Below are 144,179 nucleotides of genomic sequence, written 5' to 3'. Positions count from 1 at the left end.
GGCAGTTTCTATCCGCTAATGTGGGATTTTCCCGACATAGTTTACACCACATCTCGGTGCGGGCATCATCTGTTTGAAGCCAGCCGATGTCCTGCAGCCATTTCTCTGAAAACTTACGCTTTGACTTTGGTTCTGGTTCAGTATGGCGTTTCTTTGGTGGAGGTGGAGGAAGACCAAAGAAATTACTCAATGTCGCTTGCTTCTTTGACATTTTGGAGAAATTAGTGGCTCATACTATAGCATTGGCTAAAAGCAGTGGCTCATACTCTGCACTGCAAAATGTTTGGTACGCAAATGCGCAGTAAACACTTGAATATTTTAAGTGCACATGCGCACCTGCGCACCACTTATGTGCACCTCTGTAAATAAGTATATAGGTGGGAATAACAGATCAGAACATTCGCCTTCTATTTTGATGGGTTGGTGTGGGCCTTTCCCAATGTGCATTAGTTCGGTCTTTTTTGCGTTTAATTTCATATTCTTTAGTTTGCCTTTGTTGTTTATGTTGTCGAGAGGGTTCGTTATTTCTTGATGGTTGTTTCCACAGAAAGCCATGTCCTCTGCGTATCTCAGATTTGATATTTTTCTGCCTCTGACTTTGATTCCTGAATTCTTGACTTCTGCTTCTCTCATGATCTGTTCAATGTAGATACTGAAGAGTTGAAGAGAGAGGATGCATCCTTGATGAATGCCTTTTTGAATTTTGAAGGAGCTTGTGTGGATGTTGTTCCAATGGATAACAGCTTCTTGGTCTTTGTATAGCGATGCTATGAGTGATACGAGGTGAGGTGGAAAGCCCATATTCTCCATTGTGTCAGAGTTTTGCATGACTTACATTGTCAAAAGCCTTACTGTAGTCTATGAAAACTATGTACCCCTCTTTTTCATTGTATTAATTAATCTTCCTAATGAGGACTTGTAATGTGCATAGCATATCAGCTGTTCCTCTTTCGGCTCTGAAACCAGCTTGTTCTTCTGCAATTTCAATCTCTACTTTGCTCCTCGGTCTGTTTAAAATGATGTAAAGTAAAATTTTGCTTGTGTGGCTAATAAGAGCTACGGTCCAGTAATTTGAGCATTCCTTTGGGTCACCTGATTTGTAGAGCATGGCAAATTCTTGCTTTTTCCATTCTTGTGGCCACTCTTGTTTTTGCCAAATTTTGGTGCATAGCAGGTGAATGGCCTGTTTTCCTAAGTTTCCAAAATATATAATTAGTTCAGCAGGTATGTTGTCTAAACCTGGTGATTTGCCTGCTTTATGATGTTTTATAGCATCCTCAGTTTCGTTCATAAGTGGCGGAAGTTCAAGTTCTATTTTTACTTCTGCTATGATTGGGCTGACTTCATTTTGTGGGAGGCAAAAAAAGCTCCATAATCTTTCCATCTGTTCATGACTTTTTCATTTTCATTTATAGTGTTCATGTCTTTGTCCTTCACACAAAGTTGGTTGAGTGAAAAGGGTTTTCGTTTCACAGACTTGAGTTGATCGAAGAATTCTTTTGATTTGTTCTCTTTGTCGGATTCTGTAATCTTCTGGCATTCCTGTTCCAGCCAACTGCACTTATCTCGCCCAATCTGTTGCTGTACTTTTCTTTTGAGATTCTTATATTCCTTTAAATTGTTGCTTATTCTAGCCTTTCTCTTTTGTTCTGCAGTTTTTACAGTTTCATCGCTTATCCATGGTTTTGTCGTCTTTCGTTTCTTTTTCCCTAATGTTGTGTCTGCTGCGGGCAAATATATAGATTTGATGCTTTGCCATAATTTCTCAGGTGGCGTCTCTTCTGAGATGGTTGTGAGGAGAGTTTCAAACTTATTTTCTGTCTTAATTTGGAAATTTGTCTGTATGCTTTCATCTTTAAGTTGTTCTACATCATGTCTTAGTGTGGGCGTTGTTGTTTGTGCTTTGAATGTTTTGATTCTTTCTTTTGCGCAAACCAAGATGTGGTCGGTGTCACAATCTGCTCCTGGTCGATTTTTGCAGTTGAGAAAAGATGTCATCCATCCCCTATTTACCAAAATGTAGTCAACCTGGTTTCTTGATTGTTGATTGTTGGGAAGTCCGGATTGAATAGAGCAAGTGCCGGGCTGTAGACCAGCAACTGTTTCACATTCAGGAAGCATTTCTGAGTCTCTTCAGTCCACTCGAATGTGCCCTCTTGTCGCAGACAGGCACGGAGAGGCTCTACCTTTGTAGCGTAGTTGGGTATAAACTTTGCATACCACGAGAGCATACCAAGGAAGGAGCGGAGGCTGCCCGCATCTTTGGGAGCCGGGGCCTGAGTAATGGCCTGCAAGTTCTCCGTGTCAGGCTCAATGCCTTTTGCTGTCACCAGGTGTCCCAGGAACGTCAGACTGGCTTGGTGGAAGTGGCATTTCTTTTCGTTCAGCCGCAGGCCTGCTCCTTCCAGCCGTTGTAGGACAGTTTCCAGAGCTGTGTCATGCTCCTGTGCTGTGCGCCCGTAGCAGATGATGTCATCCAGGTAGTTTTGAACATTAGGCACACCCTTCAACACTGTCTCCATCAACTTTTGAAAGGCCGACGGGGCTGAAGCCAGGCCGTAGGGAAATCTGCAGAACCGAAACAGCCCATCATTTGTGATGAAAGCTGTTAAATCCCGACTTTCGGGATGCAGCGGCACTTGGTGATATGCACTCTCCAAATCAATAGTTGAGAACACAGTAGCACCTGTCAGTGTAGAGAGTAGTTCCTCCATGTGAGGAAGGGGGTAGCTATCCACTACAATCCCTTTGTAGAGTTCTCGAAGGTCCAGACACATTCGAATCCCTCCTGTTTTCTTCTGTGTGACCACGATAGGTGAGATCCATGGCGAAGCATCGATGTGCTCTATCACACCAGCTGACAGGAGATGATTCAGCTCCGCTGACACATCAGCTCGCACGGAGAAAGGAAGGCGTCTCAGTTTCTGACGCACTGGCACAGCGTCCGGTGACACTGTCACTTTATGCATGAAACCTTCTGCACAGCCTACAGTTGCAGGTGAGGCTGGCTGGGTGGTGAGACATCCCACTGACACTGCAGTGGAGGGCAGAGATGTAGGTGCTGCGGATGGCGGATATACCGCGTTACCTTCGATGCGCAGGCAGAGAGTGGATATGAGGTCTCTCCCCATAAGTGCAGTCCCTGAGTCCACTACATAGAAGCTGGCTGGCCCTTTTATGCCATCCATGTGAACGGTCGCTTCTATGCAGCCCAGCATGTTGATAGGGGTCCGTGAGTATGTCACTAGACGGACTGAGGATTGTTGTAGAGGAGCTTCTTTGAAGTGCTCCTCGTAGATGCATCGAGGTAAAACAGACACTGAAGCACCCGTATCCACCGTTAGTTTCACTGTCTTCACCACTTTCGCTGTTTGAATGTCCACTGAACACTATCTTATCAGGGGTGTCTGTTCCTTCCACAAGCAGGAGTGTATATTCAGGCATTTCAACCTCCTTCACTGAATGAGTCTGCTGTGACTGCCTACACACACGGGCAAAGTGTCCTTTTTTATTGCAACCTCTGCATGTTGCTTTTGCAGCTGGACATTCCTGTGAGTTAGCAAGGTGTTTCTCTGAACCACACCGGTAGCAGGTACGTGAGGAGGAGGATGTAGCAGATTTCTGAGCAGACTTTGCCTATGCACCCTTGTGTGGCTTTCCCTGGCCGCGTGCAGTTTTCTGGGTCTGCACAACTTGTATTGGTATTTGCTGCTGACCTGCCATAGACTTAGCTTGTAGGGTAGCTGCTTCACATTGAGTAGCTATGGTAATAGCATCGGCTAATGTCAGGCTTGTCTTTAGCAATAACCTCTCTCTAAGGCGAGGGTTAGCTACATGCTCCATTAGCTGATCTCGAATCACGTCATCAGAGTTTGGAAATTCACACGTTGCAGCCAGTTCTCTTAATGCAGCAATGTATTGCACAATGGATTCTTGTGCTCCCTGCACTCTTTTTCTGAAAGCATGCCGCTCCACAACTATGTTCACCATCGGCGTAAAATGGCCTTGTAATGCCGTAATGGCGGATGCTAATTCCTGACCTGTGTCCGGCAACGTATGGAAGACCCGCTGTCCTTCCGAGCCCAAACAATGCAGAAGTAGTGCTCTTTTCCTTGCCTCAGGCCACGCGTTTCCAGTTGCATTGATCACGAGAAGGTAATTCTCGAACATCTTCACCCACGTTTTGAAAAGTATCGCCGGTTCTCCCGGGCACGGCAAAAAAAATCTGGAAACGGTGCATTGGCCAGCTTGTCCGTTTTAAAGTATGCAGGTCCGTCTCGTCACCAATTTGTTATATTCTTTGGTAGAATAACCACACGACGTATTGCTTAATAACTTTACTAAAAGAATTGCAAGGCAGACCGTTAGCTTCCAACATACTCCGACAGGTTCTCAGCAGCAACTCACAACAACATTCAAAGAGTCAACCTAACCTACTGTTACTAGTGACCTAAGAATACAGCGCCCTCTAGCGGTTGGCAGTATAGAACTCAATGTAATATAGGGTAACTAGATTACTGAACACAACATGATGTCTGGATGTGGTTCATGCACAACCAATTGACGCTCTTCAATGACACCGTAAAGGCGATGGAGAAACAGAAGGGCACCGCTGTTCATTCTGCATCGTACCTCAACAATCTCCAGGGGAAATGGTGGAGAGAAGGGCCGACCTCTTCATAGGATTGAAGGTGAGCTTAGAAATTCTAATTGATACTGGTGTATGCAGGCAACGGGCATGAAAAAAGGGAAATAAATTTGAGTTTTTATTATTGTTTTTATTTTTATTTTATTTTAGCAACAAATTGTTGATTAATTTACACTGTTATTTTGTTTTTATTAAGTGAAGAAACTCCTGACCGCCTTGGATGATCCACGGAAAGCGGAGGTGTTCCGTGATGGTGTCCGTGCCTTCTACGACTGTTGCATCTGATACCTACAAGAATGGGGAGCAACATTCACTGAGCTAAAGGTCCTGTCGTGGACCCTGCTGAACAGTATGCCGCAGTGGGATGAGGATGAAGGCTCCGCTTAGTATATAACCTCGAAGCTGCAACAGAGCAACATCGACGAAGCCCAGCTGTTTGATGAAACAACGTCAGTGAAGAAGTATACCACCGAAAAGGTCGCACAGCGGAACACAGACTGGAAACCAGCAGACGAGCGCTGGGCGGAGATGTTTGCCCATTTGTAGCCGAGGGGAGGTTCCGTTTAGAAACATCGGTCTCATCTGTCAGATCGCCATGTGTTCTCCTGGCATGAATGCCCCTGTGGAATGGATCTTTTCCATAATGAATAACACCTGGACGGACGAAAGGAACTGTATGGGACTGGAATCTCCGAAAGTACTACTCATTACACGAGTCAGCTTTGAGGATAGCTGCTCAGTTCCACGGAAAACTCCTGGGAAACAGGAATCTCCTACAGAGAAGATCCACTCGTCAAACAAGTATTCTTCTAACACAGCCGGTGTTTAAAGGTATGTCTATAGTGCCTTCAGGACTATGGCAAGGTCCATTCATCCAAATGTCCATGTTTTAAAGGTCAATATGTGTAACATCAATGAATCAAAGTTAAATAATTTTGTTATAGCCTAATTAATACAGATTTTTGTTTTAGGCTAAAATTTACATTTCTTTGTTTGTTATTAACAAGGTGCAATGAGGATTTGATGTTTTGATGTTTTAATCTTTGTAAGCTCACCATTTTTCAGTTTTGATTCTGTAGACCCACTGAAATGTATGGAGAGCGTTGAGAGCAGTGCAAAACTGACCGTGACCAGCTCGTTGCGTTGCGAAGATTATTTGCAAGTTATATAACATCTAAAAAAATATACGTTTATGAGATTAAAGAGATTTGTCCATTTATTTGTTTAAAAAAAAAAAGCTGGCCAAGAATGTGTCACTAGTCGGCCATTTAGCCGGCAGCTTGGGCTTGTGGAACACTGACAAAGAGCTTATATGTTTTGTTTTAAAGGTTTACTGACAAATCAATATATATTTTATATTACACCAGTGCAATCCATGTATTTTTTGTTAACTAGTGTTATTATATAGTCTTCAAATAAGCTATGTTTTGGTGGATTTTTGGTGACAACATAGATTTTTTCGCCTGCCTTCATGGTGTTGAAAGATGCGCTCGCTAGGTGCGCTAGCAACATTTGGACATTTGATCATTGCGAAAAAGAATAGCAAGCTATAATATTATAGCCAACACTTATTCAATGTGTTTTAGGGCTACGGTGTGTGAAGTTAAAAAAAAACAAAAAAACTCGGCTACTCTAGCCTTTCGTTTTTTGGTGGGAGGGGATAAAAATCCTTCAATGTATTATGTCCGGCGAGACAGACAAGCTTGTGAGGGCGTGCATATATATATATATATATACATATATGTATACGTGTGCGCGTGCACGAACGTGCGGTACACTTTTTAGGGTCCCGGTTTGGGATTTTGAAACTCTGGTCACCCTAGACATGACGCACACGATGACGCGCAAATTAGGAGCGGTCATTTTGACCGCTCATGGTCATTTTGACTGCACATGGTCATTTTAAGTAGATCTTAGCGTAACTTTTTTGTGCAATTCATCTAAAAGTAATTTTATTGCAGATATATGCAATTTTAGGAGCACTCAGTGAGCGGCAGGTCTGCATCTTTTTTTTTCCTCAAAGTTATTTAATGTTGAATATCCAAAACACTCAAAATGACCGCCTTGGTTGTTCTAGTAGTTTTTAAAGTTTTGAAGTAAAGCAATTGTGTTGCACAACAAGAAAAGATGGCACAACATATTGTTAGAACTTTTACGCTTGCATTACGTTTGAATACGTGCCTTGATAATGACCAAATGTTGGGCCTAATTCTTAAAATAAATTAAAAATAGAGAACTGCAATGTTTTTTTGTTTTTTTTGTCTCTTGCTTACCAAGGCATCCACTGTATCATATTGAATCGAAATCGTGAGGCCCTGAATCGTGAGACGTATCGAACCGTGAGATTTGTAAATCGTTCCACCCCTTTTTGTTAGCTATTTATATTTGTCTTTACCTATGTCTTTCCTCTGTATTTGTCCATGAAAATATGATCACATATACAAGTGAGACAATTAAGTGAAAACATTTGTTTATTTTTCTCTGGGCTTCAGTGTTTGACCTATAACCACAACCACTCAAACGGACTACAAACCAGCAAACTGATTTCAAATCCTGCACTGCCCAAATTCAGCATGACAAGATGCAAATTTTGCCTCATCAGGCGATTGTCATCCATGTGTGATGGTAGCCTATATCGGTGTCATGTCAGTCTTGTTTTACCAACACGTTGACATAATTCATAGCGAATTGAAAATGAAAATAATAATAGCTTTTTCCACCTCAATGACTAGGGTATTACAAGTATCTAGCAGTGCACCAGATACAAAGCAAAATGAACAGCTATGCGAGTGTAATCATGGTATAATATGCTAGGATAGTCTACGTTTGTTGGTATTGAAATAGAACAAGCAGAAATAAAATTCATAACAAGAATGTTGGAAAAACAATATTTATGAATTTTGAAATAATAATAAAAATAATGTCCCTGCTAGTGGACCTGTCTTTGTCCCTGCCTTTGAATGTCGGTCCTGTGTCTTTCCCTGATATCATTTTTTTCAGTGATAATTTTGGGGCCTCTTAATACCGCCGCCTATGCTGCTGCCCCAGAGATGCAGAAATGATGGGGAACAACTGGATATGTTTTTAATTTGTCATCCCTGCCGCAGATGGACAGAGATAAATTTGAAAATTGGTGAATTATCTCTTTAAGGTCGTGAGTTTTATGGGCATCAATTAGAGGGGGGCTGGCAGTGCTCACTTGACAGGCGGTGTCTATTATATTGGAAGTACTTACAGTAGGTACCAGATTAGCTGAGTTTCACAGTGATTAAAGAGGTAGTAAACTTTTTATTACATTTTTTTGAGCTGAAATCATTCTGCTATTTTTTTTAGGATGGTAAAACTGGTTGCTCTGGTGATAAATTCAGCATATCATTAGATGCATCACATGGCCGCTTTGTGGGAGAAAATCTGTGTTGGCTCTTTCTTAGACAGTAAAATGCACATTTTGTTAAACTTTCCCAATTTGTTAACATCATACGAGGACATAAAATATATTAATGGCTGTATTGCTTTGCCAGCTGAGGGGTGTCCGGCACATTAGACGCATAAGATATGAGCCAAGTAGAGAGGCGACATACCGGCACCAACCATCTACACTGTCCTCTAAATTTATAACCAATTTAATATCTTTTTCATGTGAGTGGGTGGAGACAGGCTTAAAAATGAGTGCTTACTTGGGCTTTAAAAAGCATTCGCAGCACTTCTGGACTTTGGATAGGCTATTTTTGACCACACCAAGGAGGAAACCCCCCGCAGCGAACGAGTCTGACCTGTCCAGTCTCTGTTGCAGTCATGGAGTGAGACCATAACACCTCAGTGTGGTTGCCATGTGGGCTGCCAGAAAAGATTTTGCAGAGGAAAGCCATTTTGCAATGTGATGGTGGAGGTGGAAGTTATCCTAGCAAGTAGCTTTCCCCTGCTACTCACCACATCTGTTCCCATGCTTAGATGACAGCATTCGTGAGAGGTTCTAAAATATTGGAGACACACACGAACACACACACACACACACACATTTTTTCTATTTGTAGTTAGGCTCCTTTGAAGAACTGTTTCTTTACCACCTTACCACTCTTTTTTGACCTCAGTCAGCTTCAGACCTGGTATGTAGTATTAATAACAGTCTTAATATTTCATAAGTATCTCAATGGATACCACAGATATATATACTATGTAAAAGAACTCCCCCACTTTGTTATTCAATTAAAAAAAAGCATCTACTTCAGTATTTTTTTTTTTACTATTATTTTTCACAATGTGAAAATAAAAATCTCTCACTAGCTATAAGCTCCCTCCCCTATGCGGGGAGATAATGTTCCCTGAAGTGGGTGGGTGAGAGAAGCTGCCTATTTGAAGCAGTCCATAATAGACCGTCATGACTCAACATCAGTGCACGGTGCACCATATTTCTTTTATCACATTCTTCTCATGACATATGGCATAAAGAATCATGACTCTTTATTCTGTGCAAATGAAAGCATGCATGTTATTTTGGACTCTGCCCATTGTCCCAAGCCATTCTGATGCCAAAAAGAGCTGTCATCTTAAATTGTTTTGATTTCTGGTGTTTTCATCTTGCAGTACATGCATTTCAGACGCAGCATACTTGCTGGTAGTCCATTGAGTCCGATGATGACATCCCTCCTCGGTAACGGTGTGTTCTTTGATGACAAGTTTCACTGCATGTTGAGCATATGAAGTTTGCGTTTGTGGGGGCAGGCATGGTTGTGTGTCGCTTTACAAGGAGAGTCCTAACATTCCGTGTTTCCAATTTGAATGGGATCATTTTCTTGTTTTTGCCGCAGGATGGAATTCCCGGTAGGTGCGGTAACCTACCCAGGAGGTTGGTTTAGTCGGCAATTTTTAGGCCTTCTAGCCCCCTCCCCAATTGGGGTGAGCAGTGTCGTCCCTAAATAGGGCTGCTCAGACACACGGGGGTCTGCTGAAAGCAGCTGACACTCAATCCCAGCTGCTAGCGACCATCTACCCCGTGCCGCTGATGTGCAGGGCTCTGACTAGGAGCTCCCAGGCCAATTCTATCCTGCTCCCGTCGCCAGACACCCTAACACCACCAGACTTTAACTCGATATAAGGCCAGATATTGTACACCATGGTCAGAGGTGGAGACCTATACAAGAAGGTTTTTAGGGTGCCACAGGGGGTGCATATTCCACAGTAGCACTGTCTTTGCCATGACAGCTTGGTCCTGGTGGCAAGGGCTTATACCCAGGACAAACAGTCACCCATCATGACTGCAGGAGGCTGCCGGAAACTCCAGACTGTCGAAGAACCACTAAATGTGTGCTGCCAAACACACTGCTTTTCTCTTGGGGTGTGCTCCCCTAGCCTTTGTCTCAATAGACTTCCCACAAGGCAGCGGGGCAGCGGTTTACTGTGAACAACCTCTGGGGACCACTGCAGCTCCGAGATCCCCTACCAAGTTTGCCTGAGGCCGCGAGGCACCCAGTTACCATGTGTGGCCATGAGGAGGCCTGGCAGAGGTCTTGGCAAAGGAGAGGCTATGCACTGGCGGGGGAAGGTTTACACACTGGGCTGCTTCCTTGTTCACCACAAGGGCTAGCCAGTGGCAGCAAAATGTAAACGAGAGGTTAGAAAACCAGGCGGTAAGCAAGCATCTTCCCTCTAACTACTACACTACTGCACTAGACGCATCACATCACCCTGTGCAACACACACACACACACACACACACACACACACACACACACACACACACACACACACACACACACACATTCATCCCAGGTACACTTCATCCATGTGTTCAGTTAATTCATTGGTAAAATCAGAATTATGGGTATGGGGGGGGTAATGTTCCTTGTCGTGGTTGTCATTTACAACTATCGTAAGGTTGCTTCCATCTAATCAGGTATCCTTACAATCTAGAAGAGCTGGCTTCAATTATTTCCTGGTTTTAAACTAAGGAGGAAGGTGACAAAGAACTAAGTAGAATGGCCAAGGGAGGCAACAATGTATTCTCTCCGCCCGTTTTAAACTAAGGAGGAAGGTGACAAAGAACTAAGTAGAATGGCCAAGGGAGGCAACAATGTATTCTCTCCGCCCGCCTTTCAAGCACAGTATGAGTTATTCACCTTTTTTCTTGAATGGGAAGAGAGACATACATACAACAGTCTCTCTATATCCATTTCAGTGACAAGGGCACTGTCCATGTTTTATAAAGCTATGCCAATGCTAAGGAAGTGGCTTTTAGGATAATAAGGATATGCTGACTCTGTGCTTCATCCTAAAAAAATAAAAAAATAAAAAAAAAAGTTAGGGAAAGTTAATTCCCTCATTGTGCACATTCCTCGTTACATAGGCACACTTTGCCAATAAAGTTGATTCTGCTACAGTTTTTTTTATCCATTCACTGTTTTTTTGTCTATGTTCGAGGTAACTGCTGCATATGGCTATACTTGGGATTAACTGCTGTGTATTGCTTTACACGGTGTAGCAAATGGCCACCTGGGCCATCTGCTGACAGCCCTGTAATGACTCTAATTGCTCAATTAGTCACATGGGTGGTTAAACAACATTAAACACCACAGAACACGGACAGACTTAATTTACTTACAATTTAATTGATTAGGAAGGTGGAATGTCTTTGGAGTGGAATCTCAGAAAATGTTTGGTGTGGAAAATTGTGACAATAAATGCTGCAATATCAGAAAATAAATTGCAGTTTGTTGGAATTTGGTTTTTGAATAAAACAAAAAATGGTTTTGAAAAATTTCAAGTTTCACTTATTGTCATGTACATATAAAAAGTACCATGTACCTTCAAATGCAATGAAATGCATCTGCCCTGGCTCTCAGTCCTTAAAAAAAACCCCAAAAAAACATATATATACTTAGCACAAAAAGTAAGGAAATTTGTGTTTGGTAGATTATTTCTTTATTGTAACAATGCTTCTTGGCAATAAATCTTATACCGTTGGAAAGCCTATTTATTTCCCTTTGAAATGGTGCCACATTTGTAAGGAACATGAATTTGTGGGATGAGCACAAATGCCAATGCCAAACAGCTTATTTTGCTGTTGCTATTGACTCTTGTTTTGAGCTTCTGGTACCCCAGGTGCTGACAATCAGGTGCCTAATATACGATCTATTGCCAAGAAGCATTGTTACAAATCCACCAAACACCAAACACACATTTCCTTACTTTTTGTGCTATATATATATATATATATATATATATTGTTTGGTCTTAGCTCTGATTCTCTGTAAGCGTTGTCCTGAGGGAAGGAGTGAGAAAACACTGTGTGCTGGGTGGCTGATGTCCTCCATGACTCTTAGGGCCTTACTTCTGCAACAGGTGGTGTAAATGTCCTGAAGCTGTGGCAGGGCTGTTCCCATGATTTTTGAAGCCGTTTTTACCATCCTTCTCAATTGTTTGTGGTCCTGTTCAGTCAGGTTGCCAAACCATACCAGTATGTTTCCAGTAAGAAAGAAAAAGAAAGCCACTTTATTTTGTCATTGTATTTTTACACCGAATTATATTGTAACAATGAATTTGTTTTCTGCATTTAATCCATCCTATTGTGTAAGAGTGGTGGGCAGCTGCAACGCCCGGGGACCAACTCCAGTTCTTCTTTCCATTGCCTTGGTCAGGGGCACAGGCAGGAGTATTAACCCTAACATGCATGCATGTCTTTTTGATGGTGGGAGGAAACTGGAGCATCTGGAGAAAACCGACACAGACACGGGGAGAACACGTAAACTTCACACAGAAAGGACCTGGGATGGCCTGGGGTTTGAACCCATGATCTTCTTGTTGTGAGGCAACAGTGCTAACCACTGGCCTACCATGCCTCCCAAGGATGCTCTCTATGGTATTCTGATAGAAACTGACCAGGGTTTTTGTGAACATTCTGAATTTTCTAAGACATCTCAGAAAGTATAGTCTCTGTTGTGCCTTCTTTATGACACAACTGGTGTTTAGAGACCAGGAGAGGGAGTCTGAGATCTGAATGCCTAAAAATCTGAAGTTCTTCACAATTTCAACAGGGACACCGTTGATGTAAACTGGTGTCTGAACCATTTTGGACTTCCTAAAATCAACAATTATCTCCTTTGTTTTCTCAACATTTAGGGAGAGGTTGTTATCTTGACACCATATGGATAGGTTCCTCACCTCCTTCCTATAGGCATCATTAAAAAAAAAAGTAGGGAGTTCCTTACCGATGAGAGGGTCTAAGGGCAGGATGTTGTATTGCTGTAAAGCTCACTGAGGCAAATTTGTGATATTGGGCTATACAAATAAAATTGACTCGACTTCATTGTTATTTATCAGTTGAATTAACGTGGTGTCATCTGTAAATTTCACAATGTTATGATATTTGGCAACACATTCATGTGTGAACAGACTGTAGAGTAAGGATTAAGGCAACAATCCTGCAGTGCTCCTTTGTTGAGAACTTTGGTAGATGAGTAGCTGGTACCTTCTCTTACTGTCTGAGGTCTGTCTATCTGAAAGTCTTATAACCACTTACAGATGGAATTACAAAAACCAAGGTCCCTAAGCTTTAACACCAATTTAGATGGTACAATGGTATTAAATAGAGCTATGGTCAATAACAACATTCTGACATATGTGGTTTTTTTGTCATTCAAGGTGTTTAAACAGTTTTAAGGCAGTTTTATTTTTGACTGTAAAAATTTATTTATACTTCATCACTGAGCTTTTTGTCTGATTTCTGGAAATACAGCTGTGTTCCCATTTTCAGTCTTCAGGAAAAATGCCTTCCCTCTCTACTCCCTCCACTGAATGCACCAGCTATGCCACACTCAGCCAGCAACTCACAGAGCTTGAAAACATAATCTCCATGCTCTACCAAATACAAGAGGATGAAAAACTTATTGACACTCTGTTTGCTGCTTCTTGATGTCCCGGAACCGACTGACGATCAGAACCAGGGACATGAAACGTGTTGCAAAGCAGCTTTCGGACATAATGAGCCCCGCTCTGATGACCATGCAGACACTGTTCCCTGGTCCAGCCCGAACCCGCTTGAGATCGACACCACATCAAATCTGGATATTTGCCATTGGTTAAACCAGGGGGTAAGACCATAGACCTGTTCTACCCCTGCTGTGTCAAACCCTGAACTTTAGACAGACGTTGTCTGAGGTAAAGGAAGAGTCACACACAACACGCACAGTTCAACTCACCAGAGGTTCAGCTGGAGAACAGGTTTATTATTCTGGATGAGCTGCCTGTCAGTGAGCACAATAGTAATACCACAGCTAGGATTAGCACCGCTAGCTCAGACGCTAACGCTGAGACCCGTGCAGCCACGGACCGTGATACACCTAAGCTCTTGAAGAGCATCTCTCAGTGGCAACAGATCAATCAAACAACAGATCAATAGCCGCTAAAGCCAATGTCACATCATCAAAAAAGACAGCATTATAGCAGAACATGCACCAGACATTGGAAAAGAAGGTAAACAAGCTAGACAAGACATCAAACCAATGACAGCTTTACTGGTAGGTGACCGTATACTAAGAGATGTCAAAAGCAAATTTTTGAAAACTATCTGTCTACCCAATGCTACGGTTAATGACATAGCCTAAACACTGCCACAAGTCTTATTTGACCATCCAGGAATGGACACAATTATTGTGCATGTTGAAACAAATGACATTTGTCCTGGAATGACACATGGCTGAAAGCTTTTAAAAAGAGACTTCACACACCTAATGGACATTCTACAACAATTCCCAGCTCAGATATTTGTGTCAGGTCCAATCTTGACTATAGGGAAAGGAATTGAATATTTCAGCTGCTTGCTGGCATTAAATACCTGGCTTTCCTCTGCGTGCACTGCTGAAAAACTGAACTTCATTGACAACTTCAACCTGTTCTGGGAACAACGAAACCATTTCAGAATGGACAGGGTTAATCTAAACAGAGTGGCGGTTCACATGCTTACTGCCAACCTAACCTACAGCCTCCATCACCTCATTGCTGGTATTTGGAAAGGATCAGGAAAATCTGGGAAAAGTAGAGCAATCTTTTCTACTCAGGCAAACGAGGACTACACCATGGATCATTCCCAGCCCCCCCCCCCCCCCTTGCCTCTCAAACCCTCACACCCACCCAAACAAACCAAGAGGTCAGCATTACAGGGCATACTCCTCGCGGTCAGCATTATAGGGCATACTGACTGATAGGGTCCTTACCCCCCTTCAGTGCATGTCTGCCACTGTTTACTGGGTATGGACCCTCTGCTGCTGTTACAGCCCACCCCAGACAGCGAAGAGCAACACCAAAGTCTGCAATTCCTGTTTTGACCAGCTTCAGAAGGAACAAAATGTACTCAAAAACACACAGCTACTTTATCTAACCTGACTCCAGTTATATGCCAGCAGCCACAGCCCATCTCAAAAAACTGCACAAGTATTACTTTTAACACATTACATTTAGCATTACTAAACATCAGGTCTTTGGCAGGAAAAAAAAATCAATGATTTTATCACCAAGCATAATCTCAATTTTATGTTTTTAACTGAAACTTGGTTAGACCAAGACAGCAGTGCAACTGCTCTTATTGGGTCAACCCCTGCCAATTTCAGTTTTGTGAGCGAAACCAGACAGCATAAGAAAGGAGCTGGCGTTGCCATTTTGTTTAATGATTTGCTCGGGGTGGCATGGTGGCACAGTGGTTAGCATGGTCACCTCATAGCAAGAAGGTCCTGGGTTTGAACCCTGGGTTTGTCCAGCCTTGGGGATCATCCCAGGTTGTCCTCTGTGTGGAGTTTGCATGTTCTCCCCGTGTCTGCATGGGTTTCCTCCGGGTGCTCCGGTTTCCTCCCACAGTCCAAAGACATGTACGTCAGGTGAATCGGCTGTACTAAATTGTCCCTGGGTATGAATGTGTCAGCCCTGTGCTGGACTTGTGGCTTATCCAGGGTATCTCCCCGCCTGCTGTCCAATGATTGCCGGGATAGGGTCCCGCGACCCCAATTGGGATAAGCAACTTGGATAATGGATGGATTTGCTCCAATGCAAGAAGATATCTTTTAGACATTTTGCTTATTTCGAATATGTGGCTCTTCAGTTGAATTCCTCTCCTCCAGTTATATTTTTAAATATCTATAGGCCACCTAAATACAATGCAAACTTTTTTGATGACTTAACTTAGCTGCTGTCTATAATCTGTATTGAATTTGACAGTATAGTTATTGCTGGTGATTTAAACATCCATGCTGACAACCTCCAGGACAGAGGAACTAAAGAACTGTGTTGTGTTCTTTATAACTATGGACTGACTCAGCATGTGATGGAGCCTACACAAGGGACACAATCTGGACTTAATTATCTAAGGGTTTATCCAAGGGTCTGAACATTGCTAAGGTTGTGGTGACTGATGTTGCTCTCTCCGATGATTCCTGTGTTTTATCTACAATATTATAATGTTACAATTTAATTTAGCGGACACTTTTATCCAAAGTGATGTATATCTGAGATTTAATACAGCACAAGCAAAGATCTAGTCGGGAGACAACAACACAAGTAACTGCCAAAAAACTAGGGTCAAGTCTGATAGGACATATAGGTGTCAACAGGCAGTGCACAAACGTAATGCATATGATGCAAAGAAGCGTTTTTTGTTTTTTTTAATACCATCAGGTGTGGGGGTGTTCTTTGAGAGTAATATATTCATGTGCACAAATGCTCAAACAGAGGTAATCACAAAACGGCATATCACTGAAAGCACCAGTGACATATTTATTCAGGCTTTCCCTTCCACACCCGCCCTCTCTCAGGTCTCAGTCAATGAGCTTGTTGATAATTCTAATTCTAAAATGACAGACATTATCAATGCTATTGCACCCATTAAGGTGAATGTGGTCTCTGGTAAGAAAAGAACACCATGAAAATGTACCACGCTGGTTAGAATAGAACAAAGAGAGTGTCGCAAAGCTGAATGCAGGTGGTGAAAAACAAATCTTACTGTTCATTATGAAATCTAATAAAAGAGACTGCACATTTATAATTTGGAACTGAGAAATGCAAGGCAGTCTTACTTCTCTGACATAATTGCCAAAAACAATAATAATGTACGTGCCTTGCTTTCTACTGTCGAAAGGCTAACAAACCCCCAGTGGCAGTAGCCTCTGAATTTCTATCTACCAGGGTCTGCAATGAATTTGCCTCCTTCTTTAATGGACAAAATTCAGAAAATTGACAGGCAGCTAGTGCCTCCATACTAGGCACAGGACATGCGTTGTCCCTAAATCCACATAAAATCAAACTGCATCTCACAATTTGATCCAATCAACCATAAAACTTGGGGTACATTGTATAACATCTGAAATCCTCCTCCTGCTGCCTTGATATTCTGCATACATGCTTTTTCAAAAATGTTTCCAATTGCATGTACTCCGATCTTCTACAAATTGTCAACACATCTCTTCTCTCAGGACTCTTCCTACAGGCCCTGAAATCTGCAGTCATCAAGCCACTCTTGAAAAAGAATAATCTAGACACTTCACTAATGAACAATTATAGGCCCATATCAAACCTCACATTTCTGAGTAAAATAATTGAAAAAGCTGTTTTCCAGCAGCTCAACAACTTTTTGGCACTAAACAACAGTTTTGATGTCTTCCAGTTAGGATTTCGACCACACCACAGCACTGAGACTGCTCTTGTTAAAGACTTTAATGACATCCACTTAAACACAGAGAGTGGCAGAATCTCAGTCCTGGTATTATTGTATCTCAGTGCTGCATTTGACACAGTTGATTACAACATATTACAGGACCAGTTGGACAATTGGGTGGGACTTTCTGGGTCAGCATTAAACTGGTTTGAATCCTACTTAAAGGACAGGGACTATTTTGTGTCTATAGGTAATTACAAATGTGAGTGTACAAAAATGACCTATGGAGTTCCCCAAGGCTCCATTCTGGGGCCTCTTCTGTTTAACATCTATATATTCCCACTAGTCCAGATTATGGAAAATAACAAAATCTACTACCACTACTACTACTACTACTACTACTACTATTACTACTTTCGGCTGCTCCCGTTAGGGGTCACCACAGCGGATCATCCGTTTTCATTTCTTTCCATCTTCTGCATCTTCCTCTGTCACACCAGCCACCTGCATGTCCTCCCTCACCACATCCACAAACCTCCTCTTTGGCCTTCCTCTTTTCCTCTTCCCTGGCAGCTCCATATTCAGCATTCTTCTCCTAATATACCCAGCATCTCTCCTCCACACATATCCAAGCCATCTCAATCTTGCCTCTCTTGCTTTGTCTCTAAACCGTCCAACCTGAGCTGTCCCTCTAATATAATCCCTCCTAATCCTGGCCTTCTTCATCACTCAGAATGAAAATCTTAGCATCTTCAACTCTGCCACCTCCAGCTCAGCCTCCTGTCTCTTTGTCAGTGCCACCATCTCCAAACCATATAACATAGCTGGTCTCACAACCATAAACTTTCCCTTTAACTCCTGCTAGTAACCTTCTGTGGCAAATCACTCCTGACACTCTTCTCCACCCACTCCACCCTGCTTGCCCTCTCTTCATCACTTCTCATTTGCACTCCCCGTTATTTTGGACAGTTGACCCCAAGTATTTAAACTCATACAAAATATGTTACCATAGTTATGCAGATGACACACAGATTTACATAACGATTTCAGCAGCGGACTATAATCCCATACAAGTACTGAGTAACTGGATTGAACAAATCAATGATTCGATGTCTCAGAATTTTCTTCAACTAAACAAACATAAAACTGAAGTAATTGTCTTTGGAGCCAAGGAAGAACAACTAAAAGTCAGCACTCAGCTACAATTGATCATGTTAAAAAACGCGAACCAAGCCAGAAATCTTGGTATAGTCAAGTCATGGACTCAGACTTGAATTTAGATAGCCACATTAAGACAAAAAAAAAAGTCCGCCTACTATCACCTGCAGAATATATCAAGAATTAAAGGATTTATGTCTCAGCAGGATTTAAAAAAAAAAAGTCCATACATTTATCTTCAGTCGGCTCAACTACTGTAATGGTGTCTTTGCAGGTCTTTCTCCTTACTAAGACCCAAAAGAGTGGGTCACGTCACTCCAATTGTGAAGTCACTACATTAGCTCCCTGTCCATCAACGAATTGATTTTAAAACCCTGCTCTTGGTTTATAGAGCACTGAATTGTTTAAGGCCAAAATACATTTCTGATTTACTGCTGTACCGTGAACCATCCAGACTGCTCTCATCGTCTGGGACAGGTCTGCTTTCTGTCCACAGTCAAAACTGAACATGGAGAGGCAACATTCAGTTTTTATGCACCACATATCTGGAACAAACTCCCTGAATACTGCAGGTCAGCTACAACTCTCAGTTCTTTTAAATCTAGGCTGAGGACTTTTATTAAATAAAACTAGAAGCTTTTGATTTTCATCTTGCACCGCACTGTAACTTTTACTCTATTTTTGTTTTTTATTGCCTTATGTTGCTTCTTTTCATGCCTTTTATGTATTATGTAAAGCACTTTGAATTGCCTTGTTGCTGAAATGTGCTATATAAATGAATTTCCCTTGCCTTGCCTTAACACACTATGCAGAGCCAATGACACAGCATCTTCCACATACATCTATTTGATCGATAAGCAAACTGTAGCAGATCAAGGTTGGAAGGAATGTTAAGATTTATGTACATATGTCCTGGTATTAGAATCAGAATCATATTTATTGCCAAGTACAAGAACACACAAGGAATTTGCCTTGGTATATTGGTGCAAGAGGGACAAATTAACAGTAAATAGTAAAGATAAACATTAAAAATAATAATTATAAATGTGTGTGTGTGTGTGTGTGTGTGCACATACAAGATAAAACAAAATAAAAATGAAAGCAAGGTGCAATAAGGTGCAATCAACACCAGTTCAGAGTTGAACATGATTCTGCTACCACGTGGCAGCCCTGATGGCCAGCATTGAGTGGCAGGGGCTGTATTTACAAAAAGTTAAAATAGAAAATTTTAAAAAGATATTTAAAGAATAAGAGTTACTTACAGGGTAGTGCAGGTGTTATGCAGGGTGACCATATACAGAGAGCACAATAGGGAAGATAAAATGGATGAGGGTGGGTGGATGGCGATGTCAGGATCTTTGGGTGTCTGGGGGCTTGTTAGAAAGGCCAACTGCTGTAGGGAGGAAGCTGTTCTTGTGGCGTGAGGTTCTGATTTTTATAGACCTTAGCCTGTTGCCAGAGGGGAGTGTTTTGAAGAGATCATGGCCTGCGTGGGAAGAGTGGGCCCTTAACTAACTTTTCAAAACATTTCATTATTACTGAGGTCAAAGCAACACGGGGATTTGAACTGCTGATCCTCATGTTGGTATTCAACGAAATAGACCACCACGCCACCCGAATGCCCCAATAAGGATTTTCTGTATGTAGGAACCACACAGAGCGACAATGACAGGCTAAAATTCTTTAAAAACATTCAATAACTGACTAGAGAAGGTCTTAAGGATATGAGATGGGATATCGTCTGGGCTGGCAGCTTTGAATACTTTGACAGATTTAAAAACCTTACTCATGTTAGTCTCTCTCATTTAATGTGTTACCTCATTGAGTGAGTGCCCAACAAGTTTCTGTGTATTGTATGGTGGTCCCAAGTTACACTCAACGCAGGCATATAACCTGTTCAGGTCATCCGCAAGTGAAGCGTCGGTGTTGGTAAAACCACCCAGCTTGGGTTTGTAGTCCATTATCGCTTGCAGTCCCTGCCATTGTAATGCTGTTTTAGTTTATCCCAGTATTGTTTTTTGGCTGACTCGATGGCTTTGCTCAGCACACACCTGGCTTCCTTGTAGAGGTACTTATCCCTGACTTTAAAATCAGCAGTCCTTTCTTTTAGTCTCAGCTGAATGTTGTTATTAATCCAAGGTTTCTGATTAGGATAAAAGCAGATGGTATGAATGGGAATACAGGTGTCCACACAGAATTTAACATAGTCAGTGACTGCATCAGCATATTCGTTCAGGTTTAGAGGGTCTAAAAACTGACCAATCTGTTGACTCAAAACAACCCTTAAATTTGAGCTCATTTTCCGCTGACCAGCACTGTACTGTACTCGACGTGGGTTTCTCGTTCTTAACTTTCTGCTTGTAAACAGGTAGCAAGAGCATGGATGAATGGTCTGATTTCCCAAGAGGCCATTGAATAGACCTGTACGCTCCCTTGATAGTGGAGTAGCAGTGATCAAAGATCTTATCACCCCTGGTTGGACAGCTGACATGCTGGAAGTATTTAAGTAGCACCGATTTGAGGCTGCAGTGATTGAAGTCCCCTGCCACAATGGGAATGGCCTGTGAATGCTGATTCTCATAGCTGCTGATGGTGTCATAGAGCTCTTCCAGAGCTACTGTAGTGTTGGCTTGTGGTGGAATGTAAACAACAGTTAACAGGACGGAGGTGAATTCCCTTGTTAGATAAAATGGTCGACACTTGATTGTAAGATGTTCTACCACCGGCGTACAGGATTCGGAGATTACTTCCACATCGGTGCACCATGAGTTGTTAACCAGAAAACATACTCCCCCACCTTTTTTCTCACTGGTCATTTCACACAAGCGGTTCAGTCATTGCATGGGAAAGCCATCAGGCTGTATGGCCCTATCCAGGATGTTTGAGGTCAGCCAGGTCTTAGTAAAACACAACATGCAGCAATTCCTCATGTCCCATTGGGTACTAGTACAGCAGTGGAGTTAATCTGGCTTGTTGCCAATAGATTGCACTTTGGCTAGCAAAATGCTAGGGATGGAAGGTTGAGTTGGGCAACACTATAGCCGAGCCAGGACTCCACCTTGTCTTCAGCATTTCTGCCTGTATTGGCGTCAGTTGCTAGTGCTCTAAGATACCATAGGGCTGTAAAGAATGTATTTTGGTATCTGCGGAGGTGCGCACAAGTCTGGAACATTTAGTCTCATGTCCAGTAAGGTCTGACAGTCATAAATAATCATTGTAGATGTATGTGCGAAAACACTAACAATTAATGCAAAAACCAATACAAGGGAGAAAGAAGCTCTGGATTAACAGTGACATTCACCTGAGGTTGAAGGAGCATACCACTGCTTTTAAATTGGAGGACAAGGAATGCTAAAAAAAAAAAGAAAAAAATCCAAGTATGACTTAAGGATAGCCATCAAAGCCACTAAAAGACAATATAGGGACAAACTGGAAAATTACTAGATAGGCTATGACTTGCAGTGCACATGCATGAGGCTGCAGGTGATTACAAACTTCAAATCTAAACCCAGTGTGCTTATCAACACCTCTGCCTCTCCTGAATGTGCTTACAACTTTTATGTCTGCTTTGAAGCTCACAACTTGGACCCAGTGACAGCAGCACAGTGCCCACCTGATGAAGTCAATCTACAGGTGACAGAGGCAGATGTGGGTAAAACTTTTAAAAACATTAATGCTTGGGTCCGCAGTGGAGTAGCGGTCTAAGCATCGGCTTTGTGTCAATGCAGTTGCCCACCGGGGTTCACGCCCCGCTGGTCTCGTCAGATCCGACTATGGCCGGATTCGATGAAGCAGCAATAATTGGCAACGCTGTCTTTGGGAGGGGGCGGAGTCAGCTTGTGTTTGTCACATGAATGCTTCTCTGGGTTTGTCGGAAAAAGCAGTGATTCAGCCTTGATTTGCCTTGTCACGAAAGTGGTGAGGCGCCTCCTTCAAGACTGCCAGCTGGAGAGATGCAGTTGGTGAATGCATAGAGTAGGAGGGTGGGTGTTTGAATTAGAATAGGGAACGAATGGCCACTAAATTGGGGGAAACAGGGAAAAATCAGAAATAAAAATGTAGAGAAAAGGGTTGATGCTCATAAAGCTGCTGGCCCCGACGACATCCCTTCCCATGTCAACACATGTTGCACTCAGCTACAGTGGCTTGCAAAAGTATTCATACCCCTTGAACTTTTCCACATTTTGTCACGTTACGACCACAAACATAAATATATATTTATTGGAATTTTATGTGAAAGACCAACACAAAGTGGCACACAATTGTGAAGTACAAAGAAAATTATACATGATTTAAAAAAATTTTTTACAAATAAAAAACTGAAAAGTGCGGTGTGCAAAAGTATTCAGCCCCCTTTTCTCTGAGTGCAACCAATTGCCTTCAGAAGTTGCCTGATGAGTGCTGAATGATCGAATGTTGACCTAACGACTAAACAGAGTCAACCTGTGTGTAATCTAATCTCAGTACAAATACAGCTGTTCTGTGACGGCCTCAGAGGTTTGTTAAGAGAATATTGGGGAGCAAACAGCATCATGAAGTCCAAGGAACACACCAGACAGGTCAGGGATAAAGTTGTGGAGAAGTTTAAAGCTGGGTTAGGCTATAAAAAGATTTCCCAAGCTTTGAACATCTCACGGAGCACTGTTCAATCCATCATCCGGAAATGGATAGAGTATGGCACAACTGCAAACCTAGCAAGACACGGCCGTCCACCTAAACTTACAGGCCGAACAAGGAGAGCACTGATCAGACATGCAGCCAAGAGGCCCATGGTGACTGGATGAACTGCAGAGATCCACAGCTCAGGTGGGGGAATCTGTCCACAGCACAACTATTGGTCGTGCACTGCACAAATCTGGCTTTTATGGAAGAGTGGCAAGAAGAAAGCCATTGTTAAAAGAAAACCATAAGAAGTCCCGTTTGCAGTTTGCCAGAAGCCATGTGGGGGACACAGCAAACATGTGGAAGAAGGTGCTCTGGTCAGATGAGACCAAAATTGAACTTTTTGGCCTAAATGCAAAACGCTATGTGTGGCGGAAAACTAACACTGCACATCACTCTGAACACACCGCCCCCACTGTCAAACATGGTGGTGGCAGCATCATGCTCTGGGGGTGCTTCTCTTCAGCGGGGACATGGAAGATGGTCAGAGTTGATGGGAAGATGGATGGAGCCAAATACAGGGCAATCTTGGAAGAAAACCTGTTGGAGTCTGCAAAAGACTTGAGACTGGGGCGGAGGTTCACCTTCCAGCAGGACAACGACCCTAAACATAAAGCCAGGGCTACAATGGAATGGTTTAAAACAAAACATATTCATGTGTTAGAATGGCCCAGTCAAAGTCCAGACCTAAATCCAATTGAGAATCTGTGGCAAGATCTGAAAACTGCCGTTCACAAACGCTCTCCATCTAATCTGAGTGAGTTTAAGCTGTTTTGCAAAGAAGAATGGACAAAAATGTCAGTCTCTAGATGTGCAAAGCTGGTAGAGACATACCCCAAAAGACTTGCAGCTGAAATTGCAGCAAAAGGCGGTTCCACAAAGTATTGACTCAGGGGGGCTGAATACTTTTGCACACCCGACTTTTCAGTTTTTTATTTGTAAATTTTTTTTAAAATCATGTATAATTTTCTTTGTACTTCACAATTGTGTGCCCCTTTGTGTTGGTCTTTCACATAAAATTCCAATAAAATATATTTATGTTTGTGGTCGAAACGTGACAAAGTGGAAAAGTTCAAGGGGTATGAATACTTTTGCAAGCCACTGTATCTCAGGTTTTTACCAACATTTTTAACCTGTCCATATCATTGTGTGTGGTTCCACTGTGCTTTAAGAAAACCACCATTGTGCCTGTACCTAAGAAAACACCTGTCTCTTGCCTTTATGATTACCAATCTGTTGCTTTGACCCCTGTTATTATGGAATGCCTGGAAAGGTTATATATAAAATGTAACATTCCTGTCACCCTTGACCCATTACAGTTTTCCTACTGTTCCAGTAGGTCTGTAGATGACGCTATCTAACTTACTCTGCAGACTGCTTTAGACACCTTGAAAAGAAAAAATACTTATGTCAGAATGCTCTTTATTGATTACAGTTCCACTTTTAATACAATTGTACCATCCAAACTGGTGTTGAAACTAAGGGGTCTTGGTCTGGGCAACTCTATCTGTAATTGACTATTTGATTTTCTGACAGGCAGACGCCAGGCTGTGAGAATACGTAAAACGCATTCATCTACATTAGTTCTTAGAACAGGTGTGCCTCAGGGCTGCTGCCTCAGTCCCCTATTGTAAGTTTGGTTAACCATGACTATGTTGCCAAATATGAGAACAACAACATTATCAAATTAATGGATGACACCACAGCGATTGGACTAATAAGCGACAGTGATGAGAGGGCTTATAGGAGGGAAGTGGAAGATTTAACCATATAGTGCCATGATAACAATCTCTCTCTAAATGTCAATAAAACAAATTATTGTTGACTTTAGAAAGTTCAGAGAAAACCACATTCCTACTTCCATCAATGGGTCATCTGTTGAAATTGCAGACAGTTTTTGATTTTATCAGTTTACACATCACAGACACCTTCCCATGGTCTCGCAACACCAATTGCATCCTGAAGAAGACAAAGTAGAGACTGTATTTTCTGAAGCATCTCAAGAGTTTTGTTGTGAGTACCAAAACGGGCTGAATGGTGGCCCAGTGGTTAGCACTGTCGCCTCACAGCAAGAAGGTCTTGGGTTCGAACCCCGGGGTTGTCCAACCTTGGGGGTCATCCCAGGTCGTCCTCTGTGTGGCGTTTGCAAGTTATCCCCATCTGCGGCGGATTTTCTCCGGGTGCTCCCATTTCTCCCACCATCAAAAAGACATGCATGTTACAGTTAATACTCCTGTCTGTGCCCCTGGCCAAGGCATAACAAGACAAACTGGAGTTGGTCCCCGGGTGCTGCACGGCGGCTGCCCACTGCTCCTAGCTACATAGCTAGGATGGGTTAAATGCAGAGAGGAATTTCCCCATGGGGATTAATAAAGTATATCCAAAAAACAAAAAAAAATATATATATATATATATATATATATATAAAACTCTTAGGAACTTTCATCACAGTACCATCAAGAGTTTCTTGACAGATTGTATCACAGTGTGGTTTGGCAACCTGACTACTCAGGACTGCAGACTGCTCAAAGGACTGTAAAGACAGCAGCGAAACTTATTGGCATGGAACTACCACAACTTCATAATATTTACACCACTCGCTGCAAAAGGAAAACTCAAAACATCATAAAGGACACCAGCCACCCCGCTCATATTCTATTCTCACTCTTGCCATCTAAAAAAAAACATTACTAGAGCATCAAATCACACAGCAGTCATCGCAGTAAAACATTCTCCTTCCACAGGCAGTCAGGCTGCTGAACAGCTGACGCACCCATATGCATCTTATATTGTTGTGTTTTCTTGTACCTTTCTATATTGTGTATATAATTTATGAATTCTGTATACATAATTAAGTCTGGTGTAGGGATGGTGTGTCCTTGTGTCCTTTGTGTTAGGGCAGAGAGAGCCAGAGCACAAAAATTTCATTGTATTCCAATACAAATGATAATAAAGTAGAACTTGAATTTAATTTAATGTAAAGTGTTTCAAATGTGTGATGAAAAATGATTGTCAAGAGCAAACTGAACGGACACTATGATGACCCTTGTGTATTGTCGATGTGGACAACAGCCTTCCCTTGTCATGCTTCCTGTCCTTCTGACTATCCTGTGGTTTTGCACTCAGTTTGGCCCCAGGTCCAATGCTGCCAAAATCAATAGAGAGGGCCACCTAAACATAAAGTAATTATGATAGCCAGTGGGGTTCTGGGCTGTGAACAGGGCTGTTGTTGGCTGCTGCCTTTAAAGTAGGGCTGACCCCAATGCTTTGAAGCTTCAAAGACTTCGATCGTAGCCATGGTAATAGTATAGTCTTCTATACTTATAACTTAATAGTCCAAGGCTGTAATTTATTTAATTCGATTATTGCACTTTGCAACCCCCGCCATGCTTCTTTATGCCAACTTTGGTGACAATGTATCAGCATTAAAAGAAAAAAGCAAAGCTCCAGTTCTTGATTTAAAAAAAATAAATTTCCCCAGTGATCTAATTAATAAACTCATCAGTCAATCTTTCAGTCTCAGATTATTTATGCATGATCGATACTTCTGAACGTAACATTGTTAATTAAATAAAAAAAACAAAAACCTTGAACTGTTAAGTTCAGTGCTTGTCAGTCCCCACGCATTGCTTCATCTTGTTAAGCCACGAAAATATTTGTGTTTCTTCATAAAGAAGTGGGCACAGTTGTACCGAGAGCACAAGTTGCTCTGTAATCCACTTTTGTGGATCCACTTTTGTGGATTACAGACAGTATCCGGTTTGTCCTACTGCCACAGCATGATGGCGAAGATTGAGAAAATTGAACTCTTGACGGGTTTGAATGTTCTGCTGGGAGATGCAGCAGACAGTATTCAGCGCTGGCAGAGGCAGAATTTTCCATTACTGTCTCATTGGAAAACATTGAACAACTCATTTTCCGTCTACCGCCCACCGTCTATATGTGAATTCGGCATTACAGTCGGAACAGTGATCATTCTCACCCAGTGTGCTCCATGCTCGCTCTTCCCTGCTTGGCTTTAACCTTGGTCTCACTCAGGTGAGTCGCCCCCCCCCCCCCCCCACGTAGTGAACCCATCCTCTTCTGAGTTATGGATATAGCAGTGTACCTTGAAGCTATGCAGGGAAACAGCCATGCATGATATCCAATATAACCCAGACCGTCCTGAATAGTGAATGAAAAAGAAAACAGGTTTAGTGTGTTCCTTCCTTTTGTGGACTGTGTGTGTGTGTGTGTGTGTGTGTGTGTGTGTTGTTTTTTTTTTTCAAACAAAGACCTTAAGCAAGCCCTGGTCCACTTGTAAGATTATACCTACTACACTTGGGTGTGGACTAGCTTACAGGCATCCAATAGGCTTTGTTCACAATGTAATTTTAAATCAGAATGTTTGTGGCCTGCGGCCTGGGCTATCGATTGGTGCTATCACAATACGTTTTTGCAGCTTGCTTGGTAGTGCGGGTGGAATCCAGTCACATTCAGCATTCAGCACTTGCAACACGAAGTACCTGCATCATTAGCCAGAGGTTATGCTTCAAAGCAGAATTACTGGAGGAGGAAGAATGGGCTTGGGATACAGAAGAGACAGCTTCTCTGATATCCTGCTGCGAAAGATGCAGCATATCTGGTGAGGTGAAAGCCGCACATGGATGAACTAGTGAATCATTAGTACAGTTTGTTTTCAGCTGCCTAAATAGATGGATCGGTCTCTCACACATGGCAATGTATTTAGGGTTACCGCTGCAGTGTAGACAGAATATTTCCCTGCTACTAAACCAACCCATTGTGCATTGCAGTTTCAGTTTTCATTCATCACATTTGTTTTCCCTTAATGGCATGAATATCCATGGGCCATATAAGTCTTGATTTACTGAATGACGAAATCATCTGAGATTTCAGCCTAGCAAGAAAATGGACCAAGACTTCATTGTGTGCAAGCAGCCCCCAAAGCTGTTCACAAGAGCCAGTGAGCAGGTTGGACTTGTCACCGAAATGAACAGGACCTGTGTTTTTTAATCATACTTAGCTTGGAATGAGATCCTGTGAAAACCTTTCAGTGAGACAGTATTTCATTTTCAACTGTATCTATTGAATAGCTACACCTGGATGTGTCATATTTACAATTGATTTTGTTAAATTAACATTGTTAACATTCACTAATCTATGGAACAAAACAGTGATTCACGCCTGTTTCCTGCAGTTTGGAAATAGTTTTTTTTTTTTAATCATCAAATGAGTGTTTTGCATAGTCTGCAGTGTTGGAGAGCTGGATCACTTACTGTCAGCTTGTAGAGTAAAAAACAGACAGGATAGTTTGTTCAGAAGTGGTTTTTCGTGTTGGAAGAGATTGTCAGAGGGGAACAGATAGTAGGATGGAGTGATTTCATACCATGTCTGAGAGATAACATTTTCTCTTCTTTTTTTTTTTAACCAACATGGCCTCCAAGCCGCTCTATCCACAGACTACTTTGTCTTTAACAGGGAACAACATTCCCTGTTAGTTAAGGACAAAGCTCATTTCACCATTCATAGTATGCACTTATGCAAAGAAATAAAATAGAAAAAATAAAAAATCACAAAAAATGAATGAAAGGTTTTGTGATTGCACCACTTAGTCTACGCTGGCAGGCAAGCAAAACATTTCAACTGGTAATATAAAATGTTTGCCCACCCCTCTTCACTGAATTCTCCATGTTAATTACAGCATGCCCACTTCAGCACCATCCGATCGATTCCCGATGGATAGAATCGCTTCCAAGTCCCACCCTACTATCCCATTTCATTTGGAAATACGTCACATTACGGAAACAAGACACACTCTTGATGCTGTTTCACGTCTTTTAAAAGGAGACATGATGTGTGTGTGTGTGTGGGGGGGGGGGGTTGCTAAGCAAATGCAAGGGCCGACGGCTCAGATGGACAGTTCTCTGCTGTGGATGGATGAAGAAACAGAAAGGGAGGTGAGAGGGGGATGACAGATAGGAGAGCAACTGAAGAATAGATCCCATTGAGAGGTGTGGGGGGAGGAGGGCATTTGTGTCTCACCTCAGATAGAGTAGCAAAAAAAGTGAGGATAATGTATTTGCAGGGAGGGGAGAACTAAGGAGGAGGGGAGGGGAGGTGAAGGAGGAGGGCTGGCTTTTCTAAGCATCATCTGACAGGAGGGAGGCAGAGCTCCGACAGCAGGTGTTGGAGGATAGAGAGACAGAGTCAGATGCACGGAGAGGGTGATAAGTAGAGCGACACTAGGTTATGGGGGTGTAGACGTTCAGCGGCGAGTGAAGCAACACCACAGAGACAGGTAAGTAGGGAAAGCGAGTGAAGGAGTACGTTGAGCTGGTGAGAGGAGATCGTGTGAGAGTAAGATACATACATTGAGATGGAGGCAGCCAAAGTGGACGTGGGACAGTTAGAGAGACAGAAAACATTTAACAATGTTTTACTGTTATATCGTTCTACTAGATCTATTATCTCGCTGTTGTACTGCTCTGTGATTTTGAATTATCTTATACAATGTGCTTTAGCAACACTGCACTACAGTCATACCAATAAAGCCTCTTTGAATTTGAATGAGAGAGAGAGAGAAAGAGAGAGAGAGAGAGCAAGAGAGTGTGTAAAGGCAGATAACGAGGAGGGTCTGCCTGTCTGTTTGGTGCTGTGTCCAGGTCCAGTTTGTAGGAAGGCAACTGATCCAATGACATACTGGAGCCTTAGGCTGAGTCTTTCTGTCTTTCTCTCATATGTGTGGAAAGAAAGATAACACTGACCTGACAGACATCCAGAATAAGCAGCTCTGCTTTCATTGCACATTAGCTGCAGCACTTCATTAGATTAGCTGCTCTTTGCTAGGTGGACTTTCAAAGCTCAGGTTTCTAGGTGCTTGCATGCGTGTAAGAACTGTCTGTTTCTCACTTTCGCTCTCATTCTCTTTTTGTCACTCCCTCTTTCTCTCCATCACTCTTTGTCTGTCTCTGTTTCCTCTCTTTCTCACACACACACACACACACACACACACACGCACACACATATACAAATATATGTGTGTGTGTGTGTGTGCGTGTGTGTGTGTGTGTGTGTGTGTGTGTGTGTGTGCAGTCACGTAGGGTTTGTGCAGTGGAGCAAAGCAGGAAGAGTATGATTTAACTGTGATATGCACTTGCATAGATATTTATGAACCCAAAGTACTGTAACCCAAAGCTAGAGACTAGAAAGCCACGACTCTCCTCTGTAACGCTGTTGTGAGGCAAAGCTAGCAGCCATCAGCAGTGATTTCACTCAATGTCGGCTCAAGCTTTTACAACCTACACAGCTTTATCTAATTGTTATTCTAACGCTGTACCAGTGAAATTGCCGGGTTTCTATAACATCTGAATGTGCTGTACTATGACTTCACCCCTAAAGCCAGTCTCCAAATCTATGTCAGTTCATTGCAATTCTTGGTTCAGAAGCTTTGGACTAGACTATTGTTATTAGTATTACTCATTTTTGTTTGTGTTGCACTTGTCAAAACAATTAAATTGAATTTCAAATGAGCAAAACGAAAACCGATTAAATCAACATTCAAAAATAAAAGCAATGACACACAACAGTGGAAGAGATAAGATATAATAATGGGAACACTTGAACAAAAGATCATTACAATGTATGAAATGCATGTCTCAGGGAGAGCCACAGACAGCATTGCTCAGAGTCTGAAAGCACTGTTGGCAAAGACCCCTTTTGGCTCTTGTTTTCATTCCTCGGGTACAGGAAGGAACATTTATATCACTGATCAGTGATGTTATGTTTATTTTCAAACAAGATAAGAGCATTTGTCAATCCAGGTTGATTTTTTTTTTGTTGTTGTTGTTGCTGATTTGTGTTGGTAATACCATTATGCTGTCAAACTGAGCGCCCCCCCCCCAAATTCACCTTGTAGTTTATGTAAGGTCCTGTTATGTTCAATATTATCCACTGATCATAATTGCAGAAACAGCCACTATTTTACGGCCATCAGTCTGAGTTCCACAAGGCCAGGCAGAGTTAGCCGGAGTTTAATCATCATTTATGTCACTCCAATTCTCATCATATAACTTTTCAGTGTTTTGTTTTCCTCTTTTGCAACTTGTTACATACCGAGTTTTTTGCCTTTAGGTCTATACTGTAGCAAACATATGGTGCTTTGGGTCCAAACTTACTCCAACGCTGTACTGAATTGACCTTGGCTGTGTACTAAGTTAGCCCATGTTAATCCCATTATGAAGGAACACTTAATTATGGAATTATGGATCTTTAAGCTTTCTAGTGCTGTTACTGTACTTCAGCAGCTTCCTTAGGTTCACTCAGCCAATAAATCAGGACATCCCATTGTAGTCAGAGATGGGCACAAATGCAACAAAAAGTATCTTGTTACAAATTACAAATATTGCTCATCAAATGTTTTTAATAATAATGTAATAAAATTCAAAATACTCGTATGAGAAAATGTATTTAATTAAAATACAAGTTATTTGCAATTTGAAAATACATTCTATACAAACTGATATCACATTTTAAGCATTTAGTGGTGTCAATATGGGTCTGACCTTAACCCCCCCCCCCACATTGAAAAGATGAGCTCTGCTAATTTCCTCACATCATAGATTTGAAGTGACCAATCAGGATATCTTGGAGGTGGGAATCTGCAAATTCAGGGGTGCATACTGGGTGGTTTCTGTCAGTCAAACCAACCATTGGCTGACTGAGTGAACAGCCAATTGACATGCAATTGGGGGAACTGAACAGTTAGGCCACAGTGATGCACTAGTTCTTTCAGAAGACAATGAGACTGGGCATTTAGCAGATGCCTTTTTCAAGAGCGATAAATATAAGTGCAGTGGAGTAAGTAAATCTCTGAGCTCTGAGCCCAACTTTACAAGCAACCAATTGAACAAGTGCAAAATACACATAATAGTACCATTACAGCAGAGTATGATACAGTACAAAATAGTAGAAGAGAAAGAGAAGCACCCCCTTCCCCTCAACAACAACCTAAAAAAAAGAGTATACTCCTTTGTGTACCCCCTAACACTGTATTCCTTCCATTTCCGTTTTAGTTGTTTTTCAGCACAACTAATATCTAACAATTTTCTTTTACATTTCAGTTTTAGTTAATTTTCAGCACAACAAATTTCTTCATCAGTTCAGCTGTTAATCGCCTTCTCTGAGGGTGGTAAACCATCCCTGCAAAGGGAAAAAGGCCACTTTATTTTGTCATTGTATTCTTACAACGAGTTGTATTCTTACAACGAATTTGTTCTCTCCATTTAGCCCATCCTTATTGTATAGGAGAAGTGGGCAGCTGCAGCGCCCAGGGACTAACTCCAGTTCTTCTTTCCATTGCCTTGGTCAGGTCCGCCTACAAACACAGGGTGTCTTCAGTTGCTGGTTGGTCAAGTCATTGAGTATTTCTGCATATTTTGGTCTGCCAAAAGAATTCCATGGGGCTGAACCCTTTGCCATGGATGATTCAGCCTGGAGACAGTTGAATTGTCTTTAATTGCCCTTTTGGCATCAGTGGTTGAAACCAAAATCGGTGTGTGAGTGGAGCACCTGACATGAGGTGGTAGAATGATAGCACACACTGACACTTCTTCTCTCTCTGGATCTATTATTACAAGTGAAAGATCCTGATCCTGCTCATCTGTCTCATCCTTTTCCTCTGAAATGACTGTAATATTGAACTCTCGAAATACTTCTGAGAAGTTTTCAGTTACAGTGGCCACAATAGTGTCAGTTGTGAGTCCATATTCTGAATGGATTTCCCCCAGCAGCTCTGCAACGCAATTGCAGGTATGTGGACTGGGAAAATGTCTGCAAGAGGAGCTGAGTCACATTCTAGTGTGTCTATTGTATCCAATGTACAGTGACTCCCATATGACTTGTTTTTTTAGTTGACCATATACTATCTGCAGTGTTGCAAACATGTATGCACTTAAGTCTCTCCTTCAAATTTGCCATTTTATTATTAAAGTATTCATCTGTGGTGGACACGTATTGGGGATAGAATTCACCCCAGGAACTAAGGGTTAAGTCAGGGTTGCCCTGGCAGGTTAACGCAGGGTTAAGTTATGGTTGTCCAGCCAGTTTTCTGATTTTTTTTTCTTACTTTATTGATACTTCAAATACATTCAAACAGAGCAAAATAGACACACGAGACACCACAAAAACAATAGATAGAAGATAAAAAAACAATAAAGACACAAAAGAGAAAGTAAATTATAAAAAATAAATAACAGAAAAAAATAAGTAAATAAAGGTGAGATCATATTTTATGTAAACAGATTCAGAGATTTGCAAATGTTGATAGTTTTTAAAGCCTTTGTGTTTTTTGAAGTAGAGATTGTCCTTATATATTGTTCAACTTCTTTTTTAAGTGCAGAGTTGAGGCTTTCTGTTGGAGAATTTACATTTATGTGTATGAAACTTGGCTAAAAATAAAAGCATATTTATAAAAAAGAATGCATCACCATCTTGGTGATTAAAATTATGAAAACCAAAAATAACATTCTTATAGTAAAAGACAAAATCAGCGATAAACTTGTGGAAGTCTCTCCAGAATTTATAAGTGAACTGACATGACCAGAATAAGTGGACACATATTTCAGGATGCATTTGGCAAAAAGAACATTCAACATCTATATCATTTTTAAACTTTGATAAATATTGTTTTGCAGGGTAGAATTTGTGTAGCAATTTAAATTAAATCTCTTTGACTTTGTTTGCTAAAAAAAATCTTTGTGGTAACGACCAAACTTTCTTCCATTCAACATCATTCACAAAGTTGTTCCAAAAAAATGTTGCTGGTGGGACGGAAACTAGGCTATCCTGAAACATGGCTCTTATTCTGGAGTTCAGAAGTTTACATGATGAGAAGCAGACAGTACCAAGAGGAGACTGTGACACATCAGGAGGGTTGAATGATATGAGAGGAGAGCTGCCAGAGGACCTGAATAACATGCACAAACCAGAAGGGATAGCATCAAATACCACCAAAAATTCTCTAGGCGTTACTGGTACATTATATCTCATTAGAAATTCAGAGTAATTATATAGCAGCCCATCTTTTTTGAACAATTGACCAACTTAAACAAGACCATTGTTAAACCATCTGTCCAAAAACAATGTTTTGTTCTTATAAACAATATTACAGTTGTTCCAGATGAAACAATTCTGTGGAGAGAAATTGTGTTTGTATATCAATGCCCACGCTAAAAGGACCTGTTGATGGAAGTGAGAAAGTTTCAGAGGTATTTTTGGAATGCTATAATTACAAGCAGCAGGAAATTAAGGCCGCCTAAGTTTGAGAACACATGATGTGAAATGAAATTCCAGATAGATGTGGGATTTTTCAAATATTTTTTTATCTAGTTTATCTTGAAGGTATTGTTGAGTGCACCAAAATCAATAAAATTCAAACCACCTTTGTCATATGCGCTTAAAGTAACAGATTTTCGTAAATAGTGGGTTTTGTTTTTCCATAAAAAATTGTTTAACATTTTATCAATTGATTTGCAGATTGTGTTATCGACATGTAAGGACTGAGCAGCATAGGTTAGACGAGAGATTCCTTCTGCCTTCGAAAGCAGAATTCTACCCCTTAGAGACAAGTCTCTGCAGCCAGTGATTAAAGATTTTTTGGGACTTTTCTATAATAGGGCTGAAGTTTACAGAGCTTCTGGATTGCCTATCTTTAGTGATTTGAATACCGAGGTATGTTACAGAGTCTTTCACAGGAATCCCATGAATTGAGGTCGCCAAACAGTCTTTAACAGGCAAAAGTTCACATTTATTAAGATTAAGGAAAAGTCCAGAGGCTTTCGAGAAGGACTGGATACTGTTGATAGCGACAGAAACTTGCGAGGCATCTCTGAGAAAGAGAGCCGTGTCATCTGCCAGTTGACTTATAAATATTTCTCTGTCAGCTACGACCATACCCTTTAATGAACTGAGTTTAATATGTAAATTAAGGAGTTGTACAGAAAGAAGAAACATATACACTGAAAGGGGGCACCCCTGCCTCACTCCACGTTTCAAAGAAAATCTTGGGGAAGTACCACTAACAAGTTTTATGAAACTATTACTATTGAAATATAAAGTATGAACTGCATTGCAAAAGGATTGACCAAAACCAAATTTCTTCAAAGCAGTAATAATAAAATCAGGTTCTAAGGAGTCAAAGGCCTTATAAAAATCCAAAAGAAGAATAAAACTCTCATCCTGCACAAATTCTGGGTAGTCTATTATATCTAAGATTAGTCTTATGTTATTTGAAATATAACGATTCTGCATAAACCCGGACTGACACTCATCAATAACAGTATCTAAAACAGGTTTTACTCTATTTGCAAGAATCAGCGCTAGTATCTTGTAATCGTTGTTCAATAAGGAAATTGGTCGCCAATTATCTAAGAATAAGGGGTCCTTTCTAGGTTTGGGAATCAGGGTGATTAGGCCTTGAGATAAAGTGGGAGGGAGCGCACCCCTATCAATACTTTCCTTAAAGACTTCCACAAGAAATGGGGCAAAGCTGTCAGAGAACTGCTTATAAAGTTCGGCAGTAAGGCCATCTGTACCAGGAGACTTATTAACTTTTAGACACTTTATAGCATCTGCGACCTCATTCAGAGAAATTGACCTATCACAGAGTTCACTGTCAGCCTCACTCAGCTGAGTAATATTATCTATGGAGTTAAAAAAATCAGAAGCAGCTTGAGGGCAATAACTGGAAGAGTATAGTTTACTATAAAAATCAGCACAATACGTTGCTATGGTATTCTTATCGTTAGAAATTGTCCCATTAATATTTAGTTGTAGAATAGAGTTAATGCTGGATTGGTGTTTCTTGAGTCTGAAAAAATATGCAGAGTTTTGCTCTCCTTCTTCAAGCCACTTTTTGCGAGACCTAACAAATGCTCCTTCAGCTTTGCGCTTATAAATCTCATCCAACCTATGCTGCAAGTCAATTAGTTCTGCCTTATCACAGTCGTTGAGAGCCTCTTTTGGTTTGGATGTTAAAGATGTAATCTTATGTATTGTTTCATTCTCGTCAGCCCTTCTTTTCTTTGCCAAACAAATGCTATATTTACGAAAAAATTTGCCAAGTTCATATTTCAAAAGCTCCCAGTTGTTACAAAACATATTTTCAGCCCGAGCTTTGCTCCAGTGAAGCCTTATTAAACTATGAACTTCAGTAACTACTTCCTTATGCTCAAGGATAGTATTGTTAAGCTTCCAATATGACGCTTTAGCATCAGAAGACGATGACAAAGAGATATTTCAGTGAATTGTTTTGTAATCTGAAAGCAGCGTAGGAAAAATTTCAGTTTTAACTTCTTTCAAGTCTTTTGAAATAAGCCAATAATCAATCCACGAGTGACTGGTTTGTGTCTTATTGCACCATGTGTATGCTCTTTGAGCTGGATGAGAATCCCTCCATGAATCTATTTTCTGATTATTCTTGCCGCCTCCGCTGAGTCGAGCTGTGGTTTTGTTGTCTCTCTGATTTACCGTGGATTAAAGAAAGTTGCCTACACGGCTTAAGTGTGAACCTACGGTCTTCTCCGTTCCTTCGGCTCTACACTGGTGACCCCGACGTCGGTTTTCGGATAAGTTTTCTGAAACCACACACATTATGGCTACGAACGCCGTTACAATTAAACTGCCGGAGTTTTGGGAGTCTTCCGCGGCTACATGGTTCGCGCAGGCTGAGGCGCAGTTCGCGCTCAGAGACATAACAGCAGACGAGACCAGGTACTACTACGTAGTGGCGGCGCTGGGGTGCGCTATGGCTTCCAGGATAAGCGGTTTCATAACCAACCCACCGGCCGATGGTAAACACGCCGCACTTAAGAATCTCCTCCTTGAAACTTTTGAACTGTCAACAACGGAGAGAACACGTCGCCTCTTCGCAATTCAGGGCTTGGGAGATGGCAAACCATCGGAGCTAATGAGCAGGATGTTAAACCTACTGGGTCAAGAAAAGCCATGTTTCCTGTTTATGGAGCTGTTTCTGCGCAACATGCCGCCCCACGTCCAGACTGCGCTCGCTAACTCCACCATCACTGATCCCCGTGAGTTGGCAAAGGAGGCTGACCGATTCTTCGTCGCTACACAACGTTCCTCCCATGCCGGGGTGCTGGCTCCTACCTTCACTGGCCCCCCGCCGACATCGCGGGCGTGGCCCGACGGTGGCGCCACAGCATCAGACCAATACAAGCCCTCTGGACTCTGTATGTACCACGCTCGATTTGGTGCGAAAGCTAAACGGTGCCGTTCCCCCTGCAACTACAGGCCGACGGGAAACGAGAGGGCCAACACTCAGTAGTGGCCATGAGTGTTGGCGATACGAGCAGGCTACTCTTCATCCTCGACACCATCTCCGGCCGGCGATTTCTTTGTTACACGGGCGCACAGAGAAGCGTGCTCCCTGCTACTGATGTCGATATCATGGGCGGGGAGCGGGGCCCCCAGTTGGCGACGGCTGACGGCAGCCCTATCCACACCTATGGCGTGCGGTCTGTAGAACTGTGTTTTGGTGGACAACGTTTCACGTGGGAGTTCGTCATGGCCAATGTAACGCTTCCCCTCCTCGGAGCTGATTTTTTGTGCGCTTATGGTTTGCTAGCGGACATTCAGAACAGCCATCTGGTCGACGCCTTAACCTTCTCGTCCTTCGCATGTACGCGGGGGGAAGCAGCCTATGCAGGTCTAGCCAACTCTCTCTAAGAGGCAGACAAGTTCAACCGCCTCCTCGCTGAGTTCCCTGACCTCACCCAGCCTACCTTCTCTGCACCCACCGCTAAGCATGGGGTGGAGCATCACATTGCTACGAAGGGGCCCCCGGTCTACGCCAGAGCCAGGCGTCTCGACCCCACCAAACTCGCCATTGCCAAGTCTGAGTTCGAGCACCTGGAATGCATGGGGATCATCCGCCGCTCTGACAGCCTGTGGGCGTCCCCACTCCACATTGTCGCTAAGCCTGATGGAGGTTGGTGCCCATGCGGGGACTACCGCCGACTAAATGACGCCACCACGCCCGACCACTATCCTGTCCCGCATATCCAGGACTTTTCTGCAAACCTGTCTGGCAAACGCGTCTTCTCAAAAGTCGACCTGGTCCGTGGTTATCATCAAGTTCCCGTGCACCCCTCGGACATCCCCAAGACAGCGGTGACTACCCCATTCGGCCTATTTGAATTCCTACGAATGCCATTTGGACTCAAGAACGCGGCCCAGTCCTTTCAGCGGCTGATGGATTCAGTGCTCCGTGGCCTTCCTTTCATCTTCGTCTATTTGGACGACATACTCATCGCCAGCGCCTCCGAGGAAGAACACCTGTCCCATCTTCACGCCCTCTTCACACGCCTCAGCCAGCATGGGCTGATCGTCAACACGGTGAAGTGCCGGTTCGGGCTGACGGCCATTGATTTCCTCGGGCACCGCATCACTGGGGACGGGGCGGTCCCTCTGCCCTCAAAGGTGGAAGCAGTGGCGGCCTTTCCACACCCCCAAACAGCTCGCGCGTCTAACCAGGTAGCTGACTGCCTCTCTAGGGCAGTGATTGGAGCAGTCCACCTAGGCCTGGACTATGCACAGATGGCCGCTGACCAGGCCACGGACCCGAGCCTCCTCCGTCTCCGGACCTCCGACACGGGGCTCCGCCTGCAGGACGTTCCTTTCAGCGACACGGGTGTCACCCTCCTGTGTGACGTCTCCACAGGACAGCCCAGGCCCATCGTCCCGGACAGCTGGAGACGCCCCGTGTTTGAAGCTGTGCACGGCCTCTCTCATCCAGGCGGTGAGCCATCCATGCGCCTGACCTCTGCTAAGTTTGTGTGGGAGGGACTTAAGAGAGACATGAAAGCGTGGGCTGACTCGTGTGTTGCCTGTCAGCGGGCTAAGATACACCGCCACATTAAGGCGCCCCTGGAACGCTTTGCAGTGCCGGAGAGACGATTTGACCATGTCCACGTCGACCTGGTTGGTCCCCTACCCCCCTCCCATGGGTTCACCTACCTCTTCACTGTGGTGGACAGGACTACGCGCTGGCCTGAAGCTGTTCCCCTGGCATCTACGATGTCTGCTGATGTGGCCCGGGCTTTTATTGGGTTGTGGGTCTCACGTTTTGGTACGCCTTCCGACCTTTCATCTGACCGCGGGCCACAGTTTACCTCAGAGCTATGGAATGCTGTGGGTGAGGCTCTGGGCGTCAAGCTTCACCGCACTACTGCCTACCACCCTCAGGCGAACGGCCTATGTGATTGCTTCCACCAGTCCATGAAGGCTGCGCTTCGGGCTACTCTCAAGGACTGCAACTGGGTCGACAAGCTCCCATGGGTCATGCTGGGCCTGCAGACCGCCCCGAAGGAAGACCTACAAGCCTCCTCTGCGGAGCTGGTGTACGGCACGCCGCTGCGAGTCCCAGGCGATTTCATGCCCAATGCAACGCGTCCCTGGTCAGCTGTGGACCAACGAGCCTCCTTGCTGGATGGGGTCAGAGCTTTCACACCCGTCCCTACCGCCCAACACGGCGCTCCGGTGTCCCAGGTGCCCCCAGGTCTGCAGTCAGCGGATTACGTGTTCATCCGTCACGACGCACACCGCCCCCCTCTGCAACCCCCTTATGACGGCCCTTCCACGTCCTGGAACGGGGAACTAAGCACCTGGTGGTGGATTTTGGGGGCACAGCCGAGCATGTTTCAGTGGACCGAGTTAAACCCGCACACCTGGACTTGATGCAGCCGTTGGAGTTAGCCCAACCTCCTCGTCGCGGTCGTCCCCCGGCTCCGCCTCCTCCCCCCGTGGAGGCCCGCGCTGCCTCTTCTGCTCCTCAGGCCGACCTCCACAGGCCCGCGTCAATGCCTCCCACAGACACTCCGGCCCCTGTTACCCAGAGCCGCCGCGGACGACCGGTCGTCCCCCCGCGCCTGCCTGACTTCGATTACTAGGGCGAATTCTGGGGGGGCTCATGTGGTGGACACGTATTGGGGATAGAATTCACCCCAGGAACTAAGGGTTAAGTCAGGGTTGCCCTGGCAGGTTAACGCAGGGTTAAGTTATGGTTGTCCAGCCAGTTTTCTGATTATTCTTGCCGCCTCCGCTGAGCTGTGGTTTTGTTGTCTCTCTGATTTACCGTGGATTAAAGAAAGTTGCCTACATGGCTAAAGTGTGAACCTACGGTCTTCTCCGTTCCTTCAGCTCTACACATCGATTCTTGCTCCAGGTGTCCTCCTGGACATAACTTTAGCACCTTGGCAAAGTCTTTGTACCAAGTCCATAAATTCTTTATGCTCAACAGTGGCCAACGGGTACATGCCTTTAGTGCCAAAGGATGTGACGAGAGAGTCAATTTTATTTTGTGTCACTGGACCCCATTCAAAGAGAGTAGTTTGTTTGTATGAGGTCCTGTTTTTTTTATATACTATATATACATAAATTTATTTCTGATTTTTCCCTTTTTCTCCCAATTTAGTGGCCAGTCGCTCCCTATTCTAATTCAAACACCAACTGCATCTCTCTGGCCGGCAGTCTCGAAGGAGACGCCTCGCCACTTTCGTCACAACGCAACTCCAGGCCGAACCACTGCTTTTTCCCACACACACAGAGACGCATTCATGTGATGAACACAAGCCGACACCACCCCCCTCCTGGAGACAGCGTTGCCAATTATTGCCGCTTCATCGAGTCCGGCCATAGTCGGATCTGACGAGACCGAGGCGCGAACCCCGGTCCCCAGTGGGCAACTGCATCAACACAAGGCCGATGCTTAGACCGCTACACCACCGTGGACCAGCTTCTTTTTTTTCTTTTTCTTTACTTTTCCCACTGGCAAATTCCTTTTTGCGGTGTTCAAATTCCTTTATTTTGTCAGGGTGCCGTTGTTTCAAGTGGGTTTTAACATTTGATGTCGCTGCAAGAGAGCCACATATTATGACCTTTTTTTGTTAGTGCACAGCTGACACTCAGCCTCTATCTATCCATTTGGGATCTGCTTCACTACAGGCAGTCCCCAGATTATGAACAAGTTCCATTTTTGAGTCTGTTCGTAAATCGAATTTGTATGTAAGTCGGAACAGTTACGTACAGTTCACATCTAGTGTCAATTAGTCAAATGTTTGTCTTAGTTTAAAGTATATATTTTACCTACTACCTGTATTTGGAAGTATTTCCCATCCAGCATTGCAGATGTGGCAGATGATGGGCCAGTCTGGCCAGGCTTTGATGGTTCATTACCGCTCATCCTCTGAGATAACTGACTTCTATCTAAAGACAAATGTATAAAGATACGATTAAATGGATTAGCCTTACCAGTTGCAACTTAAAAACAGCATTCAAAAAACACTAACAACTCACGTAATAGACACTAAACACAGTCATTTCTCTTCCTTAAGCATTATCCAGGAATGGAGTCAATTCACTTTTAATTGTATTAACTCTCTATAATCCATATTGTAAAACGTTTTGTGCAAAAATATGAACAACATTTAGCTTTAGAGTAAAGGTCAGAATGGAACATTTTTAATTGATATATGACTTGCTTTCTTAAAATCTAAGGTGTTTTTTTTTTTTTTTACCTGAATATTAACCTGACCATCCCCTGGCATAGCAAACACTGTAAAACGTTATCCTTAGCCTCAAGAGAACTGCGCAAGCTATTTCCCTGACAACTATTTAGAATGGCCACTATAAAACGCCTAAATGTAGCTATGCAAGAAATTAATTTTGTTCTTAGTTACAGAAGTTGCTAATAATCAATCTCGCTAATGAAGCTTCCCATATGATGACTAACCACGGGATGCCACTGTTCCAGGCTGCCTGAGCGTCTGTGACATTAGCTGGTATGCTAACGTTACTAGCTAGAAAGTAGATTTGCCAGTTCTAGAGGCTAGAGCACATGTGTTTGCTAATTGCTCTATCTTCTGTTGTATTTTAGAGTCATTCGGAAAGCTTGCCTTGGCATGCAATATCTGATTTTGGGCATATTTTGATTGCATACCTTTGTCTTGGGGGAAATTTGCACCAAACACCACAGCAGTTTCTTTCCTCAAATACGCGAGTGCGTTGCTGGACCCGATAGGACATGTCACGTAATTCACTTGCATTTAGCCAAAGACTGTAATTAGGCTAACTGTTGTACAGTTTATTTTCTACAGTTTAAACTTGGGGATAAAAATGTGTCTTATTTGAGAATGAACATATTAAATAATGTATTTTAAGTATTGCAATTACACAAATACAAGCTCTTAAAGTATTTTGTTACGAATTGCATCTTATTATTTTCTGCCCATCAAAATACGAATTACAAAATACTCAAAACAATTAAATACACATTTTAAATAAATTTTATTTACATACTGCCCATCTCTGATTGTAGTGGACACTTAATGGACTTCTGGACATAATCCACCATAGCCTGTCTTTCATTGTGTTGTTCAACATGTCTTCTTCTTCTTCTTTCGGCTTGTTCCGTTTCCCAGGGGTAGCCACAGCGGATTTATTAGTTTCCACCGGTACCCTGTGAGGGCACAGCATCGATGGTGGTCATTGTCAACCCAGGCCTTGATTGATCCGGCATGGTCTTGAGAATCCGCATTTCAATTTGGCAAAATTTTACGTCGGCTGCCCTTCCTGGCACAACCACTAACCCTATGGATGGGGGCACAGGTAACGCACTGGATACCATACCAGTGTTCATGGACTTGCACCCATGCCTGTCGTGTTGTTCAACATGTACAGTTTTATTATGTGAATTTTTGTGTTGACCCGCTCACATTAAGAGCTCAGCACGTAAACATGGTAACGCGGTGACATTCCGGGTAATTTGGTTTTCAGTGTTTTGTGTTGTGGGCAGCGCCATTGTGTTTTTTGAATTGTTAGTGGGTGCAGCAATACATAACGAATATGTTAATGTAGTCAAAGAGAGAAGTTTGATGAATGAAGAAAATGAGAGAGATAAGGTTGGATGATGTGGGATGGTGAATCAGGAAGTGTGGTGGATTAACAAGGAGAAAGTGAGGGCAGCTATGAAGAGGATGAAGAGTGGAAAGACAGTTGGTCCTGAACACATACCTGTGGAGGCATGGGGATGTTTCGGAGAGACGGCGGTGGAGTTTTTAACTAGATTGTTTAACACAATCCTGGAAAGTGAGAGGATGCCTGAGGAGTGGAGAAGAAGCATACTGGTACATATTTGCAAGAATAAGGGCAATGTGCAGAACTTTAGCAACTACAGAGGTATAAAGTTGATCAGCCACAGCATAAAGATATGGGAAAGAGTAATAGAAGCTAGCTTAAGAGGAGAGGTGATGATTAGCGAGCAGCAGTATGGTTTCATGCCATGAAAGAGCACCACAGATGTGATGTTTGCTTTGAGAATGTTGATTGAGAAGTATAGAGAAGGCCAGAAGGAGTAGCATTGTGTCTTTTGTAGATCTAGAGAAAGCATACGACAGGGTGCCAAGAGAGGAGGTGTGGAATTGTATGAGGAAGTTGAGAGTTGCAGAGAAGTATGTAGGAGTGGTGCAAGATATGTATGAGGGAAGTGTAACAATGGTGAGGTGTGTGATTGGAATGACATAAGTTCAAGGTGGAGGTGGGATTACATCAAGGATTGGCTCTGAGCCCTTTCTTGTTTGCAGTGGTGATGGACAGGTCGACAGATGAGATCAGGCAGGAGTCTCCGTGGACTATGATGTTTGCGGATGACATTGTGATCTGTAGCAGGAGTAGGGTGCAGGTTGAGGAGTGCCTGGAGAGGTGGAGGTATGCACCGGACAGAAGAGGAATGAAAGTCAGTAGGAGCAAGATGGAATACCTATGCATGAATGAGAGGGAGGAGAGTGGAATGGTGAGGGGGCAAGGAGTAGAGGTGATGAAGGAATATGAGCTTAAATGCTTGGGGTCAACTGTCCAAAGTAATTGGGACAGCAGAAGAGAGGTGAAGAAGAGAGTGCAGGCAGGGTGGAGTGGGTGGAGAAGAGTGTCTGGAGTGATTTGTGACAGAAGGGCACCAGCAAGGGAAGGTTTACAAGATGGCTTTGAGACCAGCTATGTTATATGGTTTGGAGACAGTGGCACTGACGAAAAGACAGGAGGCAGAGCTGGAGGTGGCAGAGTTGAAGACGTTAAGATTTTCATTGGGAGTGATGAAGAAGGACAGGATTAGGAACGATTATATTAGAGGGACAGCTCAGGTTGGACGGTTTGGAGACAAAGCAAGAGAGGCAAGATTGAGATGGCTTGGATATGTGTGGAGGAGAGATGCTGGGTATACTGGGAGAAAAAAGCTGAATATGGAGCTGCCAGGGAAAAGAAAAAGAGGAAGGCCAAAGAGGAGGTTTATGGATGTGGTGAGAGAGGACATACAAGTGAGTGGTGTGAAGGAGGAAGATGCAGAGGACAGGAAGAAATGGAAATGGATGATCTACTGTGGCGACCCATAACAGGAGCGTCCGAAAGTAGCAGTAGTAGTAGTAGTAGTAGTAGTAGTAGTCAAAGAGAGAAGTTGTTCATCTCTGTTTTCTTGCAACTTCCGCACTGGTGACCCCACTTTCTATTGGATGTCTCAAGAGAAGTTCTCTTCACGAACATGTCGACAAGTGCAGTTTCACTCAAGCTACCGGGGTTCTGGGAAATGCTAGCTGTGGCCTAGTTTGCTCAGACAGAAGTGCAGTATGCGCTCAGGGAGATCACCACCAATGCCACACAGTATTATTATGTCACCACGGTGCTCAGCAGCTCAACAGCGGCCAGGGTTGTGAGTATCGTTGAGGAAGGCAAATATGAGGCACTGAAGGCAAACCTGCTTAAGACTTTTGGCCTCACTGAATACAAGCCTGCTCGTCAGCTCCTCTCTGTGTGTGGTCTGGGTGACTCAAAGCCCTCTGAACTGATGGACAGCAAGCTAGCTCTTCTGGGAAACCACAGGCTGTGTTTCCTCTTAACTGAACTGTTCAAGCAAACAGCTACCAATGGAGGTATGTGCGGCTTTGGCTAACAACCACAAAGAACTGCCATGCTCTAGCCAAGGAAGCCAACAATTTTTTCTCCGCCAGTCAGCAATGCTGTGTGGCCATGCTCGACCTGACCTGAGTCAACTAATCGCCGCCAGAGGACACAGCAGTCGTACCCACTGCAACAACAGTGACTAAACAGCAGCTGCGGCAGCAGCAGCAGCAGTGGTCCACCTGCCTGTTTTTTTTACCATGCACAGTTTTGACCTAAAGCCAGTAAGTACCACCCTCCATGCAGCTTTTCAAGTTCCTGCATATGCTGTTCAGCCTCAAAAACATGGCACAGATCTTCCAGCGCCTCATTGACTTCATGCTGCATGACTTGCCTTTCCTATTTGTCTACCTGGATGATATTCTTGTCGCCAGCATCTCCAGGGCAGAGCATGTCTCACACCTCCAGACTCGCTTTGAGCAGCTCAGCCAACACAGACTCATTGTCAACCCAGCCAAGTGCACGTTTGGACTGACCACCATTGACTGGCCACAACACTAATGATTGGGTGGACCCCTCCTGTTGAAGGTCGACAGCGTCACAATTTTCCACACCCACTCACAGTGAAGTCCCTGCTGGAGTTTTTGGGCATGGTGAATTTTTACCACAGTTTCATTCCCCGGGGTGCTCAACTCATGCCACCCCTTTATAAGGCCCTGAAAGGCCATGCCACCAAGCACACTGTGGACTGGTTTGTGGAGAGGGACAAGGTGTTTGTGGATACCAAGACTGCTCTGGCTAACGCGACAATACTGGTGCACCCATTACCCAAGGCTCCGATTGTCATCACCATGGATGCTTCAGACCATGCAGTCAGTGCAGTGCACGAGCAGTGGGTGAACGATGCCTGGCAGCCACTTGCTTTCTTCAGCCAAACTTTCATTCCCTGTTGCAGGCCCTGCAATTCACGGTGTTTGTTGACCACAAACTGCTGATGTTTGCTATGGCAAAGATAGCTGAGCCGTGGTCTGTCTGCCAGCTGCAACAGCTCTCCTTCATCTTGGAGTTCACCACGGACATAAAATATGTTGTTGGCGAAAACAACCTTGTCGCCGACTTCCTTACCTGGACCTTCACAGGGGCCATTCACTTGGGACTTGACTATGCCATGGCAGCTGATCAGGCCTCTGACCCAAACCTGTATGCTTACAGAATGGCTGTCACATGACTACATTTAGAGAAAGTGATTTTCAATAACTTTATGCTCCTGTGCAATGTTTCCACAGGTCAGCCCCAGCCCCTAATTCCCACCAAGGGTGGAGGCTGCAGGGGTTTGATGTTGTCCACAGCCTTTCACACCCAGGCAGCAAGCCTGCTCAGTGACAGGTGGGGGCCAAGTTTGTCTAGCACAGACTCAACGAGGATGTGAGAGACTGGGCTGATGCCTGTGTAGAGTGCCAGCACTTTAACAGGCACTGTCACACCAAAGCCCCACTGGTGCAGGTCTCGGTGCCTGAAAGGAAGTTCGACCACTTTAATGTGGACCTAGTGGACGCCCTCCCTCCCATGGTTTCACATACTACCTTATCACCATGGTGGACAGGGCCAATCAATGGCCGGAAGGCATCCAGCTGTCGTCAATGACATCCACCGAGGTAGCTCGGGTTCATCGGAACTTGGGTCACCTGGTTCAGCACCCCATCTAACGTCTCCTGTCACCGAGGCCCACTGTTAAGGTCCAAGCTCTGAAACAGAGTCACAGAAAGCCTGGGGGTGAAGCCCCATTGCGCCACCACGTACCACCCACAGGTTAATGGGTTGTGCAAGAGGTTCCATCGCTCCATGAAGGCAGCTCTTTGGGCCTGCCTCGGGGACAATATTTGGACCAATAGGCTCCTGTGGGTCATGCTGGGCCTCAGGACTGCTCCCTCCAGTCCTTATCCGCTGAACTGTTTTACAGCCAACCGCTGCAGGTGCTGGAGGATTTCATCCCAAACACCATGACCCCTTGGTCTGCGACCCAACAGCGGTTCACATTCCTGGACAGCACCTTCACACCTGTTCTCACATTGCAGCATGGTCTTGCACAGTCTCACATTCAGCGCCATTGTTTTTTTGTTTTTTGTTTTTTTGGGGGGGGGGGGTTGTTAGTGAGTGCAGGGCAGCACAATGGCGCAGTGGTTAGTGTGGTTGCCTCACAGCAAGAAGGTCCTGGGTTCGAGCCCCAGGGTAGTCCAACCTTGGGGGTTGTCCCGGATCGTCCTCTGTGTGGAGTTTGCATGTTCTCCCCGTGTCTGCATGGGTTTCCTCCGGGTGCTCCAGTTTCCTCCCACAGTCCAAAGACGTGTAGGTCAGGTGAATTGGCCATACTAAATTGTCCCTAGGTGTGTGTGTGTGTGTGTGTGTGTGTGTGTGTGTGTGTGTGTGTGTGTGTGTGTGTGTGTGTGTGTGTGTGTGTGTGTGTGTGTCTGTCTGTCTGTCTGTCTGTCTGTCTGTCTGTCTGTCTTTTAACCCTGTGATGGCCTGGTGGCCTGTCCAGGGTGTCTCACTACCTGCCGCCCAATGACTGCTGGGATAGGCTCCAGCATCCCCACGACCCTGAGCAGAATAAACGGTTTGGATAATGGATGGATGGATAACAAGTGCAGCAATAAATAACACGTGTTGGTGTAATCAAAGAGAGAAGTTGCTCGTCTCTGTTTTCTTGCAACTTCCACATCATGATGTCTATATCACCTTGCGATCTTTTGCGGAAAAAATTAGAAAATAGATTTGCCCAAAAGGCACCAGTAGCCATTTGTGAATGTGATGCCCATGGCAAAAATAACCTTTTTCTTAGATTTACATTTTTGTTCGGTTGTTTGCTTTTGATCCACAGGATTAGAGCTCTACTTCCACAAATCCCAATGATCCTTAGTTTTTTTTCATTCTATGTAAACCCGAGCTTTTCCTTAATTTTTAAGAAATTGTTTACTTTTTGATACACAATGTTCAATTCAGTTCAATTCAATTCATTTCAACTTATTGTCATTTAAAACAATGTGCAGGCACATGTTAAAAATGAAATAAGGGCTGCTGCTTCACTTAACAGTGCAAGAAAGACAGACAAACACAGTATAAGATAGACGCAGATGAAGACCAAAAGCTAAAAATAAGTCAAAAAAGAGCACAAGTACAAAAATATTTCAAAAAAAAAATATGCACAGATATTCAGTGGGTAACCAGGTTCAGGTGGGCAACAGCTTGGGGAAAGAAGCTGTTTTTGAGCCTGGTAGTGTCGGCTCTGAGGCCCCTGTAGTGCCTCCCAGAGCGAAGGGGGGAGAACAGTCCATGGCTGGGGTGGGTGGGCTCTCTGCTGATGCTGAGACCCCTTCGAAGGCAGCGTTTGTGATAAACATCTATTATGCCTGGGAGCTGGGTACTGCTGGGTCACCTTGACGACCTGTTGCAGAGTTTTCTGGTCTACTGATGTGCAGTTGCTGTACCACACTGAGATGCAGCTAGTCAGGGTGCTCTCTATGGTGCAGTGGTAGAAGTTGGTGAGAATTTTGGGGGATAGGTGGGCGCTCCTCAGCCTCCTCAGGAAATGCAGGTGTTGTTGGGCCTTTTTCACAAGGGCCTGGGTGTTTGATGTCCAGGAGAGTTCCACATTGATGTGGACTACAAAGAATTCATAGTTGGAGACACGCTCCGCTTCCACCCCATTGATGTGTATGGGGGAGTAGCTGCGGCTTCTAGACCTCCTGAAGTCCACAATCAGCTTTTTCATCTTCTGCACATTGAGAACCAGATTGGTGGTAGTGCATCATGATGTGAGGTGCTGAATCTCATCCCTGTAAGCCATCTCGTCATTGTTGGAGATACGGACAATGACTGTGGTGTCATCCGCAAACTTAACTATTACATTTGAAGGATGAGTTGGCAGGCAGTCGTGGGTAAAGAGGGAGAAAAGGAGGGGGCTCAGAACACAGCCTTGAGGGGCACCTGTGCTGAGGATCAGGGTGGAGGAGGTGTGGTCACCTAACCTAACAGACTGAAGTCTGTTGGTCAGGAAGTCCAGCGTCCAGTTACAGAGGGAGCGGTTGAGGCCAAGAGAGAGGAGTTTGGTGGTTAGCTTGGCGGGGATGATAGTGTTGAAGGCAGAGCTGTAATCTATGAACAGCATCCAGATGTATGTGTTGTTAAATTCAAGGTGGGTCAGAGCAAAGTGCAGGGCAGTGGCATCCTCTGTAGACCTTTTGGGAGGCGAACTGATGTGGGTCGAATGTGGGGGGGGCAGCGCTTTTGATGTGAACCAGAACCAGTCTCTCAAAGCACTTCATGGCAATGGGGGTGAGTGCTATGGGTTGGTAGTCATTCAAACATGTGGGTGTTGATTTCTTGGGGCCAGGAATGATAGAAGTGGTCTTAAAGCATGCCGGGACTATGGATTCGGACAGTGAGAGGTTAAATATAGTTGTGAAGACCTCAGCCAGCTGATCAGAGCATTCCCGGAGGACCCGACCAGTTATGCCATCCGGTCCGGCGGCTTTCTGTGTGTTAATGTGATACTTAAGGTTAATTAACACTTTATTTTGACAGTTGCTAATTAGACTCCCCCTGGTTTAAGGTCACGTTAGATTACAACTATTTGTGCCTTGATAACCTCCAGTTCATTGTGAAAAATGTGCTGTGGACCAGAAAGTGAAGTACAGAAATTAATTCATGTACTTAGGTATGTTATTCTCCTGACTGGAACTAACTCTCAAACTGTAACAAAGCAAGAGCTGACTGTTGGCTAAGAATGTGCTATTCATCGCCGTACCACATACGACATAAATATCATGAACATCTGCACCCTGTTGGCGCAGCCATTTTCATGTGGGATAAACTATTTAGGTTCTTATTTTAACAGAGGCAATGAAACACACAGCTCACATCGGCTGCCAGTAAACTGGAAAAGAGAACATCTTTAATAGCGTATGCACATTTTATCAGAATCGCTGCGCATTACACCCCCACTTGATCTCATACCATACAGATTATACAACATTCTATAACCAACAATTTAAGGTACTTATAATCAAATGTCTTGATGGAGCTTAAACACCAAAGATAAAACTAGTAAATGTCTCCATCTTGAACTTTGACATAGTCAAATGAAAATGACAAAGTCGTTGCATACTGGCACTCACTCTCCATCCCATTCAGTAACTGTTTAAGATGCAGACTTTCTTGCATGGTCGCAGCCAATGTCATGTATCCAGGCTCACGTGTTGATAAAACAACTGTGATCTGCTTCTTTGATTTCCAAGAAATGAGTGGATGATTTTCAGTTAAGCTAAAATAGTCTCCTGTAGTGCGTCGCCTCCCACTCAAATCAGATGCCCAATCAGAATCACTACATGCCACAAGTTTTAGATTTGTGTCACTTTTCCTGTAACACAACTCATGATCAATTGTGCCTTTCAGGTACCTTATCACATGTGTAGCTGTCAACGAGTGTTGTTCATTTGCCTCAGACAAATGCTGTGATAGCTTACTCACAACCCAGCTTAGACAGGTCTAGTACATGTCATTACATTTATCAAGCTCCCTACTACCTCATCGTATCTCTTGGGGTTGACAAGGTCAGCATCACCATTGTGCCCTAACTTCTGTTCACATTGGGTTGACCTTGGTTTACAGTCTGATATGCCAAATCTTTCTAGCACATTTGGGATGTACTTTTTCTGATTTATCTTCACAACTCCTTCATCCTGATCAAAATCAATGTCTAGGAAATGTTTCAGTTTTCCAAGATCCTTCATCTTAAATCTCATGGTCAATGTTTTCTTCACATCATTCAATAAATCATCATCACTGGCAGCAATAATCAAGTCATCAACCCAAGTTACAAGTATTGCTCTTTCTTTTCCAATTTGTTTGCTGTAGACAAAATGATCAGCTGGATTCTGTACAAAACCATTCTTACTTAGGTAATCATTCAGCATTTTGTTCCAATTTCTACCTGACTGTTTCAAACCATACAGTGACTTGTTCAGTTTACAGACGAGTTTTTCACTTGTGTCTGAATTCACCTTAAATCTTTCTGGTTGTTCCATATATACTTCACAATCAATTGGAGCATGCAGATAGGCAGTCTTAACATCCATCTGATGCAAGTCAAGATCCTAGTGTGCTGCCATTTGCATCAGGGCACAAACTGATGTTAGATTTGCAGTTGGAGAGAAAGTGTCCTTGTAGTCTACCCCCATTACTTGGTTACAACACTTGTCATCATATCTAGCCTTATAGGTTTCTGACTCATCGGTTTTAGTTTTGACTGCATAGACCCATCTACCTCCCACTGTATATGTACCCTCTGGTAGAGTAGTCAATGTGAATGTATTATCTTCCTGAGAGGTTCCATTTCCTCTTTTATAACATCAGCCCAAATCTCTGACTCAGTTGAGTTCATAGCTTCTTTGAAAGTTTGTGGTGCATCATGCATCCTATAACAATAATCAGTGTTAGTCAACACCTGGTCATTAGTTCCAACATCCGATATGTAATCAGAGAGGTACTGATGGGCTCTTTTAATCTCTTTTGGGGTAGCAAGGCTTATGATATTTTCCCTCTATTTGAGTAGTACCTTGGCTATCAGAAGTTCCCATCTGAGACACTTCTGTCTTCCCTTGACCCTGGTCAGTTACGTCTGCACTTTCTTGTTTGGGGTAGTGAGGGTCATTACCTTTTCCCTCTATTTGAGAGAAAAGGCTAAAACCTTGGCTATCAAAAGTTCCCATCTGAGACACTTCTGTCTTCCCTCGACTCTGGTCAGTTACACCTGCACTTGACATGGGGGACACATATCTCTTCCCATGGAAATCATCATCTGCTATCGTCAGGTCTGTCTGGGTTTCATGTTCAAACCACAAGCTTTGTGACAAACTTCACAAGCCTATGTTTTAAGGCTTTTCTAGTGTCAGGGTAGTAAACTAAATATGAAGGGCTATTTTTGTCATTCCCTTATCACAGCTTGAATCTAACTTCTTGTCATGTTTGTATGCAAAGCATACAGACCCAAATGCCCTCATTCTAGAAAGGTTAGGTTTCTTCCCTGTCAACATGTAGTATGGAGTTTGTCTAGTTCTGCCATTAAATCATCTGTTGTGTATTGCTGCAGCAGTCATTAGAACATATTTCCACAATTCATTTCGTAGATATCTCTATCAGCATACACCTTGCCATATCAAATAGGGTTCGCCAATTTCTCTCGACAGTGCCATTTTGATGTGGTGAGTACAGTGCCGAGGACTCATGTCTTATGCCTTTCTTGTTAAGTGATGATTGAAACTCCTTCCCTGTGAACTCTGTGCCATTATCTGACCTAATACATTTCACACTCCCATAAGGGGCTACATCGACCAGAAAACTTTCAGTAGCTTTCACAGAGTCACTCTTAGCTTTCAGGAAGTACACATACACTGTACTTGAGTAATCATCAGTAAAGGCTAGAGCATATCTGAACCCATCTTTAGCTACTGGGTCAATAGGACCAGCCGAATTAGTGTGCACTATTTCAAGTGCTGCTTTTGCTCGTGCATCTGATTCTCTGTTCCTGCTCTGACCAAATTTTCCTTGCATGCATTGCATTCCCTCTACAACATTCTGCAACTTGAAAACATCATCATAATTGCAGCGACCAAGTATTTCGTGCCAAGTGTGAATATCGTAACAGTTGTTACAACTATCACCTGTTCCATCATTTACAGTGTTCAAGTAATAAAGTCTATTGTATTCTTTAATGTCAAACTTGGTGCCGCTCTTGTGGATGAGTTCGTCACATCCTTGTCCAAAGTTGATTGAAGCTCCATTGGCCGTCGCTGCTTTGACGGAGAAGATGTCTTGTGGATACAATGGAATATTCAACAATTTTCCAGCATAGCCTTCACCCATTTTCCCTCGTGGTTCACTAGGCTGGCTTTGGTGTCACCCCTCTTCAGCGCCACACTTCTTACCCTCGTACCGTCGGCCAACTCAGTAATTTGTTTTTCTGGCTGGAATGTGTCGTCGAATTTCTTAAACTTTCAGATGTCCATGATTATGCGTGGTTTCACTCCTGTGTTGCTCATAAGCCCCTTGTGCTTCAAGCCGTTTTGCTGACAGTCACTTGCTTTGAAGGCATATGCGTGTTCTTCTCCCCCTTCATCAGCCACATGCTTCACATTATCTCTTTTTGCACCTGCAAAGATGCGTCTTTGTGTGTTGAGCTTTTGCAGTAACCACACCACCGTGTCTGTCTTTTCTGACGTTTGTTCGGACATGCCCGGGCCTTATGTCCCTTTTCACCACAGTTGTAGCATGCAACGTCTGGGCCTACACTTGCCTCTCTCCATTTCCAATGCAGGATTGAGGTACTCGCTTTCATCACGTTGTCATCAGAACTAACACGATACTTCTCTGTGTCTTCGAAACTTCTTAGCTTGGTTTTGAACTCGACAAAAGTTATGTCTTCATTACCTTGCGTGATGTGGATGACGAATGGCTTAAATGACTCTGGCAAACCTTTCAGCATCATTGCAATCAAAAGTCCATCACTTAGTGTTTTGTCAGCATTCCTAAGTGCTGTAATTGCCGTTTCTGCCCAAATAATGTGGTCTGTGACACTTTCATTTGCAGTTTTCTGCAAGGACGTTAGCTCGGTGTTAATCACACAGGGTTTTCCTTTACCTGCGTAATGGTCCCTCAATATCCTAAGAGCTTTTCTTCCATTATCTGTTGCTTCTCTCATAACTAGGGACAGGCTCTTGTCATCCAAAAAACTGAATCAATTATGCTTCTTCATTTTTCTTGGTGTCCTCCTCTCTCACTTCTTCTGTCGTGGGCTCATTTAGTATGGTCTCCTTCAGGCTCAGCAGATGCAGATGGCCCAAAAAAGTTGTCTCCCAAAGCCCATAATTATTCTTATCTCCGTCAAAGCACAACCTATACCATCGACTTCCGACATCCCTCCTGGGCCCATAGCCCGTTGGTGCATCCATTATCATGTGGGATAAACTATTTAGGTTCTTATTTTAATGGAAGCAATGAAACACAGCGGACATTGGTTGCCAGTAAACCAGAAAAGAGGACTATGGCCGGACTCGATGAAGCAGCAATAATTGGCAACGCTATCTTCGGGAGGGGGGCAGAGTCGGCTTGTGTTCATCACATGAATGCGTCTGTGTGTGTGTGGGGAAAAAGCAGTGGTTTGGCCCGGATTCGTCTTGTCACGAAAGTGGGGAGGTGTCTCCTTCGAGACTGCCAGCCGGAGAGATGCAGTTGGCGAACACATGTAGTACGAGGGTGGGAGTTTCAACTAAAAATAGGGATCGATTGGCCACTAAATTGGGAGAAAAAGGGAAAAATCAGAAATAAATTTAGAAGAAAAAAAAACGGAAAAGATATCTCTAATGGCTTATGCAACTTTTTTTCAGAATCGCTGCGCATTATGCATTATGCATTACGTATGACGTATGACATATGAAATCATGCATGTTAACAACTTCCCTTCTTTTGAAGGAGCTGCTAATGATCCTGGTTGACAGCCAGGTATTGAGCTAAGTTAAGCTCACCATTCAACATACCTTCAAATTGCACACACAGACATGAAAAAATATATCCATGAGTTTGTCTGACTTAACGCAAGTATGACACATGGTAAAAACCCTGGGAAAAAAACTATCCCTTTAAAGCTATTGGTGGGGTTGGTCAGGTCTAGAGCTGACCCATGCAGCTGCTGGATACACAACCTAATTGCATGTTTTCTTTCAAAACAATTAGGATATTTTGTTATTATAAGGGTACGGTTGTGCAGTGGTTAGTGTGATCGCCTCACAGCAAGAAGGTCCTGGGTTCGAATCCTGGGGTTGTCCAACCTTGGGGATCATCCCAGGTCATCCTTTGTGTGGAGTTTGCATGTTCGCATGTTCGCTCTGTGTCTGCATGGGTTTCCTCCAGGTGCTCTGGTTTCTTCCTCCCACAGGACATGCAGGTCAGATGCATCGGCCATACTAAATTGTGTGTGTGTGTGTGTGTGTGTGTGTGTGTGTGTGTGCCCTGTGATGGACTGGCGGCCTGTCCAGTGTCTCTCCCTGCCTGCCACCCAATGACTGACGGAATAGGCTCCAGCATCCCGCGACCCCGATTGGGATAAGCGGCTTGGATAAGGATGGATGGATGATATGATAAGAAAAGAAAAAAAAATCGCACCCAAAAAATCAATCTGAACAACTTCTTCAGAAATCCAGATAATTCTGGATTTTTAAACAGCTAATTAGATTTATGATAATGCAATACTTTATTGATCCTTTAATGATTGAGTTGCAGAGGGCATTAAAAAAACAGAAACCAATATTTAGAAGCTGCTAGGGTGCTAAGCACTCGTGGTGATACACAATTGAGGGTAGATTCACCAGGGGCTGCTGCTCCTTTAAGGCAAACGTTCAGCGTGCTGACGTAGGCACTGCTTATAGTTTCCGGTGTGGAGCCATGTTTGCAGCAGCCTAGCGGTTAGCTGGTTGCCACGAGAGATTGTGCTGCTACAATGTCACAACGACAATAGTGTAACATGAATGGATAAGAAGACCCGCTGACTAGCGGGTCTGACCCTTTAGTCGAGCGGTTAGTGATGTCTCCCGCGGTGCGGGCGTTACAGGTTCGCTTCCCGGCCGCGGCAGTTTCTGTGGTTGCGTTGTCCCCCGAATTCACTACAATAGTATTTGCCTTACATTTAAGCAAACCCTTTTTTTTTTTTTTTTACAACAGCAGACATCTTTATCGCACATATTTTGTATGAGTTTTTGCTGACACACAGACATTTGCAAAGCTTGCATGTAATTAGATATGTTCTTATATATGACACAGAAACAAACCTTTTTTCATGCTCATTATGTGTTGCTCTGTCTATACCACACACACACACACACACACACACACACACACACACACTTGCTTGCTTGCTGGTTGTCCATCGTGCCCGATGATGACCATCTTCTTCTATTTGTGAGTCCTTTGAGGACTCAGATAGCAGAAGATACCTGCGCAGAGATGGTTTTTAAAGTGGCATGGGGGGTGCGCTTCTCCCAACGCCATATGACTTGATTGTAGAGGAGATGGTTCTGATGGCAAGGGGGATCCCTAGACGACCGGCACCTCCACACAACTGCAGGGAGCTGCCGGAAATCCAGTTTTTCGGAAACCGCCTCGAAGCGTGCCGCCACAGCTTGCTTTTCTGTTGGGGTAAGCTCCCTTAGCCTTATGTCTTCCAGACTCACCCACAAGGCAGCGGGGTGGTGGTTGATAGGTGCCAGGGCGTGTCCACCAGGGTGGGCCTGCACACCATATCTCTGGGGCCCACTGCTGCTCCGAGATCCCCTGCCAAGTTAGCCTGGGGCCGCAAGACCCCAGTTACCATGTGTGGCCACGGGGAGGCCTGGCAGGAGTCTTGGTGAAGGAGAGGCTATGTACTGGCAAGGGAAGGCTTACACACTAGGACGCTTCCCTATTCGCCACAAAGGCTAGCCAGCGGCAGCAAGCTAAGGGCAGGAGGGACACAAGCGGGTTGGAAGAACACATGCACCTTCCCTCCAACTACACACTGCTGCACTAGACGCATCACAACACCCTGTGTGTATGTACACACACACACACACACACACACACACAGGTTCAGTAATGCATAGTCCATGTGTAGTGTACATGGATATTTTTGAAAACGGGGTTTTTCCTCCTTCGTTCTTAAGAAAAATTATCTCGTCCACACAAGCACTGTTTAAAAAAACCTCTCCGTCCAGATGAAAACGGAAAAACACATTACTCAACACATCAAAGAAGGTTGAATCAGTTCATCTGGATACAACGTTTATTGACAGATACGTTTCATCACTCAACTAAGTGACCTCTTCAGTCTCAACTGACTGCAGTACACCCCACGACTTATAAACGACAGTCGCATAACGACCGAAACCAACGACCAGTTTCTTATGCAAATACGGGTGTGCTCATTAACTAGAGTATCGGTGGCTGCGTGTACTATTCACAGAGGATTGGGGAATAGCTGCAATCACAGCATTGTAAAATGGTGACAGATTGGTGCTCTTACTCCCCCCAAGTCAGGGGTGGTTGTTCCCTCTTAACATAGTGAGTTGAGACTGGAGAGGTCACTTAGATGAGTGATGAAACGTATTTGTCAATAAACGTTGTATCCAGATGAACTGATTCAAACTCCTTTGATTGTTTTACGTGGATTATTGAGCATGCATCGAGACGTTACTAAACACAATGAATGCGCTGTAAAGAGCCTGCCACACCAACAGGCGCCGATATAATCCTAAACAAAGCCATGCCGGCCAATCAGAAGCCTGAAAAAATAAAAACTACAACAAGCACAAAAACTTCGTTTCCACCGTCTACACGTCAACGGTGAAAACGCAGTTTCGAAAATCTTCACTCTGGAAGGAGTCTTCCCAAAAAGTCCGTTGTCAGTGACCTAGAACACAGTTTGCATGTGGACAAAAGGCCAAAATGCACAGAAGAAGCTACGTTTTCAAAAATACCCGTGTATGTGTGGACAAGGCATAACTCTCATTGCTTCAGCTTTCCGGATGACTTATGCTGGGGGTATGCCCGCCGTGTGCCAGTCATCCTACCAATGTGGCACGACTGACCCGGCCACCTGGCTGTGTCTGGGCCCAGGCATGCCCTGTTTGAGTCACTTAGCCAAAGATCATTACGACAAATATGAGCATTCAGCTCAGCTCCAAACCCAGCAGTAGATGATGTTTATGACTCAGGCCCACTAACAGAAATGAATAAGGTTCACTTGGTAATGTTTTTGTAAGGCAAAAACCTCATGTTGGATAAATAGTATGTTTGTTTGTTTTTTTGTTTTTTGTTTTAAAATGTTTTATCAGTTTTCTAATCCTGTTCTCAGCTTTTTCATTGGTGCCTACGTAGGAATTCCACAATGGGATTTTAGAAAAGTTCTAAAAAGATACAAGATTTAGACTCCGTGATAGAGTGTAGCTATTTAAAATGTTGATACATACTGTCCGTGTCATATCATGTCAGGCGGTGAGCCCTCTGGCTGGCAGAGTTCAAATGTGTATACCTGCTGCGAGAGTCAGATGGCGCCAGCCTTCCTTGTCTCAGTCAAACCTCATGTACCAGCATGCATGTATTACTATCTGGCTTGTAAACCAATGTGCAGACCACATATACACACACACGTGTGCACACACACACACACACACACACACACACACACACACACACACACACACACACACACACACACACACACACACGCGTACGTACAGCAAACCAACTCATTCTTGCTCTGTGATCACAGCCAATAAGCATGCCACGGGCATTCCTGGAGTGAGGGTGATGGGTTGTCAGCCAACCTTTATCTCCCTGTGTCTGCAGTCTTCCTCCTGCATCAAAATCGATTTGTACCTGTCCGTTTCAGCCTTCAATAGGATACACATGAGGACACATGGGGGATTGTGGGCGGTTACCAACATGCCGGAGAGATGAGCAGCAAAGAAGACATGCACCTCCTGAAAAGGATAAAAAAAAAAATTTTTTTTAAATCATAAGAAAGTCTGTCTCAAAAAGGAGGTTTGTGGAGGGGAAAGTGGTGATTAAATCCATTCATCCCGTGTCATTCATCTCTGGATGAATCTGCAAGATCAGAGATGCAGGAGACAAACATCGTTACTTTGCTATGTACCATAAGCAGTTCCTTTACCTGTGCCCCATGTCAGCTGCCTGTCTATCCCTAAACCCAGTGGGCAGAGGGAGACCCTTAGATTGGGGGGGGCTGCAATGTGCAATAATAGGGCCGCATTAGAGATGCAAGACCACCTTGTAAATAATCTAATTTCAAATTATTTGCCTATAAACCACCATTTCCAAATGGGTGTGCTTGTGTGTGTGTGTGTGCATGCGCCCACAGTGGTTTAAAAAATCTCACTCCACTCTTTAAAACCATATAGTCATTATATATATATATATATATATATATATATATATATATATATACAGACAGACACACACACAAAAATATTGGGACACGCCTCTTAATCAATGAATTCAGGTGTTTCATTCAGACCCATTGCCACAGGTGTATAAAATCCAGCAGCTAGCCATGCAGTCTGCATTTACAAACATTTGTGAAAGAATGGGCCGTTCTGAAGAGCTCAGTGAATACAAGTGTGGTACTGTCACAGGATGCCACCTTTGCAATAAGTCAGTTTGTGAAATTTCTTCCCTGCTAGATATTCCATGCTCAACTTTAAGTGTTATTATTGAAAAGTGGAAGCTTTTAGGAACAACAGCAACTCAGCCACGAAGTGGCAGACCACGTAACATCACACAGCGGGGTCAACGAGTGCTGAGGCGCATAGTGCGTAAAAGTCGCCAATGTTCTGTTGACTCAATAACTGCAGAGTTCCAGACTTCCTCTGGCATCAACATCAGCATGAAAACTGTGTGCTGGGAGTTTCATGGACTTGATTTCCATGGCCGAGCAGCTGCATGCAAGCCTTACATCACCAAGCACAATGCCAAGCGTCGGATGGAGTGGTGTAAAGCACGCTGCCACTGGACTCTGGAGCAGTGGAAACGTGTTCTGTGAATTGACAAATCACGCTTTTCTGTCTGGCAGTCTGATGGACGAGTCTGGTTTTGGCGGATGCCAGGAGAACATTACCTGCCTGACTGCATTGTGCCAACTGTAACGTTTGGTGGAGGACGGATAATGGTATAGGGTTGTTTTTCAGGGGTTGGGCTAGGCCCCTTAGGTCCAGTGAAGGGAAATCTTAATGCTTCAGCATACCAAGATATTTTGGACAATTCTATGCTTCCAACTTTGTGGGAACCGTTTGGGGAGGGCCCTTTTCTGTTCCAGCATGACTGTGCCCCAGTGCACAAAGCAAGGTCCATTAAGACATGGTTGGGTGAGTTTGGTCCAGAAGATCTTGACTGGCCCGTCCAGAGCCCTGACCCCAACCCAATCGATCACCTTTGGGATGAACTAGAACGGAGATTGCAAGCCAGGTCTTCTCATCCAACATCAGTGCCTGACCTCACAAATGCTCTTCTGATTGAATGGGCAAACATTTCCACAGACACACCCCAAAGTCTTGCGGAAAGCCTTCCCAGAAGACTGGAAGCTGTTATAGCTGCAAAGGGGGGGGGGGGCAACTCCATATTAATCCCTATGGATTTAGAATGGGATGTCATAAAAGCTCCTGTAGGTGTAAGGGCCAGGTGTCCCAATACTATTGTACACACACACACATATATATATATACTGTATATATATATAGTATATATATAAACTCCAGTGAGTCGAGTAAATTCTTTATGAGACAGTAGAAGCCTGTTTCATGCCATAAGCGATCATCAGCATGAAACAGGCTTATATTGTCTCATAAAGAATTAACAAAGTTATATACACTACCGTTCAAAAGTTTGGGATCACCCAAACAATTTCGTGTTTTCCATGAAAAGTCACACTTATTCACCACCATATGTTGTGAAATGAATAGAAAATAGAGTCAAGACATTGACAAGGTTAGAAATAATGATTTTTATTTGAAATAAGATTTTTTTTACATCAAACTTTGCTTTCGTTAAAGAATCCTCCATTTGCAGCAATTACAGCATTGCAGACCTTTGGCATTCTAGCTGTTAATTTGTTGAGGTAATCTGGAGAAATTGCACCCCACGCTTCCAGAAGCAGCTCCCACAAGTTGGATTGGTTGGATGGGCACTTCTTTGAGCAGATTGAGTTTCTGGAGCATCACATTTGTGGGGTCAATTAAACGCTCAAAATGGCCAGAAAAAGAGAACTTTCATCTGAAACTCGACAGTCTATTCTTGTTCTTAGAAATGAAGGCTATTCCATGCGAGAAATTGCTAAGAAATTGAAGATTTCCTACACCGGTGTGTACTACTCCCTTCAGAGGACAGCACAAACAGGCTCTAACAGGTACTATTTAATGAAGATGCCAGTTGGGGACCTGTGAGGCATCTGTTTCTCAAACTAGAGACTCTAATGTACTTATCTTCTTGCTCAGTTGTGCAACGCGGCCTCCCACTTCTTTTTCTACTCTGGTTAGAGCCTGTTTGTGCTGTCCTCTGAAGGGAGTAGTACACACCGGTGTAGGAAATCTTCAATTTCTTAGCAATTTCTCGCATGGAATAGCCTTCATTTCTAAGAACAAGAATAGACTGTCGAGTTTCAGATGAAAGTTCTCTTTTTCTGGCCATTTTGAGCGTTTAATTGACCCCACAAATGTGATGCTCCAGAAACTCAATCTGCTCAAAGAAGTGCCCATCCAACCAATCCAACTTGTGGGAGCTGCTTCTGGAAGCGTGGGGTGCAATTTCTCCAGATTACCTCAACAAATTAACAGCTAGAATGCCAAAGGTCTGCAATGCTGTAATTGCTGCAAATGGAGGATTCTTTGACGAAAGCAAAGTTTGATGTAAAAAAAATCTTATTTCAAATACAAATCATTATTTCTAACCTTGTCAATGTCTTGACTCTATTTTCTATTCATTTCACAACATATGGTGGTGAATAAGTGTGACTTTTCATGGAAAACACAAAATTGTTTGGGTGATCCCAAACTTTTGAACGGTAGTGTACATATATATATATACATACACATGCATGCGTGTGCGTGCCTGCTACAGGTTTATCAGAAAGATGCTTACAGAGACCAACTGCCAGTTCCTGCAGCCGAGGCTCTTGCTAGCTGTGCTCCATTCTGATTTCCTCCACTTTGTTCTCCTCCTCTTCGGCATTTCTCGCCTCACTCCACTCAGTTCTTCCCCTCCCCTCTGTAGCGTTTCATCATCTTCTCAGCTCCCCCGCTCTCAACTCCTCACCCCTCCATTTAAGTGTTGTGATTGCCATCGCCACAAGTCAGAGATACAATACAAGTAAGGAAGTCTTGCTATTACTTCTGGAGCAAGGAAATAGACTGTCAGCGTATTTGTGTAATGATAATGTCCTTTTAATTGCGGTGAGAACTTAATGCGTCTCTTTGATGGGTCGAGTCAGTGATGTTACAGCTGTGCGCCCTTGCTTTCTTAGTCCCTTCTAGACGGGCGGATCTACAGGGTGGCAAGGGGTGGCAGCTGCCACCTCTGGGACACAGTCTTGCCACCCCTGTTGCCACCCCATTTATAAATCAGATAATGTGTTTTTAAAGTATATTTTATGTACGTGCATAGTGAAGGTCAGTGAGACCCGCACCAAACTCACCTCAAACAGAAGTCGCCGATTTAAAATCCCCCTCCCCCTCACAGGCGCGGATCTACAGGGTGGCAAGGGGTGGCAGCTGCCACCTCTGGGACACAGTCTTGCCACCGGTTTGCCACCCCAGGAAAAAATCTCTAGATCCACTACTGCTTCTAGAAGAAATAAGCATGCCCTTTCTTCTCTTTCTCTGTCTGTCTGACTTGCAGGAAACAAGATGGAAGGATCCCTCGCATCTCTGATGAAGTAGAGCCCCTTCAACCCCACGCCAGCTGCTCTTTTCCCCTTCCCTCGCTTTCTAAGGTAACAAAGATTTCTAACCCCCATGCTGGTGTATGTCATTTGGGGTTGCAGATACCACCACTGGTATCAGATATTGACCAATACCCGCCTAAAACAGGGGCTGTGCTTCAAAGAATCTCCCTGATAGTTCAAATTTACTTCAGTAAACAAGTATTAGTAGCGGTTTCAAAAAAATCAAAGCAAAGACGCTTATTTTGCTGACATTTTTCACACGTTGAAGGAATTTGGAATTGAGTAAATGTGAGATATCACGAAAAAAAAGTGTTAGATTGAGTCACTTGTTCCCATTGACCCCCAAAACCAATTGCGCGACAATGTTTCGTTTGCTAAAACAAATTCGATGGATCAAATTGATGCTTGGACGTGGGCAATTTAACTTTAATAAAGGAGCTGGTGTCAGTAATGAAAGACTGGTATTGGTCCATCTCTTGTCTCACGACATCAAAACATTTTCCCATCTGCTGCTTTCCTCTTTTCTCTTGCTTTCCGTTTCCTTTACCTGCCTCAGCCAGTTCCCATTTCCCAGAGCACAGGTGAAAGGTGTCGCTAAAGGCCCTGCTGCACAACAGCTCTAGCTGGCAGTTTGTTGCTGTGCCAGACACAGACACACCAGGCTTTAACCTCTGTCACAGACACCCAGGACAAATATAGGTCTATAGCAGCTGCTGCCCACCACATACCATAGGGAACACATTATTAGTATTTCTGTCACACATCCATTGGATAGCCAGTTTGCACAAGGATGAGGAATATGTAGCTTTACGTAGGCGGGGGAGACTGTAATTTTGTAATTATCTCATCCCCAGTTTATCTTCTTATCCAAACAACATAATTCTAGTGCAACTTTTTTTCCTCCTTTGTTTTTATCAACACTATTGTGATGAGCTGTGCGTTCACCTCTACAAAACCTCCTCAAATTTTTGTCAATGGGCCATAAAACAGAATGGTAAGCGCTGATAAAGTGATATGATAATCTAGAAACTGGTTAAATTCATAACAAGATATTGGTGCCCTGGGAGTGCATGCATCAATGGGCTATGTTGATCTGTGTGTGATGACTAAGCCAATAGGATGAAATATTGTATGCAACATTGGCTGTAAAATCTGAGGGCAGAGCTTTAGAGTTTTATAGCCCTATTACCAGCGGTTGTGGTTTTAGGCCCCCTAAGTAATTCCGCCAAGTGTTTCTGAATAGAACATAAGGATGGCGCTGGAGGATTTAAGAATAATTCACAGCGTCTCGGGTTGGAGTGATTCAGAGAATACTTAAGATACAGCACATTATACAGGATGAGATACACAGAGAGGCGCTGCACTGCTGTGCTGACTTTCTACACAGCATACTAGATGGGATGTTGGCTCTCGGTCCCAGGGCAGACAGACTAGGCATAGCGTTAGCAACTGCAGAGGGCTGATTAAATAAGGAGATTACAGAATGTCTTACGTGTTGCCCCAGCACACAGGTACCATCGCCGACAAAGTAGCATTTTCATCCACATGCGTTATGAAGGATTGCTTGTTTTCAATCTATGCAATGTACCTGTTTAATATGTTTGGGAGTGACAAGCACATCCCATCCTAGGTTTGCCTTAATGTTTTCATTAGCCTGCTCACCTCAGTAGTGTCACCAGTAATAGGGGCTCATCATGGAATCAGCAGCCTTATGCTAAAAAGTTCAGGGGTCAAGGTTTTCTCTTCTTAAAGGTCTCAATGAGGCTCTTGGGGATATTTATGCATAATGAATGCTAATGCCTAACAAATATTCAGAAAAATGCAAATTGCATGGCATGGCATTGCAGTATGGCTCTCTGTGTTACGTTGCAGTGCCTCTATTGCTGTGTTGATTTTTCACCGCTTTGTGGTTTGCGTTATGTCAGTGGGAAAGTCATGTTCCCCGTACACTTTAAAGTGGTAGTAAACCTGTTGTTGCATTTTTTGAGCTGAAAACATGTTGGCATGGGTCTAAGAATAAACTAAGCTATAAGACACATCACAAGGCCAATTTGATGGAGAAAATCTATGCTTTTTCTTACATTCTGGGAAAAAAATGGACATTACAATCAACCCTCTCTGAGTTTGTACCTTATCAGAGACACTGAGACCCATGCAACACAGGCAAAACATGTCGCATCCATCATGTTAGCCCAATAAGATATGAGGTGGGTAGAAAGGCAACATGCCATTGTTAGCCAACTCTCTGGGTAGACTTGTGAGAAGCTGGGATGAGGCGTTTTACTATAACACTGCCACTTTCAGTCTAACCCACACCATGATCACTGTCCTCTCCATATACACCCTTTTTTTATAATCTTTTTTTCTAAATGTGAGTAGGCGGGGACAGGCAAAAAAATAGTGCTTACTTACTCTTAAACCAGAATGGCATTCAAGAATATAGTTTATATATGTGTGTGAGTTAGAGAGAGAGAGAGAGAGAGAGAGAGAGAGAGAGAGAGAGAGAGATGGACAGGAACATGAAGAGCTGAATGGACACATACTGTCTAAACCGAATTTATTCTCCTTGGAGTCCAGCGGTCTCAGCATGGTCATGTGGGTCTCTCCCTCCAGACATGAGGAAATGTTAAATAGTAAATGGACTGCATTTATATATAGACCTTTGCTATACTACCGACCACTCAAAGTGCTCTACAATGTATGCCTCACATTCACCCATTATAATATACATTCACTAGTAAGTGACCCGCAACCAAGTTGCGGTGATCATGACGTTTATTAGCTATCCACCCGTCTAAATCTCCCTCCTCTTCATCCTGCCAGCTAACCGCCTTCCCCCTGCCCCTAAACCCCCTCCCCCCAAATGCTCAGAATCACTTGAAATGCTGAGAAAAGTGGTTTTTAGCCATTTTTAGAAAATGCATATTTTGTATATTTAGGCATAATTATTTTAATTATATTTTAATTTTCTGCTATTTTTCTGGTCCTCTCTGGGACAATACCTACCACCTCCAAAAGAAATTAGGATCACAAATGCTTTAGTTTTCGGTCCCGCTATCTACACTAACACACACACACACATTCCGAAAATATATGAGTAGAAGGTGCGAAAGTACCCACACCTGTACGACACGTCACAGAGAGGATACATACCACCGTCTCTTCAGTTTATTGTCTTATAGAGCCAGCAGGCAAGAGCATCTCTTCCTCGTCGTCAGTGTCGGACGCCATAACAGAAGAGTGTAAACAACACGCAAGCATTGTGGGTAATGTAGTGTTTCACGGACGGTTTTACAGGAAACTAGAACGCGGAAGTGCGCTCGACTATGGAAGCCCAAATTACTGCGGACATTCCTCGTGGAGTCCGCTCCGCGTGCGTTCCGCCCGAGTATGTTTGGGCCTTTAAATCTGATTCATCAGATAAGACACTCGGACACTTCCACGCGCGCAACAGCGGCCAACTTTATTGTTCGTCAGACCCGCCAAAACCCGAACCGCCCGCACGCGCTGATTGACATTCAAAAACAGAAAACTTTATTGAGTTGACTTCACGTGACAGCCGCCATATACGCCCGTGCTCGACCCATGCAAATGTGACTGTGACGTTGTGGCTTATTTCACGGACGCTTTCTATTTGCAACGCTGCTCGCTGTCTCCGACCGCCATCCAGCAACCCGTTAAGAATGCGAGGTTTGTGCGAACGGCGGAAAGAGTCGAGGCGTGACGTAGCCAGAGCCCGCCATCTTGTTGAACTACTCAGGATTCTGAAGGGATTCCACATATTTTATGCATATTCCGCATATTATGCGTATTTTTAATGTTCCGCTATTTTTTATAGGTGCCCCTGATCATCCCCAATAACCTCCCAAAAGAATCAAGGCCCCAAGTGATTTAGTTTGGCCGTTTATAGACTCCCACACAGACACACATCAGACACACATTGTGAAAATACAGGAGTCGATACACTGACTGTGGAGGCTGCCAGGCAAGGCACCATCCCGCTCATCAGGAGCAGTTAGGAGTTCAGTGTCTTGCTCAAGGACACTTTGACACACAATCTGGAGGAGCCGGAGATCAAACCAGCGACCTTGCAATTACTTGACAACCCGCACTACCTCCTGAGCCATGCTGCTACTATAGATTTTCTCTGGACTGAAATGTTTGTCTGCTTTGATTGACTTTCTTTAGATACCCATGAAGCAGTAATGGTGGAAGGGTGTACGGTATGTTTCAGATGCAAATCATGACATTTTTGGCAAAAAAAAGTGGGAGTGAGATTATATTGATGAGAAGTTAATCGATTTCAAGATTTAGCAGTGTACTGTAGAGGAGCTCAAGCAGGAGTCGTGACAACTTTCTCTTTCGGCTACACAACGTGCACCATTTATTCCTTCCACCATTACAACAACAACCCGCGCAGCGGAAGTGTGTCACTGTAAACCCGAACCGAGGAAACAGCAGCTGTAAACTAACGTTCCTACTAGCTCAATAAGGGGAATTATGTATCCCCATAACCATTACACACGTCCCCCCAGAATTCGCCTTAATACGAAAAGTCAGTGTGGCGAGGGGGGCGGATCTCTCTGCCCCAACGGCTCCGCTGAACAGGTGCTGGGGGCTGGTTAACCGCAGGCAAAGCAGCAGAGTCCTCACAGCTGGACTGGGGAAAGGGAGGGCCTGGGGAAGCAGGGGGCGGCTCGCCTGGGGAGGGGGGCAGAGCTGGGGGGCGCCCCCGCCGTGGGGGCAGGGCAAGACCAACAGGGCAGTCTAAGTCCAGGTGAGCAGGCTTGAGGCAGTCCACAGAAACCCGCTCCAGCCTGCTGCTAACCTCCACCACAAAGTGCTTATCTCCAGTGTCCCGTACCCGAAATGGGCCGTCGTAGGGTGGCTGCAGGGGACCGCGGTGCGCGTCGTGACGGATGAAAACATACTCCACCGACCGCAGCTCCGTGGGGACATAGGACTGAGAGCCGCCATGCTGAGAAGTGGGGACCGGTGCAAAAGCCCTGGCTTCCTCCTGCAGCGCAGTCCGTTGGCATCTGGCGGACCAGGGAGCTGTGGCGGTGGGAAGGAAATCCCCCAGGACCCGAAGTGGCTGTCCGTAGACCAGTTCGGCGGATGAGGACTGGAGGTCCTCCTTGGGAGCCGTCCTGAACCCAAGCATGATCCAAGGCAGTTTGTCGACCCAGCGGTCGTCCTTGAGGGTAGCCCGCAATGCGGCCTTCATTGAGCGATGGAACCTCCCAACCAATCCATTCGCCTGAGGGTGATATGCTGTGGTGCGATGGAGCCTCACCCCTAAACCCGCGGCGATCTCCTCCCAGAGCGCTGACGTGAATTGCGGCCCTCTGTCCGAGGAGAGGTCAGATGGAGTGCCAAAGCAGGCGACCCAGGTTCCGATGAACGCTCGGGCAACCTCAGGCGCTGTCGTGGACGAAAGTGGGACGGCCTCTGGCCATCGCGTGGTCCTGTCGACCATGGTGAGCAGGTATGTGAAACCATGGGAGGGGGGTAGAGGGCCTACCAGGTCCACATTCACATGGTCGAACCTCCTCTCAGGTACCATGAAAGGTATCAGGGGCGCTTTGACGTGCCGGAGCACTTTGGAGCGTTGGCACTCCACACAGGTGTCAGCCCAGTCCCTCACATCCTTCTTGAGTCCATGCCAGACAAACTTTGCCGCAACAACCTCTGTGAAGGCTTTCTGCCAGGGTGAGACAGCCCATGGACTGCGTCGAAGACCCGTCGCCTCCAAGCAGTCGGAACGACTGGTCGGGGCTGACCCGTAGAGACATCGCACAGGAGCGTGGCGCCGGCGTCATCGAAAGCCACATCCTCCAACTGCAGCCCTGTGTCGGCGGTCCTGCATGCCTGCACTCCTGGGTCGGTGGCCTGGTCAGTCGCCATCTGGCTGTAGTCGAGTCCCAAATGGGCGTTACCAGCGATTGCCCGGGAGAGACAGTCAGCGACCGGGTTGGACTTCCCAGCGACATGCCTCACGTTGGTGGTAAACTCTGAGATGTAGGCCAACTGTCGCTGCTGGCGGGCTGACCACGGCTCTGCCACCTTGGCCATCGTGAACACCAGCGGTTTGTGATCGACGAAAGCCGTGAACTGATGGCCCTCCAGTAGGAAACGAAAGTGTCTAACAGCGAGGAAAAGGCCAAGCAGCTCACGATCAAAGGTGCTGTATTTGCACTCTCTCAGGTTCAACTGCCGGCTGAAATAGGCAAGCGGCTGCCATGCACCGCTCACCCACTGCTCGTAAACTGCGCCGACAGCGTAGTCCAAAGCATCCGTCGTGATGGCAATGGGCGCTCCAGACACAGGGTGTGCCAGCATCGCCGCGTCAGCCAGGGCGGCCTTCACATCCTTAAAAGCCGGGTCCCTCTCTGCAGACCAGTCCACAGCGTGTTTGGGGGCTGTGCCCTTCAGAGCCTCATATAGGGGGCGAGGAGATCGGCAGCCCGGGGGATAAACCGGTGGTAGAAGGACACCATGCCAATGAACTCCCAGAACTCTGGCAATTTGAGAGAAACTGCGTTGATTTCGTCAACCATGTTCGTTCGAAAGATTGTCTCTGATAACTACCAAGAGACAAACGTCGGGGTCACCAGTGTAGAGGAGCTCAAGCAGGAGTCGTGACAACTTTCTCTTTCGGCTACACAATGTGCACCATTTATTCCTTCCACCATTACAACAACAACCCACGCAGCGGAAGTGTGTCACTGTAAACCCGAACCGAGGAAACAGCAGCTGTAAACTAACGTTTCTACTAGCTCAATAAGGGGAATTATGTTGCCCCATAACCACTACAGTACAGTAAAAGAGATCGGGTCAGAACAGGTTCTGGCGCTTGATTCCCTTCATAAATCCTAGACTGTGCATTCAGTCACTCTATCATTCAGTAACTCAGTCACTAATTGACTCAATCCACCACTAACTCGCTTACTCATCACATTCACTCACAACCCAGATGACACTAGGACCTTAGCTATAGGGCCTGATTGTAATACAGAGTTGATTGGTCACAGAAAGTTGAATTAGTTCATCTGGACACAACGTTTCTTGAGAGAGAAATGTTTCACCACTCATCTAAGTGACTGCTTCAGCAAATTGCCGTGGCCATTAACCAGAGTTACAATGGCCATGTGTGCTATTCACAGAAGATTGGGGAATAGTTGCAATCACAGCATTGTAAGATTGTAAGATGGTGACAGATGTACTCTTAGCCCCCCCCCCCCCCAGTTCAGGGATGGTCATTCCCTGAATGTGGTCACGACAATTTGCATTTGATATGGATTGTTGTTTTTGGTCGTTATAGTCACTGCATTGTTTATAAGGGTACCTGCAGGCAGATGAGACTGAGGGTGTCACTTAGATGAGTGTGGAAACGTTTCTATCAATAAACATTGTGTTCAAATGAACTAATTCAACTTTCTGTGATTTCCTTACCTGGATTATTGAGCATGCATAAAGACAGAGTTGATTGGTCAATGTCTTGGCCCTCTGGCCCCCTATATTAAGCCAAGATCCAAATATCAGGGTGTTATTCTAGACCCCCATTTTACATTGAATCTACTGCTACTACTTCCGGCTGCTCCCGTTAGGGGTCACCACAGTGGATCATCTGTTTCCATTTCTCCTGTCTTCTGCAGCTTCCTCTGTCATACCTGCATGTCCTCCCTCACCACATCCATAAACCTCCTCTTTGGCCTTCCTCTTTTCCTCTTCCTTGGCAACTCCATATTCAGCATCCTTCTCCAAATATACCCAGCATCTCTCCTCCACACATGTCCAAACCATCTCAATCTTGCCTCTCTTGCTTTGTCTCCAAACCGTCCAACCTGAGCTGTCCCTCTAATATACTCGTTCCTAATGCTGTCCTTCTTCATCACTCCCAATGAAAATCTTAGCATCTTCAACTCTGCCACCTCCAGCTCCGCCTCCTGTATTTTCATCAGTGCCACTGTCTCCAAACCATATAACATAGCTGGTCTAACTACCATCTTGTAAACCTTCCCTTTAACTCTTTAACCCATTTTACATTGAATAATCATGTCAAATCATTTGTCCACTCCTGTTTCTTTCAACTAGAGCAGCAGGACACCATTAGAAATGCTAAACTACATCTTAAAACCTATCTTTTTAGCTTGGCTTTTCATTGATTTTATAATTTTTCATTTCCTGTTTATTTTCCTTATCTTTGCTGCTATTCGATGTGAAGGTTTTCTCTGTTCATGTTTTCATTTCGTTTCGTATTTTATTATATTGTCATTGCACTTAAATTGTATTTGTTGAGAGGAGTTTTGTAAATGTGCTTTTGAAAGGCACTGTATGAATAAACACTTACTTACATACTCACTCACTCACTCACTCACTCACTCACTCACTCACTCACTCACTCACTCACATACACACACTAGCTCTATCCCTCACTTAGCAGGTTACTCAGTTGTGCGTGTGCGTGTGTGTGTGTGTGTGTGTGTGTGTGTGTGTGTGTGTGTGTGTGTGTGTGTGTTAGGTCTTGTAATCAACTCTGTGAAACGCCATGCATAGCCTCTAACTCCTGAGGCGCTGGAGCAGTGAGAACACTTTACACTGCAAAGGACTCCATATTGTGTGTCATGGCTGGAGTCTAAACCTGGACAGCTGAACAGGCTGGTCCAAGGAAATTAAGCCCCCGAGTCAGAGAAGCCGTATGTTGCATAAAAGAGATCTGATTGACACCCGTAATTCTCTTTCCCAAACTCACTGTTTATTGCCCGTCTTTGGGTATGTTTTTCCACCAACATATTTTTCCACCATAGTTCAAAATAGTTTCCACTGGAGCCAGTTGGGGATTGTACTAAAGGCAGGTTAACGTTGTTAATGCCTCTCAGTCGTGTTGTGTTGCGCTCGCCTACGCAGATTCACAACACCCATTAATGCTCTGATTCACTGTTGATGTGCATACTGCAACATGGTTTTGAATTGCTAATTAATCTGGCTCTTAACTTTGCAATGATCCAACCCTTACACATGATTATCAGGTAAACTAAATAGAATTTAGCATGTCAATAAGATTCAAATTCCAGCCTGGCATTCATCAACAGCTATTCTAGGCCTATATACAAAGCCGGCCAGGAATGAAGTACAAAAAAAAGGTGCATGGATGTTTGTTGTAAATCCCAGTTTTAGCTGTTGGCCAGTTATTATTCCTCTCATTTTCCTTGGTGGAAATCAGAACAGCAGATGAGACAACCTTGTTGATTTCTGACTGCAAAATGAAAAACCAGGGGAGTGTGTGAGTGGAATATGTCCCCTGATGGCTTTGAGAAATGTGTGCTTGTGTAAGGAAGAAGTAGGCCAGTGTTTATTGATATCCGACTGTGGGAGAACACATGATGGAGAGAGATGCGTGCACAGAAGAGGCTCCGCTTTCAGGGAACAATACCTCCCTTAACCCTCTTGTTCTCTCTCTCTCTCTCGCTCTCTCTCTCTCTCTCGCTCTCTTCAAAGTTCCTGTTTCCCCTCTCTTTCCCACAATGTGTCGTTCACTCAAACCACTCCCATTCTGTGTGCCAATGCCCTCTTAGGCACTTTAAGGTTTACCAGGGAGCCACACACACACACACACACACACACACACAGAGCTGGACAGCTTGTCTGGTCTGTCACTCCCAGTCTCTACCAGTGGTAAATGATAACGCTTCCACTGTGTCTTTTGTATCTTTTTCCCCCTTTTTTTCCTTTTTCCTAACACTGAGTGCAGTGCTTTGAAACTAACCTGATCCTGGTGCAGTCATCACTGAAGACCAAGAACTGAATTGATAGCCGTTATTCTTTGGATATAGTTAACTCATATTCAAAGGCAATGTGAAAACAATTAAGTAAAAAAAAAAGAGAGAGAGAGAGAGAGAAAATAAACATAGAAATGTGTTAATAAAGGTCTGCTCAGATAGAAACGGACCACAAGGCAACATAAAATAATTAGTTCCTTGAACATACAGTACTTTCTGTACTTTAGCCACAATAAACCCCACTTGTCATTATGCTTTAAGAAAATATAAATTCATTGACCTTGTTGTTGCCGTTTGAGGAAGTGTAACTTTGAACCACATTTTGTGTAAAGCATAGTGCCCATGGCTATGATGACCAGTTTTTTTATGTGTTTATGGTGGCTTCCTTGGCAGTTTCAAGTTTATTTTTCATTTGCAAGAGGTACATAGTACAGCCAGCACAATAGCATGCCTACATGCAGTCGATGAAATAAAAAAGAGGGGAACATAGAAACGTGTAAATGGTGAAATTGTAAGATAAGTTGCATTTAAATGATAAAGTCAATACATGGGAAAATGTAAGGTAAATATGGCTTCTGAATCTATTCTAATTCTAAATTCTAATTCTCAATCTGTGTGCAAACATGTGTGAGGTAGAACTGGTTGGAGCTGAATGTGAGACGAGTTTGTGAAGGATGACATGAAAGGAAGCATAAGAGAACATTCTCACCCTATGATACGACAAAAAAAGAGAACTATATATTGTTTGCATGTGCTGTGTGTGTGTGTGTGTGTGTGTGTGTGTGTGTGTGTGTGTGTGTGTGTGTGTGTGTGTGTGTGTGTGTGTGTGTGTGTGTGTGTGTGTGTGTGTGTGTGTGTGTGTGAAGGAAAGGAAGAAAGACAGATGAGGGCTGTGTACTGTGAAATTGGGTGGGGTAATATATTGTTCCTCCCATTCTACTTCCTAGAGAACAGTTATATCTTTGTGTGTGTGTGTGTGTGTGTGTGTGTATACATGCATACACATGTCTGTGTACAAAAAGAGGAAGGGAGGGCAAACATTTTCTTATGTTAAGGCATACGCTCTCATACCTCACATGGGAGACGTATGTATGCCTTCTGATGGACAGCCATCAACATTTTAGTCCTAGTTCTTGTCTAAGTTGCAGCAAGTGTTAAGTGTCGTTATCAGTCGCACTTTTCTCTCTGTGGCTGACAGCGACATCAACTCTCTCCGTCTTGTCAGCTTGAATGCATCTTGGCGTGTGGAAAGATGACAGAGCTCAGGGTGCCTAAGAATGCCTTAATGGATAAGTTGTTCTACAGTTCAACCAGTCATCCCCTTCTCACGAGACGACGCTACAGCGACGTAAGAATTCATCACCCTTTTTTTTCCTTTTTTTTTGTCCAAATGTAGACAGCTACTTGGTTTATGCCATGATTTGCGGTACAGATATGACTGTGCTTTAGTGCTCTCACAGCTGTATCTGCCAGTGCAGTTGACACTGGGTCAAGTGAGAGTTGACTGGAGAGAGCTGCTTATCATTTGTGAGGCAGAAGAAGGAAGGGCTTTACTTCAGTAGGGATGAGTTCGGCATATTTTGTAAAGAGAGACAGGAAACTGGCTGTTTCTTACGTTACGGCTGCTCCCTGTTCCATCACTCTTATTTATTTACTACATAGGCATGGGCGTACAGACACACATACATACTACACATACACAATCTTGGAGTGCACTGGAATCTGTGCCTCTCAGGAGTGACACAACGGTGAGGCAGTATGGTCACAGTGGGGTCTGTTCAACGGTTTTCCGGTCAGCACACGGTAAGATCGGTGTTTATTTTGCTGCAGGTGGCAGTAACTCTCTGCATGTCATATACATATAGCGCTGTTTGTTTTCACATGGAACAGTGGGCTCAGGGTGCACCATTGGCTTTATTTGTGTGTATGTGTATGCGTATTTGTCTGTTTGAAGATGTGTTTTGATTCAAAATAGTGTGCATACGATTTTAAGGTTTTTTTTTTTAATTGTGCATGTGTGTGTGTGTGTGTGCGCGTGCGCACGTGCACATATTTGTGTAACATTTTGTGTGTGCTTTGTATGCCCTGCAGTCCCCCAGTAAATTTAAGCTGTCATGTGACAACATCAGCTTGGCACTTCACATCCACTTGTGTTACATGGTGAACAGAAGGCTCACTCAACAACAAGCACTGCCATCAGAGTCACGATGTCCTTCGCTTCTTTCATCACAGGACGGGGCCCCTAAAAATCCACATCGCAGCCGCTTCTGTCTAAAAGTGCTTCCCTGCGGGTTTTCTCTCTATTCTTAGTTCGTGTACATGCCTCTTCTTAATTGGACAGGTCACCGAGTTGTGTTTTTGTAGTCGGGGGTGGAGCAAGCGCTCTGTGCTTGATTTCCAGCCATGGATAAGAAGGCTTGATTGGCACCTCACTCTCCAGTTGCAGGGACGGTATTTCCATGCCCACTGGACACTATCGATTGTAAAAAGAAAAAGCCACCCACAGTTGACACAAAATCCATCAGTCAAACCAACCGCGGTGATTGTTTTGTGTTATTTCATGATTTGGACAGTTTGTCTGCCAGCAGCAGTTTTGGCTGTCATCACATAGGTAAAAGACTGTCTCAGTTACACTGAAACATACCTGTAGTTATTCAGCCATGCTTCGATGTAACTGAAGCGACTCGCAGCTAGTTTGGCTCCCAGATCGAGTGACATATGCTATTGGCTTCGCAGCATGGAGAGCTCTGATTCTCATCATCCCTTAAGGGACAGCTTGCTGTTTGCAGGGCAGTCGCCTGGGTACTGAATGGCGCCTCAGTGAGATTGCTGTTATTAGTATTATCCATTATGTTAGCCATTATGATTATCCATTATATTATGCATTGCATGTTGTCCATCTTGGGAGAGAGAGCCCTCCTCAGTTGCTCTCCCTGAGGTTTTCTTCCTATTTTTTTCTCCCTGCTAAAGGTTTTTTTTTTAAAAATTTTGAAGGAGTTGTTCCTTATCCCATGTGAGGGCCTAAGGACAGGATGTTGTGTTGCTGTAAAGCCCACTGAGGCAAATTTGTAATTTGTGATATTGGGCTATACAAATAAAATTGACTTGACTTGACTATTATTATAATGGCATCATGTTGGGGTGGTGGATGTGTGTTATGATTGTGATATGTCAAGTTAAGGGTGTTACACTGTTCTGAAAGGAGGTTTGGTGCCTTGTTACTTTAAAGGTGACATTTTAAATGAATGAATATACAAGAAGGACTTGGTGAAGACCGCATGGCAAAACATATTAGATGCAATACAACAAGTCATCATACCAAATCCTGTTGGATCTGTCCCTCTCTCTCTCTCTCTCTCTCTCTCTCTCTCTCTCTCTCTCTCTCTCTCTCTCTCTCTCTCTCTCTCTCTCTCTCTCTCTCTCACTCTCTGACTTTCCCTCCCCTCCCATAGACCTCAGACCTGTTTGCCATGATCGAAAGGATGCAGGTACTGTAAGTGGCCTCCTGGCTTCATCTTTTGAATTGACCTCCCGAACCTCTTCTTGTTAGTCTCCTTCCACCAAGCTTGGATAAACCAAGATTCTCTTAGGGTTGTGATCTCTCAAGCAATCAGCAACATGTCCTCTTATTTTTTCCTGTACATATAACTCCTGCTTAGATCTAATCAAAAATTATTGTCCCCCCCCCACCCTTCTGTTATGTGCTTGATCGTGCCCCCTATTTGTCTGTGTGTCTCTTCATATCTCTCTGCACTTTTGATAATATCTCCTGAGATGACCCCTTTGGCTATCTTTAGACACATGAGATATCTGAATGTGCAGAACAGAGCATGGCCTTTCCCCCCCCCCCCCCCATTACAGTTGGGTCATGTTGTCTGTGTCATCAGAGACATGAAATGCCATGATCTCTCTGTTTGCTGAGGTGTTGTGGAGGGACCTTACATGATTATGTCACTGTGGCTATGTTCTGCTCTGCATCTTTGACAAGTTAAAATGCCTGAAGCAAGTTGAGTAATAGGACTTAAATAGTACCCTTTGAATACATATTATCGCATCATAAACTGAAGTTTTGATCCGAGTGTGGCTTTGACAGACAAATACGTACTTTTGAAATGTACTTCTTTTTTTTTTTTACATGGATTAAAAGAGGGAGGAATACTTTTTGGCCTACAAGAAAATATTGGCTTCGTATTGAAATGCTGATTCAGTGACAGACTAAAACTGACCTCAGAGTTAGTGTTGTCAGGTCAGGGCCAACTCGGCACAGCTACTGAAAATACTGCTCAATGTAGTCAGACTGGTATGTCTTCACCGTGTGCTGCAGAAAGACACACTTAGAAAGCTGCAAGAATCAGAGAGAATGACACAAAGGTTTCTAGGCATTAAAGGCCTTATACACGGAATATGTGAACACTGAAAAGGCATTCATTTCGATTAAGCTGCATGTCATAGGCTGTGCAAAGGGAACAACAGAAAGCTTTAACTCCTTTTATTTAGCTTAGTTTAAATGATATCACTTTATAGTATGTCTTCCAGAGGTAGCATATGGTGAAAATAGCAGTAGCATATTCAGCTGCACGTTATAACATACGTTCTACGTACTGTGGGAGGTTATGAGAACGGGGGAGAAAAGGTGAGATAGAAGAAAGGAACGTACAGGGTGAGGCATAGCACTCAAACAATAAACTTAAATGCAGCATCAGGAGTAATTTTCCAATCTAAAAATCCATTTTAACTCAATGAGAGTGTCCAACTCCTTATAATAAATCATTCTGCAGGTTGTCTCATGCAAACAGAGCACATATTGAGAAGCATTTTTTATCCATCTCTATTGGGGCTTTGCACACTTTCAGCAGACGTGAGTCAGCAGAATAATAATAGATTGAAATCGTGCCTAGCCCTCTTTAGGCTTTTAAATGGAATTGTAGCCAATAAAATCCACAGCATGTGCCCTGCTCGTGACACCTGCTCTGGTGTCCTGTGCCTCTGACACTGCAATGCTTATCCGAGAAACACCTTGCTTTTCTCAACTCGACTTGTATTTCTTTTCTCTTGTGTGTTCAGCCTTGACGAAAACATGAGAATCGTTGTCACATGGATCTCTCTCCAGCTGTCACATCCAGAGAAACCTTACATAATCCATGACAATCAAACATTTACATGCTTCCTGTGCTTGAATGTGTGTTTGCACATGTTAGATGTCTACATACACAAAGTACATATTTGCATTATGTACATATATGTACACTGTGCATACATAGTTCCCCAACTGCCTTTGCACATATTTCATCGGTCCCTTGGTTCCTCTGTATTTCTCTCTCTCTCTCTCTCTCTCTCTCTCTCTCTCTCTCTCTCTCTCTCTCTCTCTCTCTCTCTCTCTCTCTCTCTCTCTCGCTCTCTCTCTCTCTCTCTCTCTCTACACAGGGTTACAGAATGGATGAGCAAAGATGCCCACTTCCTCCTCCCCTCAAAGTGAGTACAGAAATCCTCTCATGTCCATGTGGACAGCAAGCTGGTAAAGCCGCCTTCCAGGGGAAGCCATAGTTAAACGTTTCCATATCAGCTGTCAGGCAGGCTTTAGGGCACTCATCACTAGAGTCAGGAACTCAGTGGGACCAGAGCAGTAAAATCCTTAGCCACCCTATCACCAAAACTGGCTAACCCTCAGTGGGGTTGATAATGTAAGAGTTAGTACGACATTCTCAATGGGAGGGCAGGGGTCATGTCTAAAGGGACTTACCAAGCCATGCACATTTGTCAGTTATTGTCAACAATTGTTAGCAAGGGGGTTATGAAACCATTTATTATTGCAGTTGGTCTTACATCAGGCAGTTTTGGGCTTACCATAATTGTGTTACATGATGGAAAAGTTAGATTTCATACCTGTTGTCCCTCAAACAAAAAGCAATCAGTCATTTGTTGCTCAATACAAAATTAATTTTATTACTCTCAAGTAGGGCTAATTTGTTTCACTACTACTTCTGATATCTTTTTCTTTTTTTACATGCTAACTTGGCTATCTGTCTATCCATTGTCTATCGCTCTGTCCATCTATTGATATAGATATACAGAGATATACATAGACTGATGTAAATATATATATAAACCTTTGTTAAACGAAAACATTCAATGGTGGGGAAAGTGCTCAACAAATAAGGAGCAAAATAATCCAGTGATTCAAGTAATTCTTTAATTGACAGTACAAGCCTTTTTCATACCATAAGCAATCATCAGCTGTCAATAAAGGTACACAGGAAAGAACATACCATATTAACTGCCTCATCATGCACATCATGTGCACAATGTCCAGCGGGGAAGGGGGAGGTGCCTACATTCAAAAACATGTGATCGCTAGCCATACAGTGGGGGGGGGGCTTGTTTTCAAGGTTAACAGTATTTGTCTATTAGCATTATTTATTTATAATTGCAGAATAGATGCTTATATCTGTGTCTGCAAAGTTCTGCTGGCCAATTCATTCCTGTTATTCAATATGGACATTTCTGGTTTGCAAATGATAAAATATTGTTCAGTTAGACATAGATTGCACATGTTACTGCTGGTTTAATATGCTTTGTTCTTTGAGAGGATTTTCCAGGTGGTTGAATAATTAATGTTTCTGTCCGCCAATGACCAAATATTACGGCTTAAAGATGTTACATACTTTAACGGTTGTTTCTAAAACTACACGTGTTCATTAAACCTTTTTTTTTAATGTTCCCTCTGTTAGACGAAGGTACATGACTCTATTTTGCTGTTTTCATTTTTTGTCATCATAGCTTGGTAGGTAACTCCTTTCGTCTGGCATTTTCTTCCGAGGAGGCATGAGTCATTCACACAGCAGTTGCAGTTGGGGGTGTCCGTTTGTGATGTCATTGATTTGTTCAAAATTCTTGTGTTGTGGGACGATATTATTTGTTGAATGTTAGGCATGCAGCTATAACTAATTTTGATGATGTTCTTATTAAATATCTTCCTCAGTTGATGGTCCAGGGTCAAGCACTTATACAAAAGTTCAAAAAACTGCTTTATCAATGTTTGTGACCATGGTGTCATTGTAGGGTGGGTTGTACCAGGTGATTTTGCATCTTTTGCTATGTTTGTTGATTTTCTGGCAGTCAGTATTTAATGGTGGGTTGTACTTGAGCTTAAAAAAAGCCCAACAACACACTGCAGTATGTCCATAGAGAAAGCAACCACCCACCCTCAATCTTGAAGAACATCCCAGAAAGTATTAATAGAAGATTCTCAAAATTATCATCAAATGAATCCATCTTCAATGAAGCTACACCCCCATACCAAGATGCATTACAAAAGAGTGGCTACAGTTTTAACCTATGTCTAACTGGAAAGTATTTTATCATATACAAACCAGAAATGTCTACATTAAATAATAAATAACAGGAATGAATTGGCCAGCAGTTGCAGACATAGATATAAGCATCTATATTGTAATTATAAATAAATAATGCCAATAGATAAATACCATTAACCTTGAATGTACCCCCCCCCCACACACACACGCCCACCCACCCCGGACAGTTAGCGATCACATATTTTTTTAATAAACTTTATTTACACAATTGAACTTAAAAAATGCTCACAATTTCAACAAGGCAATACATGCTCGAGGTATTGATAAATCACAATATCTAAAAAAAAATACACAAAAGGACAAAGAAATAAAACAAATGCAGACATAAACAAATCCAAACCAAAATAAATCACAAATCAAACTAAATCAAAGTCATTACACACAGCTCTAGTTTTCACAGCTTTAGAGTTTGTGCAGCATTTTAATGTATCCAGGTAGGATTTCAAGTAAGACATGAAAACAGTAAGATTGGTTTTCAAATTTGCTTGTGTGTATGTGGAATTTTGCTAACAGAGAAACAAGATTAATGACATATATTTTCTTGACAGGAATTTCATCATCAAAGAGTCCAAACAAAATGAATTCAATTATGAGCTTGAGTTGAATATCTAATTTTCTGTTTAACAACAGATTAGGGTCACACCAAAAAGTTTGGCTAAAGGTACAGTCCCAAAAAAGGATGCATTATAATTTAATCTGTGTGGTGATGACAGAATGAACAATGAGGACCAATATTTAGTCTATATTTTACAATAACAGAATTAACTGGATAACATCTCACACCTTATTTGAAACAAATTAGTTCTTGGGCAATAACCATGTTTTGTTTTGTTTTTTCAGCCTATAGCAATATACAAATTATTCCAAACAAAAACAGAGACAGTTTTACTAATTGTGCCCCTGTGGATTATTTCCCTTATACATTTATTGTTAGTTTTTCTACTCAAAAAATAGTTACCAGAACACATCCCAGTGTACAGGCCAACTCTATGTCGCTCTTTATAATCAAACTCTCCTCCAGTGCTCACCAGCGAGTGAAAGCCAACCCCAGATTATCCAAAGGAGTTGAACCAAGTGCAACTGGACTTGATTCAATATACCATTCAATATACCAAGTCCAGTTGCACTTGATTCAGCTCCTTTGGATAACCATGACCTGGATGAATGAGAACATTCACAGACAACCCCAGATTCACTCTCTGTATGGAACAAGCTTTGTCGGCTTGATGTTTCGCCTCACTATATTTGCGTCTTTTGAGCGCTGTGTACACCATTGCCATAGTTTCCTTTTGAATGTGTGCTTATGATCTCGATCTGGCACCTGGGCACTACATTTTTATAGAGTCTCGCTGCCCAATGTTAACACCCAGAAATGTCCCTACACAGCAAAATAAGAAAATACAGGTGGAGGACAGGGTCTCTGCAGGTACAGACACCGCCACACACGTCTGGTTGCTCATAAGTGATGATTGAGAGGGATTATTTTTGTATGAGTCTATACATTGATTCTGGAAAATCCTGCTCTTTCTAACTTTAAGTAATGGGCTAGTGGGCACCTTACTGGTATTTATTTGTCAAAATATAGCATGCAAATATTTATGTTGTATAGTAGTTTTGTGCAGACCAATTGAGTATTAAAAAAGTAAATGATATGCAACCACTTGATTGATTTTAGACAGTATTTCATGTTTTAGCTGCCTTTAATTCAATTTAGGTCCGTCTTTCAATCAGTATTGCACAATTTTGTAAAGTATTATACAGCTTGTCTACCTGGAATTCAAGTCTACTCAAACTTTATTCATATAGCCCATGTTACAATAAAGTATTACAATGTCTGTTACAATGCAGAGGAAAAAACTGTTTTTAAAAAAGCTCAAAGAAAAAAATAAAAGGGGAGAAATAAAAAGTAGTGAGGAACTTATCTATGGTTCTGCCCTGCTCTTCTCATTATTTTCACTGTAATGAATGACTCTGTAATATGTCCCCAGCAGCACAGAGAGAGCGTAGTGTGTTTTTACCATGCAGTTTGCGATGAACACTGTCAGACTTCAAACAGGTTCTCAGTAGTCACATAGCAGCAGCAGGAGCTGTGAACAGTGCTTTCCACCAGCACTGTGTAAAGCAGGCGTTTGCTTAATAAGAGGCATTTGGGGAATTCAAGACAAGGCCTATGTGTTCACTTAAGAAATAATAATGACAACGCAGTTTTCTGCAAGGCCTAAATCTGTCTTGTTTGCAAACGAAAAATTATTAACTCTCAAAATAGTAGTTCTGCATTCTTATATCCTTATCATCCATAGTCTGTCACAATAGGTTTGTGATGTTTATTTTCTGCTTTTTTTTCTGAAACTATGACTTGCAGGCTAGCAGCTGTTCTTTCTCAACATGACTCATGTTTATTTTCTCTGCAGACAGAGGAAGACTACATCCCTTACCCCAGCGTTCATGAGGTATGGTATGGTCACAGATGTTCAGAAAACGTTATCTAAACTATTTGAAAGCAACGAAAATAAATGGAATACCTTTTTTGTTGTCAGATTTCATTTATAAACTGCACATCATACTTTTTGGTCAATCTCAGTTGTTGTTGTTGTTCATCACTGCCACAGGTTCTGGGCCGCAGCAGTCCTTTTCCCCTCATCCTGCTACCGCAGTTTGGAGGTTACTGGATTGAGGGGACCAACCACGAGCCCAAAGGCCCCTCAGAGAATGACCAGCCACCCTGCCCTGCATCCCACATCAAACTGGAGACAAACAGTACTGCGAAGATCTACAGGAAGCAGTTTATGGGGAAGGTAAAGATGAGGTGGGGTGGGGTTGAGTTTTGTGTGGGTGCAAAATGTCTGACAGAAGCTTTTTCCAAGTGGGAATAAAGGCAGAAAAGTTTCCCGAGTATCCATAGAACTAGGGTCAGTGTTTTCTAGCATTTCATCACCTTTGACAAGGATGTCAGCGAGACCATCCTTTATTCAGGTGACATGACTTCACACTCCTGTGTCAATAGGCATGTCCTGTTTTAGCGTCCTTTAACAAGACACTGAACCCCTACCATCCTTACAGGGTGCTGACCCTGGGCTTTGATATATACTGTGCTATTAGAAGAGGGCAAATTGAAGAAATAATTTCTGAAAGAGGACCACTAGAGTATTATATTAAACCAAATTCCACCACAGTAGACATTTGGCCGAGACAAAAAGGCCATGTTGTGTTAGTTAAAGGGGAAGTAAAAAAGGTTGGGTGTCCAACTGCTTATTGTGGTAAGGAAGGACAAATCAGTATTCTGCTGTGAAATATCTGTGAAACATCTCTGCAGTTTGCTTTTGTCATGCATAAATACACAATTTTTTCTTCTTTCCATAAGTGATGGTTTGGTGTGATCTGGTATGTTGTATGTACAGTATTGTATACAGTAGGGCAGTGGTTCTCATTGTGTTCCTTGGGTACCACCAGTGCTGTTGAATTTTCTATTCTGCCACGTAGATAATTACATTCACCTGTTGTGGCAGGTCTTCCAGCCTCCAAGCAGGAGGTTTGTAGTTTTGACATGGGAAGGCGAGCATACGGTAGCCATGGCCATGAAGTGGTAAATTTATGGGAACACCCTCGGTAGGACAGCTGGGCAAACACTACATCATGAAGCCACGGAGGCTAATGATTTAGCTACCTAACAGTTAGTAGGTCTTACCTTTGAAGGGTTAACACAAAGTATAATGATGGGCAGAGGCAAGACCATTGGATTTTTCAGCATTTTTCTTGCCGTTTAAAAAAAAATGTAAATATCACATCACAACTCGAGAACTCTAAGCTAACAAAAAATTTCCGCTTCTGAAGTTGTAAATACCAAAGCACCAAGTCAGTTACACAAACTCGTCTCATGAACACTGTAATCCCCATTTGAAAACAGCATTAGACCTGGAATAACAGGTGAACATAATTAACTACCTGGTAAAATAGAAAACCAAAGGTATGAGTGATACTTGAGGACCAGATTGAGAACCACTACCATAGGGTAATGTGAGGATTATGGGGAAGTAGTTTTTCCCTGTCAGCACACTACTCTTTAAACAAAACACAAGGCATTATGGCTGTCAGGTACTGTTGTTTACTTTTCAATCTGTGATTATACTGATTTAATGATAATCCCAAACCCAATCCCAATCCCAAACCCCCTCTGTCGGTCCGGGGAGGGCTGCAGACTACCACATGCCTCCTCCAATACATGTGGAGTTGCCAGCCGCTTCTTTTTACCTGACAGTGACGCGTTTTGCCAGGGGGACGTAGTGCGTGGGAGGATCACGCTATTCCCCCCAGTTACCCCTCCCCCCTGAACAGGTGCCCCAACTGACCAGAGGAGGCACTAGTGCAGCAACCAGGACACATACCCACATTCGGCTTCCCACCCACAGACACGGCCAATTGTGTCTGTAGGGATGCCTCACCAAGCCAGAGGCAACATGGGGATTCGAACCGGTGATCTCCATGTTAGTAGGCAACGGAATAGACCGCCACGCCACCCCTTCACTTTATGTTTTTATTTCAACTGCAAGTAGTTGCTGGAAATGTTTGTCATTACTCCAATACATATTCTTCTACTTGCTTCATCCCAGGAACACTTTAATTATTATACCATGGACGCTGCCCTGGGTCACTTGGTCTTCTCTGTGAAGTATGATGTCATCGGGGATCAGGAGCACCTATGCTTGATGCTAAGGTATAGCCTCCTGTCAACTTTTGTATCTGACCTGTCATTACTTCCCTTCCTGCTCATTTTTTTTTTTTTTTGCATTTGTACAGTAGAAGGGGAAAGCATTTAATGGCTAAAAAGAGTGTGGCCAATAAGAAGTGCTTGACAACATCTGACCCAGTCGACATCTGCTCCATTCAGCTCCTAATGTAGTTCTGTTAATAATTTCTCCTCTAATGCACCGCCCGATACAGAGGCAGCGTCTGGCTGACTGTACAACACAAAGTTACACAGACAGCTCAATACCACCAATGAGAGTTGAATATTATGGTTATTGACTGGTGTAGTTAAACATGAGTTTAAGTGTGGAAAAAAAAAGTCCATACCTACTCAATCTTGGTGGTCTGTTTAGATAAAGATTTATATGAAAAAGGACACATTGTGTCATAGATGGAAAGCACAAATTATGTGACTTTGCTATAAACAGGATAATACAGGATCATTCTGTTTACTTTTAAATATGAAGTAGGCCTAGTATTGACAGTACATGGTGTTTCTTTGAAATACTACCTCGAATCAAAGCACATTGGCAATACGAAGTGATAGAATACGAAGAAGAGGCTAATAGAGAATAGCGGTGATGGTGCAGAAAAATATATATTTCACCAATTTTCTTAACAATGTGCATTATGTTAATTAAAACATGTGCATGTATTGTTAGAAGCAATCACTCACAAACATTAATTTTGGAGGGCTCGCAACCTCCAACCCCCCCAACCCCAAATTCCGTGCAGATGGTACAGCTAAGTGTGAGACTAAACGTCAGTTGAATAAGTGAGTTAAAAGCCAGATTTACAGGGTGCTTTGCATCTAAAAAGAAAAGAAAAGAAAGACAAAATATCGCCACTGTATCACAAGGCCAGCAGCATGCAGACCACTGTTCATCTAACAGAATGATATATACCTGCATATTCATGCCCATACACCACCTCCCTCATCTTTGCCCACTCACTGTGAAATACTCCACTCCTCCACATTCTGCTCATGACAGAGTAGGAGGCGGGAGGGGTGGGGGGGGGCGAAATTAATGCTCCATGTAACCTAGAATTACTTTCAGTGCCCTAGAGACTGCACTCCAGATTTTAATCGGTGTTTTCCCTCCTTATTAATGGAGCATTAAAGTGGGTGAGTTATGTAGCTGGGTAACAGTCACTTCATATGCCCACCTGCCTGCAGTAGTGTTCTCGTGGGTAGTGCTTTCCGCAGGGCTGACACCACCCACATGGGCTGTCACGTCACTCACTGTAGCATCAAGCACTCGGTTTATTCATGGTTCATATTTATAGGATCTGTGTAACTTAGTAAGTGGCCCCTGTGAAATAGATAGAAAGGATTCGGGGGCTCTCTTCTTCTTCATCTTCCTCTTCCTCCTCCTCCTCCTTATTCCCTGTGGGCTTACTGTCCATGAATTATAGGTAATGTACATTTCCTTTTTTTACCTTTTCCTCTCCTCAGGGTGACATACATTAGACAACACCCCCTTTTTCTTCATGTACTATACTGTTCATTAACTCTAGTAGCCAGTAACTTTAGTTGGCCATCAATATTTGTAGCTCTGTGAGGTGTGGCTATTGTGATGCTATGGAGACAACAGGGGGTTGGTTATGTGACGGGTTAAATGCCATCCTTTATATTTCACAATGTAGGCTTTGGTATTAGCATTGCCATACTTAAGGAGTCTGATGCCCACTGCAGCCACTAAAGCCAAAAACATTGCTTTTAGGCAGATTGGATAAAAGTGCCTGCCAAATTAGACAAATGATAAATACCTGGTGAGCCGACTATGGCAAAAAAAAAGGATGATTCCTAACTTTTCCCGCATTTCAATTTGAATGATAGCGATCATTTAACATGCATTTAATTTGCATTAGTAGATTTATCAGAGGAAAGCTATGCCGCCCTTTTTATGTGCTGACAACTTGGCAGTAAGTTAAACACCTTCTGTTCATCAAAACTCGAGACAGAATCTGTTGTCCGCAGGTTTATTCATTTGCAAAAGGGAGAAACAACAATGCTCCGAATGGCATAAGATGTGTGCAGATGTTTGCTGATGGAAAAAGTTATCAAGTTATCCTAAAATAAATAGCTGTACTTTTGCAAAGCATCTTCACATCCTGACTAAAGTCACATGGGAGGCTAACTTCTTGTGTTTCTTAAAACAACCACTACCTACAAGTACCACTACCAGACAACAATTGAAATGACTTACAAATATGTAATTTGCTAAACTTCCATAACAGAACGCTCCCGTCTGGCATGATCAACTGCCACAACCCAACAGTCTCTAACACAGTTATTATGGCTCCTTCTCAGGAGCGACAAGCAGGACTGTATCAGTAACGGGTTGCAGGAACACTTTGGTCCCATCCTTCCTAGTGTTGGACTTCTGCTCACTCTACCAACTCATTTTCATCTATGTGAGAGCGTAGTCCTGCGTGTTTGTTGATAAAGCAATAGGAGAAGATGTTCGGTCTCAAAACCATCCGTTTTATTTAGCAGCAAAATGGATAAAGCATACAGAGCTCTGGGTCTAGATCTTCCTATCCCTGACAAACAACAGATTGTGTCAGTTCACGAAGTCTGACTGTCTCTCCTTTCCCTGACCCAGTCTTTATACTATACAAAGTGTTGACTGAATATGGATGTGTGGTCTTCTTTCTGATTGGTCCGTTCATCTGACTCCGTTTCCACCTCACTGATATCCGGACTCCAGGTAATCTTCTTCTACATCTGCTGTGACCTCCTTGTTGCAGCTGCCGTCGTAAAATCCTGTTCCTATCTCTGAAACCACAAATCACAGCACATCTCGTCTCCACTCCCCCCTGACCACAACACCTCTTTTGTTCCCTCTCCTATTCAGAGTCGCTAACCCTATCTAAGGTCAGCAACCCTCACACCTTCCTGTAATTTATTCTGCATTCCTCTGTCTGCTAACATACTCAGTACTTTTCCACTGCCACTATAGACCCTCATGTCCTTGTAACAAGCCCTGTTCCTCATGCATATGTTTTGCTAATGATTAATATATCCTTATATCCCTTATTACAATTAATACGTTGTAATCATCATTATTAAACATCACATTATTACATTTATCTACACTAGAGACCTTGATCTCTACCTTGCGTACCCTGTTGTCTTTGCTGGGGAAGACTTGAGTAATCAGTCCCAAAGGCAATTCATTCCTTTTAAGTTGGTTGTCCTTGAGAAGTACAATGCTTCAAGGCTGAAGGTCGGGCCGGGAAGACTGCCACTTCCTTCATGGCAGAGTGAAGAAAGATATTACTTCGTCCATCTATCCCAGAAGATTTGAGTCAGATGCTGGACTTGCCGCCACTGGGATTTGTGGAGGTCTTTGACGCAGTCACCAACCAGGGCAGAAGGAAGACTCACTTTCTGAGTGAGGAGGGTTGCTGGTATAAGGATGAGAGGATCGTCTGGATCGGTGGACGCTGAAATAAGAGGTCTGGCATTGATGATAGCAGCCACCTCTGCCATCAGTGTACTAAGTGCCTCATGGGTCAACTTCGAAGACCTAAGCTGCAGGAACATAGAGTCCAATATTTTTCTTGCTACACTAATCATCCTCTCCCATGAACCACCCATGTGAGAGGCGTGGGGAATATTAAATTTCTGTGTACAGCCTTGATCTAACAGGAACTTCTCGACAGAAGTGTTGTCAATATTGCTAGGAATCTTAAGCTCCTTACAAGCACTGACAAATTTGGTTCCTTGATCAGAACGGATGAGTTTCACTGGACCCCTGATGGCAAGGAAACACCTGAGGGCACTGATGAAGCTCGACGTATCTAGAGACTTGATGACCATGTGAATAGCTCTTACACTCCATCCATCCATCCATTATCTGAACCGCTTATCCTGCTCTCAGAGTCACGGGGATGTTGGAGCCTATTCCAGCAGTCATTGGGCGGCAGTTGGGGAGACAGCCTGGACAGGCCCCACACACATATACACAAACACACACACACACACACACACACACACACACACACACACACACACACACACACACACACACACACACACACACACACATTAATACCTAGGGACAATTTTGTATGGCCAATTCACCTGACTTACATGTCTTTGGACTGTGGGAGAAAACCGGAGCCCCTAGAGGAAACCCATGCAGACATGGGGAGAACATGCAAACTCCACACAGGACAACCCAGGACGACCCCAAAGTTGACTACCCCGGGGCTTGAACCCAGGACCTTCTTGCTGTGAGGTGACTGTGCTAACCACTGCGCCACCATGCTGCTGCTCTTACAGTCATGCAGGCAATTAAAACTGCCCACTGCTTACTCTGAGTGAGGCCACCCCTTGTCCGGCATGAAGATACTATGCATGGGCCGAAAACATTCAGGTTGACATTCGGAATGGAGCTTCAGTAAAAAGGTGATCTGCTGGAAGGTCTGCCATCTTCTGTTTTTGGGATTTGCCACAAAGTTTGAGGCATGTAACGCACCTATGAATAACACTGCCGACCCGCCTTTTGCCACTGACTATCCAGAGACCGGCAGCAAGTAAGGTGCCCTTGGTGAACAATCATCCCTGGTGTTGAGTTTTCTCATGGTAATTAATACTTGACCAGAAGTGTTGCTATATTGTGCTTGCCAGGAATGATGAGAGGAGTTTTCTCTTCTTGCTGGAGTTTGGCGTCTCTGACACGACCTCCAACCCTCAGAAGGCCATCAGCATCAATCAAGGGGTCTAAGGTTTTGAGAGGACTTTCCTTAGGGAGGTCCTTCCCCTTCCTTAAACAAGCGTATTCTTGAGCATATGTCTCTTCTTGAATTGCATGGATGATGGTTCTCTTAGACTGTGAGAGTTCATCAACTGAGATTGCTGTGTGGCAGTGATGCCAGCCTTTGCAGCCAGTGGCTTTGGTTGCAGGATTCATCTGGAAGAGGCGAGCAATGTGAATGAGGCGAGCAATGGTGTGGGTCAATGAGTTCCAGCTAGAGAGCTTAGAAAGGTGAAGAGGCCCCAGTTGTTTGCACGACATAGTTGTTTTCATTGTAGAGATCTGAGAGCAGATCTCTGCATCCAAAGAAGTGTTAACAAGCTTGAGGGTGCCTTGCTCAGGATGACCTTGCAGGGGGTGTTTCAGGAACGCCAGGCAACAAAGCCAGCTGGTACCTGAGAGATGTGCAGCAGTGACATACCTTGAGGCATGTCTGCAGGATTTCCATCTGTGGATGTAAATCCTGCAGACATCATCTTCATCTTCACATGGAAGATTTTTGGGCAGGGCTCAAAGATGGAGGGGCATTCTAGTTCTGTTGTGCTGGTCTAGAATGCAGTCACTGTGACGGGCTTGTGATCACCTCCCAAGCAGACGTTACCAACTATCACCCATCCCAGGTCGAGTTTCTGGGCGTAGGGAGCATCACGAGGGCCATTCACCTGCCTGCTCACTTTATGGACTGTAACATCAAGGAGAAGCATGATGGGAGCATTTGGTTCGAGCTCTGGGATGAGGTGAGCCACTGAGTTCAGGTGAGGGTGGTTAGATGCAGCGTTCGGTGTCAGAATCTCCAATCTGTTGTTAGGGATGTCATTGCATTCCAAGAGGATTGGCAGGGGAAAACAGACTTTTCCATCCACTGATTCAATTTGGTAGCCTAAGGCTCTTCTCCCTATGGTCTCTGTTACTCAAGAGGTGGTCCGGAGAGAATATGGAGAAGTGGGGTCTTGGACATTGAAGGCATCGAAGAACTCAGCACGAGCTAAGGACCTATTGCTATGCTCATTGAGGATTGCATAGACCTTCATTGCTCTATCACAATGGCCGGCAGGGTAGATCTTAATGAGGCAGATCTTAGAGCATGATCTATCACTCTGATTGCCACCACAGACTTTGGTGCAGTGAGTTGTGACTTCTAAAGATGGTGTAAGATGTTGCTCCCTGCCATGCTCTGTAGAGAGGGATGGCTCCTGGGTCATCAGTGCTGGTCCAGGGTGGCGGTCAGAGATATGCTTCTCACTCCCACACTCAGGACATGTTGTTGTGGACCTACAGTTCTTAGCCATGTGTTGTGTAGAAGTGCAACATTTAAAGCAAATTCCGTTCTCCTTTAGGAATGCTTTGCGTTCCTCTAAAGGCTTCTCATGGAAAGCCAGGCACTTACTGAGTAGATGGGGCTTTTTATGAATGGGGCACTGTCTATCGGTATCGTCAGCTTTAAGATCATCTCTGTCTGAGGCAGGAGGAGCTGTAGGAAGTACATCTGTTTTGTGGACTGAGATTTCCTTCTGTCTGCTTAGACTCCATGGAGTCTTGACTGCTTTTGGAGGAGCATCTGCTTGGTCAGTTAAGTTAAAGCTTGAATCATTCCTTATTTTAGCCTGTTCTCTGATGAAGTCAACAAAAACTTCAAAAGGGGGCTGGGGGGAATGAGACATGGTGCTGTTGTTTGTAGCTGGATCCGTGATACAGCCTCTTCTCTTGTAGACTGAAGGGCAACTTTTGGACTAAAAGATTTATTCCCCGTGATGTATCGAGGTATTGAAGGCATGGAAAGTCTCCATCTGCCTTAGCTGCCTCCTGTTCCATGAGAAGATCACTTAACTCGTGGAGTTTTGAATAATCTCTGTTGGAGATATTTGGGAAGCTACCGATATGTCGGAAAAGTACATCTTCGATTACTTCGGGGGCCCCATAATGTGTCCAGTCTATCCGATATCATCCTGAGTCCCCTATCTGGGACGTTAACATGGACTGCCCTGATCCATTTGGTGTGCTCACCTGACTCTTTCCCCAGCCACTTGACAAGCAAATCCATCTTCTCACTGGATGTCAAATCTAGGCCACTGACCACATTCCAAAAGGACCATTTCCAGACTCTGTAGTTATGTGATTGGTCATTGAGATTGATCAAACATGTGGTGACCAGCTCATGGCGAGCGAAATATCTGACGAAGTCAGTCATGCTAGATTGGTCATGGTGAGGGTAGTAAGATGTTTGACTGGGCACAGAAGAATGTGGGGGACTGTGATCTCTGGACCTTGTATCCTGGACATGCAAGAGAATGCACATACGATCCTGGACATTGTATGTGCAATGATATTCTTGCATGTTTCTCGGGTAGAGAGGCATATCTGCACTGATCTGTGGCTGCTGAGCTGTTACTCTGTTTGGTGCTGTAGAGCAAAGTTCAGCGTCGGCTTGGCTACCATCTGCCTTGAGGTGTGGGTTTTGGACAGAGAATGCTGACACTGGCTCTGCATGTAGCCACCTGATCTCATCTTGAGAGGGTAGATGCAGTGCTGGTGCTAACTGTATTTTATTTTGCTCTTTGGCCTTTTCAGCGACATATTCTGTGGTATGCTCTACAGGGTCAAGGGGGGTTGCTTTGAGTTGAAGCTTGCAGATACTTCGATCACTGCCTTCAACAGCTGCCCCTAAGGCTCCTGCTTCAGCCACAGCTGCAGCCATTTCTCTCTCTAACGCCAATATATCCATTGTTGCCTCTAATTGCGCTTTTTCTACTTTTAGCGCCATTTCCTTCTTTGCATAAGGTAGGCGGGCCTTGGCTCCCTCTGCTTTAGCATGAGCCATGACAGCACCAGCCCCAGTGGAAGAGCCACTTGAGCGTTTAGAAGAACATGAAGCACAGGATCTAGTATTTAGTGTGAGATCTTTCTTTTCCATCGTCTGTGTCTAGTTTATACTGCATTATCTTCTGCGCTGAAGCCGTTGTTTCACTATGCCACCCTTGTTATGTACTGACAACTTGGCAATAAGTTAAACACCTTCTGTTCATCAAAACTCTTGAGACAGAATCCATTGTCCACAGGTTTATTGATTTGCAAAGGGTGAAACAATGATGCTCCGAATGGCATGCAGACGTTTGCTGATGGAAAAAGTTATCAAGTTATAGTGAAAAAAAAAATAGCCATACTCTTGCAATGCGTCTTCACTTCCTGACTAAAGTCACATGGGAGGCTAACTTCCTGTGTTTCTTAAAGGAGCCATTACCTACCACTACCAGAAAACAATTGAAATGACTTACAAAAATGTAATTCACTAAACTACTGTAACAGAATACATTGTCCGCAGGTTTATTGATTTGCAAAAGGGTGAAACAATGATGCTACAAATGGCATAAAATGTATGCAGACATTTGCTGATGGAAAAAGTTATCCTAAAAAAAATAGCTGTACTTTTGCAATGTCTTCACTTCCTGACTAAAGTCACATGGGAGGCTAACTTCCTGTGTTTCTTAAAGGAACCACTACCTGTCGCAGAAAACAATTGAAATGACTTAGAAAAATGTCATTCAGTAAACTAAACAGAACAAAAGCACGGAAATACAAACAAAATGAAGTTGTTGTTTTTTTTGTTTGTTTGGGTTTTTTTTAAACAGAAGTGGAACATGACCTTGTGAGAGAATGAATAAGGGTTTCGACTTTTTTTTCCATTTTTGAATTATTGCCTTGTTGCCTTTCAGGACAAAGTTAAATACGTACCATGATGTGATTCCTATCTCCTGCCTCACTGAGTTCCCCAATGTAGTACAGATGGCCAAGGTAAGAGATGGCGATGAACTGCTAAAGTCATTAACATTTGGTGTTTATCTCCAAAATATAATGGTTCAAACGTTTGTTTTTGTTTAGTTTTTGTTTTTGTTTTTTTGTCTTTAAGCTTGTTTGTGAAGACATAAATGTGGATAGATTTTACCCAGTCCTCTACCCCAAGGTAGGCCCTCTTCTTAATCGTGACATCTCTGAATAAAGAAATTATAAAATGGTTGAAATATCGTTATGACATTACTTCCCTTTATGCTAACTCCAACGTTATCTTATGTAAACCTGAGTGTTGATCCTCTCTCCTGCCCGTTCTCCTTCCTCAGGCATCTCAGCTCATTGTCACCTTTGACGAGCATGTGATCAGCAACAACTTCAAGTTTGGGGTCATTTATCAAAAGTTTGGTCAGGTAACTGGTTCTTCACAGAAACTGTCACTAATCTTTCCCGTTTGAGCTCCTATGTCACTCGTCCTGGAATATCCCTGGCTTTCTCCTTGCAGACATCAGAGGAAGAGCTGTTTGGCAACATGGAAGAAAGTCCAGCATTTGTTGAATTCCTGGAATTTCTGGGCGAGAAGATTGAGCTCCATGACTTCAAAGGGTTAGCATTGTTTTGTTGGTTAATATGGTTATTACTTGCATATTTATATAATCTATTTCTCTATCTGCCCTTTGGTCCGCTCAGCTATCTGTCTGCCTGTCCTTCTGTCTAGGACTTTCTGGGCATAAGACTGAGCTCTATTAATTCAAAGGGTTAGCACTGTTTGTTTCATAGAATAATTGGTCTTTTTTTCTGAATATCTGCAGAATGCCTATCTATCCAGCTGTCTGTCTATTTATCCACATTATCTGCCTGTTGGTCAGTGTGTTTGGTTGTCTCACTATCTAACCAAATATTTGCATCATTTCGAAACCCCTCATTCTCTATACCCCCGCTCTCACAAAGGCAAGCTGTAATTTACATTGGTATTGATCAAAACTGACTTATACGGCAGTCGCACCTTTAGGCAAAAGAGTGCCCTTGGCGTTGCTTCAGTGATGGATGAAAGTGCGCTCTCTGAAAGCCCACAGTTATTTTCTACTCCTATCACTGCCATGGCTCTTCTCTTATCGTCTCTTCTCTTCACTTCTCAGTTCTTCCGTCTCCTCTTTCCCTTTTCATTTTTAGCCTCACCTCTCTCTGTTTGTCCTCTCCTTTTTCAGGTTTCGGGGTGGGCTGGACGTCACCCATGGGCAGACAGGGACCGAATCTGTCTACACCAACTTCCACAACAAGGAGATCATGTTCCATGTGTCTACCAAGCTGCCCTTCACAGAAGGAGATTCACAGCAGGTACAGACACACTCCGAGTCCATCCCATTGAGTCTGTTACCATGACAAAAAACATGTGTCGTTGAAACTGCATGTCCCTCACTAACTAATCTTCTCCGGGCTTGTCCTTGTGACTCCTATATTCGTCAGTCTTAAACATCTCTTCCTTACAGGTCAAAGACCATACAATTTAAAGGTCTTTCAAGCTACCACTAAATTACGGAGAAAAATGTGCATCTCAGTCAGACCGATATATCTCAGGTGCAAGATGAAAACTCAACTGATTGTTCTGTAGAATGGGGATTGGTATGACAGGTCTCTATATGGACTCAACCTCCTAAAGTACATGTAAAGCTCACTCGGAGCCAAATTCAGTGAGCAAGTGTTTATCAGTCTGCTTGTCTTTCTCAGGTCGGTTATCTTCACTTACCCTATGTCCACTAACATAATGTTTTGGGATCAGATCTTGCAATTTCACTCGGACCCGCTTTCTTTGCGATCGTGATTCAGTCCTTGGGTTTTTGCGGTGGTTCTCTAATCTTGTTTGTTCCATGCAGCAATAAGACACATCAGTCTTCAGCGGCTCTCCAAGGCCTTTTGAAGCAAATTGACCTTTGTTACCTCAGAAACCCTCATGAGCTTGTCCTTATTACTGATACATGGAGAGAAAGAGAAGCACGCCAGGATGTAAACAACACCCACAGCAGGATTCTCAAGGCCATCAAGGTTGGTGAGGAGGCGAGGCGCGACTCTCACATTACCACAGCGTTTTTCAAAGGCTGCAAAGGGAGCACAGATTTTGTGCAGCCTGACCTGATGTGGTCCTACGTCATCTGATATGATACAACAGATTCCTAACACATGAAGAGCCCAAGCCTGGTCTGTGTGAAACTTATTGTCAAGTATATCTAAACGTCTATCATGGGAGCTCTCTAGTTTAGCGGTCCATCTGCACTGACGCCATCGTATGACTGTTCTGCCGCCATCTGGCCTCAGCAGGCGCCTGTGTTGAGTAAATTTAAAAGCCACAGTGACAGCTTATGTACTCAAAGATGGCGTAGCATTTCGCACGCCTGTCCTCTGGAGTCTTGTTCGCTCCTGCTGGCCTGTGGGTAAATCCATCATACCCTTTTCTCTTTTACTCTTCCCTGTCTTGTTTCCCACTCAGCTTTCATACTGTCTTGGACTGCCTGTTATTCTTTGAAAACTGATGAATAGATATTATAGCTAGATAGTTTGACAGATGGATGGATGGAATGTTTTCAAAGACACTTCTACTGTATGATCTGGCCACATAGCACCACCCACAGAAACTATTTGAAACACTTCAAAAAGGTTTTTGTTTTTCCAAACAGACAAAGGTGTCTGGCATTTTTCCTCATAAAATCGGAGGGCTAAGACTGTTTGAAACTTATTGTGATTGAAGGCTATATAAATCATTGCATCATTGACTGTTCCTAAACCATAACTCTTTGGGGTTTGTGCCATCAGTCATCTTGTAGGAAAAACAGTATCTTGTGTCAAAATGAAGGGCCGAGGTCCTGCTCGGTGTTTACCAAACCTGGCTGCAGGGCCCTTCACCTACCCGTAGGGCGTCCAGGTAGCATATTCCGTTGTCTACCAACATGGGGATCTGCAATTTGAATCCCTGTGTTACCTCTGGCTTAGTCGGACATCCCTACAGACAAAATTGGCCGTGTCTACGGGTGGGAAGCCGGATGTGTCCTGGTTGCTGCACTAGCGCCTCCTCTGGTCAGTCAGGGCGCCTGTTCAGGAGGGAGGAGGCAGGGGGAATAATGTGAATCTCCCATGTGCTATGTCCACCTGGCGAAACTCCTCACTGTCAGGTGAAAAGAAGCAGCTGGTATCAGAGGAGGCATGTGGTCATATGCAGCCCTCCCCGGATCGGCTGAGGGGGTGGAGCTGCAACTGGGACGGCTCGGAAGAATGGGATAATTGTCCGGATACAATTGGGAAGAAAAAGGGGGAACCCCCCCCCCCAAAAAAATAAATATATGTATATATATATATATATATATACTCCTTTGTAATTACAAGTAAAATTTCTTTATTATCCCCCCATTAGATTATACACATGTGACATTTATTAAATCTTGTATTTTTTTTCTTTTTATATTTTAACTGCCTGCCCTTCCAACTGTGCCCCGACACCTTCCCACTATATGATTTACATAAATTACGCCATTTGACGTTACCTTGTTATATTCTAAATGTATGCTATTTCAACAGTGCCCTGGTCGTTTAAATGCTTTTTCAAAACAAGCCCCAACCCCTTACCCCATTGGTTGTAATGTTTTCTACCCCACCATTGGTTGCTGTGCATTGTAACTACCTACCCCATTGGTTGTAATAGTTCAAATGTTTTCTCTTCTGATTGGTTGTTGTCCACCGAAATAAGGAGCGTGACACGGGGCAACGTATACTGTGTATTTTCTTTGTTGAATCACATTAGCAGCTGATGAGTGTGCGACGCACAAAACAAGCCATGTATTAAAAACAAAACACTGCTATGTATTAAGAAAATAAATGTCCTACATCTATATTGATATTCCGCTCCTCATTAGTTGAACACTCTTATCAACACCATTGATGGTTTCCAAAAATATATAAATAAATTATATATATATATATATATATATATATATATATATATATATATATATATATATATAAAATCCAGTTAGTCAAGTAAATTCTTTACGAGACAGTACAAGCCTGTTTCATGCGATAAGCAATCATCAGCTGTCAATAATATATATATAGAAGCAAAACCTTTTATCTGTTTTAAAGATCATCAGTAAGCGCTATCATAAATTCTAGGCAGTCTCTCCACGATGGACCAATTTTTGTTCGGGCTTGATGAAGGGTAGACTTCTGAAGCATTGGCACGTTATTATAGGATGACACAGATGCACAGCAGATTGTAAGGACTTTTTCACTTTCGAGTGAGAAGCACTTTTTTTGTTGTTGTTTGTCTACCCCTTCTTTCATTTGGTATTTTAATGTAGATTTATGGTCACCATGACTTGAGCAAATTATCAAAGCTTCCAAGGCCTGAAGCAGATGGCCAATTGTTCTCACGTGAACAAGCACAATGGCTTAACAGACAGTGGCTATAAAGTAATTGAGCAGCTAACCAGGAAGGATTTATCCATAAATCCTCAGTATAAATATTTGCAGTAATGTGCTCGGCACACAATCAATAGGGTCTAAGTCATTTTATGGGGGCACTTAGTTAACGCTGCAGTTAATTTCTGTCATCAACAGGTGCAAAGTGGCTCTGGTAAATATGTCCCCAAGCTTACTTGGGTCTGTATAACATGATGACAGATAGAGCAGAATCAACACATGCTGCTGCAGAGCAGGTGCCCAGCTGTAGAGGCTTTTCACCGTGAAGAAAAATGGAAAAAATGAGAACTAGGTGTTTTTTTTTCTTCTTCTTTCTGGAAACTCGGGGAGGTTCAGAGCTCTTTCTGAACATCTCCGTTTATCATATGCCTGCATCCGTATGTGCAACCCACCTATATATAGATGGTATTTGATTATATGCTTTGGAACAATTTAGGCCATAGTGTCCTCATATAATGGAAATGCAATAAAGGATTGTTCCTGGGCTTTCCATTTCTTGTAGAGATGAACAGAATTGATTTTAACATCGCAACACACACACTTTGAAGTATTTCATTTAAACTGTTTGATGGATGAAACAAAAAAGAGTTCCGGCTGTGATTTCCCCGGTGCAATGTGAGATAGATTTGTTGATTAAGTCTTGTTTTTTTGTGGGTGTTTGTGTGTGTGTGTACGCATGTGTGCACGTGTGTGTGGTGTTCAGCTGCAGAGAAAAAGACACATAGGCAACGACATCGTGGCCGTCGTGTTCCAGGAGGAGAACACACCCTTTGTACCAGACATGATTGCATCCAATTTTCTGCACGCTTACGTGGTGGTACAAGTGGAGAATGCCTGTTCAGACAATGTCACATATAAGGTAGGCTCCAAAGGCTGGAATATGAGGAAAGCTTGACCCGTGGTGACCCTCCCCCTTTTCAAATGATTCAGCAGCTGATTGCCTTGCTTTTACAGGTATTTATCCTTTATAAGTGAGTGGATTGGTGTATGGTTTAGGAGTGGAGGCCATTCAGAGGAAGGTTTACAAGGTTTGCCATGAACTCTACTTTGTCATCCAGGTTTCGGTGACGGCTCGAGATGATGTACCATTCTTTGGGCCTGCTCTTCCTGACCCCGCCATCTTCAAAAAGGTCAGAGGTCATGCAAGTGTACACACAAGCCACCTGCACAAGGAGGCGTCATCAAATTTCCTCTCCTTGGCTTGGCCGTGGCTTCTGCCATCTGACCTGCTCTACCCAATCTTTTTGTAGAGCCCCGAGTTCCGCGAGTTCCTCTTCACCAAGCTTATCAACGCTGAATACGCCTGCTACAAGGCTGAAAAGTTCGCCAAGCTGGAGGTGAGTAACAGTGTGCCAGGGTGAACTCTGACGTCTGGAGTCACCCACTTGTCACCAAGCATCGCATCCTTTTTACGAGTATATGGAAGTGTGAATGACTGAACAGTGTATGTGTGTGTGTGTGTGTGTGTGTGTGTGTGTGTGTGTGTGTGTGTGTGTGTGTGTGTGTGTGTATGCACACATATAAGCCTGTTTGCACATGTGTGTGTCATGTTTTATGGGACAAATAAATTTCCACACAAAGACTCTGACTCAAATAGATCCCATTAAACTCGAAAGCAAAATTATTAAAACTGTGATTTAAAGAGGTATTCGTAAGCAACCAAAATAGAAAAGCGAAATAGAAATTTCCGATATTAGTTTTTTCTTTGCACTCGGTACATTATCTGTTTTAGTTCCTGAACACACAAATAGGAAGCCACAGATGACGGTAACAGAAAAAATAAAAATAAAATAAAAGTAGAGAATTGCTTTTGGCTCTGAAGTGTTTTGAACCCCACGGTGAAAAGGAGCATTACCTATGAGATGGAATGGTGGAAAGGGGGTGGAAATTGGGCAAACTAACGTGTTGTTCCTGTCAGGAGCGTACGCGATCTGCCCTGCTGGAGACCCTTTATGAAGAGCTCCACATCAACAGCCAGTCCATGATGGGCCTTGGTGGCGATGAGGACAAAATGGAGAATGGCGGAGGCGGGGGAGGGGGTTTCTTTGAATCCTTTAAGGTAACATGCCACATTTGGTGAGACGCGATATTAATCTGCAACTCCACATGCATGACACAGCGAGACAGAGAGAGAGAGAGAGAGAGAGAGAGAGAGAGAGAGAGAGAGAGAGAGAGAGAGAGAGAGAGAGAGAGAGAGAGAGAGAGAGCGATATGCCTGGGAAAATTTTTATTTTTTTTTTGCTTTTTTGCTTTTTTTTTTTTACTCTCTTGGCTGGGATTCTGGGTACTCACACATGAGGCAAAGCTTAGATAAGTCACTGTATCTCAAAGGGACAGGCCCATGGCATTTCTACGTTGAAGCTCTCCCCTGGTTCGGCTTTGGCACAATTAACGTCGGAAGTCAATGTGTTTTTCTCACAGATGGTGTGGCTTGGAACCAGGGACTATCCCGTTGTGTACAGAGGCACTTTGCTCAGAATGCTAGCGCTCCATCAGTGGCCATTAGGGTGGTGGAGCGTAGCCCGGCCACCGAGGCATGGCGGAGGGAGCTGTGATTGTGTGTGCCTGATGAGCGGGTTAATGACCCCCTGATTATAGGGCTGATGACGCTGTCTGTACTGCTCCCTGTGGGCACTGATCCCCGACTCTGCTGTTCCTCTCTTTTTCACTGTCTCGTGTCTCCAGCTGTCTGTTTCCTCAGACCATCTTTTGTGTCTCTCCCTGCCTCTGGGTATCTCTCTCGCTCTCGCTCTTGCTCTCTCTCTCTCTCTCTCTCTCTCTCTCTCTCTCCCTCTCTCTCTCTGTTTTTGTCTCTGTCTCTCTCTGTCTCTGTCTCTCTCTCTCTCTCTCTCTCTCTCTCTCTCTCTCTCTCTCTCTCTCTCTCTCTCTCTCTCTCTCTCTCTCTCTCTCTCTCCCATCTCAACTTTTCTGTAAGTCACTAGGTTATCATTTCTGCTGCATCTTTGTGTGTCTCTCTCTCCCTCTGTCTTTATCACCTCTAATGCACCTGTATGGATTTAGCTTTGCACTTTGAGACCGTCTCGGTCTTTCCAGCTTTTCCTATCTGCAAAGCTTTTTGTCTTGCTGCTTCTTTCATCTCTCTCTCTCTCTCTCTCTCTCTCTCTCTCTCTCTCTCTCTCTCTCTCTCTCTCTCTCTCTCTCTCTCCAACCTCCCATTACACAATGCACCTATAGATTGACCCCTGCCTTGTAATCCTACAATGACCTCTTACAAAGTCTGGACTAACGTCCGAAAAATATCTCCAACTAGAGCAAAGCCTTTCTTTCACTCCACTTCTTTTACCCCTTCCTTGTTGATCTGCACTGCCCCTCAGTGTTAAGAAGTAGTCCCGCATACATACACAGGCATGCCTGTGTACGCACACTCTTAATACACAGATATATTTACATGTCTGCATAGAATTGCCACCTTAATTCTTTAAGAGCATTTTTAAATGTAAGATCACCAAATAGGCAGACTTCAGTTAGGGGGTAGGGTTAGTCTGGATAAGCATCTATATCAAAATATGACTAGCATAAATGATGCTATATAAACCTTTGACTTTGTTAAACATTTTTGATGAATGAGTTTTGTAGCGCGTGAATATGCACATGTACCTATTAGTGGTAGCAAGGTGGCCCAGTGGTGAGCACTGTTGCCTCACAGAAAGAAGGTCCTGGGTTCGAACCCCAGGCCGTCCTAGGTCCTTTCTGTGTGGAGTTTGCATGTTCTCCCTGTGTCTGCGTGGGTTTCCTCCGGGTGCTCCGGTTTCCTCCCACCATCAAAAAGACGTGTGTTAGGGTTAATACTGCTGCCTGTGCCTTTGAGCAAGGCAATTGAAAGAAGAACTGGAGTTGGTGCCCGGGTGCTGCAGCTGCCCACTTCTCCTATACAAGAGGATGGGTACAATGCAGAGAACACATTTCACTGTAACCGTGCAACCGTAGAATGACAAAGTGGCGACAAAATATATATGATGAGTTGATTTTGGATATTTTACAAATTTCACAAATACTAATAAGAATATGATATTAGTGTTACTATTTGAATTAAAGCTGCAACGGAATGACAGCATGGCGATTCTGCTGGACAGACAATCCATATCACAATAGAACAATGTTCCAATACAGTTCAATATAGGAATCAGACAGAAATAGACCTGTAGCCGTTATGGCTTGTGTGCCGCCAGCTCACCCATAAATAGTGTGCACCCTTGTTAAACTGGCATCCTCAGACTAAAGCTAACACAGGCAGTCCAATGTATTATACACCTCACCAAAATATGTCGTAAAACTGGCCTACAGTAATATTAACTGTTTGAGTGATAGAGATGTCGCCTCATCGGCATCATGTTTCAGTCTTTTTTCCCTGCTGGACTTGTTTCCAACATGTACGTATTTGCTGCTGGCCCCAGTTGGTGCAACCCACCAAAAAAATTCCGCAGCGTTATACAGGAGACTGAAGAGTGTCTCCAACTGTGGCAAGGGTGCCGGTTAATATTGTATAAGCTGACTCCATGATCCAGATGGATAAAACGAGGATTCATTAAGGGAGATAAGTTGCAGATTTCAGCTTTATAAAGTATTAAATTATAATATCAGGACATAAAAGTAAACATATCTCTGGTTTGAGTCCCTGTGTTACCTCCGCCTTGATCGGGCATCCCTGCAGACGTATTTGGCTGCGTCGGATGTGGGTATGTGTCCTGGTCACTGCACTAGTGCCTCCTCTGGTCGGTCGGGGCACCTGTTCGGGGGGGAGGGGGAACTGGGAGGAGTGGCAGGATCCTTCCACATGCTATGTCCCCCTGGTGAAACTCCTCACTGTCAGGTGAAAAGAAGCAGCTGGCAACTCCACATGTATCGGAGGAGGCATGTGGTAGTCTGTAGCCCTCCCCGGATCAGCGGAGGGGGTGGAGCAGTGACTAGGACGGCCCAAAAGAGTGATGTAATTGGCCGGATACAATTGGGGGGGGAAAAAACACAGAAAAATCCAACAAAAAAGTAAACATATCAATAATATTCTGACAAATTTACATTTTAATACATATGAGCATATTTGAATATATTTCAGTGATTCTCATTCCCATATCTCTTTTAACCAATTGCAAGGTGATCTTGAATGTCCAGAAAAGTACCACTTAATTGTATATTTCCTAAAGTGCTCCAATACATACCAACATATTTAGAGATTTCCAAAAACTACTTCAAGTACATTATCCAGATACATTCTAACATATGTTCACATACATGTGGGGTTGTGAAATATACATCAGTATGCTATATTTCCTTCCAAGCATCAAAAACAGTCCACTGATGGTATCTCCTCATCTCTCTCTGTAGCGGGTGATCCGCAGCAGAAGCCAGTCAATGGATGCCATGGGCCTCAGTAACAAGAAGTCACACACAGTCTCTACTAGTCACAGTGGCAGCTTTACCCACAATGCCGCAGAGAGCCCCAAAACCCCAGGGATAGTAAGTAGCCCCTTTTGGCTCACCAGAGGCCCATCAGAAATGCTTGTGCATGGACACACACACACACACACACACACACACGCACATGCACATGCACACACATACACACATACACACTTTTCCTCCTCTGCTTTCTTACTGACAGCACTTGAGCAATTTAAGTCTATTTGGACATTCTAGCACTCTCTCTACATCCATGGTTTATCATCACACCATTCATTTTCCCTTTTAATTCTCTCTTGCTTTTTAACCGAAGTAGCTTTCAGCAGCTGCCCACTTCCATTTATCGCTTTAAGTGGTTTTGTAGATTTGTGTTTGATTGACAAGTGAACAGCGTGGATCATTCAGCAACTCATCTGTCATCACATATCCTTTAATAACACAAAGTGTGACGAGCAAAATTCCAGGATAATTCTTTCATATGATTATGAGTAAGTGTGTAACCTTTGTGGATTTGAGCCCAAAGACCCCCTCCCTCTCAACACGTGTCCCAGATCTATAGATGACTTTATATGTGAGCCCAAGTGTAGTCTGTATCCTCCTGAGCTGAGCATAGTGTAGCAGCTGTTTGACTACCCAGATTCCCTCCTTTCTTCCTGTTGTTTTGTCGGGACTGTCTGTGCCCATAAATGTTAAGACCTCTGTATGCAGCCTTGTTTCATCTGCGCATGCTTGGTTGGAAGAAAAAAAAAGCATGGTACAAAGGTATGAAAATGGGGAGCAAAATGCCCTGCTTGTGTTTGTCTGTTTCAGAGCTCTGGTTAATTTCATCTCTCGTCTGACAGTTCAGGTCTAACATAAAGAGTTTGAAATTACATCCTAGATTTGTAAAGAGTTCGAAACGCTGATTAATTTACAACTGGGTCGTAAATTAATCCTGCCTCTGAAAGCACCAAATCCATATCCTGAGCTAGCGCTGGGTGATAATGAAAAATATTATCATGCTAATCATAAGGAACTTGACACAATATCAGTGACTATCACCATATCCGCTCACAGATGCAAAAATGCCATAATGAACAATCCAACTGAGTTTTCAAATTATACTCCCTCAATATTTCAGACCTCATTTTGTGAGAAATTTGAGGTAATAGATTCTCGTTATCATTAATGTAGGCACCAAAATTGTGTATCTCGATATGAATATATCTGAAATTCACTCTAATACAATACCACTGAAAGATGATGAATGATAATATTGAATTATTGCCCAGCCCTAGCCCTAAGGAATTATTGAGTGAAAACGTCTTTAAGATTGTTTTGGTCTTTCCCTCCTCTGCTTCCCCCTTTCTCTCTTTTTTCTCTCCTCCCTCCACCTGTATGGCTAAACTGACCTTTAATCGCACAGGGCAAAATCGTATCTATCAGTCATCTGTCTGTCTGTCTGTCTGTCTGTCTGTCTGTCTGTCTGTCTGTCTGTCTGTCTGTCTGTCTTTCTGTCTGTCTGTCTATTAGCTGCAACTGATGATTATTTTCTTTATCAAATATCTATTGATTATTGTTTTAATTAAGTGATTAATTGTTTAGTCTATAAAATGTCAAAAATATTGAAAGTTGCCAATTACAAGTTCCCAGAGTAGTGTCTCGCAACCATGTGCTTAGTCTGACCAGCAGCCCCACACAACCCCGCCCCCCCAAAAAAGAAAAATCCAAGGATTTTATTCTATTATGAATTGGAGAAAGGCAAGCAAAGGCAAATCTTACTATTTGCGAAACTGTAACTAGCAAAATGCTTGTCACCATTACTTCATGAGTGTGTAAAATGATTAATCGACTTCCAAAATTATAATCGATTAATGTTCAGTTAATCATTTAATCAACTAATCATTTCAGTGCCACTAGTATCTAGCTGTCTAGCTGTCTAGCTGTCTATCTATCTATCTATCTATCTATCTATCTATCTATCTATCTATCTATCTATCTATCTGTCTGTCTGCCTGTCTCCTATCTATCTATCTATCTATCTATCTATCTATCTATCTATCTATCTATCTATCTATCTGTCTGTCTGTCTGTCTGTCTGTCTGTCTGTCTGTCTGTCTCCTATCTATCTCTTTCTATCTATCTGTCTATCTATCTATCTATCTATCTATCTATCTATCTATCTATCTATCTATCTATCTATCTATCTATCTATCTATCTATCTATCTATCTATCTATCTATCTGTCTATCTGTCTGTCTGTCTGTCTGTCTGTCTGTCTGTCTGTCTGTCTGTCTGTCTGTCTGATCTGATCTGATCTGATCTGATCTGATCTATCCACTATCTGCCTGTCCATCCATGCAACCTCTGCAGCTCCCTGCCTCCTCTGCATCCTCTCGTGTCAGGTCCAGCTCTGCTTTTGATGTAAACGGCTCCTGCGGCGTGTCCTTAATGTGTCCTCTGTGATAAGTTGGGTTGTGAGCTCTTTATCCACCTACTTTGCACCCTGCTGTTTAAATTCTATCTGCTGTGTGCATGACATCTTATGACATGTTCTCTCTTCTCCCTTCCCTTTCTCCTCTTTCTCTTTCTGTTGTTTCTCTCTCCCTCTGTCTCTGCTTTCTCTGCCCTGTCTTGCGTGGCTCAGTCATTGCTTGTCCCAGGGAAAAGTCCCAGTAAATATGGACGTCGAGGCAGTGCCATAGGGATAGGAACGATAGAAGAGGTTCATGTATAACTCTCCCTTCTTATTTGCTGTCATTGTCAGTAGTCTTTTCTTTCTATTGTACATACAGTAATTTGGTCATTCTGGGTTTTTTTTGTTTTTTTTTTGTTTCAGATGTGTCTTTTGGTAAAGTTTTAGTTCCCATGGCTGTGGGAGGTACCTTGACAATCTTTTAGAGTTGGGATGAGTTGTCATGGGTTTTAATCAGAGATAAATTCAACCTCAAATTTGACAAATTCATTCAGTCCATTGACAGCTTAAAAAATCATATTCATATATTGATGGTAAAAAAATTGCTTTGTCGAAGCGACTGACAAATAGCCTAGTTCACTTTCCACACCATGATTCCCTTTCATGGCATTAAATTGTTTCAAGTTAGATAACTTGATTTCAGATGAAATTATTGTGAAATGTTATCATTCATCGTGTTTTGCATCAATTTTACCCAAAGCAAGAATAATTAATTGATGGGATCCATAAACATGGTGACATATTTCATAACCATGTGACTCATTAAACCGGACATTCATAACATCCAACTTATTTCCCATCCTGCCATTATAAATGATGATGGTATGCTCATGAAAACGGTCCCTGTAGTGAGTCTGACCTCCCTCTCCCTACCCACTGCTAGTCACTGATAATTCCTGGAAAAAGCCCCACGAGGAAGAAGTCTGGACCTTTCAGTTCACGAAGGAGCAGCGCCATTGGCATAGAGAATATTCAAGAGGTCCAAGAGAGGAGGTGAGGTGAATGTATGAAACGCAACTCATTAGGAGGGAACAGAGAATAACTTTAGTGGAGAGCCATGAAGTTGGCAACGGATGAAAGGATAATATGAAATGAAAATAGGGCAGCTCGTTTGTTGTGAGATATTTGGTATGTTCTCAGAATACTAAACCGTGTCGTGTGGAAGTTCATTTCAAGTGTAACAGTGTTTTGGCCATTGCTTCATGTAAATGAGAAATACTTGGTAGCAATGTGCATAAATTCTGGACAATATCATGTTCATGTGAACAGGGGCTTCACAGAGGCTAGCAACATGATGCATTCACAAGTACTATTCCAATCCTGTCTTGAAATGGGTGCTCCAGTAATACTTTTATCAGTTGTGATATTTCAATGGGAACGCTGTGTGACTTTATTAGCAATCATTTCAAAACAAATGTTTTCCAATTTTTCTATTCTGTGCTGTATATAGTGTTGCTTCCCCATATCAGCTCTTTCTTTTATGAAAACAAAGTATGTATGGGTGTCCAGGTAGCGTAGCAGTCTAGTCCATTGCCTACCAACACAGAGATCGCCAGTTCGAATCCCTGTCTTACCTCCGGCTTGGTCGGGCATCCCTACAGACACAGTTGGCCATGTCTGTGGGTGGGAAGCTGGATGTGGGTATGTGTCCTGGTTGGTCGGGGTGCCTGTTCAGGGGGGAGGGGGAACTGGGGAGGGAATAGCATGACCCTCCCATGCACTACAACGCCCTGGCAAAACGCCTCACTGTCAGGTGAAAAGAAGTGGCTGGTGACTCCACATGTATTGGAGGAGGCATGTGGTAGTCTGCAGCCCTCCCCGGATCAGCAGAGGGGGTGGAGCAGTGACAGGGATGGCTCAGAAGAGTGGGGTAATTGGTCAAGTACAACTGGGGGGGAAAAGGGGGGGGAGGGAATCCAAAAAAAATGTTTGGTAACACTTTAGTATGGGGAACATATTCTAAGTAAAAAAACTTAATTACTAGTGAATTAGTAATGATCAAGATGTCACTTTAGTATGGGGAACATATTCTAAGTAACAAAAACTTAATTTAGAGTAATTTAACACTATTAACACTTGTACTTCTGTGTTTTGTTATGTAAGAACAGACCATATTCATTACGTGTTAGTAAGGGAGAATGACTCTTCTTGTGGTACTACCACCTTATAAAGTCCATACTAAGCAAAGCATATTGAGATGGTACTACTAATAAGCAATAATTCTGAGGTTATAGAGGGAAAACTCATAGTTAATGGCTTACTGGTTGTATAGTAAGGCCATGCAGAATACGGCATTAATAAGTGCTTAATAAAGACCAATGAAGAGCCAATATGTTGCTAATTTCCATGCTAATACGCACCTAATTAATGGTGTATATGTTCCCCATACTAAAGTGATACCAAATTTTGTTTTATATATATTTATTTTTTGTCAGAAATACAAGGGTCCATGGTGGTGTAGCAGTCTAAGCATCGGCTTTGTGTCGATGCAGTTGCCCACTGGGGACCGGGGTCTGCGCCTCGGTCTCTCCAGCTCCGACTATGGCTGGACTCGATGAAGCAGCACTAATTGGCAACGCTGTCTTCCAGAGGGGGGCGGAGTCGGCTTGTGTTCATCACATGAATGTGTCTCTGTGTATCGGAAAAAGCAGGGGTTCGGCCTGGATTTGCCTTGTCGCAGAGGTGGTGAGGCATCTCCTTTGAGACTGCCAGCCGGAGAGATGCAGTTGACGAATGCATGCAGTACGAGGGTTGGTGTTTGAACTAGAATAGGGAGCGACTGGCCACTAAATTAGGAGAAAAAGGGAAAAATCTGAAATAAATTAAAAAGAAATACAAGAGTCACTTCACACCTGTTTTGGATGTGTGATGTTATGACACACTATAATCACATTAAGTGTTCCTAAAGTCTCATTGTTTTCTATGAATGCTCCCTGTCCTCCCCTGTCTCAAAGCCAGGAAGTGTCGCCCAGCACACAGAAGACCCCAGACAGCGGCCACATCTCTCATGACCAGAAATCAGAGAATTCCTCCAATCACAGTTCCCCAGAGATGCATGCCACAAGAAATAGGTGACTACCATGCAAATAACATTTTTAATAAATCTAACACATTGCCTATGCTAAATAGGTAGGCCCCAAGGTTTACTTATCTAGCACTTACCTTTAATGAGAGTGTGACAATAATAATAATAACAATAATAATAATAATAATATTAACAACTTTCATTTATATAGCACTTTCCTAAAATGATCAATTTTTTGAGTCAGCAAATAAATGTAAGTAATACATTTTGCGATATGGGTTATGTCATCCATTTTGAAATAGTTTTTTTTTTTATTATTATTGATCATTATAAGTGCCTGTTTGTTGGGGTCAGAGTGACCCAGGTGTGTAGTTCGGCTTTGTGTTGCAGGGCTCCCTCCATCCCAGAAGCTCAGGACCTCTCCCGCTCTTCCTCCAATGCCAGCAGCTTTGCCAGTGTTGTGGAGGAACATGAAAATGAACAGGAGGCCATAGAGGACTATGACGCCGGACTGGTGAGAGGAGATTCAATATCACAAGGGCTTCATGGTCTGTTGTAAACAAAACATTAGAGTTTTGTTGGCGATGTCTTTTCTTTGCTATTGGCATTTTTCTAGCTGTCTGGGGAAGAAAAAGAAAAAAGGTGGGTTAGTGAACCATGGCTCTTAAACCTTGGTCCTCTGACCCCCCTTCCGTTGTTGAGGGGGGAAAAAAATCAAACTACCAGCCAAGCTTACTGTGTCCTCTGCTATAGAACTGCAAAGGCTATGACAATTCAGGCTCTGAAACAAAAATTAAGACGCAAGTACAGCCTTAGAAATGCAACAAGCAAACAGCACAGAGAGAGTGAGAGGTATCACCAAAACAAAAAACAGCTAATCTCTAAAAAAAATTTAAAAAAAAAATGCAAATCCTCCGTCCAAATACTCGCATCATCACACAAGCTGTGTGTGCACTTCAGCAGGATATGGGGACAATAAGCCCGGGTACAAAACGCATGACAGCCACACCCTCCTATCACACAAAACCAAAAAAATTCCACGTAAGCCTACACATCATGACAGTGCATGACAGCTAAGCAACCATTAGCGACAGACACTTCGGGACCATGGACAGTGAACAGCAATCATGGCATTTTGGGAACCCACCACCACAAACAAGCAATATTGTTGATAAATAATTAGATTGGCACAGTGGCCTACTGAATATATATGTTACGGTAAATGTGCATAATGATCGCTAAGTTGGCAGATTTACAGATTGACCATTAATTCTGCATAATGACCATTTTCCCAAATTAACTATATACAAAACGGTGGCGGCGGCCAGAATAAAATCAGTTGGCACGGTGGCCTATTAAATTTTACATAATTTACCAAATTAAGCTCTGGTGTAGGTCTTCCTTTGCCAATTAACTCCTACTTTTGATTAAAAGTCAAACTTGAAAATGGTGTGAATAATAAATTTGTAATGATGTCCTCCTCGTTCACTAGCGGTAACATTACTCACGGCTTCCACCATGAACCAACAGGCTAGCTAGCTAGCTAGTTATTTTATTCTATTTTTTTGACAAGCTTGTGATTCATGTTCCCCCACAGTGGGCGGACTTGTCATAAAGTTAGCGATGACAAAGCCCACCCATTTAGAGGGAAGAGGTGATTGGTTACTTTTACTGTCATTTGAAATTATTCTCTCATTGAATTACTATGCTCGGATCCCTATAAAATTATAGCTGGACCACCAATCACAGAGCCGAGGTATAGCATTTTCTTCCTAGCAACTGCAGAAACAGCAAAATTCTGATTGGCAGACAAAGGCTCTTCTTTCATTTAACCGATCACATTCCAACACAAACTGAATTGGCAGGTTTGATGGGTTATTTCCTCCAAAACATTTTGGTAGAGGTTGATTGTCAAATTATGAATTGATAAAATAAAATTAGGCCTGATGACTTTTTAAATATAATTTTTTAGATTAACTTGGGCCCTAGAAGACCCTGACAGTTAGTAGCGTGATCTTTGAAACTGAAGTGATACAGGCTATTGAAGAGGTGTTTTCTCATTTACCTCAGCCTATCAGAAACAAATGGAAGGTACAATCTCATCAGTTTGATGGTTGGCTTGATGGAATATGCCATTTTCAGTTATGACTAATAATGCCAAAATGTATTTGAATGAGGTACATCAAATTTCAGCGTCTGTTGCTTTTCCTCAACCCCACCATGCATCATTTGCTGCTTAAGTGAGTGAACATGAATAATAATTGGAAAAAGGGCAAGCATTCCTCACACTTTGTGTTGTCTGTAATTAGCTAGATAGTCTGTCCTTATTATTATAAGATATAACTGGAAAAAATGGAGCTATGTCTTAACTTCCCATGTCTGCATGGGTTTCCTCTGGGTGCTTCGGTTTCCTCCCACTGTCCAAAGACATGTACTACTAGGTCAGATGAATCGGCCATACTAAATTGTCCATAGGTGTGAATGTGTCAGCCCTGTGATGGACTGGCGACCAGTCCAGGGTGTCTCCCCACCTGCCACCCAGTGACTGCTGGGATAAGCTCCTATATCCTGCGATCCTAAGTTGGATAAGTGGTTTGGATAATGGATGGATGGATGGATGTCTTAACTAAGGGTACGATACATACGTATGTCAGTTTATCAGTATCGGCTAACAATTACACAGAGATCTGTTACGGATATTGAGTTAGGTATCAAAATTATGCCCAGTATGTCCCACTGTGACACATTAATGATGATACATTAATTATTTGCCGATGGTGATGATGAGCATTGATGGAAAGACAGGTTGTGCTACAGCCTACAAAGAAATGACTGCAGTGTGGGCTATCTCTGTTTCAATTTAACTATTTTGAATGGATGAAGTTAATATCTAACTTAAAATGCCTTTCTAAAAACTTGGTATGATGAATAAAGGAGCACAATATAAGGTTAGGTAAAGGAAAGTAAGACACATGGTGGTATTGCAATTAAACAACAAATACTATCAGTGTCTGTTTCGGCATCAGTCAAAATGATGATGGAAATTATTGGTTCTCAGATAAAAATGTGATATTGTGCATACAGTCTTAACTTTTTGGATGGCTGTTGCAGGAAAGTCTATCTTTTGCTGGGACGCCACACAAGCGGGACTCCTTTGTGTACAGTTCCTGGGTGGAGGACAACGTGTCTGGGACGAGCCAGGGCAGCTCTCCAGGTAAAGCTATGGCAGACAGGTCTCATTTTGGGATTTTGCCAGTTACCTTACAACACCTTACACCTTACAACATAGTAGTAGAAGATTAGTAGCACTGAGCAGCTTCCAGACATGAACTTGTTTAACTGTGAATATGTTGCAGAGCATTGCTGTAAAAAAAGCATGTAAGAGCAGCAAACCATCTTTTCTAAAGCAAACATTTGAAAATAAAATTGCTCTTTCTATCTCACTTTTGTATTATGTGATGTCTAAGCGCACGTTGGTTCCTTTGTTATTACTTATTCCTGGGATAATCCTTCTTGCTAAAACAGCTGGCAGCAGTGTACAGTTGAATTTATCGGTCTTGACAAGCCACACGTCTGCCTTGTCCCTCATAGCACCTGCTCGTCTTCATCAGCAACTGGAAGGAGGGAAGGGAGCGGAGGGAAAAGGGACGGGGACAGACAGCCGACCCAAAATGGAGCGTTCATCACAGGAGCACAAGTCCTCATCGGTGAGACTTAAAAGAGATGGGGAGTGATAAGTGTCAGGCATTTGGGTTTTACCCCTTAAATAACTCTTAACAAGGTCACCAGAATTAAGGTTCCCCTAGGGATGTGTTGTGCTGCTGCCATTGCTGTTGTCGTGGCTGTTGTTTGGCTGCTGTTGTGCTCATTGACATTAACCCTGTGCTCCTCTCTCTGTGTCTGTGTGCAGACCTGTTAGCCCCTCTCCATTGATCACTACATGGATGTCCATTATCAGGTTAGCCAGGGGAGTGTGTGTTGTCTACTAGGACATGAGGTGTGGGGCTACGTTGTTTCAGTCATTTCAGTAAAATCCCAGAATTGTCATCATGGTTACGACTGTTCTTTGTTGGGATAATTCTCTCAACACACACACACACGCACACCTTCCTCCTGTCTACATACAAAGATCTAACCCCGTGTATCCCTCCTTTCTTTCCATCCCTTCCGCTAGCATTCCCATAAGAGGCACCTCTTGCAAGAGACGAGACGAGGACATGTGAGTTCGACCACTGACGCAGAGAAGGAGCAGAGCCAGAGGCCGGGTTAGGGAGGCTGACAGATGTATCTCTGAATTTCCACCAATGACCTGCAGCCTGCCTTTGACAGACAGCCAGCCAGCCAGCTTGATGGACATGTAGTTTGTACCTATAGCCCCTCCCGTTACCAAGTGCACATGAAACCCACTCAGAATTGCTTAGAGAATAAGAAAAAAGACGCGGGTGATCAGCGTCCCGGTGCAGGAGTTTACATCTGCAGCATTGCCTGTATCTGTCAGCCGGCTCAGCAGAATTAGTGCAGCTCCCCACTCAGTCGTCAGCTTGCCAATGTCTGAAGACTGAACCTGGCCCGGCGTAGCCGTGTAGACGCTTAACCTGTCCCGTGTCCTGTTTCAAAGAGCAGGACTGGAGTGCAGCTTAATCCCAGTGTTGACAGAAAAGGGGAAGAAAGTGGTAGGTGTGACCAATCAGGTTTGTATTTGTTTTGTGCAGGAGGTAGTGGGTCTATAGGTGGGCGAGGAGTCGCTCTTTAAATTAAGTTTCTCTTCATTAATATCAGCCTCACATCCTAACTGTGCTGTTGTACATTGGTTAAGTTTTATGTAGAAGTTATTCTGTGGCAGTCAGTGAAGCCAAACCATGTTTTCCTGATCATTTGTTCCGCTTTGTTCTACTACGTGTTCTGGTGGATGTGAACTTGACTGATTGCAGTAGTTGTCTCATGTTTTTGATAGAGGGCACATTCAACATGCTTTTGGTGGTTTTGACAACATCGAGTCATGTCCCATCTCCCAGGCAAAAGGTTCAAAAGCAGTTCTGCAGAAGAAAATGGCTGTCATTTTTATATTCAAAGTTATTATTTGCACATTATTTACACTGCAATAAACATGATCAGTCATCAAATTCACTGGAGCAGTAACGTATCAAGTATCAAACACTAGCCTTTTTATTCGGTAATTGAAGATGAATGAAACGATTGGCTCCTGCTGTATGTCATGTTTGTTTTTAGCAGATGTGAAGAAGAAAATCAAACATCAAATTGTAACCCAGCCAGCAACAGGCAGACAATGTGAAATACTTCTACATATAATGCTTTCTCCACATGCTCCTCATCAGAATCACTCGGTTTGATAGACTATGTGTATGGGCCTGTGTAGGAAAAGTGCCGTGCATGGTGTCAATGTTTGCCAAACCATCCCCCGCCTACACTGGTGCCATGCTGCTCATAGAGGTGTTGTCTCTGTGGTGTCTCCAGATGTTGGTGATAGAGAGCCAAATGCCACATTACCCCGGTTTATTTTAATATGCAGTATGTGTGTCGTCTTGCAAAGCACTACATTTTCAAAGTTAGTCAAGCCAGTTTTATTTACACCTACTTGCTAACCTTTTTGGAAAAAAAACTCTGACTTGTTGCTAAATATGGATTACACTGTGACATGTCTTGAAGTTGCCTTTATAATGATTGTTATACCTAAACTGCTTGAAGGAGGGTCATATCCCATGGCACGGATAGCCTGCTGGTTTGAATGTAAAATTAAAAACAAAAACGGATATGTATCGATTTGTACATATCTGTTTCGGTGAGTAGTCAGACTGTGTCGAGCCCTGGCCACAGTAAACTGAAATCGCTTGTGAAACACCTTGTCTTTCCTGAACAGAGAGAAACCTTTTCTTTGCAAAATAACTGATGGGAGACACTGGTTTCTGAACTTTTATTTCTGTGAAATTTCTGACATGAGTTTGAGATTCGTTTGTTTTTGAATGGTTATATTGACATTGGACACTTGTACCAATACCTAAAAAGTAGTGAAAGACAGTGGTTTTATTGTAAATATGGTGAATTTATTATTTATCTATTTATGGCTAAAATTACTGACGAGATAACATTGCAATTGGCTGCACTGTGAGGTAGGAAAGGGAGAAGGTAGGGAAATGTTAAAATATTATAATCACGTTTGTGTGTCTTACAGGCAGGCTCGACTGTTAAGTATTTTCAGTTGAAAACATTTTCCACCGGTCTCTGAGGGAAACGCTTGAGCAGTGTGATTGCGCCCCCTGGTGGCTAACAATTGTTACTGCACATCACTATGTGGTCCCCTTCATCCTTCTGTGCTCGTCATGCCTATGCCCAATCCCAAGAGTATGCGTCAGTCTGCTGTATGCTTGATTCAGATGATTGTATTTCTGTTCCTGTTGTCTGCCTGCTTCAAACCCTTGTTTAAAAGTCTTGTTTATAAATATTGCTTTTCACCCTTTTTTGTAAATAAAGCCAAAATCGTTGAATAAAGATGAAGGTGTGGACAAAAAGGCGGGTCCTCTGTGATAACTTTGCCTGATGACTGTTTTCACACTTTCCATTACCTCAGAGAGTTTTGCTTTGAAGCTGAAAGCCACCGCTTTAAAGAACAGGGAAAATCAACCATACGAAGGACTCGACTGGCCAAAATTCAAACTAATCGATAGCATTTAAACAAACCTTGTTTTACAAGACAGATGCAGAATAATGAACTTATGGAGAGGAACAAATGGATATGAAGTGGGTTTTAAAAACAAACAGATATGAAGTGATTTAAAGAAGAAGAAAAAAAAACAACCCAAAACAAAGATATAAAATGATTTGTAATTAAACGGTGCCTCTGTTCTTGCCCTTAACCTTTCTGCTTCCCTAACTCCGTCATCTCCTCTCCCTCGGTGGCTCACATCTCCAGGTTCCACCACTTGAAGTCAAAGGGTTGCCGGCGGACATTGGAGCCGCAGTGCACCTCCCCCAGCAGCTTGTGATAGGAGGCAAAGTCATCTATGAAGGTGCAGCTGAGCCCGAGGCCCTCCATCAGCGAGCACATCTCGGCCTCAAGGGCGCACCGCCCATTCACCTTGGGCCCAAACGGCTTCGGGATGCCCAGGTTCTTTCCCAGTACAATCATGTTGACCTGGAAGTAACGGAGAGGAACATTACATGGCACGCTGTGGCGTTTAAAGCTACACTTATGACCTCATTTCTAGTTTACAGTCATGTCTGAACCATGTGCCACCAGTGCTTCACTTGAAACTAGGTTGATAAGCACATGGCACCTTAGTGGCCCTCCATAAGTTGTGACATCCAGTAGAAACTTTAATTTGAAAAGAACAAAAAAACAAAAAAAAAGAAAACTTTTGACTAAGAAATGTATTTGCAGTTGCTAATGGAAAGCTTAGGTGCATAGGTGGCTTGTGCACGTGAATAGAAAAGTCATTGGTTATCTTGAACAGGTCAGAATCACAGGGCACACATCAATCGATATTAGATGTGTAGAATAGATGGATTGAATCAATACACTCAACGTGGCCTTAGAACAAGTGCAAACAAATACAAACCAGTTTCCATATGTTCTGGAAACTGAGGTGACGTGTGGCACACAAAAATACACACACACACATCTACTCATATATTTTCGTAATGTGTGTGTGTTAGTTAGTGTAGATAGCGGGACCGAAAACTAAAGCATTTATGATCCTAATTCTTTTTGGAGGTCGTGGGTATTATCTCAGAGAGTAAGGGAAAAATCCCAGAAAATTAAAATTATGCATTTTTCTAAAAATGGCTAAAAACCGCTTTTCTCAGCATTTCAGATGATTCTGAGCATTTGGGGGGAGGGAATTGGAGTGGGGGGGGGGGTAAACCACTTCTAGGCATTTCAGATGATTCTGAGCATTTGGGGGAGGGAATTGGAGTGGGGGGGGTAAACCAGTCTTCTCCGCATTTCAGATGATTCTGAGCATTTGGGGGGAGGGAGTTGGAGTGGGGGGGGGGGTTTAGGGGCAGGTGGTTAGCTGGCAGGATGAAGAGGAGGGAGATTTAGACGGGTGGATAACCAAACCGCTACATTTTAGCGGGGTTCTTCTAGTATATATATATATATATATATATATATATACACACACATTCATCAGTTATCCAAGCCACTTATCCTGCTCTCAGGGTCGTGGGGATGCTGAAGCCTATCCCAGCAGTCACTGGGTGGCAGGCGGGGAGACACCTTGTACTGGCTGCCAGTCCATCACAGGGCCCACACACACACATTCACATTCACACCTAGGGACAATTTAGTATGGCCAATTCACCTGACTGACATGTCTTTGGACTATGGGAAGAAACCCATGCAGAGTGGGGAGAACATAAAAACTCCACACAGAGGATGACCCCCAAGGTTGGACTACCCCGGGCTTGAACCCAGGACCTACTTACTGTGAGGTGGCCGCACCACACACAGCGCTCTAATGCCTGTATAAACCTAGTTTAGTACCATTTGGATAATGGAGACATGGCCTTTAAGCATAACTTTTCATTTCATGTTTTCTGTTTGGCCAGTTCAGGACAGTCTATCACGTATCTTATGAAAAATTGTAAAAAAAAAAAAAAATTAAAAAAAAACTTGGGAGGGAAAACAAAAACCACCACCACAGGAGCATATAAACACAGCACAAAATCAGATATCTATGACTGTGAGTTTTGAAATAGGACTAAACTTCTAGGAGTGTGAATTGCCATAACACACCATGTCTGGGTAATAGGCCACTGCTCTGTTTTCCTCCAGTAACTTGAATAGGATTGGCAGGTCAATGATGTCGTCATCGTCCAAGCCCAGTTCCCTCTTCAGGACATCTCTGTTCCAGTCTATACAGCTCTGGGGAAGAGTAAGCAGTATGAGCACCACGTCTCAGTTACCAACACATTTTAGCTGATGCATTTTCAGGATTCCTTCTTCGTCGGTGTAATGTTTCACAATATCAACCTGCTGACAGATTGCAAAGATTGTGTTTTGGTACTACCGCCTGTTGAGCCCCTAGAGAGTGTATTGCTTTGTAAACATAAAAATGTCAGACTGGATCACGCTCAGTCTGAAACGCACAATAAATACTTGCCACTATTCCTGTGTGAACAAGAATTTTCAGTATTTCCAGTGAATAAGTGTTGACATTATTTCAATGTTTGAATAAGGCCTTTTCTTTGAAAAAGAGAATTTGATTAAAATTGTTATTTTGGTTAGCTATATGATGCATTTATCTATGGCTATCATCAGCAACCGATGCACATAGGAAATTTATTTCAACAGAAGTTGATCACCCATGTGTACGCACACACACACACACACACAGTGGTGTCAACCATGCAAGGTAACAACCAGCTCATTCGGGACAGTTAGGGCCTAAGTGTCTTGCTCAAGGACACCTCAACATTTTTGCAAGGAGAAGCCCAGGATCAAACCGGCAACCCTCCAGTTACCAGACGACCTGCTTTACCTCCTGAGCTACTGCCCTCTCTGTTGTTCTAGTTTTAAAAAAAAAAATCTATAAAAGACAATTTTGACACACACAAACAAATAACATGGATCTTATGTGCAAGGGTCATGCCTGGCATGACAGCAAACATGCTAAAAAATTAGTGAGCGGGAGCCATGAAAAGTGCTTTACCAAAGACAAGATAATTATTTGAATAAATAAATTGAATAGATTTTAAAAAGTCAATATAGATAAGTTGTAAAAAGAATAAAAAGCTCGTGAATGAGAAAGCCAAAAAGGAAAAGGTGCATAACACAAAGGAAGGGTGACTGATGTGAGATGACTGACATTATCTTTCGTTCCAAAGTGAAACGGCTGCAGGTCCAAAACTATTTATGCATGACCTTGCTCTGCACCTCGAGACCCTACGCTGCTGGGCCAGAGGAGAAAAGCACCCCCCCCCCTTGTCCTCCCCAATTTTATCCAGCCAATTACCCTACTCTTCCGATCTGTCCCAGTCGCTGCTCCACCCCCTCTGCCAATCCTGGGAGGGCTGCAGATCCCACATGTCTCCTCCAATACACATGAAGTCGCCAACTGCTTCTTTTCACCTGGCAGTGAGGAGCTTCAGCAGGGGGATGTAGCACGTTGGAGGATCATGCTATTCCCCCCAGTTCCTCCTCCCCCCTGAACAGAAGCCCCGACTGACCAGAGGAGGTGCTAGTGCGACCAAGACACATATCCACATCTGGCTTCCCATCTGCAGACACGGCCAATTGTGTATATAGGATGCCCGACCAAGCCGGAGGTAAAAAGGGGATTCGAACTGGGATCCCTGTGTTGGTAGGCAATGGAATAGACCGCTACACTACCTGGACAGGAATGAGCACTTCTGATCCCACTCACCTGTACGTAATTGTTTTCCTCTTGGAGTTTTTCATCATTAAGTATCTCATTCACTGTAATCTCTTCGTGCTCTCCCTGACCTTTTTGGAAAGAGGTGGTCAATGGTGTGAGTTTTGGCCAAGTAAACAGTGAATGTGGGCTTTGTTTATTTCTGATTTGTGTAGTGACGCAGAGCACCGATACTTACCCTCAAACAGTTTGGCTTGCCCGTGTCCCTGTCTTTGTAAGCCTCTGAATAGTTTGTAGCCCGAGTCTGGGCTTGCCAGCAACAGCCGGAAGCCCTGGTAAAAACAAAAACCCCAGACAGAGCTGACAGCGGCCGGACTCATGTACTGGGAAGCTGACATAATCACACCGCTCACACAGCGAAAGCAACACTGCACACAATATGCCAGTAAAGACTTTCTTATCTTCATTCTACTTTTTGGAAATCACTCTTTCACTGGGTTTGTTTGGAGATGGGATATTTACCTTTTGATCAGGTGCCGGAACAAAAGTCATGAATTCATCCACATGGCCAACATAGAGCCAGTCAGAGAAAAGGGCAATGGGCTCCTGGACCTTCTGGGCCCACAGGAAGTCCTGAACTACTTTAGTCATGTTTCGCCCTTGAACTGACCTTAATGAGAAGGAAAGGGATTGCCTTGGCAATGCTTCTGTTACTCACGCTGAGTCAGTTTGTCTATTTATTTACTGTTTATCAGTCTTTGCAGCCCCTCAGTATAAAGATGACATAAAGAAAGATGCAATGTTTGTTTTCATGATCAACAGAAAACTCATTCAAGATGAAGTCTTACTTAAAATGTCTTCAGGGATGAATATGTTACACACACTTACGTAGGGAAGGCCACTCCTATGATGATCCTGCCCAAGGGGTAGTGTTTCCCATTGACGGAGACAGGCGGACTGACCTCCAGATTACCGAATGAGTCCAGGCTGCTCACAACCTCATTCCAAGCCATCCTGGTCACGTAGCCAAAGTCAGGGCCCTGCCCAGACACCGGGTGTTGGAGTATTAAAGGTGGGCAAAGGCAGATCCCCATGGTAAGCTTTCAAAGAACTGTATTCTCAACGGATGTACATTTCTGTGAATCACTTGAGATTTTACATTGGGAGTAATGTAGTGCCTGTATCTCACCAGCAGATCATTGTATGGAAAGTCCATGAGTCCTTTATCTCGAGGCGAATCCAGCACAACAGGAAATTGTTGGTGAGGGGAGTCGATGTAGCCAAACTCGAGCTCATCCTGCATTTGGAAACATGAGGACTCTTTTAATTCAGGAAATTCTAAAGTGCAACTCTCATTTCCTTTCATTTCATGCCACTTAACAAAAAGACAATGCCTTATATATCTCTTTGAATAAGAGGTTTCAGGAGGAAGTTCGATTTCAAAAGGTTTCCCTCCAGGAAGGATAATTAACTGCCCCTCACATTACACTTTCCCCACACCGAAACAGAGGTACAGCATAGTGATTTCAGCTTTCCGCAAAATGAATAATGTTTCATTTGCTTTGCATGTCTGAGGAATCTTACCAACATTTCCAAGAGACTGTTAAGTACACAACTGTTTCTCCTTGTCTTTTGTTAGTGGAGCGCTAAGGCAGAATAGACCACATTCTTTTAAATACAGCTTCCTGGATTGACGTGGGCAGGAGGGGAAAAGAACATACAGGGGCAAACACTCTAAGGGAGTCCCCCCCCCCCCTCAAACATCTACATTAATGTGTCACTGAGTAAACAAAACCAAGACAAAACAATAGGGTGTTTGCATTTGTTCTACTTTACCTGCATCCAGCGATCTCCTCTATTCATATACTCATGACACACCTTCAGCTTGTACCCATTGCCCTGGACAAGCTTTCTCATCCCTTTTAGGAACTGGTAGTTATCAGACGTGCTGAAATTAGTTACCACATGCAGGAAAACAATCTTAAAACATGAGCCATAGCCATAGCCGCTTCTCTTTACCGACATCTGCTGGCAGACATCTGCTGGCTTTACAGACATCTGCTGGCAGAGGACAGATGATGCACCAGATCGTGCTTGTCAACATTTTAAACATAATCAAAACCATTAAGGGTGACGTGTCTGTGAAGGTTCTCATTCATCCAGGTCATAGTTATCCAAAGGAATTGAATCAAGTGCAACTGGACTTGGTTATGTATCCGTGAAGACGTTTCGCCTCTCATCCTTTAGGTGTAGCAGTAGTCTATCTGCACGTAGAGGAGAAGACACACTCCTTTGAGGACAGCAACGTACACATTTTGGACAGGGAAGATAGATGGTTTGAAAGAGGGGCGAAGGAAGCCATCTATGCGAAACTGGAAAAACCATCCCTCAACAGAGGAGGAGGTCTGCGACACCACCTATCTCCCACTTACAATGCCGTCCTTTCATCTCTACCCAGGAGACTCAAAAGCTTAGCCTCCAAGAACAGTCGGTCACTAATGGCTCCAACGACTCATGACCACTGAATGGAGCACTAACGAAGTCGAAACTAACAATTTCAACGACTGTCCTCGCTAAACATCAGAACACAAAAGAGCCATTGACATCTATAGCTCTGATAACGACTCCAAAGAGGATACATATCTGAGTTTCATCACCAGCCAGTCAGACTAGCTTGGTCTAGTCAGAAAGGCACGAACTGATAAAGCCTCTTAGATGAGAGGCGAAACGTCTTCACGGATACATAACCAAGTCCAGTTGCACTTGATTCAATTCCTTTGGACATTAAGGGTGACATCAAATTAATGAAACATTTAAAATTTGCCTGAAATAAAAATGAGAAAAGCAATTGTACTTTTGAATGTAGAGATATGGGCTCAGGGGGGTCATTTTGTTCCAATCAGCAACCACCTCTGATATTTACTGGTCATAATAAACTTCAGAAAAGACAAATGGATAATGCATAGCACCAAAACCCAGTAAAAAAAAAAAACAGTAAAAAATGTGCATCCATACGATGTATCTCCAATAACATGTTTACTTTTCTGTGCAACATAAACATTTACGAGTATGTTTTGTAAAAATAATAGACTACTTTGCATTTGTGCTATCATCTTTATCATCATCATCCATCGTCATCATCCTCTTAATCATCATTCAGGTCTCACCTGCAGATGAACACCTCTATAGGCTTGAGGGTGTTGGGTGTCATGATCCACGGTGCAACTCTGAACATCACCTTGTCTGTAAAGATAGGCGTCTCAGGGAAACCCTGTAAAACAGACACAGAGCAGCTATATTATTGCTAGTGGCCATTGAATTTGCTTTGTATATGATTTCAATTGCTTTATATACTATATTGCATTCAAGTATTGCATTGTATTATACAGTATACTGTGAGCGAAACTGGCTTTCTCTCATTTCTCATACCACAGTACACCCAGTCTAAAATCCAGTACTTTCACATGCATTTTCAAACCACTCTCAAATATCTATCTGCATCAGCACACTTTCACGAAACTGCTTGTATCCCATTATCTATTCAGACACATGCATCACAGCTCATCTGTCTTCCAGAGCAAAAGTAAACTGTGCAATCTTCTCTTTTTGCAACTTGTTTCCAGCCTGATCGTTTTCTCCAGTATCAACTATATTATAGACAGGGACACGTGATTCGTCTTTGTGCGTGCCATGCTGATAAGCTTACCGGAGAGGTGGGCTCAAGTAGACTGAGGTTAATTATGATGAGCCCATCGAAATCTTTGTCAGGGAACCGGAGGCCCTCCACGTAGAAGTTCATCTCTGCGATGCCCCCGAGGTAAGGCACTTCCTGTGACAGAACCTCGCTGCTCAGCACCAGAGGGAAGTCACTCACAAAAGCACTGTAGAACAGTTTGGCTGCAAAGCAGAAATGCTCAAGATGTCAACAAGACAAAAATATTCATGCCTTTAAAAATAACATAGTTGTGGAGAAAAGAAATGATTGTGTGCTGCTGCATGATGACTTTAAGCTCGAAATTAGTGAGATTTAGATGAGAACAAATGTGTTTTTCTTAATTTGATACTTTCTATCATTCAAGGCAAAATTCTTCCATCAATATAAAATTTTCTATACAATCATGTTCTTTGTTTTAATGGTTTCTTGTGGTTCATTTTGATGTTTACTTTAAGACAGGACTTTCTTAGGAACTCTGATTCAGTACACAGCTTTTTACATTTTCACCTACATTTCATCGTAGCCAAATGCAGAAGAAGGCAGGTAGCAAGTTTGATGAAGAATCAAACTTTTTGTTGCCAGCAAGTGAATATGCTGACAAGGTTTCCCCAACAGATAGATACAATCAAATCAATTGCTACAACTCAGGTTGGATCACGTTTTTGTTTTTTCTTTTTTTTACATCTGTATCAGCAACTTAAATAAAAATTGCAATGCTCGGGCTTTTGTAAATTTAACTTGCGTAAAAGCTTTAGTGTCTAAATGTGACAAAATCTACTGCAGAAGCAGCCATACGACTCTAGAAAGAACAGATGTGTTTTCTCACTCAGGGTGTTGTTCTTGCCGCTGGTGGACCTGGACCTAAAGACTCTGACACTCTCAGCATTGCCCTGTGAGATGTGCATGGTCAGTTTGTAGCCCTGTGGGAGTTTAGCAGGGCCCTTGGTCCTCAGCACCATAATCGACATGTCCTTTAAATCTGAAAATGAAATGAAATGCTCATGTTTTTGGATATGAAAGCCATCCTTTCATCGCAATGGCTACGCACAAACATTCACTTTCTTTGATATATACATTGATCAATGTACATAATTTGCATGTTGCATGTAAACATTTTTAGGTATGGGTTACTTTTGTCCACTTCTAGCGCTGATGTTAAGGCCCAGCTGTGATGACAGTGTGACTTGATTCATGATGACCTTATGCCATTATGTTGTGAAACCTATACATGGGAAACTTATTGCTACTGGTAAGGATGATGGTTATTTAAAGTGGCCATATTTTTTTGGCAAACGGAAACCTGTTATGGTGGCTATCAAATTTCAAATCTCTGCTGACTTTCCTGGGAAAAAGGAGATAGCTCTGAAGAACCCACATTAGGCACACATTGTCTGTAAATTTAAGCCAGCTATTCATATGACTAAAGCTTTGATCTGTTCATTATGTGCATGCAAATACAGGCCTCCCATCAATATTGACAGGGGTTTTTAATAACAGTGTATACAAAGAGGGAGAGATGAGGGAAGAGACCGCAGACTTTAGTGTTGTTGCCAGCAAGCCAAAGCAGTCTGTTGGATTAAATTATTCTATTGCTCAAACTCAGGCCTTCCTCTCGTTGGCAGAGATTTTAAACAGGCTGGCTTGTCCAAAAAGTGGATGGTCCAATAGCTGCTCTGAAGACTGATCTGGAGGGCTGGGTACCTGAGACATGTTGCAACAAAACTGTAAACACCGCTGGCAGCTGAGACAAATCATATAAACCTTACAATCCAGTTTGGTTTCTTTCAAAACAGCTGACATCACACGCTTTGGCTGCCTCATATGAAACATTGTTGTTGTATGATGACTTTTTTTTTAAACAAAACTGATGCCATTTTTTCTCTATATTTCTGTAGCATTACATCTAAACTATATAGCCAACCTTAGCTCTATGTCCATGGTTGTATCTTCTTTACTTTTTTTATTTTTTTGGGGGGGGGGGGTTCCCCCATTTTCTCCCCAACTGTACTTGGCCAATTACCCCACTCTTCCAAGCCATCTCGGTCACTGCTCCACCCCCTCTGCCGATCCGGGAAGGGCTGCGGACTACTACATGTCTCCTCTGATACATGTGGAGTCGCCAGCCGCTTCTTTTCACCTGGCAGTGAGCCATTTCACCAGGGGGACATAGTGTGTGGGAGGATCACGCTATTCCCCCCAGTTCCCCTTCCCCCCTGAACAGGCGCCTCAACCAACCAGAGGAGGCGCTAGTGCAGCCACCAGGACACATACCCACATCCGACTTCCCACCCACAGACACGGCCAATTGCGTCTGCAGGGATGCCCGACCAAGCCGGAGGTAACACGGGGATTCGAACCGGCGATCTCCATGTTGGTAGGCAACCCCAAAGTTGTATCTTCTTGGATAGGCCCAGGTTTTATGCAATTGCTGTCGATGCTACATGTGACCCACTCAAGGAAAGCTAAAACAGCAAAGTTTCTTTGTTTCTTTTGTATCCCTCTCTCTCTCTTTTTGCTATAAACTTTACCTGAGATTCTGGAGATGCCCTTCTCTTCGCTGTCCATTATCTTCCCATAGGTTCGCTCTGAGTCGCAGTTGACCAACAAGATGGCACCATGCCCATTGGGACCCCACGCCCAGGACCCCTAAGGATCATTCAACAAACCTCCTTGGTAAGGGATAGGAGACAACCAAACTAAACTAATTATATTAACACAATATATATTGTTATGAATTTCTTATAAGTTGTGGTTCACTGGAAAAGTAAAATGAAAGAAAAAAAAGCTTTTGCCTATCTGCTTTTTGTCAGAATGTCCCACCCGATGCGTCCTATTCTGTTTGGTAAAGTGGTCTCATTCCAGGCATCAGATGCTAAACAACATACATATTTGAGCTTACCTTGTTGGGGTTGTTCCTCTCTACATGGCCGTCCCTGTCAGCATCTACATCCAAAGATATCTCTGCACAGGAGGCACATTGTTTATCACTCGATGTGTTTACATGCTCAGATCAATAGAGATAGTAACTCATAGCTATATTGAATTCATCTCTGCTTGTTTCATTTTTGACAGGTTTATGTGCATCTTCCGATTCAGTTTAGGAACATCATGCATCCATGCATCAACTGAATATCTCAAATATTGTCATGAAAGAAGAGCAATGGGACTTGACACCTACAGTAAATGGAAAAGGGCATACTATTGCCATAATATTATGGCTAATGAAAGACTAGATAAAAGTTTAGGGATCAGAGCATCATGGGTTGGTGGAAATCTGGAGTTACAAAAATGTACCCTTCTATAGGTGGGGCTGCCCCCCCCAGCCCCCTGTATCAGCTGACAGCAATTTGCCATGGACTGCTGGTAAATCTGTGACAATTTCTCACCACAGCTGTATGATTCAGCTTCTGAGTCATGCTGATGTTGAACTCCTACTGCTCTTTTTTCCCCCTTTTTCTCCCCAATTGTATCCAGACAATTACCCCACTCTTCCGAGCCATCCCCATTGCTGCTCCACCCCCTCCGCCGATCTGGGGAGGGCTGCAGGCTACCATATGCCTCCTCCAATACATGTGGAGTCTCCAGCCGCTTCTTTTCACCTGACAGTGAGCAATTTCACCAGGGGGACGTAGCGTGTGGGAGAATCATGCTATAACCCCCAGTTCCCCCTCCCCCCTGAACAGGTGCCCTGATCAACCAGAGGAGGTGCTTGTGGAGTGACCAGGACACATACCCAAATCCACCCCCCCCCCCACAAACATGGCCAATTTTGTCTGTGGGGACACCTGACCAAGCTGAAGGTAACGTGGGGATTCGAACTGCCGATCCCCATGTTGGTAGGCAACGGAACAGACCATCAAGCTACCCGGTTGCCCGAAATCCTACTGCTTTTAACACAGCCAACCTGACAGGCCTCTTTTATTCCAATATTTCTCATAAAGGGCATATCAAATACGTAAATACGAAGTTAACCTGATGTTCGGAGTCAACTCCAAAGCACCATTCTTGAGTATCACAAATAACATTGTAATACTGTACATTTAGGAAAACATTATAGTCTATTTTGATGTGCAAGTAACACCTCTTATTAAAAAAAATTTAGAAGGACAATGTAAATAGGAATATTTTTCCCAAATTAAGTGAAATCAAGTTTATTTGTATAGCCCTACATCACAGCTACAGTCTCAGAGGCTCTGTTATTCACACGGCGAGAAATGGAGATAGAGTGAATGGCAGTGAAAGGATCCCTCTGCCAGGAAATATTGGTGTGCAATAGTTTCCAAGTGTGTAAGTAGCATAGTAAGATAACCAAATTTATCAGGCTTTTTATCAGCTCAACTTACCAACAGCTGTCAAATGTATGACTGCTTTTCCTAAGTCCTCGTTATTCTCCCCGTAATACTTGACAGAAAGCTTAGAAAAAAATAAAAATAAAAAATTACTTAGACACAAAATTGAAATCCCCCCCCCCTTTTTCTCCCCAATTGTACCCATCCAATTATCCTACTCTTCCGAGCCGTCCTGGTCGCTGCTGCAGCCCCTCTGCCAATCCGGGGAGGGCTGCAGACTACCACATGCATCCTTCGATATATGTGGAGTCACCAGTCACTTCTTTTCACTTGACAGTGAGGCATTTTGCCAGGGGGACATAGTGCATGGGAGGATCAAGCTATTCCCCCCAGTTCCTCCACCCTGACCAGGTGCCCCGACTGAGGCGCCTGGTCAGGGTGGAGGAACTGACCAGAGGAGGCACTAGTGCAGCGACCAGGACACACACCCACATCAGGCTTCCCACCCGCAGACACGGCCAATTGTGTCTGTACGGACGTCCGACCAAGCCGGAGGTAACATGGAGATTCAAACTGGTGATCCCCGTGTTGGTAGGCAACGGAATAGACTGCTACGCTACCTGGATGCCCCACAAAATGGAAATTTCAAGCAAGAAACTCAATACAAATTCTCAGTAAGGACTGTGTAGTATACACCAAACCAAGAGTCACTAGTTTTAGCTCTGTACAACATGAAATGCCATTGTAAGCATATAGAGAACTGGTAAATTAATCCACCACACGCATCGCAGCCTGGAAGTAACTAAGCTCACGAGGACTAGGCAGTGTGGAACAACTAATGGTCATTTGACATTGATATATATTTTAAATATATCAACTATAAATGAATTCCACTGGTGCCCATGGGAAGAAAAATCTCCTGTTACCTTGATCAAGTCAGTCCAGATCTGCCAACCTACTGGAATTGCTCAATGATATTACAGATAAGGACCCTGAATGTTTGTTTTATAATTTTGGGAGTGGTTATTGTTCAAAAGTAATAACTGATCTGTTTGAGATCAATGGAATAATACAATATTGTTTTGATACTGTATTTCCCCTTTTACGGGTTCATTAACTATTCCATACTGTATTTGTTTATGCCAGTGAGATAATTCAATATCTGTATGGCAACATCTGTACCCAGAGTGTTATTACCTGGATTTGGCTTGTCTGCTCATTTTGTAATAACACACTGTTATGTAATCCACAGAAAATCCTATCTGTAAGATGTAATCAGCAACTATTTAGTCCTTAGTACTATATCTAAATACCAATTTATTTATTCTCATAAATTTCAGGCTATAATTCTCGGTATGCTTTCCTTAGTCATATCTTCATGAACACACTTGCCTCTTTTCTGCTTGCTTATCACATGCAGTATGCAACTCACAGGACTGTACATGTCTCTCTTACTTTACCTTGCTATCATTTTCAAACTGACTGGCTTGGCCCATGGTGATGAGAAGTACCGAGTTCTCATGGAGAGGCATGGGAGAGAGTGGGTCTGTCTCCTGAGGCATGTGTGGGTTGATATTAAATTGCACATTGGAAGTGCATTTCACAGAGAAGAACTTAGAGTTGGGAGGAGCACTCCTGAAAGGAAGACATATAATTTGAGTTGCATGACGCTCCAAGATTGTTTACATAATGGTAAACAGTGGCTTAACCAAACAGCAACAGGTGGTGAGATGACTCTTAAGTTACAGGGCTTCTCGGGTATCTATATGATGCCTACATACTGCAGGCCTCTATGGTGCAATGAAAGGAAATACATTTCATTGGGATATAGAAATAGATTTCAGCTAAAACAGTGTTTAAGATGATATATGGAAATGACATACAAACTTTATTTGAAAGCATAAATCAAAAAGTAAGGATACATTTCCTTTTTCACCATGTACATAAGTGCCAATAAAAAATGCAGATGTACTTGCGCTGTATTTATTTAAAATACTTATTATGAAAGCCAGCATTAGCAGCACAAGCTGGCAGTTGTGTGCACCATAATCTCCGCCAATGATGCACTGTCACTGACTTGGCCTTGCAGAATCATATCAAGTGACATCCCTTTAGCCAAACAAAAGCTAGTTGTGTTTGACAACATAGGGACAGGACTGATGGTGATTCTCTCCGATGTACAAAAGGCTGGGCCACCTCCGGTCCTGAATATAAATGACATCCCACTAACACAATTCACAATTGTCTTTTCTTTAAATGTGGGCAGGAATGGGCCTTCTTAATTCCTAAATGGGGATTTCAGAATAAAGGAAAATATTATATCTAAATAATACTAAACACATTGTTGAGGGAAAATTAATGCCCCTTGATATAATGCCAGACATTGAGAGTGAGGCGCAAAGCTATATTTCATGGAGTGGAATTGAAATAGAAGAAATATAAACATGGGCCTTTAAAAAAAAGAAAAAGAAAAAAAGAAATGAACATACTATCAGGACATATAACGGTCACTGAAAAGGAGCCCTTACATAGAATAGTTAAGCTTCAGCAGAATATCTTAAAATAGAATAACGGCAGAGGAAAATAAAAGACAATAGAAGACAGTAGAATAGATGACAAGAGAATATAATATCATTTGAAGGAACAGCTGAACTGATCCTTACTAACACAATTCACAATTGTCTTTGCTTTGAATGTGGGCTGAAATGGGCATTCTTGATTCCTAAATGGGGATTTCAGAATAAAGGAAAATACTATAGCTAAATAATAGTAAACACATTGTTGAGGGGAAATCAATGCCCCTTGATATAAAGCCAGACGTTGAGAGTGAGGCGTAAAGCTAAATATATTCCATGAAGCGGAATTGAAATAGAAGAATAGATGACAACAGGATATAATATAATTTGAAGGAACAGCTGAATTGATCCTTAACATAACTGAATGCCTACCTGCTGATGTTCACAGTGAGTTCGGTCCCAACTACGCATACGACTTTTGTTGTTTTGCCATAATCTACTCGGAGCGTTCGCGGCTGAATCATCGTTGCCCTGCTTTCAAGCTGCAGTGCCGAATGAAAGGTAGTCTATCTGTCTTCTGCTGGCACCACGCACACTGATCTAGATGTCAATGGTGGCGCAATGGCCGACACTGACACTCGCCACTGCAGCGGATTAAGTTTCGAGAGACTGATTGGCCAGACAACTATTGTTCCCTCACCCGTTATCGTTCTCTCTCCCTCTCTTTCTCTCTCTCTCGCTCGCTCTCTCTCTCTCTACCACACGCGCCCGCGCGCACACTCACAACAGACATTACGTTCTCATGGCCGTTTCCGCGACAATAGACAACGCGCAACGACGTATATTTTCCATTGTTTGAGCTTTGTTAGAGACGTTAAAGCTCAGTTAAATGTCAGGTTTCGTTCAAGAGGAATTTCATATATTCGATAGTTGTGTGTGTGTGTGTGTGTGTGTGTGTGTGTGTGTGTGTGTGTGTGTGTGTGTGTGAAGGAAAGTCTCACTTGTTCAAATTCCCCTCCAGAAGTTCGCCAACTACAAAGAGAACACTTTGGGTTCTCTCTGTGTCCAAACGAAAGGTCCGACGATAGACTGAAGAGTCAAGTCGCATCCTCTTTTGTAAAAACGTGGTCGACATCTTTTTTTGTGCAACGTCCATGGTGATAATAGCTTGCAGGTAAACGAATGCACATATGGAGCAGTACTGTTCGCGGAACGTTCTTCCTGCTTCTTGAGGCAAGTCGGGAGTCGGCAAATTACATGAGATGCATCCAGCATTTACCTGCTAAACTCCACCCAAGTGAGGGTGAGCGGCAGCAGTGATGTTGATTATGGGGAGAGGGTGGTGTCAGGACTTAAGACCCCGTTCTGTATTGCAATAGGGGGAGAATTCAGGAAGGTCGTCGAGCCTCACCCCCTTTCTTTGGCATTTTGATCGTGCTCAGAATTGAAACTAGCCCGTTTCCCTATCCTCGTCTGCTCGATTACAAAGTACACGTGTTCCTTATAATCAGTTGTAATTGGAAGACGAAGAGTTGACTGTATAGGCTAAATTGACAATCTGTGTGCTGAGGATAACTTCACTTATAAATGTCCAGCCAAATGTCCAAATATAATATTTGAAGACGAGTAAATTATATGCTTTGTTTCTTTTATAACCTACAACAAAAGACTAGGAACCAATGAAAGGTTTAAAGGATGGATCATGTAAGGATAGAACTGACTCAACAGGATCCGGCAAGGTGGATTTGGCAAGGCTGGGCCTGGGTATATAATGAGTAGGGTTGATTGTAAACACACACACACACACACACACACACACACACAAACAAAACTGGATTTTTTTCAAGGGTGGGTTGTTCATTGGGTGGGGGAAATGCCAGTCTATTTGTTCTATGGTTCTGATTGGAGGAGAGACGTCTCTTTAGGGGTAATTGGCTGTTTAGCGTGAATGGGCTTTTAGGGGAATTTTTGACGGAAATCGTTTTGGTCACGCTTCAGATCACCGCACGGACTGCTGCTTGACTCCACGTCAGAGTCCCAGGGGAGCTAGCAGGTTAATTAGCCTTAAATTCGAGAGCAGCGGCTACATTTCTTGAGGTTACTCTGGAAAAACAATATGAGCGTGAAGCTGCTGGTGTCCTTCTACAGATCCACAATCGAGAGCATCCCCACATACTGCATGCTGGTGTGGTTTGCTGGTTGCTCCGCTGCAGACAAAACGGCTCTCCAGAGAATCACCGGACAGCAGAAAAAAACATCGGTTGTCCCCTCCCTCCTCTTTCAGACAGTGCCCACAGCCGGACCCTCTCAAGAGCCAAAAGCATCATCAAGGACAATTCACACCCCGGTAACCACCTGTTTGAACTATTATCCTCTGGCAGGCGCTTCAGGTCCGTCAGATCCAAAACCACCAGATTTCCCAATTTCCCAAACGCAATAATCGCAATGAACAAACATAGTTAAACCTCTCACAGCCACCTATCGCACTTTAATGCCTGCACTTTATCCCATTGCTGCTCCTTTATTAATCTTGTCTTGCTATTGTGTACTTTATTCCATTGCTGTTTTATCCCATTGCTTTTTTTAAAATCATTCTTGTCTTTTTAATGTGTGCTTTTTATTTATTTCATTATTGCACCACAGGTGGAGTTGCACTCCAAGGTTCGTTGTATTGAAAAGTACGATGACAATAAAGTCATTCAAATTCAAATTCAGTTTTCGTCAGGTTAGAACGGGAACAGCCACCCGAAGCCATTTTATTATTTTGGAAGCGTCTCTCATCCCAGGGACGTTTAGTTGAATTCTCTTTAGAAATAAAGTTGCGCAGTTGTTTTGTTGACGAACTGAAACAGTCTCCGTCTCGTCACCCGCACGCAACGTTACATTTGGTGTCAGAAGTGGGATGGTGACACCGTAAAGCCATCGGAAGCGCGTGCGCCCAGGGGCGTGAGGGAGCTGGTATGCTGAAGCGCGGGGACGCGCAGTGTAACGTGCACGGATAAATAGACTCGCTACTGGTGAACGTAGTCGCCCGTGGTGCGGGAGACCCGGGTTCGCGTCCCGGCTGAGGCGGTTCCCGGGCTGCCCCCCCGAATTCGCTTCAATAGTCATGGAGAAGGAAGCCATAGGGCTTCTGGGAAGCTTTTCTCTGTAAAGAACTGGTAACATTAGTAAGATATATCTCGTTTGTCTTTTAAAACTCAAATAAACCTCAACAATACTAAAAGCAACAATACCAGCAACACCACCACCAACGACAACAATAAAAACATTATTATTATTGTTATTAGTGTAACGTGTATGAATAAGTAGACACGTTGGTCCTTGACTAACGGGTCGGTCGACTGGTTAAGGTTGTCGCTTGCGGAATGGGAGATACGGGTTCGCGTCCCGGCTGTGGCGACGGGTCCCGGGCTGTCCCCCGAATTCGCTATAATGGTGTCAGAAGTGGGATGGTGAGACCGTGAGGTCATCGGAAGCGCGTGCGCCCAGAGGCGTGAAGGAGCTGATATGCTTAAGCGCGGGGACGCGCTTCCCGAAGGAGGGCGGTAGTGTAACGTGCATGAATAAGTAGACACGTTGGTCCTTGACTAATGGGTCGGACCCTTAAGTCGACTTGTTAACATTGTCGCTTGCGGAGTGGGAGATATGGGTTCGCGTCCTGGTTGTGCCGACGGTTCCCGGGCTGCCCCCCGAATTCGCTACATTATTATTACTATGCTACCGTCGGAGGAAGGAGAAGGAGGGGGGGAGGCATATCCAGAGGCAGCGAGAGAGGGGGAAGGGTAGGAGTGTGGATGTGAGAGTTGGAACTTTGAATGTTGGCACTATGACTGCTAAAGGGAGAGAGCTGGCTGTTAAGATGGAAAGAAGAAAGGTAGGCATACTGTGTGAGCAACAGACCAGGTGGGAGGGGAATAAGGCCAGCAGTATCTGAGGTGGGTTCAAACTCTTCTACCATGGTACTAATGGGAAGAGAAATGGGGTAGGGGTAATTCTTAAGAAATAGTATGTCAAGGGTGTGCTGGAGGTGAACAGAGTGTCAGAATGAAGCTGGAAATCGAAGGTGTATTGCTGAATGTTATCAGTGCATATGCCCCACAAGTTAGGTGTGAGAAAGAAAGAGAAAGACGAATTCTGGAGTGAGTTGGATGAAGTGGTGGTGAGGGTACCTAAGGAGGAGAGAGTGGTGATTGGAGCAGACTTAAATGGACATGTTGGTGAAGGGAAAAGAGGTGATGAGGAGATGATGGGTAAGTATGGTGTCAAGGAGAGAAATGTGGAAGGACAGACGGTGGTGGATTTTGCAAAAAGGATGGAAATGGCTGTGGTGAATACATATTTCAAGAAGAGGGAGGAACACAGGGTGACATAAGAGTGGAGGAAAGTGCACACAGGTGGACTATATCTTATGTAGAAGGCACAATCTGAAAGGGATTGGAGACTGCAATGTGGTGACAGGAGAGAACGTAGCTAGGCAGCATCGGATGGTGGTCTGTAGGATGACTTTGGAGACCAAGAAGAGGAAGCGAGTGAAGACACAGCTGAAGATCAAATGGTGGAAGTTGAAGAAGGAAGACTGTTGTTTGGAGTTCAGGGAGGAGTTAAGACAGGCACTGGGTGGTAGTGAAGGGTTGCCAGATGGCTGGGCAAATACTGCAGACATAGTGAGGGAGACAGCTAAGAAGGTACTTGGTGTGTTATCAGGACAGAGGAAGGAAGACAGTGAGACTTGGTGGTGGAATGAGGAAGTACAGCAAAGTATACAGAGGAAGAGGTTGACAAAGAAGAAGTAGGATAGTCAGGGAGATGAGGAAAGTAGACAGGAGTACAAGGAGATTCAGTGTAAAATGAAAACGGAGGTGGCAAAGGCAAAGGAAAAGGCTTATGTTAAGTTGTATGAGAGGTTAGACACTAAGGAAGGAGAAAATGACTTGTACTGATTGGCTAAACAGAGGGACCCGAGCTGGGAAGGATGTGCAGCAAGTTAGGGCGATCAAGGATAGAGATGGAAATGTGCTGACAAGCGAGGAGAGTGTGCTGAGAAGGTGGAAGGAGTACTTTGAGGGGCTGATGAATGAAGAAAATAAGAGAGAGAGAAGGTTGGATGATGTGGGTATAGTGAATCAGGAAGTGCAGTCAGTGGATTAGCAAGGAGGAAGTGAGGGCAGCTATGAAGAGGATGAAGAGTGGAAAGGCAGTTGGTCCTGATGACATATCTGTGGAGGCATGGAGATGTTTAGGAGAGATGGCAGTGTTTTATTTTTTTTAACTAGATGTTTAACACAATCTTGGAAAGTGAGAGGATACCTGAGGAGTGGAGAAGAAGCATACTGGTACTGATTTTCAAGAACAAGGGCGATATGCAGAACTGTAACAACTACAGAGGTATAAGAGTAATAGAAGCTAGGTTAAGAGGACGGGTGATGATTAGCAAGCAGCAGTATGGTTTCATGCCACGAAAGAGCACCACAGATGCGATGTTTGCTTTGAGAATGTTGATTGAGAAGTATAGAGAAGGCCAGAAGGAGTTGCATTGTGTCTTTGTAGATTTAGAGAACGCATACGACAGGGTGCCGAGAGAGGAGTTGTGGTATTGTATGAGGAAGTCGGTAGTTGCAGAGAAGTATGTCGGAGTGGTGCAGGATATGCATGAGGGAAATATGACAATGGTGAGGTGTGCAGTGGGAATGACAGATGGGTGGAGGTGGGATTACATCAAGGATCGGCTCTGAGCGCTTCCTTGTTTGCAATGGTGATGGACAGGTTGACGGACGGGATCAGGCAGGAGTCTCCGTGGACTGATAGTTTGCGGATGACATTGTGATCTGTAGCGAGAGTAGGGTGCAGGTTGAGGAGAGCCTGGAGAGGTGGAGGTATGCACTGGAGAGAAGAGGGATGAAAGTCAGTAGGAGCAAGACGGAATACCTATGCGTGAATGAGAGGGAGGACAGCGGAATGGCGAGGATGCAAGGACTAGAGGTGACGAAGGCATATGAGTTTAAATACTTGGGGTCAGCTGTCCAAAGTAACGGGGAGTGCAGAAGAGAGGTGAAGAAGAGAGTGCAGGCAGGGTGCAGTAGGTGGAGAAGAGTGTCAGGAGTGATTTGCGACAGAAGGGTACCAGCAAAAGTTAAAGGGAAGGTTTACCAGATGGTTGTGAGACCAGTTGTTATATGGTTTGGAGACAGTGGCACTGATGAAAAGACAGGAGGTGGAGGTGGCAGAGTTGAAGATGCTAAGATTTTCACTGGGAGTGATGAAGAAGGACAGGATTAGGGACGATTATATTAGAGGAACCGCTCAAGTTGGACGGTTTGGAGACAAAGCAAGAGAGGCAAGATTGAGATGACTTTGACGTGTGGAGGAGAGTTGCTGGGTATATTGGGAGAAGGAGGCTGAATATGGAGCTGCGAGGGAAGAGGAACAGTGGAAGGCCAAAAAGGAGGTTTATGGTTGTGGTGAGGGAAGACATGCAGGTGGCTGGTGTGACAGAGGAAGCTGCAGAGGACAGGATGAAATGGAAACGGATGATCTGCTGTGGCAACCCCTAACGGGAGCAGCCGAAAGTAGATTATTATTATTATTGTCTTGTACTTTATAGTACATGTATTAGTAATTAATGGACCGGAGACCAAGGCATAACGTTGACCTTTTACTAGGCATATCTTCAAGTCTCAACACTCGCGCATGCGTGCTCATTACATATCAAAACCTGCTCACTACATCTCCCCCTTTTAAACTGATACTTTCAGGATCTTTACAGAAAACTTAAATCATGTTAATAAAGCCTAATGCTGATTTTACCAACAAGGCAGGGGAACAGCTGGCACCTTAAACATCTCTGTAAACTTGAGCATATGTAAAATGGTTAAATGAACTTCACATTTCACATCTCATATCTAGACACACATTTCTTACGACACATTCCACATCTCTTTTTTTTTGACATATGAACATATCAAGACAAGTACATAACCTAACTGAGAGGTAGGGTAGACTACCTGATCCTCTCTGTTGTGGTATGGAGGATATTCCGCTCCAAGTTTACTCACAACACCAAACTACAAATTCACTCTTTTAACAGGCTTGACTGCCCTGCCAACTCTGGTGTGTAGTCCAGAGTCCGGTTGGCTTCCAGATGGTGAAGGCACTACTCTCAAATGAGAACGGTTTTTTTGGAGACTGCCTGTTGAGGTTTGGATCACGTATGAACGTGGTGTCCCTGCTGATCCAGAGATGACTCCTGTGTGTGGAACATTCCGTATCCAAACTCTCTGACCTGGTTGGAGTGGTGGTGTCTCCTGTGCTCTATGTCGTCTGTTGTATCCTTCAGCCGGTTGTCTTTTAAGCTCCTGGTCTTTCAACTCAAAAGCTCTCAAGTCTGGCCATGCTGTTTTGAGAGTGCGTGGACACACCGGAAGGGGTGTTTGGATGTTGCACCCCATCAGGAGCTGTGCCGGTGATACTCCATGGGCAAGACGAGTTGCTCTGTACACCATAAGCGCTTTGTGAGGGTCCTCACTCTTCTGCAACAAGGATTTCACAGTCTTTACTGCACGTTCAGCTTCCCCATTGCTTTGCGGGTAACGGGGGCTACCGGTAACATGTTGAAAGTTATAATCTTTAGCAAAATCTGCAAACTCTGCAGCAGCAAAATGCAGTCCATTTTCTGTGACGAGTGTATCCGGCACCCCGTGGCGGCTAAAGATGACTTTTATTTTCACAATCACAGCTGTTGCTGAAGTGCTTCTTAAATTGGCAACCTCAATGTATCTTGAATAGTAATCAATGACTACTAAATACTGACCCTTCTTCCACTCAAATAAGTCAGCTGCTAGCCGTTCCCATGGGCATGATGGCAAGGGTGTGATCATTAGAGGTTCTGTGGCATTTTGACTCTCTTTAGTACAAATTTCACACTGATGTACCCTCTCTCTGATCTGTTTTGTCAGCCCAGGCCACCACACTGCTTCATGGGCCCTGGCCATGCATTTCACCATTCCCTGGTGACCCTGGTGAATTTTGTCCAAGAAGTCCTGTTGCATGCTTGCTGGAATCAGTATTGTCTTTCCTTTCATCAACAGGCCATCCACCATCAACAGGTCGTTTCTGTATTGCTTTAACTGTGGTGCGGAACTGCTTCTTTCCCATCCTGTGTGGATCAGGGAGGACAGCTGCTTACACACTGGATCTTCTTCTTGTGCTCTTCTTATTTGTAGCAACTTCTCAGGTGAGGCCGGGAGTTGCTGAATGACCTCATTGATTTGAGCTGTGACGTCGTTCTGAAGCGCAAGGTCTTCCTCTGTTGCAGTACACTGGAGTGGAGCTCTTGATGGAGCATCAGCTGCAATAAGATTTTTCCCTGGTACATGCACGATTGAGTAGGAAAAACGCAGAAGTCTCAATTTGAAGCGCATTATACGAGGCGGGACGTCATCCAGCGGCCTTGAGCTGAGAAGACTGATTAACGGTTTGTGGTCGGTTCGCATCACAAAGTGTAGGCCCAGGAGGTAGGTCTGAAATCTTTCGCAAGCCCAGGTGACAGCAAGGGCCTCCTTTTCAATTTGGGCATATCTGCGCTCTGTTTCAGTCATGCTGCAATATATGAAAGCCACTGGCCTCCAGTCTCCAGGTTCTTGAAGCTGAGATAAGACCCTCCCTAATCCGTAAGACGACGTGTCTGCTGACACGCTGGTCGGTTTCTCTGGACTATACTGGGTAAGGACAGTAGATGAGCTGAGCTCGTTTTTCAACTTTTCAAAGGCACACTGCTGCGCTGCTCCCCACATCCACGTTTTCTGCTTTCAGGAGTTCTCTGATTGGCCCAGTGAGTTCTGCGATGTTGGGAGAGAATTTCCCCACATAGTTGACCATCCCCATGAAGCGTTTTACATCAGCCACATCTCTGGGTGGTGGCATCTCTCTAATTGCCCTAATCTTCTCAGGATCTGCTTGTATACCCTCTGAACTGACAACGTGTCTGAGAAATTTGACCTGCTTCACTGTGAACTGACATTTGTCATTCAGAGTTAGGCGCCGCTGCTGCAGTCTTTGCAACACTTGATGCACCCTGTCATCATCCTCTTTGGGCGTGGCACCGAACACCAGGATGTCATCCGCATGACACAAAGTTCCTTCTAGGCTGTCAAGCATCTGCGTTAAACGCTTCTGAAAGTGTTCTGGCGCGGATGATATTCAAAAGGGAAGCGGATTAAAACAATAATGGCCAAATGGTGTGATGAAGGTGGTGAGTGGGGCTGAATCTTTGTGCAAAGGCACCATCCAAAAACCGGCAGTGGCATCCAGTTTGGAAAAAATCCTAGCTCCAGCTAGCTTAGCTAGCGTCTCATCAACAGCTGGAAGAATATGTCACTCCCTGCACACATTTTCGTTCAGGCGGGTTAGGTCGACACATATTCTAATTTTTCCATTAGGTTTTGGTACTACGACCATTCCTGAGCACCACTCTGTAGCTTCCTCTATGGGAGAAATAACGCCCATTTCCTCCATCCTTTTTAACTCTTCTTGAACTTTTCCTCTTAAGGGCAATGGCACACGGCGTGGCACAGCGAGGGCAAAGGGAGTGGTATTTTCTTTTAATTTAATTTTGTATTCTCCCTCTAGCTTACCTAAGCCTGTGAAAACTCTGGGATATTGTTCTTCGTAGCTTACCTCAGCTGCTGTGATCGCTTGCACAGGGCTGAGCAGGCAGAGGTCTTGTATCGCTGGTAAGCCAAGCAAAGGAGTCATTAACCCTGGCACAACATGCACTTGCTGCTTCGTTACAATTCCATTGTGACTAATATCCGCAGTAAAATGTCCCTTCACTTCTATGGGAGAGTTACTTGGTCCACACAGTCTTTTGGTTGTCAGTAGCAGCTTTCCATGTCTCTTTTGTGAATACAAATGTGCCGGGATAGCTGTCACTGCAGCGCCCGTGTCCAACTTGAACATCATCTGCTGACCATTCACTGCAACCGATTTCTGCCAGAATGTGTTGGATTTTGTACAATTCACTGTGCCCAGAAACAATGTATACGCTTTCATCCAAGTCATTTTCCTTAATTTCTTCCACTCTCATTTTCGTTTGACAAACAGCGGCAAAATGCCACCTTTTCTTACATTTCTTGCACTCAGCTGTGCGCGCGGGACATGCATTGAATGAATTTTCATGTGTCTTCCCACATCTGCACATTTAGTATTTGCATTATTTTGCACTATTTCCTTTGGTTTAAAACCACTTTTTCCATGTAGAAAGTTGTAATGATCTGTGCCCTCTGGCTATGTTAACTTATAAAATTAATAAAGCAAGGACGACTTCTCTCGTGCTGGGTGTTTATTCACCGACCGGATTCAGACTGACGTTGTTACGTACATCACGTGACTTTGTTGTGGTGCTACGGAAAGCCGTAAGGGACATTAGCAAATCAAATATAACTAGCAAATATTACATCTCCCTTTTTCTGAAAAGTGCTGCTTTCTCTGCAGGGATACAGACCACGTTGAGCACGTTTATAAGCAAATAACAATCCTAATCAGAAAGAATATGAAAGTAGAACTCCTATATAACTGGACTGCAACGAAGTAGTGCAAAACATTTCCTTCACTGTCTAAATGTGACACCGTAATAACCTTTCATCTTTTTTTTTTCCATTTCATTACTGGTAACTGCAAACAGCAGGTAGGTACACAAGGTAAGTGAACGCTGTAAACATTTCTTTTTTTTTTTTTTAATTTATTTCTGATTTTTCCCTTTTTTCTCCCAATTTAGTGGCCAATTGATCCCTATTTTAATTCAAACACCCACCCTCGTATTGCATGCATCTCTCCGGCCGGCAGTCTCGAAGGAGACGCCTCCCCACTTTCGTGACAAGGCGAATCCAAGCCGAACCACTGTTTTTCCGACACACACAGAGACGCATTCACATGACGAACACAAGCCGACTCCGCCCCCCTCCCGAAGACAGCGTTGCCAATGATTGCTGCTTCATCGAGTCCGGCCATAGTCGGATCTGACGAGACCGGGGCGCGAACCTCAGTCCCCAGTGGGCAACTGCATCGACACCAAGCCGATGCTTAGACCGCTACGCCACCGCGGACTACGAGTAAACATTTCTTTTCATCACAAGTAATGCATGAACATTTCAGGTATAGTACAGGTAGGTGTACAATTCTCTTTTTTTTAACATTCATAAGTCAAGGACTTGTCTTGGTTTGATCGTGCGACCTGACCTCGTGGTGTAACCAGGCTGTGTGTCCGGATGTCGCTGATTGTTCGTGTCTGGAGGTTCAGCATGCTCTTGCTGATGGGCTTGTGAGTTGTTGTTAGCGCTGGTAACAGTCTGCTGTGAAGTGTGTGTGTGTGTGTGTGTGTGTGTGTAGTGTGAGTGTTCACTCTGCTTTGTCGCAGGTGTTGACGGTTGCGTCGGTAGATCTGACCTTCTTTGGTTTGGATGTGGTAGCTCCTGTCTGTGTTCGCTGGTCTTTCCACAGTTGCAGGTCTCCAGGATCCATCCTCCTGCCGGAGGCGGGTTGGTGTGCCTGCGGGCAGGTGGGGCCGAGGTTCGGCTGTTCAGTTGTAGTACGCCTGCTGGCGCTGTTGACATACCTCTCTCCTTTTGTGAACATCCTCCTGACTGGCGATCTGTGGCTGCAGGTGTTTTGCTGTTGATGGGAGAATGGACCGCAGCCTCCGACTCATCAGTAGCTGTGCCGGTGATTTCAGGTTGTCCACCGGTGTGTTGCGATACTCCAGTAAGCTCATGTAGGGGTCTTTGTTCTCAGCTTCGGCTTTGTCCAGGATGCGTTTGGCTGTCTGGACAGTCTTCTCGGAGAGGCCGTTGCTCTGTGGGTAGTGGGGGCTTGTGGTGGTGTGCGAGAAACCCCATGTCTGTGAGAAGTTGCGGAACTCACCAGAGCTGTAGCACGGACCGTTGTCGCTGATGATAGTCTCGGGGATTCCGTGTCGAGCCATTGCTGCTTTCAGCTTCATGATGACGGCAGATGAGGTGCAGCTGTGAAGTCTCTCTAGCTCGAAGAATCTGGAGTAGTAGTCCACAGTGACTATGAAGTCCTGTGAGTTCCATGTGAATAGGTCTGTGCCTATCACTTGCCACGGCCGCTCGGGTATGGTGTGTGACATCATTGGTTCCTTTGCATTTGCGCTGCGCCGTTCTTGGCATATGCTGCAGTCTGCTACCACATCCTCGATTTGTTTCCCCATGCCAGGCCAGAACAGTAAGTCTCTTGCTCGGCATTTTCTTTTTTCCACACCGAGGTGGCCGGCATGGATGCACTGTATCATGTCCTTGCGAAGCTTTTGGGGGACAATGATTCTCTCACTTTTGAACTGGATACCGTCCATTTCTGAGATTTCTGCTCTGTGGTTCCAGTATTCCTGGATGCTGGGCGGGCACTTTTTCTTTGTGTCTGGCCAGCCAGTGAGTGTGGCTCGTCTGAGTGCGGTGAGCTGTGGATCTTGCGCTGTTTCCTGCTTGATTTTTGTGAGTCTTGTGTCGCTCACAGGGATGTTGCTGAGGACTGTGTGCACTTGGGCCTCCATCCCTTCCTGTAGGTCACTGTCGTGGTGTTCTATTGACTTGCGTGACAGTGTGTCGGCCACCGGTATGTCCTTACCGGGGCGGTGGATGATTTGGATGTCGTATTTTTGGAGCGCCAGGATCATCCGTTGCAGCCGGGGTGGTGCTGCTCCAGTGGCTTTTTTAGTATTGCCTCTAGAGGCTTGTGGTCTGGCTCCACAATCACTTTTCGTCCGTACATGTTCTCGTGGAATCTCTTGCAGCCGAAGACCACAGCGTAGAGCTCCTTCTCTATCTGTGCGTAGTTTTCTTCAGTGCTGTTGAGTGACTTGGATGCATAGGCAATTGGTTTGCCATCTTGGAGCATGACAGCCCCAAGGCCACTTTTGGATGCATCCACTTGGAGTCGCAGCTCTTTCTGCGGGTCGAAATATGAGAGTACTGGACCTGGGTGCTGTGTAATGAGATTCTTCATCTCCTGGAATGCCTTGTCGTGGACTGCATCCCACACAAACTCACTGTCCTGTTTCAGAAGCTGTCTGAGGGGTGAGTTTATCTGTGAGAGGTGTGGAGCGAATCTGGCGAGGTAGTTGATCATCCCGAGGACTGTCTCCAGCTCTGCTTTGTTCTGTGGGAGTTGCATGTCCTTGACCGCCTTCACCTTGTGTGGGTCTGGTTTGATGCCTTCGTGTGAGAGCGTGTGGCCGAAGTAGCTTACCTCGGACACACATATGTGACACTTGTCGGGGTTGAGCCTCACCCCTCGCTCCCTTGTGCGCTTCAGCATCGCTCTGAGACGCTGGTCATGTTCCTCTTTAGTCTTGCCGAACACTTGTATGTTGTGTTGCCATCACACCGTCCAGTCCTTCATATGTTTCATCCACGCGTCTCTGGAACTCGTCTTGAGCGGACACGATTCCGAAGGGCAGTCTGAGGAAACGATACCTGCCAAACACTGTGTTAAATGTCGTCAACATTGAGGATTCAGTGCTCAGTTTGATGGCCCAATAGCCTGACAACGTGTCTAACACGCTAAAGTACTCAGCTCCAGCGATCTTTGTGGTGGCGTCCTCCAGCGTGGGGAGGGGGTAGTGAGGTCGTTGTATCACTTTGTTAAGAGCTCTGGGGTCTAAACACACTCTAAGTTTGCCTGTCTTTGGCTTCTCAACAACGACGAGTGCGTTCACCCATTCTGTGGGTTCTGTTACCTTACAGATTATGCCGCCTTTCTCCATGCTGTCAAGCTCGTCCCTCAGTTTGCTGCGTAGGGCGATGGGGATTCTGCGTGGCGGGCAGACGACCGGCGTTGCATCTGGTGTGACGCGGAAGGTGCATTCGCCTGGGAACTCTCCTATTCCCTGGAAAACATCTGCATACTCATCCATTATGCTCTGTGATGTGACATTGTTTTCCTCGCTCACAGCCATCACTATTTTTACCAAGTTTAGGTCACGGCATGTTTTCATTGCCATGACTGGTGGGGCGTTTGTGTCAATGACGTAAAAGTCCAGCATCATTGCATTGTCTCTGTACTTACATCTGAGTTTGCATGTGCCTTTCACACTCAGCGCGCCTCCTCCATATTCAGTGAGTCTGTGTATTGCTGGTTTCAGTGTCAAGTTTTTGAACAGTGCCTGGAACAGGTTGGTGGGAATAGTATTGGCCTGTGCCCCAGTGTCTAGTTTGAACTTTACCTTCTGTGGAGGTGTGCCTATTCCAACCTCTACGTAGGCCTGCTCGTTGCTTTTCCCGTTATTCTCTATTGAGATGCAGTCTATGTACAGCTCTGTCTGTTCTCCCACAGCGGTGCTCTCCACTGTAATGTTGTCGAAGTACAGTTCTTCCTGCTCTCTGTTAGTGGTGTACTCTTCTGGGTTCTCTCCGACGGCATGTACTGTGCCGCGGTAGTACTTTGTCTGTCCCTGGGAGCTAGACTTGCATACTTTAGCAAAATGATTGAGCTTCTTGCATTTAATGCATTGTTTACCCTTAGCTGGGCAAGTGGCTTTAGCGCCGTGTAGCCCTCCACAATAGCTACACGCCCTAGCGGTGGTGCTAACGTTACCCTCCCTTTGTCTGAAGTTAGCGTTAGCTGCTTTGGGTGCGTTTGGTTTGTAAGTCTTTCTGCCTATTGCGTGCACCGTTTCATGCGTGCTGCCCTGGCCCATAGACTTTAGCTGTTGCTTTGCTAGCTCGTGTGAGCGGGCTACATCTATGGCTTTTTCTAGCGTTAGCTCAGCTCCCTGGCTAAGTAGCTTTTCTCTCACTCTGGGTGAGTTGGTGGCAAACACGATGCGGTCCCTGACCATCTCGTCGGCATTTGGGTAGCCACAGACTTTGACTAGAAGCTTTAGCTCAGTTACAAATTGT

At 43.7% G+C, this 144,179-nt stretch overlaps 2 protein-coding genes across 5 annotated transcripts; one reads left to right on the top strand and one right to left on the bottom strand.

Moving 5' to 3' along the window:
* Positions 1–73,577: 73,577 nt before the first annotated feature.
* On the top strand, positions 73,578–112,713 carry rap1gapb (RAP1 GTPase activating protein b). 3 transcript variants are annotated; one of them, XM_056275487.1, is made up of 23 exons: positions 73,578–73,728; positions 75,833–75,868; positions 77,805–77,852; positions 82,165–82,203; positions 82,363–82,548; positions 84,361–84,464; positions 92,976–93,054; positions 93,170–93,223; positions 93,378–93,461; positions 93,554–93,654; positions 94,257–94,386; positions 98,219–98,374; positions 98,574–98,645; positions 98,766–98,852; positions 99,434–99,574; positions 102,859–102,990; positions 106,272–106,381; positions 108,343–108,459; positions 108,804–108,927; positions 111,525–111,627; positions 112,005–112,120; positions 112,324–112,371; positions 112,588–112,713. In XM_056275487.1, the coding sequence occupies exons 1-22, from the start codon at positions 73,633–73,635 to the stop codon at positions 112,330–112,332; spliced, it is 2,124 nt and encodes a 707-aa protein (XP_056131462.1). In that variant the 5' UTR covers positions 73,578–73,632; the 3' UTR covers positions 112,333–112,371; positions 112,588–112,713. The 3 variants fall into 3 exon arrangements, with proteins under 3 accessions (XP_056131462.1, XP_056131461.1, XP_056131460.1); XM_056275486.1 differs by lacking the exon at positions 102,859–102,990; XM_056275485.1 differs by lacking the exon at positions 102,859–102,990 and having other exon boundaries at positions 108,786–108,927.
* A 2,611-nt stretch (positions 112,714–115,324) lies between these two features.
* Positions 115,325–130,471, bottom strand: padi2 (peptidyl arginine deiminase, type II). 2 transcript variants are annotated; one of them, XM_056275483.1, is made up of 16 exons: positions 130,269–130,471; positions 128,212–128,386; positions 126,806–126,875; positions 125,362–125,423; positions 124,991–125,108; positions 123,289–123,441; positions 122,454–122,644; positions 121,915–122,018; positions 120,584–120,695; positions 119,937–120,044; positions 119,636–119,787; positions 119,270–119,417; positions 118,986–119,079; positions 118,799–118,878; positions 117,169–117,297; positions 115,325–115,563 (listed from the first exon to the last, which is right to left on the bottom strand). In XM_056275483.1, exons 1-16 carry the CDS (start codon positions 130,421–130,423, stop codon positions 115,330–115,332), a joined length of 2,085 nt encoding a protein of 694 aa, XP_056131458.1. In that variant the 5' UTR covers positions 130,424–130,471; the 3' UTR covers positions 115,325–115,329. The 2 variants fall into 2 exon arrangements, with proteins under 2 accessions (XP_056131458.1, XP_056131459.1); XM_056275484.1 differs by lacking the exon at positions 130,269–130,471 and adding an exon at positions 129,700–129,957.
* Positions 130,472–144,179: the final 13,708 nt, after the last annotated feature.

The sequence above is a fragment of the Lampris incognitus genome, chromosome 2 (assembly GCF_029633865.1).
Source record: "Lampris incognitus isolate fLamInc1 chromosome 2, fLamInc1.hap2, whole genome shotgun sequence".
NCBI lineage: Eukaryota > Metazoa > Chordata > Actinopteri > Lampriformes > Lampridae > Lampris > Lampris incognitus.
The sequence above is the reverse complement of the archived record's forward strand: the minus strand, read 5'-3'. Positions and strand labels throughout refer to the sequence as shown.

What these genes read in the sequence shown, in the direction of transcription:
- padi2 (XM_056275483.1), bottom strand. Translation starts at nt 130,423, where the DNA reads ATGGACGTTGCACAAAAAAAGATGTCGACCACGTTTTTACAAAAGAGG. An exon ending in GGGCATCTCCAGAATCTCAG is followed by an intron (nt 123,442 to 124,990) that starts GTAAAGTTTATA and finishes TTTCATTTTCAG; the next exon opens with ATTTAAAGGACATGTCGATT. An exon ending in TGGCCTATTACCCAGACATG is followed by an intron (nt 115,564 to 117,168) that starts GTGTGTTATGGC and finishes CGTTACTTCCAG; the next exon opens with GTCAACATGATTGTACTGGG.
- rap1gapb (XM_056275487.1), top strand. Translation starts at nt 73,633, where the DNA reads ATGACAGAGCTCAGGGTGCCTAAGAATGCCTTAATGGATAAGTTGTTC. An exon ending in ACCCAGTCCTCTACCCCAAG is followed by an intron (nt 93,224 to 93,377) that starts GTAGGCCCTCTT and finishes CTCCTTCCTCAG; the next exon opens with GCATCTCAGCTCATTGTCAC. An exon ending in ATGCATGCCACAAGAAATAG is followed by an intron (nt 108,460 to 108,803) that starts GTGACTACCATG and finishes TTTGTGTTGCAG; the next exon opens with GGCTCCCTCCATCCCAGAAG.